This window comes from Hibiscus syriacus, unplaced genomic scaffold, assembly GCF_006381635.1.
Source record: "Hibiscus syriacus cultivar Baekdansim isolate YM2019G1 unplaced genomic scaffold, ASM638163v2 tig00002840_pilon, whole genome shotgun sequence".
Classification (NCBI taxonomy): Eukaryota; Viridiplantae; Streptophyta; class Magnoliopsida; order Malvales; family Malvaceae; genus Hibiscus; species Hibiscus syriacus.
In genome coordinates, this window is record NW_024061947.1 from 5,095,021 (window position 1) to 5,229,079 (window position 134,059).

General features: G+C 34.0%; 5 protein-coding genes and 3 pseudogenes across 5 annotated transcripts; 5 read left to right on the top strand and 3 right to left on the bottom strand.

Moving 5' to 3' along the window:
• Positions 1–8,521: 8,521 nt before the first annotated feature.
• On the bottom strand, positions 8,522–9,184 carry LOC120155438. Its single transcript, XM_039166995.1, has 3 exons — positions 9,067–9,184; positions 8,687–8,990; positions 8,522–8,607 (listed from the first exon to the last, which is right to left on the bottom strand). The coding sequence occupies exons 2-3, from the start codon at positions 8,982–8,984 to the stop codon at positions 8,546–8,548; spliced, it is 360 nt and encodes a 119-aa protein (XP_039022926.1). The 5' UTR covers positions 8,985–8,990; positions 9,067–9,184; the 3' UTR covers positions 8,522–8,545.
• A 54-nt stretch (positions 9,185–9,238) lies between these two features.
• LOC120151892 lies at positions 9,239–10,831 on the bottom strand (annotated as a pseudogene).
• Positions 10,832–14,700: 3,869 nt separating this feature from the next.
• Positions 14,701–15,411, top strand: LOC120155418 (kiwellin-1-like). Its single transcript, XM_039166976.1, has one exon. It carries the CDS (start codon positions 14,837–14,839, stop codon positions 15,401–15,403), a length of 567 nt encoding a protein of 188 aa, XP_039022907.1. The 5' UTR covers positions 14,701–14,836; the 3' UTR covers positions 15,404–15,411.
• Positions 15,412–37,901: 22,490 nt separating this feature from the next.
• On the top strand, positions 37,902–38,620 carry LOC120155467 (annotated as a pseudogene).
• A 4,650-nt stretch (positions 38,621–43,270) lies between these two features.
• Positions 43,271–44,198, top strand: LOC120155449 (acidic endochitinase-like). The gene has a single exon (XM_039167001.1). The coding sequence runs from the start codon at positions 43,300–43,302 to the stop codon at positions 44,194–44,196; it is 897 nt and encodes a 298-aa protein (XP_039022932.1). The 5' UTR covers positions 43,271–43,299; the 3' UTR covers positions 44,197–44,198.
• A 14,856-nt stretch (positions 44,199–59,054) lies between these two features.
• On the top strand, positions 59,055–59,708 carry LOC120155459 (kiwellin-1-like). Its single transcript, XM_039167010.1, has one exon. It carries the CDS (start codon positions 59,134–59,136, stop codon positions 59,698–59,700), a length of 567 nt encoding a protein of 188 aa, XP_039022941.1. The 5' UTR covers positions 59,055–59,133; the 3' UTR covers positions 59,701–59,708.
• A 42,476-nt stretch (positions 59,709–102,184) lies between these two features.
• Positions 102,185–106,629, top strand: LOC120155475 (annotated as a pseudogene).
• Positions 106,630–132,987: 26,358 nt separating this feature from the next.
• LOC120151900 (uncharacterized protein At4g14450, chloroplastic-like) lies at positions 132,988–133,287 on the bottom strand. Its single transcript, XM_039164207.1, has one exon. It carries the CDS (start codon positions 133,285–133,287, stop codon positions 132,988–132,990), a length of 300 nt encoding a protein of 99 aa, XP_039020138.1.
• Positions 133,288–134,059: the final 772 nt, after the last annotated feature.

Below are 134,059 nucleotides of genomic sequence, written 5' to 3' on the forward strand. Positions count from 1 at the left end.
GAAACTTTGACCGCTTCACCTCCTCACGCGCCGCCGTCGACGGAGACCAAGGATGACACCGGCGAACTCGGAACGATGCAACGAACACGATGGTGGTTTTGGCTCGTCGTTTGGAGGTCGGACGGCGAGTAGATCGGAGTTGGAAGTTGGGTTGTTGGAGAGAGAAAACTGAAAAATTTTCTGATTCTGCGCACGGGGGAGAGTTTATAATTCTCTCCTATAGGAAATTGGCTAAACCAAGAGTTTAGTCACTGAACTTCCTACACTTCATAAAATGGTCTGCCAACTTTAAAAATTTACAATTTAATCCCCTATTTCTTTTAAAATACCAAATTAAATCCACCGCTTTATAATTTCTTAATTTTAGCCCCTAAATTGGGGTGTTACAATTCTCCCCTCCTTAAAAGAATTTCGTCCTCGAAATTTATTAATGTCACATAATTGCAGAAATGAAACTTCCATAAGTTCTTTCATATCTTTCATGTTGCTTTTATAGAAACACAGATCCTTCACTAATCTTTAACCAGTTGAGTATACATTCTTATCAGAACTTTTCCTCATTTCAATAAAAGAATCTGAACGAAAATTTTCTCGAGTAATCAATCTCTTCAGAATTCTCCCTCAGTCCAAGTAAATAATCAAAACAAATTTATCCTTGTGAAATTAATTCAGCCTTGGCTACGTGAATAGGCTCATAGAGTAGTAGCATATCCCAATTTTATTTCCAGAGTCGAGTCAGAATTTCTCAGATGAATAACTCACACACGGCTCGTGAGGTACTTTACAGCGATTAGACAGATGTTACTGGAATTCCTTTTTGTACAAATATAACCTTAACAGATAAAAACTTCGGTTTGTTCGTTACAGATAGGGACTCAGCCCTGGAGTTCCAGCTCAGAGAGGTACGATTGTAGTCTAGGGGCATGTATTGATCAGACATATTTTGACATTCGACCGGCCGGTCTAACTTGAAATTTTTTTGACTCAAACCACAGCTCTGATACCACTAAATGTAACCCCCAGACCTATGCGGGTATACCGATCCGATCCGGGAAGTCACATTAGGGCCACCGGAGCGACCCACTGTAAAAATAGCAGAAAATTTAAAACTTTTTATCAGAACATGCAAACTTATAAAATCATTTGTCGCTATTTAAAAATAAAATAGATTTTCAGACTCATATATAAATCAAAATACAATTACATGCCCCCTAATCACATGTACCATACTCTGCAACAACGCCGAAAGAACTCCCTTACTGAAGTCGATAGATGCACTGATACAATTCTTTTAACCTGAAAAGGTGAGTAATAGAATGAGCTTCGAAAAGCTCAGTAATACAGAACTACCAGATGATGCTGAAAAACGTGCAGATACAGATAAACATATTTTCCTTATTGGTTTAGATATTTACAGATTTTTATACTGAGCAGGGATCCTACTGATATTTCAGGTGCTAACGGACAATGAGCTTTCAGTTCAGATAAATAATTCGGATGATTGAGTTCAGGAGTTCAGAATAGGTTTTCTAGTGTGTTCCCGAAAAATTCAGTAAAAAGATACAGATCTTTTAAAACATATATATATACCCCCATCCGTTCACATCATAAATGTGTAGGTTCCCCAGAACCATACACCCAACCGCACATGCCATTTAGACCCTGAGCACAAAGCCGAGGAGTCTGCAGATAATCTTCCTCCAACAATAAACCCCCAGATAAAATATTTCTCCGTCGGTAAACGGAGATATCAGAAATCAAAACATAATTCAGATCAGATATCAGAACAGAATCCAGGTTAGGAATCAGAACAGATTTCAGATCAGATGTCAGAACATAATTCAAATCAGAAATCAGATAAAATATTCATATAAGTAAGGAACACACTAGAGTTTCCAAATATTATTTAGAGATACAAGATAATCTTATCGGGCAGAGAAACACAAATCTTTAGTTTAACGATAGAATGTTGAAATTTAGAATCACTATTGGAAGAGTTCATTAACTGACAGAATCATCAGTTATTCAGAATGTGAATTATCAGGATCATATCTTATTCGGACAGTTTTCAGAAGTTGTACGTAATCAGAAGGGTATTCAGAATCCTTTGTATCCATGTCAATTGATCGGATAATCGAACAACTTGATAACGAAGATTCAGAACCTTAACAATTTATATCCACTGGTCAATTCATTTCCCTTCCAGGGTATATACTTTTTAATACCACAAATTCTTGTTCATAGATCACCTTCAGAATCATCGCTGAATAGATCTTCCAATGATCTTTATTTCATTTCCAAGCTTCCACGATATCATGAAATACTGACGTGCTTGATTTGTAGTTCATGTTCCATAAGGACAGTACATCTTATAAACTCATCAGAATTTCCAGACTTATCCAATTCACTTACTTAATCCTCGATCATTGATGTTACTTAGCTTATTTAGCAGTCAAATCCATTCCAGTTACTTCGGGGTTTTTCAGAGTAATTTAGACGTTACTGAATTTTAGATACATGTTGTACTTCCATTCCATTCGATTTGGTCTTCATGGTTGATTTGACTAACAAACGTCTAATTCATAGTACTGAATACGATCTAGAGTTGAGTTGAGTTGAATACTTCCAAAATTATCATCGAGCCAAACTTAAGAAGACGAACACGCATTCCAGTAATATCTATGCTATTCAGGTATTGACATAGATTTAGGGTTGATCTACTAACTTAAATTATTTCCCATTACTTTTAAAGGTATGCCAATACCTATGTTTATTTGGATTCCTTAATTAATCCAAGGCATTTACTTGGTATAGGTCATGAGGGTATTTTGGTAATTTTGGTATTTAGTTTTATTCCATTCATTTCAGAGCTCGAGGATATCCAATCATTCCTGAGCTTGGTGATAATCTTGGGTCATTTCCATTACAGGGGTATTTTTGTCATTTTATAGATCTACGGTATTTCAATCTTTTCCTTCCATCCGATCTTATTATTTAATTCAATCTTATCATTTACTTCAGTCCTTTCGAACAATTCTGACAGCAGAATACCCCCGATAAATTACTCTTCAAGTATTTACTCATTATTCGAATATTTTCAGGTCAAGTGTCTTCTCAGACTTTACAAACGGAATATCAGAAATTTTCCTGCACTAAGTCGGGATCTTAACAATTAAATCCATACTTAATCGAGTTAAGTACGAATCCTCTAAGTATTTTCTCATTCAGAGTCATCTCAGACTATTCTATCTCTTAAGGGCATTTCCGTAATTTCTTAACCAGATAAGTTTGATATTAGCTCTTAACGAAAATAATATAATTTAGAGATCCTATGATTAATTGCTTTCTTGAACACTCTCTGATCTTGAAATAATTCCCTTAACACACTTCTAGTATCTTGCATAAACCCTCTTGGGGTTAAAAACCGGTTATCCATAATTTCTAAGTATAACTATCATTTCTTATGCACATCAATGTATTTATCGTATCAATATGTCTTTTCAGATTTATTAATCCACTTCTAGGGACAATTCTTATCATTTTCCAATATAAGGGTAATTTCGTATTTTTACCATACCGAAGTATTCTCATAATTTCCCATCCAAGTACCTTTAACATTTAACCTTTGATGATATAAAATATAATTTACAAATCCATGTCTGATTTCTTTATCACTATTCACAAACTTGTAATTTAATTCTAACAATCTTTCAATCTCTTATATTAGTCATTCGATCTGTATTCAGTTATAGAATTTCTACCACATTCATATCGAGTGAATAAATTATTCAACTCCACAAAAGTGACCAACATTATCTTATTCATGCATTTACCAATATCAACATGTTCCATAAAGCATAAAGAGGTAGTAAAGTATTACCTCGATTTCTGTGCAATACTGATCGACCGTAAAAATTCCATTCGAACACCTTTGATCTTCAATTCAACATCCAATATTTCCTCGGATCCATATAAACAGAAATTATATCAGAAACGGAGCTTAATTACGATAAACGGATCGAATCGGGTGATAAATCAGTGAAATACGGCTTACCGGTTTTGAATTTGGCGAAACGGACTTCGGATTCGGATTCAGAACGTCGAAAGCATAAAATATGACTTTTCGGAAATTTGGAATTTTTGGTCAAAATCAAAGTCAACGGGTTTGACCGGCAATTTCGAGGCCTTCGGGTTCGAATTTCAAAAAACGGACAGCGGAATCGGATTTGGAACGTCGAAAAATGTCAGGATAGGTATACTCGGTCGAAGTCAAAGGTCGTTTAATGCCCGGTCAAAGCCAGTCAAAGTTTTGGTCAACAGTGGTCAACGCCGGTCAACGGTCAATGAGTCAACGGTCAACGGGTCGGGTCGGGTAAACGGTCAACGGGTCGGGTTGTGACCGGCCAAACCGGTCAACTATGCACCAAAACCGGTCAAACCGGTCATTTTTTCTTCCCCACGCGCAGTGGCGTCGCGTGGGGGCGCGTGAACAGTGCTAAAATCCCGAAAAAATTCCTAAAAATTATTTTGAGCGATTTTGAGATACTTACAAAGTTCGGTTCACAATTTTGAACGGCGGAGAGCTCGATTTCAACAAATCGCAAACTTTGACCGCTTCACCTTCTCACGCTCCGCCGTCGACGGAGACCAAGGATGACTCCGGCGAACTCGGAACGATGCAACGAACACGATGGTGCGAGAGGTGTCGTAAACGGATGACCCGATCGTCGTGAATCGATGAAAAACCAATTAAAATCGAGTTATTACCGACGATACTTCCGACTGAAATTCACGACGATACTTCCGACTGAAATTCACGACGAACGGCGATGATTCACGACGAAAGGTTTGAGGGGTTTTGTTCCTCGATTGACAACGAACACGATGGTGGTTTTGGCTCGTCGTTTGGAGGTCGGACGGCGAGTAGATCGGAGTTGGAAGTTGGGTTGTTGGAGAGGGAAAACTGGAAAATTTTCTGATTCTGCGCACGGGGGAGAGTTTATAATTCTCTCCTATAGGAAATTGGCTAAACCAAGAGTTTAGTCACTGAACTTCCTGCACTTCATAAAACGGTCTGCCAACTTTAAAAATTTACAATTTAATCCCCTATTTCTTTTAAAATACCAAATTAAATCCACCGCTTTATAATTTCTTAATTTTAGCCCCTAAATTGGGTGTTACATAACATGTCAAATTCTAGAGGCAAAAGTGTTCTAGAATTGGTTCATTCTAACGTATGGCAAGCACCAGTTACATCCCTAGGCGGAGCAAAATACTTTGTTTCATTTATTGATAACTACTCCAAGAGATGTTGGGTGTACCCTATTACGAAGAAGTCAGATGTGTTTTCAACTTTCAAAAACTTTAAAGCGCTGGTGGAACTTGATTCTGGAAATAAGATCGAGTGTTTCAGAACAAATAATGGAGGAGAATACACAAGTGAAAAATTTGATGACTTTTGTAGGAAAGAATGCATCAAAAGACAGTTCATAGTGGAGAACACTCCTTATCAAAATAGAGTGGCAGAGCGGATGAACAGAACCTTATTAGAAAGAACAAGAGCAATGTTGAGGGCTGCGGCCTAGAAAAATCATTTTAGGTAGAAGCAATCAATGCCACATGTTATTTGGTGAATTGAGCTCCATCAGCTGCAATAGAGATGAAGACACCAATAGACATGTGAACTGGTAAACTAACTGATTATTCAAACCTCCATGTATTTGGAAGTATTATGTACATGATGCACAACTCCCAAAAAATTTCAAAGCTGGATTCAAAATCCAGGAAATGCAAATTTTAGGGGTATGATAATAGTGTAAAGGGGTATCGCTTGTAGGATCCCACTGTCCACAAAGTGATCATCAGCAGATATATTATCTTTGTAGAAGATCATATTAAAGAATTGAAGACACAACTGGCTAGGGAATTTGAAATAAAGGACTTGGGATCAACAAACAAGATTTTGGGGATGCAAATTCACCGAGACAGAAATAATAGGAAGATTTGGCTTTCACAAAAGAATTACTTGAAGAAGATTTTGTCACGATTCAACATGCAAGATTGTAAGCCAATTTCTACCTCTTCCTATTAAATTCAAATTATCCTCAAGTATGAGTCCTAACAGTGAAGAAAAGAGGATATAGATGTCTTGAGTACCGTATGCATCAGCAGTGGGAAGTTTAATGTTCGCTATGATATGCACAAGACCAAATATTGCACAAGAAGTGGGAGTGGTTAGTCGATACACGGCGAATCCAATAAAAGAGCATTGAAATACAGTAAAGAGGATCTTGAGATACATCAAAGGGACCTCAAATGTTACATTATGTTACGGAGTATCAAATTTACTTATCAATGGGTATGTTGATTCTGACTATGCAGAAGATTTGGATAAAAGCAAATCTACTACAGGATATGTGTTCAAAGTTGCTGGTGAAGCTGTAAGTTGGTTTTTAAAATTGCAGTCAGTAGTGGCTACATCCACAACATAGCATAATATGTAGCAGCTACACAAGCCAGTAAAGAAGCAATCTGGTTAAAGATGCTATTGGAGGAGCTTGGGCACAATCAAGAGTACGTCTCTCTGTTTTGTGATAGTCAAAGCACCTTGCATCTAGCAAGGAATCCAACATTTCATTCAAGGACAAAACATATACAAGTTTAGTACCATTTCATTCATGAAAATGTGGAAGAAGGGACGATAGATATGCAGAAGATCCATACCAAAGACAACATAGTAGATTTCATGACGAAAGAGATCAATGCTAATAAATTTACTTGCTGTCGATCCTCTTGTGTCCTATCAGATACGTAAGCAACATGATGGTACAAGGTAGAAAGAATGGTGTGAAGATATGATTGTTCCAATCAAATCTTCAAGTGGGAGATTGTTGAAAATTGGTCTTGAATAATGCACCGAAAGTTGCATTGTAAGTTGGCAGCAATATGCACAGAAAGTTGCACAGAAATTGTTAAAAAAATGGTATGGTAAAATTTCTCTATTAGTCCCTACACTTTAAGATATTTATAAGATTAGTCCTTAAACTTCAACTATAAATACCCTAACACATTTAGCTTTAAAACCATCTCAAATCATTCTAGCTTTCTTCCAATACTAGAGAATTTAGAGAGTTTTCTTGAGAGTTGTTTTCTCCTTTTTATCAAGAGAGAATTGTCATTGTTTTCTCCTTGTTAGATCGAGAGAAGTTGTAATTCCTATTTTCTCATAGTGAAATTCTTCTACATTTTCTCATGGTTTTTACCCTATATTATTTAGGGGTTTTCCACATAAATATTGTGTCTTCTTTATCTTTATTTTTATTTTCTCAAATTATCAGTTACGATTTTACTCTATCCGATAGCCGTATTCCACAATACCTCCAACCTTTGCTTGACCTTCAGTCTTTTGCAAATTCACTCTTCTGTACTGCAAGTAGATCAGTTTCATACAAAATATGGCAAAAGGCAACAGACATCAAAATATATACATTTAGTTTATAAGAAATATAGAAATGAACCGATATCAAAAAACAAAAAATCTTTTTCATCATCACAGCCAAGAGAAAGGTGAACACTAGAATTGAAGGCTGTATGGCAATAACATAAGTTGGATTTGTGTAGCTCAGACCAACGAGAAATAAAAGCTAGTTGCCAAATATCCTATCCCAAGTAATCGAAACTAGATAAGTTGGTTAGCAGGTTGTTCTACATTACAACAAATTTTCTTATTAGTGGCATCTAGGTTATTGTCACTAAAACTTCAATTTATGTCAGTTGATGTATTGTGTGACGTAAAAATCAATGTCACGATAATTGTCACCCTAGGTGTGTCACTAAATGTCAAAAGTGACGATGTATGTGTTATCGTCATGTATTGTTAAATATATAGTGACGTTAATGGTTAACGTCACAGTTTAATTTGCATTCAGTGACAATTACTTTTGTCACTAAATGATGTACATTTTCGTTATTAATAAATCATACCGTCACCAATAACACAATAATTTCATTGTATACGTGACGAAAAAAAAATTGTCACATTATTAGTAACATAATATATCGTCACCTAATAGTAACATGAATGATATTTATATATAACATAACTATATAATTAATATTCAATGACAACTTATTATGTCATTAAATTATGAAAAATTTTGTTATTGATGATTTATATCGTAAAAAATAATGCATTAAAATCAACTTATATGTGACGAAAGAGATATTATCACATTTTTAATGACATAATATATCGTTACCTAATAATATTTTGAATGATGATTATGCATAACGTCACCATATATAAGGTCATAGTGGCAAAACTAAAAATTGTCACATTTTTAATGACAATATATATTAAAAAATTATTTATACAAATCTAAATAAAAAAATAGTTCACTTATTGCAAAATAATAAGATTTAAACAAATATTTCGCTAAAAACATAATAATTTCATTTCTATAAATATAAAAATGTTTAAATGTTTGCATAAAATAAAAATAATATGATAATAATATGACTTGTGGAATATTTCATTGTAGCAATCTCAATCCAAACCTTGAGTCGGTTGTGATTTTGTTGATGTTGTGTTCGTGGTATCATTTGATGCTACAAATTAAAATATCAACACTAGTTACTACAATTAATATTATATAATAATTTTTATTTGATTAACCATATTGTTTACCTGAAAATTGAATTGATGGCACTTGAATTCCAACAGCTAACAAAGCAGATCTCATAGCTTCCATTTGAGTTTGAATCAATTCAAAATTTGACTTATAGTTATTAAGTTCATCTTCTTTATTCTTCAAACTCTTTTTTAACTCGATTGTATCTGCACTTGAATTTGCTTTCTTAGGCTTTGGCCCATATCTAAGCCCCTGAATGTATCCTGATCTAGTACCAAGTACCTCATCCATTATATCATCAATATTCTTAGGTTCTGCTCCTTCTTCAGTTGGAGTTGATTGCAACTCCACCATTTTCTCCTAAAAAAGTCATTCATAAATAAAATAATCCTTAGATGAAAATTACAATTTAATACTTAATTTTGTAAGGTCTTACATATTTTGCTTGTGCCTCAGAAGTTGTCCATCCTTTTTCATTTGAATAATGAGTTGCCTTGAAGAAATCCTTCCTATTTGGTTCTTCATCATCCTTGCACTATATGATTTTAAAAATAAAAATTAGACTTTAAAATAAAAATAAACTTTATAATAAATATCAAAAGTGTCCAACTTACCATAGGATTTTTCTTAAACAATAATAGCATTAATGTTGCCAAGGTATTTACAGAGATGAAAGTGAAAATGAACAATAATAGCATTGAAGAAGCTGCTTGATGACTGGGGTGATAACGATGTAGCCACGCTCCTTCTCAAGAAAATCTTTGTTGTATACGCAATGAGGTTCATAATAGAGAGTTAATTGGCCCTGTGGAGAAATGACTAGATACCTGAAACACATAATTCCAAGACCGTCGTGGCAAAAACCATACATGTAAGTTCAGTCATAAGAAAATAATATTGCACACCATACGGTACCAATGATTAGTAACGGAGAGTGCAAGCATTATACTTAAAGTCACATTCTCAAGTTGAAGCTCGGAGAGCCTTACCCATTCGCAGGTCGTTGCCATGGAGGACCGAGAACTAGCCCAGGAGTATCTTGAATTCTGACTTTGGAACCATTGCTTGATTCAACTTCAGACTCCTTACCAGGTTCTAGATATGTGACCTGAAAGATTCTAATGCAACAGTGAACAGAAGTAAAGCCATATGCATGGATACATCAAACAGTAGCAGATTCGGTTGAAAATTAGTTTAAAACCAAATGCTCTACAACTAAATAGATTAATAAAATGACAAGTTGTCCTGAATTGTTTACATTTAACACTATCATCTATTTATGATGGTATATTCAATGAACCAAACCACAAAAAATACAGTGGAACGTGAACCATAAACAGTAACAGATTCCTAGTAGAACCCCTGAAAACTAAATTAACGATTTAACTCACATTTCTGAAAAGTGGATCCAACAAAGGCTTGGCATTTGGAGTTGCGACGACTCTTAAGATTTGGGGACATTTCCGAGAGCGGTTTTAAGGTCCTTAAATGGCAGTGATCATCAACGTTTTGTGTAATCAGTAAGTAATCAAGTTGAGGAAGATCAGAAAGCTGCACAAAGGAAGTTACACCCCAATTACAACAAACACACTTATTAAACAACAAAGCAAATTATATATATATATAACATGGATACAAAAAGAAACCTTGAAATTCTTAATAAATTTCTTGGCAGCATCATAGAGCAATGGAATGCCGAAGTCCAAGTTACCAACCAGAATTGGATCAACCAAAAGTTTAACCCCACTTACATCCCACAACCAACTATTCCCCTAAAAACAAAAAACTAAACCATGTCAACAACAAAAAAGAGGGTGAAAATTAACTGAAACTACTAAATCATAAAGAAAAAGAAACCCACCTCTAGGTAAGTGAGGTTGAATACATCAGTCCCAGAAGAGCTGGACCCAACAGCACTCTCTTCAGAAACAACAACAGAAACCCCCTTATCCCACCTGTGAAACCAACCCGAAACGAAAACATATACATATAAAGACTAAACCATACAGAATGAATCGTAGATTTTGGTTTAAAAGTTAATGAATACCTACAGGTTGAGAGCTTTAATCTATTTGAACGGAAGCTGAATAGGTTCGAGGAATTGAGGATAGACGAGCGGGTAAGAGAGCGGATACGGGTCTGGGGCCTCTGTTTCTCAATGGTTTACAACACAGAGGAGCGGAATTGCAATGGACCGCCATTCGTCCTTCCTTGATGAGTAAATTTATTGTTTTAGGGTTTCCAAAGACCTTTGTAAATTGTAAAAGTGCTGGAGCGATTGAAAGAGTAGGACTGGGGAAAGCAGAATATGAATAAAAAAGACTTGTGTTCTCGGAATTGTAGAGCGACGAATTTAAATGAGTAAATTTAACGATTTATTATTTTATGTTTTACTTTAAAAATATTTGAATGAGAGATAATCTAATATAGAATAATGTTAATAAAATAAAAAATATATAAAATATCTATAAAATATATAATTTAATAAGGTTGTTAGATTATCTTATTTTTTAACATTAACTGACATAATTTTATGACGTCTTTTAAAATCGTCATATAAAAAATAGAGATAAAAACAAGTGACAAATAATTGATTTCGTCGTTCTAAAACTATTTTTTGTCACAATAATAAAATGTCACTTTTAGTGTCTTATAAAATATGATAAATTAAATTGTCACGAATAAAACTTATTAGTGACAAATGTGCAATACCACTATTTCAAATTCAATCGTCATTATAATAAATCGTCACTAATACATGTTTTTCATTGGAGACGATTTTACACCGTCATTATTTTATCTAAATGTCATTAAAAGGTTTTCCACCAAAGAATTTGGTGGAAAGATTTTGACGCCAAACATACAGTGACAAAAATTAATGATAATTTTTAAAATTATCGTAAAAGATATACCATTAATCAATAAATATGACGAAAATAAAAAAAACATCACATTATAATATATTTTGTGATGATATAAGTAACGTCATATATAAATTTTATCATAAATTGACAAATTTATTGTAGTAAACAAGGTTTAACAAATCAATTAGGAACGGTTAGAGAGCAATACTAACCCAGTTGACCCAAGAAAGAAGAATGACAAGAAGAGGCGTTTAGTCATAGGAGGTCGAATCCTTCTGTAGGAAAGAGGACTAAAACGGCCTCAAAGTTATATATTGGATTCATGCTTCAAACCAAAAAGACCATCATTTAGATATGGATACAATGTAATAGATCTTAATGAGAAATTTAGATAATAGGCCATCAAAAAGGTCGGTGTCATTGGCGACGGATCGATAGAGTTTGCTATGCTCCGAGTTTTGCTGTCCGCCGTTGGATGCTCTTACTTTTTGGTCCGTGGCGATTGCTTGCTTCTCATCTTTAAAACTTGCTATAATGTGTACTTAAGCTGATTAAACGGAACCAATCAGATCTGTGCTAAGTCCGTTCTAGCCCAGATTGTAATCATTGTGTCACCCGAGTAGAAGGGGATTCCATGGATGTTTCTATCAAAACAGTTCCAGTTAGTGAGCTTTTAGAGTTTACTTATAAGAATTTAAACGAAGGGAGTTCAATTTTTTATTGTCAGAATCTTATCAGCGAGGTTGTTACTGCTAGTGAAGGGGTTCCGGATTTGAAGTTTTCACAGTATAGTACGGGTCTGGAGTTTCAGAATGGGGAGAAGAAGTTGGTGAGGAAGAGTTGCAGAAGCAGAAGCAGAAGCAGAAGAGATAAGGAAGAAGTAGGTGACAAACCAAAAGGATTATTTTATCTAAACAGGTACCAAGTGTTGGCTGATGTTATCGAACAACTGATTCTGGAGCCATTTTTACAGCAACACAAGCTTGTGTTGTCAAACATTATTCTTCGCTTTATTTAATTATATATTTATCTTCCAACCAAATGGATAAGTAGATAGTGTCACCATCGGGTTAAATGAAAATCAAATAGCATATAGAGGCATAAGAATAAAAGGGGTACGAGGGGAATAGTATATCGGGTCGGGTTTTTTTTTTAAAATTTAGGTTCGGGTCAGGTCAGATTCGAGTTTAGAGTAAAAAATATATGATCTGATCCAAAAAATATAATTTTACTTTATATATTTAGATATAATTAAAAAAATACCCCTCTTTATATTATTATTTTTCAATTAAATCACTGTTTTTATTGAATAAAAATAACATCTTTTATTATTTCGGGTCAAGTCGGGTCTGATTCGAATTTTATCTCAAAAAGTTAGGTCGGGTTCGGATCGGGTGAAGGGTATATATTTTTCGGGTCAGGTAGGGTCGGTGAAGGATGTAAAATTTTCAGGTCAGGTCGGGTTGGCCTAACCCAAACCAAACCCGACCATCCCATCCCTAATTTCAACCGAGTGCCCCAGGTTCAATTTCCCCCAAACCTTCTTTATTCTTATGCATCTATATGTTATTTGATTTTCATTTAACCATATGGTGAGGGGTAAATGACACCATTCTTCACTGTACTATACTCTCTCTCTTATTTTCCTCACCTAACTTTCAATTTTTCTATTTTGCTCACTGAACTTTACAGATTGAATCATTTTGCTTACTCTACCGTAACTTTTTAACAGCATTATGATGTGGCACAGGAATCAAAATGATGCCGTTTTGAAAAACTCAAATATACTCTAAAACTATGTCGTTTTGGTGAGTAAAATATGAGAGAGAGTAAAGTTTAATGACTCATGGTGTAATTTACCCTTTTTCCTTCTCTTCTCCATTTTCTTTTCGTCGACCACCACGTCATTTTCATTCCGACCGCCGTAGATGGTGGCCGTTCGAACCCAAAATGGGACGGGTTGATTTGTCTCGACCCATGAGTCTGAACCTGGTGGTTGTTTCACCAGAAAATATCCCAAAACCCGTGAATTTGGATTGAAACGTTTCAGTTTCCTCACTTCCAATCTCAAATTCGTGGGCTTCGGAGCAACTTCTGACAAAATGGAGGTTGAATTTGATCTCGTGACATCGAGGCGATGCGACCCATCCCAATTTGGGCACAAACGACCACTATCTATGGTTGTCGCCAATGGTCGAATGTGGCATCCGACCACATTTCCGTTTTTAATTTATTTTTTAAATTTTTTTATATTAAATAATAAAAAAGCCACATCATCAGTCATTAGAGAGAAAACGGGGGAGTGAGCAAAATGATTCAATTTGTAAAGTTTAGTGAGCAAAATAGAAAAGTTAAAGTTGGGTGAGGAAAATAGGAGAGAGAGTATAATACAGTGAGGAACGATGTAATTTACCCTTAAATAAATTTAAATTATAGAAAAACATTTAATCTAATGGTGACATGTTTCACCATCTAATTGGTGGATTAAATTTATTGAATTAAATTTGATGTAGGACCAAATTGATAAAATGCCTAATTATTGAGGATTAAATGTATAATTATACCAATTTTATTAACTACCATGTCGGTATTTCCGTTAGATATTAACAACAAGTGGCTTGATTGAAAAAATTATATAGTTAAGTGGTCTGATTGACAAAATTGAAAGATCGATGGTAAAATAAAAGGGCTAAATAGTTAGGTGATCAATGATATATTTTACCCTTTTATTTATAATGATATTCGATTCTATTTGATTTGTTTAGTAACATTATAAAATGGAAAGGAAAGAAATATGAATATATATATATATATATTATGGTTAGAGAAAGTGAAAAAAAATAGAATAAATACTATAATACTAAAAATAATTATAATTAAATTTGAATATAAATTCGAACACTTCGATTCGACTCAAACTTTATAAACTCAACTCTACTTGAAAAAAAAAATTAAAGTGAGTTTAAATCATAAAATACAATTCATTATCTTAACTAACTAAATTTCTTTTAACTTGATGAACACAATCGTGATTAAAAGAATATTCCTTATCGGTACAATACATGTTTGATTCATTGCATATACTTTTATACATTAACTCAACTCACAAATCTTCCATTCTAGCGGTCCACCATAATATTTATACCTATATTTGTCTATATTTTCTGCAAGTTAAAAAAGAATATATTATCCTTGGTAGTCCGAAGGTGCCACAAATTTGTCCTAATTTAAAGTTTGAAAGAGTGATATTTTAAATTACTTGGAGCTATAATCTCTATATATTGCCTTTCCCCAGTTGTAGTTTGGCACAACCAAAACATTAAAACAAAGCTGAATTAGAAAATGAAGAAGCAAGCTGGTTCAAGTGTCTTCATAATTCTCCTTTGCGTTGTGTATATATTCGCAAGTGTTAAAGCTCAAACTTGCAGGCCTAGTGGGACAATAAGAGGGAAAAATCCTCCTCCTGGGCAATGCAACACTGAAAACGACTCTGACTGTTGTAAAGTTGGGAAGCTCTACACAACATATAAATGTTCACCGCTCGTGTCGAGCCATACGAAAGCAACGTTGACACTCAACAGCTTTCAGGCCGGTGGAGATGGCGGCGGCCCGTCGGAATGTGACAACCAATACCACTCGGATGATGACCCTGTGGTGGCACTTTCAACCGGGTGGTTTAACGACAAAAAGAGGTGTTTGAAGTATATTAACATTTATGGTAATGGAAGAAGTGTGAGGGCTAAAGTCGTCGACGAATGTGATTCTACGATGGGATGCGATTCGGACCATGATTATCAGCCTCCTTGCCCTAATAACATCGTTGATGCCTCCAAAGCAGTTTGGAAGGCTCTTGGAGTTCCTGAAAGTGATTGGGGGGGCATGGATATCTACTGGTCGGACACCGATTGATCTCTTTAATCATAATATAAATCTGTATTAAAAGCGTGTTATCATCGTGTGTTTTAAATTACAGTTAAATTAATATTAATGTAAAAGTCTTAAAGCATTAAAATCATGCCTTACATCTTAACCATTAGTTGCTATGAGGAACGCCCAAAATTATTTGAAACAGGCAGGCTGAGCAAACAAAACATATGGACAAGCATATCAATGCTCAACGTGGCATCGTCGTTTATTCATAGAATCCCTTTACGTATAAAAGACATCAAAATCTCCTAGTTTATGTCCTACTGAAGTCCACAAAAGAATATCAGAGAGGCAATGCTTTATATATTATTCAGATTTTAGTCTATCCTATCCACTTGCTTAACGGAAGTAAAACATTCAAAGCTTATAATAGAAACATGAGTCGTTGTCGGTTATAAATGAGTAACCTTTTTCCTTTTAAATTTATAATTTAATCACTAAATTCAAATATATTATAACAAATCATTCTACTGTTAAAATTGAAACGATCAAACAGACGTCTAACAACTAACAACGCCTGGTATAGTAACACTCTTAATCTTAAAATTTATACAATTTGATATTAATTTGGAAATAATGCAATAAACCTAATATCATATTTAAAAATTCGATCAAGTTATTCTCCTAAATTATTTGGTTTTTCCCCATAAACGTTATACTACTTTCACTTTGCTTAGAAATGCTCTCAATATATCATATGTTGAACTTCATAAATAGGGCAACTGTATGTTGTTCTTTGTGAGACACTAAGTAGGGGAGTTGGTCAAATCTTTCCTATAGAAACTTTTTTTCGTTGTACAGTTACTCTATCAGAAAGATCTTTAAGCTCGTTGATTTTTTTTTAATATTCGTGTTCATAATTATTTAAAAATACCAATTTTGAAAATAAGATGGGAGTAGATATATATCATTTAGGGTTGGATATGAACAAACACCTATAAAACTGCCTTTTAAAAGAAATTTTTTAAAATATCTTTTTAAGGACAAATTTGAAATCTCTGTTTAATTAGAGATTAAAAAATTAAGCAAATTCAAGAGTTAGTTATATGTAGGAAACACTTAACACCCTTACAAATCTCAAACTTGATACTTAATTGATTATATGTTGTCTTTAAATTAGAATTTACGAGTCCAAATGTGATTTTGAATTCTGATTCTTTATGAATGTAAATTTATTTAAACAAAATAAGCTTTATTTGAAAATAAAATCTAAATTGATTTTTTTTTAAATAAACAACACAATTCGCTAGATTTTTACTTTTAAAGGATATCACATTCCAACTATTTAAGAGACTTTTTCCTTAACCCTCTAATAAAATAATACTCCTATTGTCTCAACATTTTGTCAAAATTTTTAATATAAAATTAAGTACTATACATTTTTTTCACATAAGTGTCTATTAAAATAAGTATATTAAGTGACACGTGTCACATCTATTTTTATATATTTTTTATTTTAAAAAATAAAATATCATTTAAAAAAATTATTTTTTAAACCTGATCGGGTCATGTTTTTTTTAAAAATAGGGTTCGGGTCGGATTGAGTTAGTTTTTTTTAATGTGATGTTCGGGTCGAGTTCGGATTTAGGGTGAAAAATACCCGCCCGACCCGAAAAATATATAATTTTATCTTATATATTTAGGAATAATTACAATAATACCCCTATATATATTATTTTTTTCAGTTAAGTTACTGTTTTTATTGAATAAAAATAATATTTTTATATTATTTCGGGTCGGAACAGGTCGGGTTTTTAAGTTATATATCGGGTCGGGTGAAATCTTGTTTCGGTCGGGTCGGGTCGGGTCTCGGGTGGAGGACTCCTTTTTCTCCGGTCGGGTTTTGGGTGGACCAAAAACCCGACCCATGCTCATCCCTAGTGTCACATCTATTTTTATATAATTTTTTATTTAAAAAATAAAAATATCATTTAAAAAACTATTTTTTAAAAAATATTTTAGTTGCCCTCTTCCCTCCCCGTGTCCCCTTCGCTCTTTTTCCAGCGACACCAATTTCCCCTGTTAGTAGTGCTAATTCAACCCCCCGACACTAATTCAACATCAGTTCGGCCTTTTCCCTCTTAAATCCTTGTAAGAAACAATTAAATCCCTTTCCCATTCAATTTAGGGTTAAAAATATGGAATTTATGTATTTAAAGGTTTAGAATGACAACAAAGGTGATGATCGATCAGGGCCGGAGATGGTCGGGGATTATTGCAAATAGAAATTTGAATTAGCAATTTGAGGGTTTTGGGTCTCTTTTAATTTCAAAGAAATTTGGGTATTTTCTCTAATTTTTAAGATTTTTTAAATATTTTTAAAAAATATATAAACGCGGCACGTGTTATTTAACAGAATTTTTTAATAGCCTTTATGCTCAAGACACTTAAAGTGATAACGTTTGTAATTTTATATTCCTGGATTGACTAAAAAATCTTAGACACCCAAAAGAAAAAATAAAATATATTTTATTTTTATATTAAGCCAAATTAAAATGTACGATGTGTCGCAACCGTCTTTCGGTTGGGCCCCGGAATTGGGCTTCGACTTGAAAAATGTGGATTGGAGTCGCCACCGATCATTTATTTAAAAATAAATGGGTTGATCGGATACCCTATTTCTTACCTGATCTGCGTCTTACCAGAAATATGTCGGGCTCGGGAGTCGGTTACGGTCAAGAAAGGATTAGCACCCTTGAACCGCCCTTTCGGTACTACGTAATTTCCAGTTGTCTTAATTAAGAAAAATAACAAGTTAAATTAAAAGGTAAAGTTTCGATCCTAATTACTTACCCTTGATTGATTTGAAAAAAAAATCGAGAAATGTGTTAGATAAACAAGGTAAAGAAAACAAATAAGATACAAGAGAAAAATAAAATAAATAAAATAATAAGTAAGATAAGAAAAAAAATAGTAAAGTAATAATTATATATAGTAATATTTGAAAAAAGGAAAAAGAAATATAAATATATATATATACTTAAAAATAGAAAAGTTACCCTCTCAATTCACCGAAAGTGGGGGCTTTAGTAAGAAATAAGACAAAAAATGGATCCTCTAGGTTAGTAGTATATAATATAATGTTTAATAATAATAATGATAAAGACACAAGGTTTTTTTTTAAAAAATATAATAATAATGAATAAAAAAATGAAAATAATAAAAAATAATATAAATATATAAAGTTATAAGATATATTACATAAATAACGAAATAATCAAATAAAAATAATTAAGAATATATATATTTAATTATATGTATATAAATAAACTATTAAAAGTATAAAAAATACATACGACTAGATAAAGATAATTATAATATATATATAGTAATATTAGACTTATAAATAAAATATTAAAGAAATATATATATAATAATAATAATAAAAAAATATAGTAAAAAATCAAATGAAAATAATTTAATATATATATATACATATAATAATAACATGAATAATAAAAAAATGAATAAAATATCCATATAATAAATAAAGAGACTAATATAGATTTTTAAAAAACTCTTCCCCTCCTTTAACCGAAAATCAAATCGGTTTTTAAAAATAAGCCTCGGGGTAGATCTAGGTTCGAAACATCGAAACCCCACCCATTTTGGTCATCGGCGCAACCCATGTTTTGGGTTATTCGAACCAAATTTCAAGAAAAATAACGTGCACATTCAAAAGAAAGAAAAAAGAAAATGCTACATTTTATTTCCTTTTCGAATCCTTTACAATAGCTTTGCCTTTATATCTTCCCGTGCTTTCCTATGTGTTTTGTGTGTAAATCGTGTCTTACAATGGTGAGTTACAATGGCTATTTATAGTGCTTGTGGATCCTATCTTTAGGAGTTTAAATCATAAAATTCTATCCTATTTTTTGAATCCTAGCAAAATTCTATCATATCTTTAGGAGTTTGAATCCTAAAATTCTATCCTATTTTTAGGAGTTTGAATCCTATTAGGACGAAAAATGTGTGTTGACAGCTGCCCCTCTTTGCCCATAGTCGTGTAACGAGGATAGGGCAAAGATTAAAAGACACACTTTTCGTTCAGTGGAGTTGAAAATTAACTCTGATGTTTCAATAACTCCCTGTCGAATTGAGTTACGGATGACTCCTCCATCGTGAAGTCGAGTTCATCTTGAAATGATATGAAATTAAAGCCGTAGTTCAGAATTTGAATCAGCACGTGGCTTCCCGTTACCCTTCGGTCTTCTTCTCGGTTTAAAGACCTTGGATCGGAATAGAACTGAGAAATCTTTATTGACAGATAGCTTTTTCTTGACTTAAGCTATGCTGTTTGAAAATGTTTGCTTGTCACTAAGGCACGGCTAACCCAGGTCCTCTCCTCGACTTGAAAACCTCGACTGCAACCGGAAAGTAGTGCGATTGATGTGTCATCGAGCTGAATGGAGTCGAACTCGACAATTTTGATGGCAAATAATCCTTCTTTGAGTTGGATAACCTTCGTCGTGAAGTTGAAATCCAAGTAAGTAGCATTGTTCCAAGTCCAATATCCTCCGTCGTGAAGTTGAAATTGGCTCTGGAAACGGAAAATTGTTTGTTGACAACCAGCCGTCCCTTCGTTGTGAAGTTGAACTTGTGTTGTCTCGAGTCCAATATCCTTCGTTGTGAAGTTGAGATTGGCTCCGAAATTGTTTGTTGACAGTCAGCCGCCCCTTCGCTGTGAAGTTGAGCTTGTGCTGTCTTGGGTCCAATATCCTCCGCTGTGAAGTTGAAATTGGCCCTGAAACTGGGAAATTGTTGTTGACAACCAGCCGTCCCTTCGTTGTGAAGTTGAACTTGTGTTGTCATAGGTAGCATGATATCCTCCGTCGTGGAAAATCAGCTTTGAAATTGGAAAGTTATTCGTTGACAACCAGCCGTCCCTTCGTTGTGAAGTTGAACTTGTGTTGTCTTGAGTGGCACGATATCCTCCATCGTGGAGTTGAAATCGTGGATGTTTGGCTTCGAGCTAGATATCCTTCGTTGCGAAGTTGATTTTGACTCTAGCTAAGGCCTGTCTAGAAATCTTGATTATGGAGTCATGAGGTTTCAATCCATGATCTTGGATTCTTCAAATGTTCCAATCTGATGTTCGTTTTTTTATCTTTGATCTGGGAAATGCTTCTCGACCATCTCAACATTTTCCTTAACCCTCTAATAAAATAATACTCCTATTGTCTCAACATTTTGTCAAAATTTTTAATATAAAATTAAGTACTATACATTTTTTTCACATAAGTGTCTAATAAAATAAGTATATTAAGTGACACGTGTCACATCTATTTTTATATTTTTATTTTAAAAAATAAAATATCATTTAAAAAATTTTTTTTTAAAAAAAAATAATATTTTAATTTCCCTCTCCCCTCCCCGTGTCCCCTTCCCCTTCTCTGTTTTTCCAGCGATACCAATTTCCCGTGGGAGTAGTGCTAATCATGGTTTTCAGAATCCGGTCATGCTACCGGTTCACTGGTTCAACCGGTCGAACCGATCCGACTGGTCGGAAGAACCTGACGACGTCATAATTTTTTAAAAAATTAAATAAAAATACCAAAAATATTTAATAAAAAATAATTTTTTATATCACAAGTCATATTCAAAGCAAGTCATAACATATATAAGTTAAAAACCATAAAATCAAGTGAAAAAAATGATTCAAATTAACTACAACATAATATTTAAGGTAAAACATATTAAATAATAAATATAATTATATAACTATAATTAAAAAATAAATTTGGGTTTAAAAAAATCATAACAAAATGATATTGTTTGGTTTAATTTTTTTTTAAAACAATCCCACATGGCTAAGAAACATAGAAGAGCATCCCAAAAGTCTAAAGAGTAAAAATATGAGAACAAAACAATCTTACATTGTTAAGAAACATAGAAGAGCATCACAACTAACTTCTATAAATAATAGAGGTAATTTGGCATTTAAAATCATGGAGCCTTTTGGTGAGCATTGAGTGAACTATTCTTTCACTTCAATCAAGCTCGAATTTTAGGCTTCAATCGAGCTTCTAAATTTTTTTTAGTTCAAGCCTTTTTGAGTTCAAGTTTCAATATTATATTTCGAGTTTGAGTTGAACTTGATAATTTTTAGCTTGTGAGTTTGAGTCGAGTTGAGTTTACTTTCAAAGTTTTCAAGTTCGAGTCGAGCTCAGCAATACTCGAGTTCGACTTGGCTCGTTTAACAAACGACGTTGTTTGGTTTAATTTTTTTTTAAAAAAAAACAAAATTTCCAGTTTTTTCGGTTTTCAGCCGGTCCGATTCGAACGGTTTAGCAGTTCTGGTCGGTTCACTAGTAACGGTTCAACCGGTTTAGATTAAACCGGACTAACACACGGTTCCTGATTGAACCGGTTGAACCGGCCGATCCGGTCCGGTTTTCAAAACAATGGTGCTAATTCAACCCGCGAGACTAATTCAACATCAATTCGGCGTTTTCCCTCTTAAATCCCTGTACGAAACAATTAAATCCCAGCTAAATCTTACCCATTAAATTTAGGGTTAAAAAATTAAGAATTTATGCATTTAGAGTTTTATGATGACATCAAAAGTGATGACCGGAGACAGTCGGGGATTATTGGAAATAGAAATTAGAATTAGTAATTTTAGGGTTTTGGGTCTCTTTTAATTTCAAAGAAATTTGGGTCTTTCATCTCATTTTTAAGTTTTTTTTAAATAAACTTAAAAAATATATATATAAATGTGACACGTGTTACTTAATAGAATTTTTTTATGGTCGTTATGCTTGGGACACTTAAAGTGATAACGTTTGTAATGTTAAGTACCTGGATTGACTAAAAAAAACTTAGGCACCCAAAAGAAAAAAGAGAGCATAGTTTAGACACTTATTTTTATATTAAACAAATTAAAATATACGATGCAAACAAAACTATTATCTTTCTGAAACAAATATAAAAATGCATGTGATAAATAATAATGCTAATGATGCATGAAATTAAGTAATAATTAAGTATATATTATAATTATAATTTCAGAAGTTAGTCTAAATTTCTATTAAAAGATATCAAAATTTAAGAAGGATACTATTAAGATTTTTGAGGTTGTATGATCAATCGAAAAAGTCACAAGATGGGTGAATTGACCTTTTGAAAAATTCGGATGTGGAAGAGAAAGGATATAAAAAATTACACAAGAATTTATAGTGGTTCGACTTATAAACTAAGTCTACATCTACTACCTTAGCTCCACATTAAGCATTTCTAACAAATTCACTAATTTATTTTTTTCTTGTTCTGACCTCAAAAGTAACCTTTACAAATCATTATCTTTTTAAAGACTATGACATAGACAACCCTTTTTTTTATAAAGGATGAAGAACTAAACAAGAAAAATCTCACAAGATATCTGTTTACAAATTTAATTTCACAACAAAAACAATTAAAAGATTTGCAATGAACTCAAAACGTATGTAAGAGAAAGGAAGAAATAAAGAGTGACAGAGCTTTTCTCTTGATCTCTATTGCTTGGATGAGTGTTCTAACCTTCTTCAACTGTTCTAACCTTCTTTAAGTGTTCTTTTGTTGTTTTTATAAGTTTGAATGAGTTAGTAGTCATTTTTTGCTGTTGAGGATGGTTAATTTGGAGCCGTTAGGAAATTAATTTTCTGCAAAATAAAATTGTCCAAAACAAGGAATATTGACACTGCCATTAGATAGTATAAGTACTTCTTTTATAATATTTAAATAAACTAGCAGTTAGTGATTGTTGGGCTTGACCAGTATCGATACTCGGGTTTGTGGTATTGATACAACTATGTAAAGTAGGATCAATATTCTTAGAGTATCGATACCAATTTTGCTTACTGAAATTTGAACAACTTGAAAAAGAACAATTAGTATCGATAATTCTCTTAAGATAATTTCCCTAGAACCTTCAATCTTTGTTATTCTTGACTTCTTCGTGAAGAAGAGTCAATCTTTCATTGTCATTCTTGACTTCCTCATGAAGAGAAGTTAATCTTTGTTATTCTTGACTTCCTCATGAAGATAAGTCAATATTTTTTATTCTTGACTTCCTCGTGAAGAGAAATAAATCTTCGTTATTCTTGACTTCATCGTGGAGAGAAGTCAATCTTTGTTATTCTTGACTTCCTCGTGAAGAGAAGTCAATCTTTGTTCCTCTTGACTTCCTCGTGAAGAGAATTCGATCTTTGTTATTCTTGACTTCCTCGTGAAGAGAAGTCAAAATCTGTTAATTTCGACTTCTTTGTGAAAATAATAATATCTTTGTTATTCCCGGCTCACTCGTGAAGAGAAGTCAATCTTTCAATGTTATTCTCGACTTCCTCGTGAAGAAAAGTCAATCTTTGTTATTCTTAACTTCTTCGTGAAGAGAAGTCAATCTTTGTTACTCTTGACTTCTTCATGAAGAAAAATCAATCTTTGTTATTCCTGACTCCCTCGCGAAGAGGAGTTAATCTTTCAATGTTATTCTCGACTTCATCGTGAAGAGAAGTCAATATATGTTATTCTTGACTTCCTCCTATATAGAAGTCGATTGATGAGTGTTCAAAATCGTTAATCTTTGCTTGTTATTTCTTCGATTTTGTGGAATTATTGCTGTTGAATTGGTCATGTTATACTTATTTTTGTACAGGTCCTTGCTTTCCGGAATTTGTGACAAAACGGGTGAATTCTGCATTTTTATTATTATTTGGTCACGGCTGGAGATATGGGCACGACTCTAGACACGACGCGGTCTGACGTTGCAGTTTCTAGAAGGTCCAGTCAGCGACGGTTTCTAGAAGACTTTATCCGCACGCCTTTTGGAAAATTGGCGAGCAGAGTTGCATTAGGAGACTATTTTAAGTTTGAATTTAAATTAAAAAATAATTTTCTTTAGGATTATTTTATTTATTTTCTTTGTTTATCCATTAGGCTTTGAGAGGCTATAAATACCCACTTGTGGTAACCCTAAACTTATCACTCAAATTACATTCTTCTTTTCTCTCTAGTTTTATTAAAGTTTTCTTTTTTTTTTTACTTTTCAAGTTTTTTCCCTTTTTCTTTTATTTTCAAGCTTTGTTTTTAATATGCTAAGTATGACTTTTGTCATGCTTAGCTAAACTTTTCATAAGCCGAGAGCTGTCGTGATGATTCAATTCCAACGGGAGAATTGAAACGGTCCCTTAATATCTTCGGAATATCTCCCTCAATCTCTGCGCTTATTTTTCAAAATCAAAACAGTTTTCAAAAATCAAAGATTGACTTTGATCAAGAGGTTATTGTGATTAAATGTGTGGGAGGAAGGTTCGGCTTATAGAAAGCAATTCGACTTCCTGGGAATACACTTGGCGAGATAGCTTCGCCAAGAGGGAATTGAGATCGGAATTGACGGTTATTGAAGCAACAATCCGAGTCGGTCGTCATGAACTTACACGGTAATTGATCTACGACAATTGATGTTGTTAGAATCAATTACCGAATCCAGAATCAAAGATTGCCTTGGGTATTCGGTATACAAGATAGAGTCACGGGATAACCCTTGTAGACAAAGTAACCGACGTGAATCCCGAAGAGAAAAACTTATTTGATGATCATAAGGAAATTGAGTCAAAGCGAAGCTTGAGGCTACTTTTACCGTATTTATTCACAATCTTCATCTTATTATTTTTACTTTAATTGCTTTTACTTATTTAATCATTTTTATTATTTTAATATTTTCTTACCAAAATTCCCCCCATTTTTACAATTTCACGCCTGGCATAAATAAATCAGACAAAAATTTATAATTTTCTAAGTCCCTATGGATTCGACTCTTACTTCTCTTTACTTCGTATTTCCTTTATTTATTGATTGAGAATAAGGAATTTATTTTGACATCCAAAATGATAATTGTCAAATTGGCGCCGTTGTCGGGGGCTTCACCAAAGTTACTAATATTTGTTTGCTTTTGAAATATGACCAGGACTAATCCGACAGAATTAGTGGAGTACGACCCGGAGATCGAAGCCAAAGCTAGGAGACTCCACGCACAGACACTTCGGGAAAGAAGTAGACAACAATCAAATCCAGAAGAAGAATCAAACTCAGGTAATACAATTCTGATGATCGAACCTACTATCCGAGAGTTAGTCGCGGCACCTACTGAATAAGGGCCTTTGTGCATTGATTTTCCCCAAGGCGAAACTCCATACCAATTAAAAACTGACCTTATTCATCTCCTCCCTACATTCCGCAGATTACCAAACAAGGATCCACACAAACATCTCATGGAATTTTATATGGTCTGTACCAGCATGAAACCACAGGGAATAACCGAGGACCAAATAAAACTTAGAGCTTTTCCTTTTTCCTTAGCCGATTCGGCTAAAGAGTGGTTATTTTATCTTCCTCCTAATTCTATTACTACATGGGCTAATATGACTCATCTTTTTCTTGACAGGTTTTTCCCTGCGGCAAAAGTAAGTGAACTACAAAGAAGAATACTTGGAATCAAGCAGCTTGATGGAGAGTCACTTTACGACTACTGGGAGCGGTTTAAGAAGTTATGTTCTAGTTGCCCACAACATGGGTTAACTGAACAAACACTCATTCAACACTTTTATGAAGGATTATCTCCCCTGGAAATGAAGATGATCGACGCTGCCAGCGGCGGAGCCTTAGTGAATATGACTCCCACCGAGGCAAGGCACTTAATATCGACGATGACTGCAAATTCCCAACAGTTCCACGCAAATAATGAACCTTCTCGAAGGGTTCATGAGATAAGTTCATCTTCCTTAGAAAATATAATAGAAAAGTTAACTGAAGTCGTAAACTCTCTTGTTGCAGGAAAGATAGAACAAAACCAATTATGTGGAATATGTGCATTACCTGATCATCCAATAGACGGTTGTCCACTGATTCAAGATGACGCAACAGCTCAAGTTAATGCAATCGGGGATTTTCCGGGACCTCTCGAAAGAGCTTATAATCCCTACGACAATACATACAACCCAAGATGGAGGGAACATCTGAATTTCAACTATGTTAAGAACTGAAGACCAAATCAAGGCTGTCAAGCGAGACCACCTCCACCGAACCAACAGCCGCAAAAGAAATCACTAAAGTCGATTGTCGAGAGGTTAGCACTATCCCAGGAAAAATTCCAGAATCATACTGAAGTCCACTTATAAGAGATAGACAAGCAGATGAGCCAACTGGCTCAAACTGTAGGTCGCTTGGAATCACGAGGTAAACTTCCATCTCAAACTGAAGTAAACCCAAGGGAGAACGTCAGCGCCATCACTCTTCGGAGCGGTACAGTAGTGGCACCACCTGTTTCATCAAACGAAGCAACTTAAAAGGAGAAAAATACTGATGATTCAGGGTCCTAGAAAGAGAATAACGAAGAACAAATAGACAACCCGACGCCACCCCCCTACGACGTGCCACCGCCTTTTCCATTAAGGTTAGTTAAAAATGATAAAAAAGCTGAGGAAACAGAAATATTAGACTTACTTCGGAAGGTGGAAGTTAATATACCTCTCCTTGAGGTTATTCGGAAGGTTCCAAGGTATGCTTGATTTTTAAAGGATCTCTGCACGACCAAAAGAAAGCTTACCAGAGTCTAGAAAGTGAACTTAGGATCGAACGTCTCATCCGTTTTCCAACGAAAGTTACCACCTAAACTAAAGGACCAATGTATGTTCGCAATCCCTTGTAAAATTGGAAAAGTTGAGATAAAACGAGCAATGTGTGATCTTAGTGCATCAATTAATTTAATGACTCTATCTGTTTATAAAATGGTTACTAACGATCCTTTGAAGGATACAAAGATTTTGATACAACTTGCCAACAGGTCAGTGATCTATCCAGAAGGACTTTTAGAGAATGTATTGGTGGAGGTAAGCGACTTGATATTTCCAGCCGATTTTTATATAATCGAGATGGAGAATGATCGTACGAGCACATCATCTGATATCCTTTTGGGGCGCTCTTTCCTAAGTACTGCAAATACAAGAATTGACTTGAGGAGCGTAATTTTAACTATGGAATTCAACGGCGAGGTCGTTAAATTTGACGTATATAAGGCAATGCGATATCCTGATAATGTGGAAAGTTTAAATTCTGTCGATTTAATTGATCATTTGGCTGATGAAATTTTAAGGACTAATTTTTCCTTTGATATATGCAGGGAGCTGGAGGATCATGATGAAAAATGAGTTTCGATCATACCGAGTTGAATTTGATTTCTTCTAAGCCCAAAGTCTTGCCTTCTGTTTTGCAGGCACCCAAAGTTGAACTGAAACCATTGCCTGATCATTTGAAATACTCCTTCCTCGGAGAAAATAACACTCTACCAGTAATCATATCAAAAAATTATCCGATGAGGAGGAAAAGGACTTAATCACTGTTTTGCGCTAATACAAGGAGACCATAGGATGTACCATCGTTGATATAAAAAGGTTGAGTCCATCCGCTTGCATGCATAAAATTAAAACCGAAGAAGGCGCAAAACCAACACGTGAAGGTCAACGCCGGCTAAATCCACTAATGATGGAAGTGGTAAAAAAGGAGATACAAAAACTCCTTGATACAGATATTATATATCCAATTTCGGATAGCAAATGGGTAAGTCCGATACATGTAGTTCCTTAAAAAACAGGAGTTACTGTGATTGAAAATTATGAAGGAAAACTTGTACCAACACGAGTTCAGAATAGATGGAGAGTCTGCATCGATTACATGAAGTTGAATTCTTTAACTCAAAAAGACCATTTTCCTCTTCCGTTCATAGATCAAATGATAGAACGATTAGCCGATAAATCTCACTATTGTTGTCTTGATGGATTTTCAGGTTTCTTCCAGATTCTAGTAGCACTTGAAGATCAAGAAAAGACGACGTTTACATGTCCTTTCGGCACCTTCTCTTACTGACACATGCCTTTCAGACTTTGCAATGCACCTGCCACATTCCAAAGGTTTATGATTAGTATTTTTTCTGATTTTATTGAGAAAGGTATTGAAGTCTTCATGGATGACTTCACTTTTTACGGTAATTCATTCGATGAGTGTCTATTAAACTTGAAAAATGTGTTGCGTCGATGCCTAGAATTTAACCTTGTTCTGAATTATGAAAAGTGTCACTTTATGGTTGATAAAGGTCTAATTCTAGGACATATTGCTTCATCTAAAGTAATTACGGTAGATAAGGCAAAAACTGATATAATACGTTCACTTCCTTACCCCACTACGGTGAGGGAAATTCACTTTCCTTGGTCATGCAGGTTTTTACCGTAGATTCATTAAGGATTTCTCTAAGGTTGTGCAACCATTGTGCGAGCTATTACAGAAGGATAAAGCCTTCAATTTCGACAAATAATGCCAAGAATCTTTCGACGTACTAAAGGAGAAGTTGGTTACGGACCCATAGTCCAACCACCGAATTGGGACTTCCCCTTCGAAGTCATGTGTAATGCTTCAGATGGAAGTGTTGGGGCTTTGCTCTGACAAAAAATCGGGAAAAAACCTCACGTTATCGTTTATGCATCTCGTACCTTGGATTCCGCACAACGAAAGTACTCAACAACCGAGAAAGAATTATTTGCTATTATTTTTGCATTAGATAAATTTAGATAATATCTTCTTGACATTAAAGTTGTTATTTTCTCTGATCATGCAGCCTTGAAGTACTTGCTCAGCAAAAAAAAGGCGAAACCACAACTAATCCATTGGATCTTACTCATCCAAGAGTTTGATTTGGAAATCAAGGACAAGAAAGGATGTGAGAACTTAGTGGCCGATCACTTAAGCCGGCTTCCAATCACTAAAGTTGATCCTCCCATTTGTGAAGAATTCCCATATGAGAGCTTGATGATGGAGCAAACGTCAATACCTTGGTTCGCAGATATAGTCAATTACTTAGCTACAGGTAAATTACCATCTGATTTAACGAGAGCTGAAGTAAACCGTATTAAAAGAGAATCTTGTTTCTTCATTTGGGATGATCTGTATCTTTGGAAGCATTATTCAGACCAGGTAATTAGACGATGTGTCCCTGAAAGCGGGGTAAGCTCAATTTTAAATTTTTATCATTCTTATTCGTGTGGTGGACACTTTGGACCGAAGCGGACCGCTCATAAAATTTTGGAATGCGAATTCTTTTGGCCTCATATTTTTCGTGATGATTACTTGGTTTGCAAATCTTGTGATAATTTTCAACGTGCATGTAATTTGAGTCAAAGAAACGAAATGCCCCTTAATCCTATACATATATGTGAAATATTTGATGTTTGAGGACTTGATTATATGGGTCCATTTGTTTCTTCTTTTGGTAATTGTTATATAATCCTTGCGGTTGATTATGTTTCGAAGTGGGTAGAAGCTAAAGCCACTTGAAATAACGATGCAAAAACTACTGTTTAATTTCTAAAGAATTGTATTTTTTCCAGGTTTGGTACACCAAGGGCAATAATAAGTGACCGCGGCATACACTTCATTAATCGAGTAATTGATGTACTTATGAAAAAACATGGAGTGAATCACAGAATTGCCACAGCTTATCATCCGCAGACAAACGGACAAGCAGAAGTTTCAAACCGCGACATAAAGATGATTCTTGAGAAAATAGTCAAGCCAAATCGCAAAGACTGGAGCTTGAAATTAATTGACGCTTTGTGGGCTTATCGAATTGCATATAAAAGACCTATTGGCATGTCGCCATATCGCCTTGTATTCGGTAAGCCATGTCATTTACCTGTCGATCTGGAACACAAGGCATATTGGGCAGAAAACAATGCAATATGGAGTTAGAAGCGGTTGGCAAAACACGGAAATTGCATATACAGGAGCTTGAGGAAATTCGGAGAGATGCTTACGACAACGACAAAATATATAAGGACAAAACAAAAGAATTCAATGATCAAAAAATTGTTTCTAAATCTTTTTCTATCAGGCAAAAAGTTCTTTTTTTTAATTCAAAATTAAAACTTTTTGTAGGAAAACTTCAATCAAAATGGAGCAGGCCTTATACGGTAACTGAAATATTCTCTCATGGCGCAGTCGAAATTGAAGACAATTCAGGCACTCGATTTAAAGTAAATGGACACAAGATTAAACTGTATTATGTGAATAGTGAAGTTTGCTTAATTGAAGATCTTGACTTAGAAGAACTTGTAGTCTGAATCAGGTCGTCGAGCTAATGACGTTAAGCAAAAGCGTTTCATGGGAGGCAACCCATTGTTTTCGATTTTGCTATATATATATATATTTTTTTTATTTTTTTATTTTTTTCCCGATCGAGCATGCTTTATTTAATTTTTATTTTGTAGGAACCGATATTTTTTATTCAAACTTAAACGACAAAGATTTACAAAATTATGATTCGAACAGTGCTAAGGAGAAATAAATAGTCGAACAAAGCAGAAAAAAAATAATGCCCCACGCACGTTAGCACACTCCTATGGAGACCGACACACATTATTAAAATCGACATGAAATCCGAGGAGTACTCTATCCCTTCTCTTACACTTTAGTTTTACGTTTTGAGGCAAAACACTTTAAGTGAGATGGAATAGAGTGTAGGATTGAATTTTACCTTGCTTATCTTTATGTTTCGATGCTAGTATGTGTTGGTTGGATTTGTCAAAAATTTCATTTAATTTCGTTGTCTTGTTGAATATTTTTGGAATGTTATGCTTGTTTGGGAACACATGATTGTTTAGGTTAGGATGTTCTTGATAGCGAATAGCATAAATTGTGATCAAGTCGGTGTTTTTGTGATATTCCATAACTTTGTTGGTTGAAATGTGATTAGCTCAATGCATGAAACAATTTGGTGAGATTTGAGCCTTTACGAGCATATCATTTTCGCTCGTATTTTGTTTGATTGAGTGTGTCGAATTTGGCATTGATATTCTAGAACCTGCATGTTGAATACTGTCGAGATTACACATGAACATGATGCTTAAAAATGATTTGGGAACCTTAGGATTAACCATCCCGTTTCCCCACTAAATAGCCTACCCATACATTTTTTCCCTTTAGTTAAATACGTTTGAGCCTATTCCCATTTTTTTGTTTTCACCAAATTTATAAACTCGAGCCTTTTTGTTTTATCCCTCTTTTCTATCTTTTTCAGGGCAAGTGAATAATTTTACCATTGTATTCTCCATCGAAAAAAATAGCAATTCGAAAAGAAAAAAAGAGAAGTTGTTCGAAAGAAAAAGAGAGAAGAGACATGAAAGAAAAAATGGAAAACAAAATAACAAAAGTGTGAAAAAATGCATTTCGATAAGAAATTTGTTGTTTGATATGTCGTCTTTTTATCTTGTTGTGCTTAATGTTCCGATGGAGTTGAGATTATTATTTGTTAGTTCCTTTCCTTGAAGTTTTAGCCATATTTTTAGCCTTTTTCCCCACATTTACCTAAGCCCCGTTACAACCAATAAAAGTCCATTTGATTATTGTATCTTGTTCTTATTAGTAGTGGAGATTTGATTTACTTGCAAGCTTATGGTAATATCGTGTCGATTCTGACATTGAGTGTTTCTTTACCCCAAACACATTGAGTGATTTGAGTGAATCCCGATAAGGTGTTGAGTTATGAGCATTGAGATTAATGAATGAATGGATATTACAATTGCACTTGACTTGTTCCGATTGGTGATGTTCAATTGATTGATTTCTTTACTTGAATAGTTATTGTGGTCTCTACCTTGCTTCCCTAATTGTGAAACTTGACAAAAGAACGTTTAATGAAGTTTTTGACTGATTTGGTTAATCATACTTGAGGACAAGCATGAGATAAGTGAGGGGGAATTTGATGAGTGTTCAAAATCGTTAATCGTTGCTTGTTATTTATTCGATTTTGTGGAATTATTGCTACTGAATTGGTCGTGTTATACTTGTTTTTGTACAGGCCCTTGCTTTCCAGAATTTGTGACAAAACAAGTGAATTCTGCATTTTTATTATTATTTGATCACGACTGGAGACATGGGCACGACTCTGGACACGACGAGGTCTGACGTGGTAGTTTCTAGAAGGTTCAATCAATTTCTAGAAGACTTTATCCGCACACCTTCTGGAAGATTGACGAGCAGAGTTGCATTAGGAGACTAGTTTAAGTTTGAATTTAATTTAAAAAACAATTATCTTTAGGATTATTTTATTTATTTTCTTTGTTTATCCTTTAGGCTTTGAGAGGCTATAAATACCCACTTGGGGTAAGCCTAAACTCATTACTCAAATTACATTCTTCTTTTCTCTCTAGTTTTATTAAAGTTTTCTTTTTTTTACTTTTCTAGTTTTCCCCTTTTTCTTTTATTTTCAAGCTTTGGTTTTAATATGCTAAGTATGACTTTTGTCATGCTTAGCTAAACTTTTCATAAGCCAAGAGCTATCGCGATGATTCAACTCTAACGGGAGAATTGAAACGGTCCCTTAATATCTTCGGAATATCTTTCTCAATCTCTGCGATTATTTTTCAAAATCAAAGATTGACTTTGGTCAAGAGGTTGTTGTGATTAAATGTGTGGGAGGAATATTCAGCTTATAGAAAGCAATTCGACTTCCTGGGAATACACTTGGTGAGATAGATTCACCAAGAGGGAATTGAGATCGGAATTGACGGTTATTGAAGCAACAATCCGAGTCGGTCGCCACAAACTTAAACGATAATTGATCTACGACAATTTATGTTGTTAGAATCAATTACCAAAGCCGGAATCAAAGATTGCCTTGGGTATTCGGTATACAAGATAGAGTCACGGGGATAGCCCTTGTAGACAAAGTAACCGACGTGAATCCCGAAGAGAAAATCTTATTCGATGATCATAAGGAAATTGAGTCAAAGCAAAGCTTGAGGCTACTTTTACCGTATTTATTCACAATCTTCATCTTCTTATTTTTAATTTAATTACTTTTACTTATTTAATCATTTTTATTATTTTAATATTTTCTTATCAAAATTCCCCCCATTTTTACTATTTCACGCCTGACATAAATAAATCAGATAGAAATTTATAATTTTCTAAGTCCCTGTGGAATCGACTCTTACTTCTCTTTACTACGTATTTCCTTTATTTATTTATTGAGAATAAGGAATTTATTTTGACTTTCAAAACGACAGTTGTCATCGATCTTTGTTATTCTTAACTTCCCCGTGAAGAGAATTTGATCTTTGTTATTCTTGACTTCCTCATTAAGGGAAGTTGATCTTTGTTATTCTTGATTTCCTCGTGAAGAGAAGTTGATATTTTTTATTATTGACTTCCTCGTGAAGAGAAGTTAATCTTTTTCATTCTTGACTGCCTCGTGAAGAGAAGTCAAATTTTATTATTCTTTATTTTCTCGTGAAGAGAAGTTGATATTTGTTATTCTTGAATTCCTCGTGAAGAGAGGTAAAACTTTGTTATTCCTGACTTTCTCGTGAAGAGAAGTCAATCTCTCAGTGTTGTTTTCCTTGACTTTCTCGTGAAGATGAGTCCATCTTTCAATATTTTCATTCTTGACTTTCTCGTGAAGAGTAGTCAATATTTCAGTATTGTCTTCCTTGAATTTCTCATGAAGAGGAGTCCATCTTTTAGTGTTTTCCTTCTTGACTTTCTCACGAAGATGAGTCAAACTTTTAGTGTTGTCCTCATTGACTTTATCGCGAAGAGGATTCAATCTTTCAGTATTGTCTTCCCTGAATTTGTCGTGAAGAGGAGTCAATCTTTTAGTGTTATCCTTCTTGAATTTATCGCGAAGAGGAGTCAATCTTTTGGTATTGTTTTTCTTGACTTTCTCGTGAAGAGGAGTCAATATTTTGGTGTTCTTGACTTTCTCACGAATAGGAGCCAATCTTTCGGTATTGTCTTCATTGACTTTCTCGTGAAGTGGAGTCAATCTTTTAGTGTTACCCTTCTTGACACTCTTGGGAAGAGGAGTCAATATTTTGGTGGTGTCCTTCTTACTTTCTCGTGAAGAGGAGTCAATCTTTCGATATTGTTTTCCTTGACTTTCTCATTAAGAGGAGTCAATATTTTGGTGTTGTCCTTATTGACTTTCTCGCGATGAGAAATTAATAGTTTAGTGTTGTCCTTTTTGACTTTCTCACAAAGAAGAGTCAATATTTCAGTAGTATATTTCCTCAACTTGGCTTTCTCGTATAGAGGAGTCAGTCTTTCTATAATGTTGTCTTCAATCTTGACTCTCTTAGGATTTGTGTCCTAGAAAGTTCACTAAAGAGAAATTGATTTTCAAAGATTCTCCCAGATTATGAACCTATGGGTATGATGTTTTCAAATTCTCAAACATGCACTAATGATTGGTAATGTTTGATTTTCATATCCGATCTTCTTGAAGACAAGATAAACAAATCGATTCTAATTCAATCGTCCTTGAAGAGCAGTGAAGTGGATCAAAGTTTTCTCGAGTCTGATCTCCCTTAAAGTGTAGTAGAGCATATTCTTCTTATTACAGATTTGGTCTTTCTGAAGAGCAGTGAAGCAAATCAATTCCGATTCAGTCTTCTCTTAAGAGCAGCAAATTGGATCGAAATTTTCTCGAGTTTGATCTCCTCTAAAGAGTTGTGGAGCAAATTATTCTTCTTTCAAAATTTGGTCTTCCTGAAGAGAAACGAACCAAATCACGTTCTATTCAATCTTCCTTGAAGAGCAGTGAAGTGGATCAAAATTCCCTTGAAGACAAGATAAACAAATCGATTCTAATTCAATCTTCCTTGAAGAGCAGTGAAGTGGATCACAGTTTTCTCAAGTCTGATATCCCTTAAAGTGTAGTAGAGCATATTCTTCTAATTACATATTTGGTCTTTCTGAAGAGCAGTGAAGCAAATCAATTCCGATTCAGTCTTCTCTTAAGAGCAGCAAAGTGGATCAAAATTTTCTCGAGTTTGATCTACTCTAAAGAGTTGTGGAGCAAATTATTCTTCTTTCAAAATTTGGTCTTCCTGAAGAGAAACGAAGCAAATCACGTTCTATTCAATCTTCCTTGAAGAGCAGTGAAGTGGATCAAAATTCCCTTGAGCCTGGCCCCCCTAAAGAGTAGTGGAGCAGATTCTTCTTCCTTCAGATTTGGTCTTCTTGAATAGCAATGAAGCAAATTGATTCTGATTCAATCTTACCTGAAGAACAGTGGAATGAATCAATGTCTCTTGATCTGATCTACCCTACAAAAACAGTGGAGCATATCCCTTATCAAATTTCAAAGCACAGAGATGGAACCAGACAAAAACGTGTTGTCTTTTTATCTTTGCCCTAATCCTGTTAACACAAGAATGGGCAAATAACCCTTTAGTGGACTTAACAAAGCAACACCCTATAGTCGAAGAACCATAGTCTAGTGACTCTTTGTTTATTTTACCCTTCTATTATATATATATATATACTATAATTTATGATGTCTATTTTATTTAGGATAAACTATATCATTGACCACCTAATTCTTTAACCCTTTTACTTTTACCACCGATCTTTCAATTTTGTCAATCATACTACTTAACTATATAATTTTTTCAATTAACCACTTGTCGTTAATATGTAAGTATGCACATGAAAAACACAATATATATTAAATATTGATTTTATTTTAAAAATATATAAAATTTAAATTTATTTTTGATTTTAATATTTTATAAATCATTGTTTAATATACATATATATATATATATATATATATATAAATAACCTACAATTGTATTACATTAGCATAAGGTTAGTTCTAGTGGTTTAGATTTCTTAACTTTTTCATGTGGCCTAGGTTCGATTCTCACCATGGGCATACATCTTTCTTCTTCTTTTCTTCTAGAAATAACTAAAATATATATTGTGTTGTGTAATAAAAAAAACATTTAGCTTAGCGTTGTGGTAAGGTGCATGCATTTCATCCTAGTTCCCCAGGTTCAATTCCGCCCAAATCTGTATTCTTATGCATCTATATGCTATTTAATTTTCATTTAACCAACTGGTGAGGTGTATAAATTATACCCGTTGCTCATTGTACTATATTCTCTCTTATTTTCCTCACCCAACTTTCAATTTTCCTATTTTTTTCACTAAACTAAAAAGATTGAATCATTTTGCTTACTCTGTCATTAACTTTTTAACGACGCTATGACGTGGCACAAGAATTAAAATGACATGGTTTTGAAAAACTAAAATATACTCTAAAATGACGTTGTTTTGGTGAGTAAAATATAAGAGAGAGTAAAGTTAAATGACATGAGTCATTTTCATTCCGACTGCCGTAGATGGTGGTCGTTCGGACCCATAATGGGATGAGTTGGTTTGTCTCGACCCCCTGAGTCTGAATCTGGTGGTTGTTTCACCAGAAAAATGTCCCAAAACTCGTGAATTTTTTCTGAAACGTTTCGATTTCCTCACTTTCAATCTCAAATTCGTGGGCTTCGAAGCAACTTTCGACAAAATGGAGGTCGGATTCGATCTCACGACGTCGAGGCAAAGCGACCCATCCCATGTTGGGCACAAACGACCACTATATATGGCTGTCGACGATGGCCGAAGGTGGCATCCGACCACCTTTTCGTTTTAAATTTATTTTTTAATTATTTTATATTAAATAATAATAAAAAAACCACATCATCAGCCGTTAGAGAGAAAACGGGGGAGTGGGCAAAATGATTCAATTTTTAAGGTTCAGTGAACAAAATAGAAAAATTGAAAGTTGGGTGAGGAAAATAGGAGAGAGAGTATAGTACAATGAGGAACTATGTAATTTACCCTTAAATAAATTTAAATTATAGAAAAACATTTAATCTAATGGTGACATGTTTCACCATCTAATTGGTGGATTAAATTTATTGAATTAAATTTGATGTAGGACCAAATTGATAAAATGCCTAATTATTGAGGATTAAATGTATAATTATACCAATTTTATTAACTGCCATGTCGGTATTTCCGTTAGATATTAACAACAAGTGGCTTGATTGAAAAAATTATATAGTTAAGTGGTCTGATTGACAAAATTGAAAGATCGATGGTAAAATAAAAGGGCTAAATAGTTAGGTGATCAATGATATATTTTACCCTTTTATTTATAATGATATTCGATTCTATTTGATTTGTTTAGTAACATTATAAAATGGAAAGGAAAGAAATATGAATATATATATATATATATTATGGTTAGAGAAAGTGAAAAAAAAATAGAATAAATACTATAATACTAAAAATAATTATAATTAAATTTGAATATAAATTCGAACACTTCGATTCGACTCAAACTTTATAAACTCAACTCTACTTGAAAAAAAAATTAAAGTGAGTTTAAATCATAAAATACAATTCATTATCTTAACTAACTAAATTTCTTTTAACTTGATGAACACAATCGTGATTAAAAGAATATTCCTTATCGGTACAATACATGTTTGATTCATTGCATATACTTTTATACATTAACTCAACTCACAAATCTTCCATTCTAGCGGTCCACCATAATATTTATACCTATATTTGTCTATATTTTCTGCAAGTTAAAAAGAATATTATCCTTGGTAGTCCGAAGGTGCCACAAATTTGTCCTAATTTAAAGTTTGAAAGAGTGATATTTTAAATTACTTGGAGCTATAATCTCTATATATTGCCTTTCCCCAGTTGTAGTTTGGCACAACCAAAACATTAAAACAAAGCTGAATTAGAAAATGAAGAAGCAAGCTGGTTCAAGTGTCTTCATAATTCTCCTTTGCGTTGTGTATATATTCGCAAGTGTTAAAGCTCAAACTTGCAGGCCTAGTGGGACAATAAGAGGGAAAAATCCTCCTCCTGGGCAATGCAACACTGAAAACGACTCTGACTGTTGTAAAGTTGGGAAGCTCTACACAACATATAAATGTTCACCGCTCGTGTCGAGCCATACGAAAGCAACGTTGACACTCAACAGCTTTCAGGCCGGTGGAGATGGCGGCGGCCCGTCGGAATGTGACAACCAATACCACTCGGATGATGACCCTGTGGTGGCACTTTCAACCGGGTGGTTTAACGACAAAAGAGGTGTTTGAAGTATATTAACATTTATGGTAATGGAAGAAGTGTGAGGGCTAAAGTCGTCGACGAATGTGATTCTACGATGGGATGCGATTCGGACCATGATTATCAGCCTCCTTGCCCTAATAACATCGTTGATGCCTCCAAAGCAGTTTGGAAGGCTCTTGGAGTTCCTGAAAGTGATTGGGGGGGCATGGATATCTACTGGTCGGACACCGATTGATCTCTTTAATCATAATATAAATCTGTATTAAAAGCGTGTTATCATCGTGTGTTTTAAATTACAGTTAAATTAATATTAATGTAAAAGTCTTAAAGCATTAAAATCATGCCTTACATCTTAACCATTAGTTGCTATGAGGAACGCCCAAAATTATTTGAAACAGGCAGGCTGAGCAAACAAAACATATGGACAAGCATATCAATGCTCAACGTGGCATCGTCGTTTATTCATAGAATCCCTTTACGTATAAAAGACATCAAAATCTCCTAGTTTATGTCCTACTGAAGTCCACAAAAGAATATCAGAGAGGCAATGCTTTATATATTATTCAGATTTTAGTCTATCCTATCCACTTGCTTAACGGAAGTAAAACATTCAAAGCTTATAATAGAAACATGAGTCGTTGTCGGTTATAAATGAGTAACCTTTTTCCTTTTAAATTTATAATTTAATCACTAAATTCAAATATATTATAACAAATCATTCTACTGTTAAAAATTGAAACGATCAAACAGACGTCTAACAACTAACAACGCCTGGTATAGTAACACTCTTAATCTTAAAATTTATACAATTTGATATTAATTTGGAAATAATGCAATAAACCTAATATCATATTTAAAAATTCGATCAAGTTATTCTCCTAAATTATTTGGTTTTTCCCCATAAACGTTATACTACTTTCACTTTGCTTAGAAATGCTCTCAATATATCATATGTTGAACTTCATAAATAGGGCAACTGTATGTTGTTCTTTGTGAGACACTAAGTAGGGGAGTTGGTCAAATCTTTCCTATAGAAACTTTTTTTTCGTTGTACAGTTACTCTATCAGAAAGATCTTTAAGCTCGTTGATTTTTTTTTTAATATTTGTGTTCATAATTATTTAAAAATACCAATTTTGAAAATAAGATGGGAGTAGATATATATCATTTAGGGTTGGATATGAACAAACACCTATAAAACTGCCTTTTAAAAGAAATTTTTTAAAATATCTTTTTAAGGACAAATTTGAAATCTCTGTTTAATTAGAGATTAAAAAATTAAGCAAATTCAAGAGTTAGTTATATGTAGGAAACACTTAACACCCTTACAAATCTCAAACTTGATACTTAATTGATTATATGTTGTCTTTAAATTAGAATTTACGAGTCCAAATGTGATTTTGAATTCTGATTCTTTATGAATGTAAATTTATTTAAACAAAATAAGCTTTATTTGAAAATAAAATCTAAATTGATTTTTTTTTTAAATAAACAACACAATTCGCTAGATTTTTACTTTTAAAGGATATCACATTCCAACTATTTAAGAGACTTTTTCCTTAACCCTCTAATAAAATAATACTCCTATTGTCTCAACATTTTGTCAAAATTTTTAATATAAAATTAAGTACTATACATTTTTTTCACATAAGTGTCTAATAAAATAAGTATATTAAGTGACACGTGTCACATCTATTTTTATATATTTTTTATTTTAAAAAATAAAAATATCATTTAAAAAAATTATTTTTTAAACCTGATCGGGTCAGGTTTTTTTTAAAAATAGGGTTCGGGTCGGATTGAGTTAGTTTTTTTTAATGTGATGTTCGGGCCGAGTTCGGATTTAGGGTGAAAAATACCCGCCCGACCCGAAAAATATATAATTTTATCTTATATATTTAGGAATAATTACAATAATACCCCTATATATATATTATTTTTTTCAGTTAAGTTACTGTTTTTATTGAATAAAAATAATATTTTTATATTATTTCGGGTCGGAACAGGTCGGGTTTTTAAGTTATATATCGGGTCGGGTGAAATCTTGTTTCGGTCGGGTCGGGTCGGGTCTCGGGTGGAGGACTCCTTTTTCTCAGGTCGGGTTTCGGGTGGACCAAAAACCCGACCCATGCTCATCCCTAGTGTCACATCTATTTTTATATAATTTTTTATTTAAAAAATAAAAATATCATTTAAAAAACTATTTTTTAAAAAATATTTTAGTTGCCCTCTTCCCTCCCCGTGTCCCCTTCGCTCTTTTTCCAGCGACACCAATTTCCCCTGTTAGTAGTGCTAATTCAACCCCCCGACACTAATTCAACATCAGTTCGGCCTTTTCCCTCTTAAATCCTTGTAAGAAACAATTAAATCCCTTTCCCATTCAATTTAGGGTTAAAAATATGGAATTTATGTATTTAAAGGTTTAGAATGACAACAAAGGTGATGATCGATCAGGGCCGGAGATGGTCGGGGATTATTGCAAATAGAAATTTGAATTAGCAATTTGAGGGTTTTGGGTCTCTTTTAATTTCAAAGAAATTTGGAAATTTTCTCTAATTTTTAATATTTTTTTAATATTTTTAAAAAATATATAAACGCGGCACGTGTTATTTAACGGAATTTTTTAATAGCCTTTATGCTCAAGACACTTAAAGTGATAACGTTTGTAATTTTATATTCCTGGATTGACTAAAAAATCTTAGACACCCAAAAGAAAAAATAAAATATATTTTATTTTTATATTAAGCCAAATTAAAATATACGATGCAAACAAAACTATTATCTATCTGAAACAAATATAAAAATGCATGTGATAAATAATAATGCTAATGATACATGAACTTAAGTAATAATTAAGTATATATTATAATTATAATTTCAAAAGTTAGTCTAAATTTTTATTAAAAGATATCAAAATTTGAGAAGGATATTATTAAGATTTTTGAGGTTGTATGATCAATCGAAAAGTGCCAGGAGGGGTGAAATGACATTTTTAAAAATTCGGGTGTGGAAGAGAAAGGATATGAAAATTTACATTAGGATTTATAATTGTTCGACTTTTAAACTAAGTCTACATCTACTACCTTAGCTTCACATTAAGGATTTTTAACAATTTCACTAATTTGTTTTTTTCTTGTTCTAACCTCAAAAGTAACATTTACAAATCTTTATATTTTCAAAGACTACGACATAGTCACTCCCCTTTTGATAAAGGATGAAGAACTAAACAAGAAAAATCTCACAAGATATGTGTTTACAAATTTAATCTCACAACAAAAATAATTAAAAGATTTGCAATGAGTTAAACACTTATGTCAGAAAGGGGGAAATAAAGAGTGACAGTTTTTCTCTTGATCTTCATTGTTTGGATGAGTGTTGTAACATTTTTCAAGTGTTCTTGTGTTGTCACAAGATATGTGTTTACAAATTTAATCTCACAACAAAAATAATTAAAAGATTTGCAATGAGTTAAACACTTATGTCAGAAAGGGGGAAATAAAGAGTGACAGTTTTTCTCTTGATCTTCATTGCTTGGATGAGTGTTGTAACATTTTTCAAGTGTTCTTGTGTTGTCACAAGATATGTGTTTACAAATTTAATCTCACAACAAAAATAATTAAAAGATTTGCAATGAGTTAAACACTTATGTCAGAAAGGGGGAAATAAAGAGTGACATAGTTTTTCTCTTGATCTCCATTGCTTGGATGAGTGTTGTAACATTTTTCAAGTGTTCTTGTGTTGTGTTTATAAGTTTGAATGAGTTAGTAGTCATTTTTAGCTGTTGAGGATGATTAATTTGGAGCCGTTAGGAAATTAATTTTTTGCAAAATAAAAATTGTCCAAAACAGGAAGTATTGGTACTGCCATTAGGTAGTATCGATACTTCTTTTATAATATTTAAATAAACTAGCAGTTAGTGATCGTTGGGCTTGACCAGTATCGATACTAGGGTTTGTGGTATCGATACTACTATATAAAATAGTATCAATACTCTTAGAGTATCGGTACCAATTTTGCTTATTGAAATTTGAACAACTTGAAAAACAACAATTAGTATCGATACTTCTCTTACATGTAGCATCGATACCTCAAGAATAGTACTAGTATTGTTCATACTGTATTGATAATGTAAGAACAATATCGGTACTACTTACTCAAAAAATTGTTGTGTTTAAATTCTAATTTTATGAACTTTGAATTATTTTTGAAAACTTTGAATAAATTCAATCAAATCTAAAAATCAGGTTATCAATTTATATCAACATACATGGTTCATTAGATGCCCTTTCATTCAAATGACTTACATAATTGTACTCCAATGATTTAAGAGACTATTCCACATATTAGTTTTACGACAAAAATATTTTTCTTTAAAAAAATTTAATATAATATATATAATAGAGAAATATAACAAAACTCGTATAATATTAACTATATTTCCATATAAATAAGAAATTACTATATATATTTATATTATAAAGTAAAAAAACATAACTTATATCACCTTTTATTAAATTTGTTAACAAGATAAAAGAAAGTGGTATAGAAATGCATTTCGAGTTTTGACTTATTGAATGGTTGAATAGCAACGGTGCTCTGAAATCTATCTTTTATATAATATGATTTGGACAATTTTCAATATGATTAACTTATCAACTGGACATGGAGCTCTGGGACATGACATGGTGATTGGTGAATGCCGTAGGATTTCCATTAAACTGGCATACTGCTTGCCTGAAGTTTACGGTAAGCATTAAAATATTGAGACGTGATAGAATAATGGGACGCTACGTTCTCTGCTGCAAAATTTCAGATTAATTGTCAAACGACAAGCGCCATTTTTGTGCTATAAATGTGGCCCTTCAACACCATAGTTTCAGCACAGAAACAACTCGATCTTGTAATAAAGAAACCCTAAAGAACATGGCATTCAAGCTTAAAGTATCAGTTTCATTCATCTGGTTGATTGTTTTGGCGCTAGTAACTGGTTCAAATGGTGGTGGGATTTCCATCTACTGGGGCCAAAACGGCAACGAAGGCACCCTAGCCGAGACTTGTGCGACGGGGAGGTATGAATACGTGAACATAGCCTTCCTGGCAACATTTGGCAATGGCCAAACTCCCATGATAAACCTAGCCGGTCATTGTGATCCTTATAGCGATGGCTGTACCGGATTAAGCTCCGACATTAAATCGTGTCAAGCCAAAGGTGTTAGAGTCATTCTTTCATTGGGCGGAGGCGCCGGTAGTTACTCCCTTGCTTCGTCCGATGACGCTAGGCAAGTTGCAATGTATCTCTGGAACAATTTCTTGGGGGGAACATCTTCGTCTCGACCGCTCGGACCTGCCGTTCTCGACGGAATAGATTTCGATATCGAGGGAGGAACGGGCGAACACTGGGATGATCTCGCAAAGTACCTCTCGGGATATAGCAAGAAAGGGAAGAAAGTGTACTTGACGGCTGCTCCTCAATGCCCTTTCCCTGATGCTTGGGTCGGAAATGCACTCAAAACAGGTCTATTCGATTATGTTTGGGTCCAATTCTACAACAATCCTCCTTGCCAGTACTCATCTGCCGATATTGTCAACCTCGAAGATGCATGGAAACAATGGACTTCGGATATACCGGCGACGAAGATTTTCCTCGGCCTACCGGCATCTCTGGATGCCGCGGGCAGCGGTTTCATCCCGGTGAATGATCTCACATCCAGGGTTCTCCCAGCTATAAAGAATTCCTCCAAGTATGGGGGCGTTATGCTTTGGTCCAAGTACTATGATGATCAAAGCGGATATAGCTCTTCCATTAAGAGCCATGTTTGATATCTATATATACTCCATATGTGTATCTATCCATCTTTACTTGTATTATAAACTATTTTTACTGACATGTGTGTTACTTGCATCTTTATCAATCCCTCTCATGCATCTTTCTAATTTTTTTTCTTCTTTATGAACAGCATTAAAACTTTTTTATTCACGTAGTATGTTATAAGAACAAAAATTATTTAATATTACTATTCAATTGAAAAAAATCGTGTTATTAAATATCAAACAATCATCTTTTAGTTCACTTAAATCAGGAGGGTTTTTCGTACCTAAAAAAAACAAATCAGGAGTTTTCTCTCTCTAAAATATACTATAACTACTGCTAACCGTCGGATGGAGAGAAAGAAATTAGGCCGTTGGATTTAAAGTGCTATAAAATAAACCTCGTTTCACAATGCAGCAGCTAACTTATTAAATTTATATTCTACAGGGCTGGTCCTTCACATTCCCTCATCGCTGGTCTTCTGTTTCTCATTGACCCGAGGCCCCGCTGCGCAGGTAGCTCCGACCCGATTAATTAACGGATTCAAGATCCTTTTGCATTTCTTTATATTTCTGGGTTTCGCTTCTTTTTTGCGTTTGAATGGGAAGATGGGTGAATTGACCTTTTGAAAAATTCGGAAGTGGAAGAGAAAGGATATAAAAAATTACACAATAATTTATAGTGGTTCGACTTATAAACTAAGTCTACATCTACTACCTTAGCTCCACATTAAGGATTTCTAACAAATTCACTAATTTATTTTTTTCTTGTTCTGACCTCAAAAGTAACCTTTACAAATCATTATCTTTTTAAAGACTGACATAGACAACCCTTTTTTGATAAAGGATGAAGAACTAAACAAGAAAAATCTCATAAGATATCTGTTTACAAATTTAATTTCACAACAAAAACAATTAAAAGATTTGCAATGAACTCAAAACGTATGTAAGAGAAAGGAAGAAATAAAGAGTGACAGAGCTTTTCTCTTGATCTCTATTGCTTGGATGAGTGTTCTAACCTTCTTCAACTGTTCTAACCTTCTTTAAGTGTTCTTTTGTTGTTTTTATAAGTTTGAATGAGTTAGTAGTCATTTTTTGCTGTTGAGGATGGTTAATTTGGAGCCGTTAGGAAATTAATTTTCTGCAAAATAAAATTGTCCAAAACAAGGAATATTGGCACTGCCATCAGATAGTATTAGTACTTCTTTTATAATATTTAAATAAACTAGCAGTTAGTGATTGTTGGGCTTGACTAGTATCGATACTCGGGTTTGTGGTATTGATACAACTATGTAAAGTAGGATCAATATTCTTAGAGTATCGATACCAATTTTGCTTACTGAAATTTGAACAACTTGAAAAAGAACAATTAGTATCGATAATTCTCTTAAGATAATTTCCCTAGAACCTTCAATCTTTGTTATTCTTGACTTCTTCGTGAAGAAGAGTCAATCTTTCATTATCATTCTTGACTTCCTCATGAAGAGAAGTTAATCTTTGTTATTCTTGACTTCCTCATGAAGATAAGTCAATATTTTTTATTCTTAACTTCCTCGCGAAGAGAAATAAATCTTCGTTATTCTTGACTTCATCGTGGAGAGAAGTCAATCTTTGTTATTCTTGACTTCCTCGTGAAGAGAAGTCAATCTTTGTTCCTCTTGACTTCCTCGTGAAGAGAATTCGTTCTTTGTTATTCTTGACTTCCTCGTGAAGAGAAGTCAAAATCTGTTAATTTCGACTTCTTTCTGAAAAGAATACTATCTTTGTTATTCCCGGCTCACTCGTGAAGAGAAATCAATCTTTCAATGTTATTCTCGACTTCCTCGTGAAGAAAAGTCAATCTTTGTTATTCTTAACTTCTTCGTGAAGAGAAGTCAATCTTTGTTACTCTTGACTTCTTCATGAAGAGAAATCAATCTTTGTTATTCCTGACTCCCTCGCGAAGAGGAGTTAATCTTTCAATGTTATTCTCGACTTCCTCGTGAAGAGAAGTCAATATATGTTATTCTTGACTTCCTCCTATATAGAAGTCGATTGATGAGTGTTCAAAATCGTTAATCTTTGCTTGTTTATTTCTTCGATTTTGTGGAATTATTGCTATTGAATTGGTCGTGTTATACTTATTTTTGTACAGGTCCTTGTTTTCCGGAATTTGTGACAAAACGGGTGAATTCTGCATTTTTATTATTATTTGGTCACGGCTGGAGATATGGGCACGACTCTGGACACGACGCGGTCTGACGTTGCAGTTTGTAGAAGGTTCAGTCAGCGGCGGTTTCTAGAAGACTTTATCCGCATGCCTTTTGGAAAATTGGCGAGCAGAGTTGCATTAGGAGACTATTTTAAGTTTGAATTTAAATTAAAAAATAATTTTCTTTAGGATTATTTTATTTATTTTATTTGTTTATCCATTAGGCTTTGAGAGGCTATAAATACCCACTTGTGGTAACCCTAAACTTATCACTCAAATTACATTCTTCTTTTCTCTCTAGTTTTATTAAAGTTTTCTTTTTTTTACTTTTCAAGTTTTTTCCCTTTTTCTTTTATTTTCAAGCTTTGTTTTTAATATGCTAAGTATGACTTTTTGTCATGCTTAGCTAAACTTTTCATAAGCCGAGAGCTGTCGCGATGATTCAATTCCAACGGGAGAATTGAAACGGTCCCTTAATATCTTCGGAATATCTCCCTCAATCTCTGCGCTTATTTTTCAAAATCAAAACAATTTTCAAAAATCAAATATTGACTTTGATCAAGAGGTTGTTGTGATTAAATGTGTGGGAGGAAGGTTCGGCTTATAGAAAGCAATTCGACTTCCTGGGAATACACTTGGCGAGATAGCTTCGCCAAGAGGGAATTGAGATCGGAATTGACGGTTATTGAAGCAACAATCCGAGTCGGTCGTCATGAACTTACACGGTAATTGATCTACGATAATTGATGTTGTTAGAATCAATTACCGAATCCAGAATCAAAGATTGCCTTGGGTATTCGGTATGCAAGATAGAGTCACGGGGATAACCCTAGTAGACAAAGTAACCGACGTGAATCCCGAAGAGAAAAACTTATTTGATGATCATAAGGAAATTGAGTCAAAGCGAAGCTTGAGGCTACTTTTACCGTATTTATTCACAATCTTCATCTTCTTATTTTTACTTTAATTGCTTTTACTTATTTAATCATTTTTATTATTTTAATATTTTCTTACCAAAATTCCCCCTATTTTTACAATTTCACGCCTGGCATAAATAAATCAGACAAAAATTTATAATTTTCTAAGTCCTTGTGGATTCGACTCTTACTTCTCTTTACTACGTATTTCCTTTATTTATTAATTGAGAATAAGGAATTTATTTTGACATCTAAAACGAAAATTGTCAAATTGGCACCGTTGTCGGGGACTTCACCAAAGTTACTAATATTTGTTTGCTTTTGATATATGACCAGGACTAATCCGAGAGCATTAGTGGAGTACGACCCGGAGATCGAAGCCAAAGCTAGGAGACTCCACGCACAGACACTTCGGGAAAGAAGTAGACAACAATCAAATCCAGAAGAAGAATCAAACTCAGGTAATACAATTATGATGGTCGAACCTACTATCCGGGAGAGTTAGTCGCGGCACCTACTGAACAAGGGCATTTGTGCATTGATTTTCCCCAAGGAGAAACTCCATACTAATTAAAAATTGACCTTATTCATCTCCTCCCTACATTCCGCAGATTACCAAACAAGGATCCACACAAACATCTCATGGAATTTTATATGGTCTGTACCAGCATGAGACCACAGGGAGTAACCGAGGACAAAATAAAACTTAGAGCTTTTCCTTTTTCCTTAGCCGATTCGGCTAAAGAGTGGTTATTTTATCTTCCTCCTAATTCTATTACTACATGGGCTAATATGACTCATCTTTTTCTTGACAGGTTTTTCCCTGCGGCAAAAGTAAGTGAACTACGAAGAAGAATACTTGGAATCAAGCAGCAGCTTGATGGAGAGTCACTTTACGACTACTGGGAGCGGTTTAAGAAGTTATGTTCTAGTTGCCCACAACATGGGTTAACTGAACAAAAACTCCTTCAACACTTTTATGAAGGATTATCTCCCCTGGAAATGAAGATGATGGACGCTGCCAGCGGCGGAGCCTTAGTGAATATGACTCCCACCGAGGCAAGGCACTTAATATCGACGATGACTGCAAATTCCCAACAGTTCCACGCAAATAATGAACCTTCTCGAAGGGTTCATGAGATAAGTTCATATTCCTTAGAAAATATAATAGACAAGTTAACTGAAGTCGTAAACTCTCTTGTTGCAGGAAAGATAGAACAAAACCAATTATGTGGAATATGTGCATTACCTGATCATCCAATAGACAGTTGTCCACTGATTCAAGATGATGCAACAGCTCAAGTTAATGTAATCGGGGACTTTCCGGGACCTCTCCAAAGAGCTTATAATCCCTACGACAATACATACAACCCAAGATGGAGGATCATCTGAATTTCAGCTATGTTAAGAACTCAAGACCAAATCAAGGCTGTCAAGCGAGACCACCTCCACCACAACAACAGCCGCAAAAGAAATCACTAAAGTCGATTGTCGAGAGGTTAACACTATCCCAGGAAAAATTCCAGAATCATACTGAAGCCCACTTATAAGAGATAGACAAGCAGATGAGCCAACTGGCTCAAACCGTAGGTCGCTTGGAATCACGAGGTAAACTTCCATCTCAAACTGAAGTAAACCCGAGGGAGAACGTCAGCGCCATCACTCTTCGGAGCGGTACAGTAGTGGCACCACCTGTTTCATCAAACGAAGCAACCCAAAAGGAGAAAAATATTGATGATTCAGGGTCCTAGAAAGAGAATAACAAAGAATAAATAGACAACCCGACGCTACCCCCTTACGACGTGCCACCGCCTTTTCCATTAAGGTTAATTAAAAATGATAAAAAAGCTGAGGAAAAGGAAATATTAGACTTACTTCGGAAGGTGGAAGTTAATATACCTCTCATTGAGGTTATTCGGAAGGTTCCAAGGTATGCTCGATTTTTAAAGGATCTCTGCACGACCAAAAGAAAGCTTACCAGAGTCAAGAAAGTGAACTTAGGATCGAACATCTCATCCGTTTTCCAACGAAAGTTACCACCTAAACTAAAGGACCAATGTATGTTCGCAATCCCTTGTAAAATTGGAAAAGTTGAGATAAAACGAGCAATGTATGATCTTAGTGCATCAATTAATTTAATGACTCTATCTGTTTATAAAATGGTTACTAACGATCCTTTGAAGGATACAAAGATTTTGATACAACTTGCCAACAGGTCAGTGATCTATCCAGAAGGACTTTTAGAGAATGTATTGGTGGAGGTAAGCGACTTGATATTTCCCGCCGATTTTTATATAATCGAGATGGAGAATGATCGCATGAGCACATCATCTGATATCCTTTTGGGGCGCTATTTCCTAAGCACTGCAAATACAAGAATTGACTTGAGGAGCGGAATTTTAACTATGGAATTCGACGGCGAGGTCGTTAAATTTGACGTATATAAGGAAATGCGATATCCTGATAAAGTGGAAAGTTTAAATTCTGTCGATTTAATTGATCCTTTGGCTGATGAAATTTTAAGGACTAATTTTTCCTTTGATATATGCAGGGAGCTGGAGGATCATCATGAAAACATGAGTTTCAATCATACCGAGTTGAATTTGATTTCTTCTAAGCCCAAAGTCTTGCCTTCTGTTTTGCAGGCACTCGAAGTTGAACTGAAACCATTGCCTGATCATTTGAAATACTCATTCCTCGAAGAAAATAACACTCTACCAGTAATCATATCAAAAAATTATCCGATGAGGAGGAAAAGGACTTAATCACTATTTTGCGCTAATACAAGGAGACCATAGGATGTACCATCGTTAATATAAAAGGGTTGAGTCCATCCACTTGCATGCATAAAATTAAAACCGAAGAAGGCGCAAAACCAACACGTGAAGGTCAACGCCGGCTAAATCCACTAATGATGGAAGTGGTAAAAAAAGAGATACAAAAACTCCTTGATGTAGATATTATATATTCAATTTCGGATAGCAAATGGGTAAGTCCGATGCATGTAGTTCCTTAAAAAACATGAGTTACTGTGATTGAAAATTCTGAAGGAAAACTTGTACCAACACGAGTTCAGAAAGGATGGAGAGTCTGCATCGATTACATGAAGTTGAATTTTTTAACTCAAAAAGACCATTTTCCTCTTCCGTTCATAGATCAAATGATAGAACGATTAGCCGGTAAATCTCACTATTATTTTCTTGATGGATTTTCAGGTTTCTTCCAGATTCCAGTAGCACTTGAAGATCAAGAAAAGACGACGTTTACATGTCCTTTCGGTACCTTCGCTTACTGACACATGCCTTTCAGACTTTGCAATGCACCTGCCACATTCCAAAGGTTTATGATTAGTATTTTTTCTGATTTTATTGAGAAAGGTATTGACGTCTTCATGGATGACTTCACTGTTTACGGTAATTCATTCGATGAGTGTCTATTAAACTTGAAAAATGTGTTGCGTCGATGCCTAGAATTTAACCTTGTTCTGAATTATGAAAAGTGTCACTTTATGGTTGATAAAGGTCTAATTCTAGGACATATTGTTTCATCTAAAGTAATTACGGTAGATAAGGCAAAAACCGATATAATACGTTCACTTCCTTACCCAACTACGGTGAGGGAAATTCACTTTCCTTAGTCATGCAGGTTTTTACCGTAGATTCATTAAGGATTTCTCTAAGGTTGCGCAACCATTGTGCGAGCTATTACAGAAGGATAAAGCCTTCAATTTGGACCAATAATGCCAAGAATCTTTCGACGTACTAAAGGAGAAGTTGGTTACGGACCCATAGTCCAACCACCAAATTGGGACTTCCCCTTCGAAGTCATGTGTGATGCTTCAGATGGAAGTGTCGGGGCTATGCTCGGACAAAAAATCGGGAAAGAACCTCACGTTATCGCTTATGCATCTCGTACCTTGGAACACAAGGCATATTGGGGAGAAAACAATGCAATATGGAGTTAGAAGCGGTTGGCAAAACACGGAAATTGCATATACAGGAGCTTGAGGAAATCCGGAGAGATGCTTACGACAACTCCAAAATATATAAGGACAAAACAAAAGAATTCAATGATCAAAAAATTGTTTCTAAATCTTTTTCTATCGGGCAAAAGTTCTTTTTTTTTTAATTCAAAATTAAAACTTTTTGCAGGAAAACTTCGATCAAAATAGAGCAGGCCTTATACGGTAACTGAAATATTCTCTCATGGCGCAGTCGAAATTGAAGACAATTCAGGCACTCGATTTAAAGTAAATGGACACAAGATTAAACTGTATTATGTGAATAGTGAAGTTTGCTTAATTGAAGATCTTGACTTAGAAGAACTTGTAGTCTGAATCAGGTCGTCGAGCTAATGACGTTAAACAAAAGCGTTTCATGGGAGGCAACCCATTGTTTTTGATTTTGCTATATTTTTATTTATTTTTATTTTTTTTCCGATCGAGCATGCTTTATTTAATTTTTATTTTGTAGGAACCGATATTTTTTATTCAAACTTGAACGACGAAGATTTACAAAATTATGATTCGAACAGTGCTAATGAGTAATAAATAGTCGAACAAAGTAGAAAAAAATAATGCCCCACGCACGTTAGCACACTCCTATGGAGACCGACACACATTAGTAAAATCGACATGAAATCCGAGGAGTACTCTATCCCTTCTCTTACACTTTAGTTTTACGTTTTGAGGCAAAACACTTTAAGTGAGATGGAATAGAGTGTAGGATTGAATTTTACCTTGCTTATCTTTATGTTTCGATGCTAGTATGTGTTGGTTGGATTTGTAAAAAATTTCATTTAATTTTGTTGTCTTGTTGAATATTTTTGGAATGTTATGCTTGTTTGGGAACACATGATTGTTTAGGTTAGGATGTTCTTGATAGCGAATAGCATAAATTGTGATCAAGTCGGTGTTTTTGTGATATTCCATAACTTTGTTGGTTGAAATGTGATTAGCTCAATGCATGAAACAATTTGGTGAGATTTGAGCCTTTACGAGCATATCATTTTCACTCGTATTTTGTTTGATTGAGTGTGTCGAATTTGGCATTGATATTCTAGAACCTGCATGTTGAATACTGTCGAGATTACACATGAACATGATGCTTAAAAATGATTTGGGCACCTTAGGATTAACCATCCTGTTTCCCCACTAAATAGCCTACCCATACATTTTTTCCCTTTAGTTAAATATGTTTGAGCCTATTCCCATTTTTTTGTTTTCACCACATTTATAAACTCGAGCCTTTTTGTTTTATCCCTCTTTTCTATCTTTTTCAGGGCAAGTGAATAATTTTACCATTGTATTTCTCCATCGAAAAAAATAGCAATTCGAAAAGAAAAAAAAGAGAAGTTGTTTGAAAGAAAAAGAGATAAGAGACATGAAAGAAAAAAATGGAAAACAAAATAACAAAAGTGTGAAAAAATGCATTTCGATAAGAAATTTATTGTTTGATTTGTCGTCTTTTTATCTTGTTGTGCTTAATGTTCCGATGGAGTTGAGATTATTATTTGTTAGTTCCTTGCCTTGAAGTTTTAGCCATATTTTTAGCCTTTTTCCCCATATTTACCTAAGCCCCGTTACAACCAATAAAAGACCATTTGATTTTATGTATCTTGTTCTTATTAGTAGTGGAGATTTGATTTACTTGCAAGCTTATGGTAATATCGTGTCGATTCTGACATTGAGCGTTTCTTTACCCCAAACACATTGAGTGATTTGAGTGAATCCCGATAAGGTGTTGAGTTATGAGCATTGAGATTAATGAATGAATGGATATTACAATTGCACTTGACTTGTTCCGATTGGTGATGTTCAATTGATTGATTTCTTTCTTGAATAGTTATTGTGGTCTCTACCTTGCTTCCCTAAATGTGAAACTTGACAAAAGAACGTTTAATGAAGTTTTTGACTGATTTGGTTAATCATACTTGAGGACAAGCATGAGATAAGTGAGGGGGAATTTGATGAGTGTTCAAAATCATTAATCGTTGCTTGTTATTTCTTCGATTTTGTGGAATTATTGCTGCTGAATTGGTCGTGTTATACTTGTTTTTGTACAGGTCCTTGCTTTCCAGATTTTGTGATAAAACAGGTGAATTCTGCATTTTTATTATTATTTGATCACGGCTGGAGACATGGGTACGACTTTGGACACGACGAGGTCTGACGTGGCAGTTTCTAGAAGGTTCAATCAATGACGGTTTCTAGAAGACTTTATCCGCACACCTTCTGGAAGATTGACGAGCAGAGTTGCATTAGGAGACTAGTTTAAGTTTGAATTTAATTTAAAAAACAATTATCTTTAGGATTATTTTATTTATTTTCTTTGTTTATCCTTTAGGCTTTGAGAGGCTATAAATACCCACTTGGGGTAAGCCTAAACTCATTACTCAAATTACATTCTTCTTTTCTCTCTAGTTTTATTAAAGTTTTCTTTTTTTTACTTTTCTAGTTTTCCCCTTTTTCTTTTATTTTCAAGCTTTGGTTTTCATATGCTAAGTATGACTTTTGTCATGCTTAGCTAAACTTTTCATAAGCCAAGAGCTATCGCGATGATTCAACTCCAACGGGAGAATTAAAACGATCCCTTAATATCTTCGGAATATCTCTCTCAATCTCTGCGATTATTTTTCAAAATCAAAGATTGACTTTGGTCAAGAGGTTGTTATGATTAAATGTGTGGGAGGAAGATTCAACTTATAGAAAGCAATTCGACTTCCTGGGAACACACTTGGTGAGATAGATTCACTAAGAGGGAATTGAGATCGGAATTGATGGTTATTGAAGCAACAATCCGAGTCGGTCGCCACAAACTTAAACGATAATTGATCTACGACAATTTATGTTGTTAGAATCAATTACCAAAGCCAGAATCAAAGATTGCCTTGGGTATTCGGTATACAAGATAGAGTCACGGGGATAGCGCTTGTAGACAAAGTAACCGACGTGAATCCCGAAGAGAAAATCTTATTCGATGATCATAAGGAAATTGAGTCAAAGCAAAGCTTGATGCTACTTTTACCGTATTTATTCACAATCTTCATCTTCTTATTTTTAATTTAATTACTTTTACTTATTTAATCATTTTTATTATTTTAATATTTTCTTATCAAAATTCCCCCCATTTTTACTATTTCACGCCTGACATAAATAAATCAGATAGAAATTTATAATTTTCTAAGTCCCTGTGGAATCGACTCTTACTTCTCTTTACTACGTATTTCCTTTATTTATTGATTGAGAATAAGGAATTTATTTTGACTTCCAAAACGACAGTTGTCATCGATCTTTGTTATTCTTAACTTCCCCGTGAAGAGAATTTGATCTTTGTTATTCTTGACTTCCTCATGAAGGGAAGTTGATCTTTGTTATTCTTGATTTCCTCGTGAAGAGAAGTTGATATTTTTTATTATTGACTTCCTCGTGAAGAGAAGTTAATCTTTTTCATTCTTGACTGCCCCGTGAAGAGAAGTCAAATTTTATTATTCTTTATTTTCTCGTGAAGAGAAGTTGATATTTGTTATTCTTGAATTCCTCGTGAAGAGAGGTAAAACTTTGTTATTTCTGACTTTCTCGTGAAGAGAAGTCAATCTCTCAGTGTTGTTTTCCTTGACTTTCTCGTGAAGATGAGTCCATCTTTCAATATTGTCATTCTTGACTTTCTCGTGAAGAGTAGTCAATATTTCAGTATTGTCTTCCTTGAATTTCTCATGAAGAGGAGTCCATCTTTTAGTGTTGTCCTTCTTTACTTTCTCACGAAGATGAGTCAAACTTTTAGTGTTGTCCTCATTGACTTTATCGCGAAGAGGATTCAATCTTTCAGTATTGTCTTCCCTGAATTTGTCGTGAAGAGGAGTCAATCTTTTAGTGTTATCCTTCTTGAATTTATCGCGAAGAGGAGTCAATCTTTTGGTATTGTTTTTCTTGACTTTCTCGTGAAGAGGAGTCAATATTTTGGTGTTCTTGACTTTCTCACGAATAGGAGCCAATCTTTCGGTATTGTCTTCATTGACTTTCTCGTGAAGTGGAGTCAATCTTTTAGTGTTACCCTTCTTGACACTCTTGGGAAGAGGAGTCAATATTTTGGTGGTGTCCTTCTTACTTTCTCGTGAAGAGGAGTCAATCTTTCGATATTGTTTTCCTTGACTTTCTCATGAAGAGGAGTCAATATTTTGGTGTTGTCCTTATTGACTTTCTCGCGATGAGAAATTAATAGTTTAGTGTTGTCCTTTTTTACTTTCTCACAAAGAAGAGTCAATATTTCAGTAGTATATTTCCTCAACTTGGCTTTCTCGTATAGAGGAGTCAGTCTTTCTATAATGTTGTCTTCAATCTTGACTCTCTTAGGATTTGTGTTCTAGAAAGTTCACTAAAGAGAAATTGATTTTCAAAGATTCTCCCATATTATGAACCTATGGGTATGATGTTTTCAAATTCTCAAACATGCCCTAATGATTGGTAATGTTTGATTTTCATATCCGATCTTCTTGAAGACAAGATAAACAAATCGATTCTAATTCAATCGTCCTTGAAGAGCAGTGAAGTGGATCAAAGTTTTCTCGAGTCTGATCTCCCTTAAAGTGTAGTAGAGCATATTCTTCTTATTACAGATTTGGTCTTTCTGAAGAGCAGTGAAGCAAATCAATTCCGATTCAGTCTTCTCTTAAGAGCAGCAAATTGGATCGAAATTTTCTCGAGTTTGATCTCCTCTAAAGAGTTGTGGAGAAAATTATTCTTCTTTCAAAATTTGGTCTTCCTGAAGAGAAACGAACCAAATCACGTTCTATTCAATCTTCCTTGAAGAGCAGTGAAGTGGATCAAAATTCCCTTGAAGACAAGATAAACAAATCGATTCTAATTCAATCTTCCTTGAAGAGCAGTGAAGTGGATCACAGTTTTCTCGAGTCTGATCTCCCTTAAAGTGTAGTAGAGCATATTCTTCTAATTACATATTTGGTCTTTCTGAAGAGCAGTGAAGCAAATCAATTCCGATTCAGTCTTCTCTTAAGAGCAGCAAAGTGGATCAAAATTTTCTCGAGTTTGATCGACTCTAAAGAGTTGTGGAGCAAATTATTCTTCTTTCAAAATTTGGTCTTCCTGAAGAGAAACGAAGCAAATCACGTTCTATTCAATCTTCCTTGAAGAGCAGTGAAGTGGATCAAAATTCCCTTGAGCCTGGTCCCCCTAAAGAGTAGTGGAGCAAATTCTTCTTCCTTCAGATTTGGTCTTCTTGAAGAGCAATGAAGCAAATTGATTCTGATTCAATCTTACCTGAAGAACAGTGGAATGAATCAATGTCTCTTGATATGATCTACCCTACAAAAACAGTGGAGCATATCCCTTATCAAATTTCAAAGCACAGAGATGGAACCAGACAAAAACGTGTTGTCTTTTTATCTTTGCCCTAATCCTGTTAACACAAGAATGGGCAAATAACCCTTTAGTGGACTTAACAAAGCAACACCCTATAGTCGAAGAACCATAGTCTAGTGACTCTTTGTTTTTTACCCTTCTATTATATATATATATATATATATATATATATATATATATATATATATACTATAATTTATGATGTCTATTTTATTTAGGATAAACTATCATTGACCACCTAACTCTTTAACCCTTTTACTTTTACCACCGATCTTTCAATTTTGTCAATCATACTACTTAACTATATAATTTTTCAATTACCACTTGTCGTTAATATGTAAGTATGCACATGAAAAACACAATATATTAAATATTGATTTATTTTAAAAATATATAAAATTTAAATTTATTTTTCATTTTAATATTTTATAAATCATTGTTTAATATACATATATATATATATATATATATATATATATATATATATATATATATATAACCTACAATTGTATTACATTAGCATAAGGTTAGTTCTAGTGGTTTAGATTTCTTAACTTTTTCATGTGGCCTAGGTTCGATTCTCACCATGGGCATACATCTTTCTTCTTCTTTTCTTCTAGAAATAACTAAAATATATATTGTGTTGTGTAATAAAAAAACATTTAGCTTAGCGTTGTGGTAAGGTGCATGCATTTCATCCTAGTTCCCCAGGTTCAATTCCGCCCAAATCTGTATTCTTATGCATCTATATGCTATTTAATTTTCATTTAACCAACTGGTGAGGTGTATAAATTATACCCGTTGCTCATTGTACTATACTCTCTCTTATTTTCCTCACCCAACTTTCAATTTTCCTATTTTTTTCACTAAACTAAAAAGATTGAATCATTTTGCTTACTCTGTCATTAACTTTTTAACGACGCTATGACGTGGCACAAGAATCAAAATGACATGGTTTTGAAAAACTAAAATATACTCTAAAATGACGTTGTTTTGGTGAGTAAAATATAAGAGAGAGTAAAGTTAAATGACATGAGTCATTTTCATTCCGACTGCCGTAGATGGTGGTCGTTCGGACCCATAATGGGATGAGTTGGTTTGTCTCGACCCCTGAGTCTGAATCTGGTGGTTGTTTCACCAGAAAAATGTCCCAAAACTCGTGAATTTTTTCTGAAACGTTTCGATTTCCTCACTTTCAATCTCAAATTCGTGGGCTTCGAAGCAACTTTCGACAAAATGGAGGTCGGATTCGATCTCACGACGTCGAGGCAAAGCGACCCATCCCATGTTGGGCACAAACGACCACTATATATGGCTGTCGACGATGGCCGAAGGTGGCATCCGACCACCTTTTCGTTTTAAATTTATTTTTTAATTATTTTATATTAAATAATAATAAAAAAACCACATCATCAGCCGTTAGAGAGAAAACGGGGGAGTGGGCAAAATGATTCAATTTTTAAGGTTCAGTGAACAAAATAGAAAAATTGAAAGTTGGGTGAGGAAAATAGGAGAGAGAGTATAGTACAATGAGGAACTATGTAATTTACCCTTAAATAAATTTAAATTATAGAAAAACATTTAATCTAATGGTGACATGTTTCACCATCTAATTGGTGGATTAAATTTATTGAATTAAATTTGATGTAGGACCAAATTGATAAAATGCCTAATTATTGAGGATTAAATGTATAATTATACCAATTTTATTAACTGCCATGTCGGTATTTCCGTTAGATATTAACAACAAGTGGCTTGATTGAAAAAATTATATAGTTAAGTGGTCTGATTGACAAAATTGAAAGATCGATGGTAAAATAAAAGGGCTAAATAGTTAGGTGATCAATGATATATTTTACCCTTTTATTTATAATGATATTCGATTCTATTTGATTTGTTTAGTAACATTATAAAATGGAAAGGAATATGAATATATATATATATATTATATGGTTAGAGAAAGTACAAAAATAGAATCAATATTGTAATATTAAAAATAGTTATAATTAAATTTAAATATAAATTCGAACACTTCGATTTGACTCAAACTTTACAAACTCAACTCTACTAAAAAAAATTTAAAGTGAGTTTGAATCATAAAATACAATTCATTAACTTAACTAAATTTGTTTTAACTTGATCAACACAATCATTATTAAAAGAATATTCCTTATCATTACAATACATGTTTGATTCATTGCATATACTTTTATACATTAACTCAACTCACAAATCTTCCATTCTAGCGGTCCACCATAATATTTATACCTATATTTGTCTATATTTTCTGCAAGTTAAAAAAGAATATATTATCCTTGGAAGTCCGAAGGTGCCACAAATCTGTCTTAATTTAAAGTTTGAAAGAGTGATATTTTAAATTACTTGGAGCTATAATCTCTATATATTGCCTTTCCCCAGTTGTAGTTTGGCACAACCAAAACATTAAAACAAAGCTGAATTAGAAAATGAAGAAGCAAGCTGGTTCAAGTGTCTTCATAATTCTCCTTTGCGTTGTGTATATATTCGCAAGTGTTAAAGCTCAAACTTGCAGGCCTAGTGGGACAATAAGAGGGAAAAATCCTCCTCCTGGGCAATGCAACACTGAAAACGACTCTGACTGTTGTAAAGTTGGGAAGCTCTACACAACATATAAATGTTCACCGCTCGTGTCGAGCCATACGAAAGCAACGTTGACACTCAACAGCTTTCAGGCCGGTGGAGATGGCGGCGGCCCGTCGGAATGTGACAACCAATACCACTCGGATGATGACCCTGTGGTGGCACTTTCAACCGGGTGGTTTAACGACAAAAAGAGGTGTTTGAAGTATATTAACATTTATGGTAATGGAAGAAGTGTGAGGGCTAAAGTCGTCGACGAATGTGATTCTACGATGGGATGCGATTCGGACCATGATTATCAGCCTCCTTGCCCTAATAACATCGTTGATGCCTCCAAAGCAGTTTGGAAGGCTCTTGGAGTTCCTGAAAGTGATTGGGGGGGCATGGATATCTACTGGTCGGACACCGATTGATCTCTTTAATCATAATATAAATCTGTATTAAAAGCGTGTTATCATCGTGTGTTTTAAATTACAGTTAAATTAATATTAATGTAAAAGTCTTAAAGCATTAAAATCATGCCTTACATCTTAACCATTAGTTGCTATGAGGAACGCCCAAAATTATTTGAAACAGGCAGGCTGAGCAAACAAAACATATGGACAAGCAGATTGTCGAAACGGTTTTTTTCCGGGGGAAAAGGGGTCTCCTTTTTAAAATAATTTTTGTAACGACCGATTAATGAAAAAATGTGTAGTTCGAGGAGTCACTACCAATCTTTGATTAGGGTGTGATTGGACACCCAAAAATAAATTTATCATTTTAATAAAATATTAATTTTAATTAAAACGACAAACTTGTGGTCTGCGTTACCAAAGTTTGAGTTCGGGAGTCGGTTACATGTGGGGAATGATTATCACCCCCACAGCGCCCTAAATCGGTACATAGTCGATTAATTAATTGTCTTTACAATCAAATTTATGAGTTCGAGTCTAGTTTAATTTAAGATCCCTAAAAACATTTTTTGAAATTTTGGATGAAAGATAATAATATTTAATTATTTCCAATCGAGAACAATCGATCTCTCATACCTTGAAGCAATCGATTCTTACTCCAATCGAAATGAAGAAATATTAAAATATCATTCTAAATTTCATTATCAAAATAATAACACTCAAAATAATTTTAAGAGTGAAAACGATAATATCTCATTACTTCCAATCGGGAATAAATGACCTTTTGTTCATTAAACAATCATTTATTACTCCAATTGAAATAAAGAGGTATTAATATTTCGTCTTAGAATTCAATAGTGATTCGAGTGAAAACAATAATATCTAATGATTTCCAATCGAGAATAAATGATATTTCATACCTTAAAGTAGTCATTTATCACTCAGACTGAAATGAAAAGATATTACTATTCTCAATATCGATTCGAATTTTATTGTTTTGAAAGTCTATCAAAAAAACACATGCAAAAATAAAGAAAATTATAAGTATACTAAACAAGAAATTAATTATTTAATTTACCGATATTTGATGAGAATAAGGATGTTCAATTATTTAAATATCTCGAGACGAGACCTTAGATTTGATCTAATAGTCTTTTCTTAATGAATTTAATTAAAAGAACATTGTCTTTTTCTCAATTCCCGAATTTTAAATATGAAATCGATTTAATTCGTGTCACTAAATAGGATAGACTTTCAATTTAAAATTATCGAAAGTAACTTTCTTATACGTTAAGACGTCACTTTACGACAATATTAAAATGATCAAATATTACCCTTAATCAATTTATTTTGAATCAAGTCAAGGGATGCTTATGAGGTTATTATACAAAATCAATTAAAACTAAAATGAATTAATATGCAAACAACATGCAAAAATTAAAATAAAAAAAGTAGGGCTAAAACATAAATAATCAAACTATCATGCCAAAATTAAAATAAAATAAAATATACAAGGGACTAAAATGAACATTTACAATATTAAGTGCTAAAATAAAAATAAGAAAAGCATGGGGACTAAATTAATATAAATTAAAACTACATGATCGAATTAAAATAAATAAAAACATATTTGATGTTCGAAATACAAACATGCACAAGTACAAGGTCTATTTTAAAGAATATCCCTAAAAACAATATCAGGCATAAAGAGGATAAATTACAAAGACAATCCCTACAGGGATTAACATGCAAAATGCGCTAAAAGTGTGAGGACTAAAATGTGATTAAAAAAAATATTTTAAAGCACGAATATAAACTGGGAAAATAACAAAAATGGTCCCCCAATGACCTCTCTATAAAATCACACTAAAACTCGGGGGACTTATGTTCAATTTCCCCTGAGATTCACCCTATATATACTACTTTAGTCTTTTTTTTTCATTTTTAAACAAACATAGACAAAAATTGAGAGATTCTCTCTTCGGCCAGTCATTCACCGGCCGCCTTACTCCGCCTCTATTCGTCGTCCGACTGTCGTTCTGGCCGTCGCATATGGCGGTCGGAGTTCCCAAAATGACCCAAATCACTCAAAACCTATCGATTTACCTCCCTAGACTCCTATATTAGGCTAAAACGACCCTAAACACCCTAAAACGAGCCTCCAACCTTTTCGGCTTCCACAACTCTTCGACTACTATAGCTACCGCCCAACGAAACAAACTGTCCCCGATATGACTTTCCTAATAGGTATAGTTCTAGATCTCACAATCTTTTTTTATGGTTTCGATTACATGCTAGTAGTTTTTACTAATATTTATTCGAAAATGTAAAAAAAATAATACCTAAAAAACTCTGCTTGTTTATTGCTTTTTTAATCTGAAGAGTCCTCTCCCTTTTACATTTTTTTGCTTCAGGTTATATAAGCCCGATTTTACAACTTTTGCTTTTTTTCTTGCTTTTTATGAAACAAAATGAGTAAAGTAAAAAATAAATTGAAATCATTGTGTTTGCCTTGTGGATCCAGCTGTGGCTGTCGGTTGGTGGAGAAATTGGTGGTCTGGACTCGATTTGGATTGTTGGATGGGTCCAGATCAAACGGTTGATATTGGATGCGGCGACTGCTGAAGTGAAAAACCTTACTGATGGTTGATCTGGGCTGTTGGATATCTCCCAGATCCAACGACTTGGATGATGTGGCGCTGGGAAGATAGGGTAAAACCGTAACTTGTTATGGGCTTCAAAACATGTCTCAGGTCTGGTCGAACCGGGGTTGGATCTGGCTCCGAGTTTTGGGTCTTGAATTGTTGTTGGGCTCTGGGTTTGGGTCAGATGACCCTTTGTAATTGGGCCCAACTTGGGTTGTTGTAATTGGATCTGAAAAATAAAATATTAATTAATATTAATAATAATATAATATTAATATTAATAATATTGAATGAGATGAAAAATGAGTGTCGACACATATCAATGCTGAACGTTTCATCGTATATCCATAGAATCTCTTTACGTATAGAAGCATCAAAATCTCCTAGTTTATGTCTTACTGAAGTCCAAAAAAAAATATCAGAGAGGCAATGCTTTATATATTATTCAGGTTTTGGTCTATCCTATCCACTTGCTAAACAAAATTAAAACATTCAAAGCTTATAATAGAAACATGAGTCGTTGTTGGTTATAAGAGAGGGTAAAGCACACCTTAAATATCACTCAATTATTAGTTCGGTTATAAATGAGTAACCTTTTTCCTTTTAAATTTATAATTTAATCATTAAATTAAAATATATTATAAACAAATCACTCTACTATTAAAATTGAACCAGTCAAACAGACGTCTAACAAGGCCTGGTTTAGTAACAATCTTAATCTTAAAATTTATACAATTTGATATTAATTTGGAAATAATGCAATAAACCTAACTTATATCATATTTAAAAATTCGACCAAGTTATTCTCCTAAATTATTTGGTTTTATCCCATAAACGTTATATTACTTTCACTTTGCTTAGAAATGCTCTCAATATATAATATGTTGAACTTTGTTAAAATGTAAAACCAGAAAAATGAAAAATTACTTTTCATATCCACCACATTCATACACTTACAATTTGTTCACTATATATACAAGTATCAACTAGGGGTGTAAACGAGCCGAGTCGAGCTCGAGTATTGCTGAGCTCGACTCCACTCGAAAACTCTGAAATGAAGCTCGACTTGACTCGAAAACTCGCGAGCTTAAAATTTTCAAGCTCGACTCGAACTCGAAATCCTAAACTGAAGCTCGTGAGCAGCTCGAAAAGGCTCGAAATGAAAAAAAATTCTTAAACTTAACTCGATTGAAGCCTCAAACTCGAACTCGAACATGAACTTTAAATACATGAAATCTTACTGTATTTTAAAAAAAATCAATATGAAAATATTAGTATTATTATTAATTTATTTTTTTAATAAAATCTTAATATATTATATTTTCGAGCTGCTCACGAGATTTTTGAGTCAAATATCGAGTAGCTCATTTCAGCTTGTTAAGAACTCGATTCGAGTCCATTCGATCTGAGTATTTATCGAGCATTGATCGAGTCAATCTCGAATAGCTCGCGATCTGTCTCGTCTCATTTACAGCCCTAGTATCAACTCTAACAACCTAACTAACTCAAAACTACTTCTAACTAACTCAAAACTGCTTCTAACTAATTAGTAACAGAAAACTAACTGTAATCTTAACACTCCCCCTCAAGTTGGATGTTGAAAAACATTTTCAACTCCTAACTTGGATAGAAGATAACTATGCTACTGGCTTCCCAAAGCTTTTGTCATGATGTCTGCAAGCTGCTCATGTGTTGAAACATGTTATGTTTGAATCATTCCTTCCTGAATTTTTTCTCTCACAAAATGATAGTCAATTTCAATATGCTTTGTCCTTTCATGATACACAGGATTGGCAGCTATTTGAAGTGCAACCCTATTGTCACAATAAAGCTCTACTGGTTTCGAGCCTTTTATACCAAGTTTTTCAAGTAAACCTTGTAACCATACTAACTCAAAAGTTATTTAAGTTTTTAAAAGGCAAAACAGGTAATTTTGGGCCTGGTTTTGAAACTCCTTCAAGAGGTTTCGAAACCCCTATGGTTGAATGCAAAACTTGCCAAAGGTTTCGAAATCCTCTTGCCCAATGGTCAAAATTTTAAAAGAAGGTTTTAAAACCCTCTTTAAAGGTTTCAAAACCTCTACGCATAATTGTAAAATTTTTAGCTCCCAACGGCTAGAAACAACTAGTAACTCATTTCAACATATAAACAAAAGTTGAGCACACTTGAAGAAGAAAGAAAAACTAAAACCTATCCAAGCAATCAAACATAAGAGAAGAGTTTTCCATTTTTATTTTTCTTGTAAATATTGTGTGTTTTATTGAGCTTAATTTTGTAAATACCTTCCTTTTGAGGGGTTTTCTTGTTTACATCTTTTATCTTTTGTAAAGGGGTTTTGGTTCTAATTTGGCTAAGTGAAAAACTAGGGAGTTGTAATGGTTACTCTTGATCCTTGAAAATGAAGGAACAAATTAGTAGATTTGTTGAAAAATCCTAAGTGAGGAGCTTAGGTAGTGGATGTATACTTGGTTGATAAGTCAAACCACTATAAATTATTGTGCAAATATTCCAATTTTTCTTCTCCTTACTCTTAAATTTCAAAGAGTCAATTCACCCACTATTGTCTCATATTTTGTTGATCGAGCGAGCTTCATCAAACCTAACAATTGGTATCAAAGCTTGACTCATTAGAAAGTCTAACAACCTTGAGACGATCCTTGAAGAAGCTTTATCAATTTTTGAAGCAACCGAGAAGATGGCTTCCACTTTCGGCTCGTTCTACATGGAAGACTCTCAATCGATCGACAAGCCTCCATACTTCGATGGAGCCAACTACTGTCATTGGAAGAAATTAATGAATCTATTCATCCAATCCAATTATCTTGATACATGGGAGATGATCGACAACGACTACTATTCTCCAAAGAAGAAGACAAAGGAATTGAGTGCCCAAGAACGGAAGAAAACTCAACAAAATACTAAGGTCATGCACATGTTATTTTGTGCATTTGGTCCCGATGTATATGAAGGAGCTTCTTTTTTTTTTAAATGCCAAGAAGCTTTGGAATAAGCTCGAAGAGATCCATGGAAACAATAAAGAATAACCAACAAAGGCGATGTGTTTAATGGCACTTGAAGAGCCTAATGTATATTTTAACTCTAATGAATTCGATTCATATTCTTTTGATGAATTACAAGATGCATGTGATGAATTATTTTTGGAGTTTGAGACCATGAACTCCAAATATAATAAAATGATTTTCAAAATTTAAAATTGAAAACGATTTTCTTTTAAAAGCAAAATTGGATTTTTGAAAAACAAAAATGAAATTTTGAAAAATGATTTTGAGCTTTCAAAAGTAAAAATTGAAAATTTTGACAAAGAACAATTTGATTTAAAAGTTAAGCTTGAATGCTTAACAAAAGAAAATGAAATCGTTTCAAATAATTCATTTAATTTCATAATGACAAAATGTTCATATTGTCATTATCATGTTCATATGGAACATGCTTGTCCTTTAAAAAAAGAAAAGCATTTTAAAATTAAACAAGTATGAGTTCTAAAAGGAACAAGGGGCATCGAACTAATGTTAAAGGATCCATAGCAATTTGGATACCAAAACCCAAATAAACGTCTCTAGTAGGTGTTTGGCAGTAATGGTGACAAAGTAAAGAAAATGAGATGCTCTAGCCACACTTGAAAAGGAATGGGTAACCTCTAAGTTTATTTTGATTATCTTGCATAATTGGTTGCTCATTTAGTTTAAGCATGCATGAGTTTTTATTTTAAATAATTTTATGTTTTCTATATCATGTATGTTAAAAAGTGTTGTGATGAACATTTTCTAAAGTTTTAATGATGTTTCATAAATGTTTTTTCATCATAATGATTTTTTGTCAAATTTGGTTTTAATTTTTTGTTTTTACAAATTTTAATTTTTGACATTAATTTAAATGTTTATGCATGTGATTTATTGCAAATGATATCTCTCTAACAATTGATATCAATTTTTCAAATGTATAATATTTTTTTGATAGCTTTATGTACATGCACTTAAATACAATAATTGGTATTGCATAAAATATATTAAACTTGGATATATTGAATTTCTTGTGCTACTAACTTGTTTGTTCATCTTTGTTGAAATTCAATGTCTTTTTAGTGTCAAGCTTTTAAAGTCAAATTTTTTTCTGGAATGCATTTGTTGAGGAGGAGTTTTTGATTTTTTTAAAAATGATTTTAATGTTAAATTTCTACTTACTCTCCATTGTTATTTTGTACCTTAAAGTTTGAATTATTTTTTATATAACAAAAAGGGAGAGAAGTATGGGTTTGAAAAATTCAATTTCAAGAATGAAAAAGGGGGTGCTTTAATATATTCCAAATATTGCTATTTTTCATTAAACGTTTTATTAAGGGGGAGCTTTCGCCAAAAACTATTTTTCAAAGGTTTTGTTATATCAAAAAGGGGGAGATTGTAAAACCAATATTTTGATATAACAAATAAGGGCAAAAATGTTTTTGGACCAAATTGAATTTATTCAAACATTGCAAAAATAATTCTAAGTTTTTAAGTTTTTAAAATGTAAAACAAGCAATTTCGGGGCCTGGTTTCGAAAGCCCTAAGGTAGAATGTAAATATAGCCTACAGGTTTCAAAACCCCTCAAAGGTTTCGAAACCCCTTGCTCAAACAATTAAAAATTTAAATGAAGGTTTTGAAACTCCCTCTAAAGGTTTCGAAACCCCTGCGCAAAATTATAGATTTTTCAGCTCCCAACGACTCCAAATCATCCCCAATGGTGAGTAACTCATTCCAACATATAAAAATAATTTGATGACACTTGAAGAAGTAGATCAATACCTATCCAAGCATTCATACACAAGAGAAAAGTTTTTCAATCCTTATTTTCATGCTCTTGTAAATATTTGTATTTTGAGCTTAATTGTATATCCTTAGGTTTTGTTTTTGTGAGCTAAATCTTCGTAAACACTAACCTAGAGAGGTCTTTTTGTTTACACATTTCTTATCATTTTTAAATGAGTTTTGGTTCTAGTTTAGCCAAGTAAAAAATAGAACAAATTAGTGGATTTGTTGAAAAATCCTAAGTGATGAGCTTAGATAGTGTATATAGACTTGGTTGATAAGTCGAACCACTATGAATCATTGTACAAATTTTTATATCTTTATATTCCTTACTCCCTAAATTTCAAAAAGCCAATTCACCCCCTTTTGGCTCATTTTCAGTTGATCGATAGAGCTTCATCAAATCCAACAATTGGTATCAGAGCTTGACTCATTAAAAGGTCTAACAACCTTGAGATAATCCTTGAAGAAGCTCTATCCATTTTCGACATAACCGAGAAGATGACTTCCAACTCCAGCTCATTCTACATGGAAGACTCAGAATCGATCAACAAGCCTCCATACTTCAATGGAGCTAACTATCGTCATTGGAAGAAATTAATGAAGCTATTTATCCAATCCAATGATCTTGAGGCATGGAAGATGATCGAGGATGGCTACTCTTCTCCAACGAAGAAGACGAAGAAGTGGAATGACCAAGAACGAAAGAACGCCCAACAAAATGCCAAGGCCATGCATATATTGTTCTGTGCATTTGGTCACAATGTCTATGAAGGCATTTCTTGTTGTTCAAATGCCAAGGAGCTTTGGAATAAGCTCAAACAGATCCATCGAAACAAAAAAAGAGGAACCAACAAAGGTGGTTTGCTTAATGGCTCTTGAAGAACCCAAGGTAACTTCTAACTCATTTGATTCAAATTGTTTTTGATTTAAAGATTTAGAAGACGCCTATGATGAGTTGTATTTGGAATTTGAGAGTATGAATTCCAAATATAAGAAATTAATTTCAAATTTTAAAGTTGAAAATGATTTGATTTTGAAAGCAAAAGTTAATTTTGAAAAACAAAATTAAACTTTGAAAAATGATTTAGAGCTTTAAAAAATCTAAACTAGAGGTGTAAACGAGCGAGTTGAGCTCGAGTATTGTTGAGCTCGACTCGAACTAGAAACCATTAAGAGTAAGCTCGACTGGACTCGAAAACTCGCGAGCTTAGAATTATTAAGCTAAGCTCGAACTCAAAAAAAAAATTCAGGAGCTCGATTGAAGATCGATTTTGAGCTCAATTCAAGCTCGATTGAACCAGGTGTTAGCACAACCTGCCGTCTCTATTCGGGTTAATTTTCATTTGTACAAACCCATCCCCCTTTTATAGACTCGATGTTACCCTTTATTCCCCAAGAACCACCAATGTGGGAGTTTACACAAAAGAATAAAACCCTATAAAAGCATGATTATGGCGTAAAATCCATGTTTCTATGTTCCTTATTCGTAAAGTAAATAAGGAAAGAAAATGGACGATTCAAGAAATGGGTTTGTAGATTATGGCGTAAAATCCCTCTCAGGTTTCACGTTGTTTTTCTTCTGTCGTTTATCTATATGTCATATCATCTTCGCTAAACCCAGAATTGCTTTGTAGATTACAATCTGTTGGAGGAAACAAAAAGGGTTGCTGAAACTACTGAAAGAATATGGTCCAAACTGTGTAATACTACCACTACTAGTTGCTCTCATCGTCACTTTAAGCTACCGCATCCCCTTCAATCTCTCCGTACTGTTGTTGCTTCTCAGAGAACTAAGCTCTTGTTTCTGCCTTCTGGGATGTCTAGTAGGGAAACTAAACAAACTCTATATAACAACAGGTTCTTCCCCTTTTATTCATTCAAAAAACCCAAATCATGTATGTTGATATATTTTTTAAGTTAAATTTCCAAGTAAACACCTGCTTACTAGTTTGATCTGTCTATAGGAAGAAGTGCATTTCGTGGACCATCGAATGGCGGTTTCATTCAACATACGTTATTTTGCTTGACCATGGGTGAGCTGTTGTTTGATATTCGTTAAAATTTGGTGACAACTTAACATTTATTGGACAACTGATGCATTCTCTCTCTCTCTCTCTCTGTTTTCCAGTGTATATGAAGATACAAGCCTCTACTCATTAATTAAAAAGCATCTCCAGCCTAGCCCCTGGAATCATCCTCTAAGGCGGTTCTATGAAGAGCGACTCGATTGCCTCAAGTTTTTCATTCGAAAATACCCCAAGGTGATTTAGGTCTATGGGTTTAATTCTTTTTCTTCTTTTGAACTATATATTCAGCAGCCTCCACGTGCTTTTGTTGCTTGTTGTTTACTACATTTTGCTACATTTCCATGTTAAAACTGGAGTTAAGCTCAGTTATCTGGGTTATGTTTAATGCCCTCATCCTGGATTATATATTATATGTATTGATATTTGCCTTTCACGTTTTCCTCTGCTGAAAATATTATATCCATCTTACTGATGATTTTCTTCTATTCATCATTAAGATATGATAAAATGATGTCTCAATCAGCAAGTTGTGTATATTTATTTTGCATGTTGATATGTTTATGTATAAGTATGTGAATGATTTATTTAGGAGTCACATAACATCATTTTGCATAATTTGTATGTTACCTTCATGTGCATAAATTAACCCCTATCATATAATCAGATTAAGGGTTTAGGGTTTATATAACATCCTCAATACTGGGTTAGTGACTAAATTGTAAAAATTTCAGAAAGTAGTGATTAAAGTAGAAAAGTTGAATAGTTCAATGATTTATTTAAAAATATTTCCTGAAAGTTGTTAGTAATTATTAAATGAAGTAAAGGGTAAATTGGTCATTTGACATAAAATATATTTTTCCCCTTTAATAGAAGAGAACTCGTAGGGGGAGAGTAATCTGGAAAATTCTCTTCTTCTTCTCCCTTCTTCTTCTCCCTTCTTCTTCTCCCTTCTTCTTCTCCCTTCTTCTTCTCCCTTCTTCTTCCTCCTCCTTGTGAAAGCCAGTCAAAGATATCGAGTACAAGTAAGTTCTAAAACGACAGTAAAGTTTGGATGGGTCATCAGAGTAAGATTCAAGAGAGAACAAGAATTGGTATTGGCAAGAAGCTAAAGTGAGTACATAATAATAAGGGTAAGTTATGCTATGGAATTAAGACTTGCGATAAGTCTATTTCCTATATTAGAATGCATGAATTTATGATTATAAGTATGTGAATGACATGATTTGTATGTATGCTTGATTATATGAGTTGATAGGTTATGGTATGTGCTATGTGTTTTATGTAAGTATAAAAGATAAGTCATGTGATAAAATCTATTTGATATATAGAAATGGAAATATATGAGTATGAAGAGTTATAAGAGAAAAATTATAAATTATATGATGGAGTTTCGTAATGTTTTAATCGTATTTATGTAAATGATAATTTATTGTGATGAAAGTTTAAATTTTATGAGTTTTATACATGTTTTGCCGAAATTACTATAGCAGGGTATCGGTACACTGTAGTAGGGTATCGATACCCTTGTAACATTCTGGAAAATTTTAGCATTCGGTACTGTTCATTATTGTTCACAGTATTGTACATTATTGTATAGTATTACTCATAAAAACATTTCTTTCCTTAAATTTGTTATAACAAACATCATTCAACAATAAAATGAGTAATAATATGAGAATATGATGAAAGTGAATTCCTGAGAATAATAGAAACATGGATGAGATAAGTACATAGTGGTATGATCAATTATGAGAATTAGTGCATTAGAGTTATATAATTTATGGAGAATTGAAGAAAACTAGATAAGATTCAATTATAGAATGAACTGAGAATAATATAACACTTAGGGAACTTGAATATAAAGTGATGATATGCACATATAATATAAGATATATGTTTATAAATATGACATAGTTTATGTGTTTTATAATAAATATGAACATATGAGAACAAGAGATGAAATAAGTGACTTTGTGATAGAAGCTATATGACCTTGAATGATTTAAATATGAATAATTTAAGTAATACGTGACTATGAGTATTAGAGTATGTATCTATGTGATGTGATATATGAGGGCATATGAAATATTATACGACTACGTGATTATATGAAAAAGAATATAGGTATATGTAAATTATATGGAAATGAACTACGTGACTGGATGTGATTATGAGAAGAAGAAAATGAACATATGAATGTATGACTTTGAGAAGTCATAATAATAAAATATAAGCTATGGAAAAGTGATCTACGTGATTATATGTATATGTGATCCAAGTTTTGTGACATAAGCTACGTGATTTGTGAAAGTGAACTACGTGTTATGTGAAATGATAAGTATAAAGATAATGCCCATGTTATGTGTCATAAGATCTAGAGGTATAGTTGGCATGCCAAGAGTCAAGGGTCTACACTGTAACCCCTCAAACTGATGCGGGTAACCCGATCCGATCCGGAGTGTCACATTAGGGCCACCGGAACGACCTACTGTAAAAATAGCGGAAATTTTAAAACTTTTTTATCAAAACATGTAAACTCATAAAATCATTAATCGGTATGCAGAATTAAAATAGATTTTTAGACTCAAATATAAAATAAAATACAATTACATGCCCCATAATCACATGTACCATACTCTGGAAATAACACCGGAAGAACTCCTTTACTGAAGTTGATAGCTACACTGGTATAATTCTTTTAACCTTAAATGATGAGTAATAGAGTGAGCTTTGGAAAGCTCAGTAATACAGAACTACCAAATGATGCTGAAGAACGTGCACATACAGATAAACATATATTTCCTTATTGGTTCAGATATCTACAGATTTTTAAGATGAGGTCCCATTGATATCTCAGGTAGTAACAGATAGTATTCGTTTCAGATGGAAATATTTCGGATGTATAGGTTCATGAGATCAAAATAGGTTATCTAGTGTGTTCCCGTAAAACCAGTAAAACGATACAGATATTTTAAAACATATATATATATATTTAGAACATGAACACTACCCCCATCTTTTCACAATCTATTTGTGTAGGTTCCCCAGAACCATACACCCCGCACAACCAGTAAAGCACTGAGCACACAGCCGAGAAGCCTGCAGATATACTTCCTCTAACAATAAACCCCCATATAAAATATTTCTCTGTCAGTAAACAGAGATTTTAGAAATCAAAACAGAATTCATATCAGATATCATAACAGAATCCAGATCAGAAATCAGAACAGAATTCAGGTTAGAAATTAAAACAGAATTCAAATCAGAAATAAGATAAAACATTCATGTAATTAGGGAATACACTAGTGTTTACAGATATTATTCAGAGATACTGGATAATCTTATCGAGCAGAGAAACACGGATCTTCAGTTTACCGATAGAATATCGGAAGTTAGAATCACTATTAGAAGAGTTCATTAACAGACATAATCATCAGTTATTCAAAATATGATTTATCAGGATCATATCTTATTCGAACATTTTTCGGAAGCTCAACGTAATCATAAGGGTATTCAGAATCCTTTACATATGAGTTACATGTGTTTTCAGATATGCCCAGAGTTGTTTGAGCTGATAAGAGAGAACGAAGATTCAGAACCTTTACAATCTATGTCGATTGATTGGATTATCGAACAACTCCAGATAAATAACTCCCAGAACTAATGCTTGTCGACTGGTCAATTCATTGTTCTTCCAGGGTATTTACTTTTTAATACAAAAAATTCTTATCCATAGATCATCTTCAGAATCATCGCTGAATAGATCTTCCAATGTCTTTATTTCATTTCCATGCTTCCACAATATCATGAAATGCTGGCGTGCTTGATTTGTAGTTCATGACCCATAAGTATAGTACATCATGTAAGTTAATTAGCATTATCAGACTCATCAAAATCACTTATTTAATCCTCAGTCATTGAGGTTACTTATTTCATTTAACAGTCAAGTCTATCCCGGCTACTTCAGAGTTTTCCAGAGTAATTCGAACGTTTTCTGAATTTCGGATACATATTGTACTTTCATTCAGTACAGTTCGGTATTCGTGGTTGATTTGTCGAACAAATATCAAATTCTTAGTATTGAAAGCTGAATACTTCCAAAATTATCATCGAGCCAAACTTGAGAAGACGAACACGTATTTAATTAATATCTATGTCGTTCAGGTACTGATATATCATTAAGGTTGATCGACTCACTTAAGTTGTGTTCCATAACTTTTAAAGGTAGTCCAACACCTATGCTTATTTGGATTCCTTAATTAATCCAAGACATTTACTTAGTATAGGCCATAAGGGTATTTTGGTTATTTTGGTGTTCAGTTTTATTCCATGCATTACAGAGCTTGAGGATATCCAACCATTCCTGAGCTTGGTGACATTCTTGGGTAATTTCTATTATAGGGGTATTTTGGTCATTTTACAGATCTAGTGTGTTTCAATCCCTTCCTTCCATAAGATCTTATTATTTAATTCAAACGTGTCATCTTTTCCAAACCTTTCGAACAATTCTGACAAAAGAGCACCCTCAATAATTTATTCTTAACTCTGAGATTTTCTGGTCAATTGTCTTCTCAAAAGTTACCAACAAGTTATAAGAAATTTTCTGTACAAAGACATAATCTTAACATTTAAATCCATAATTTATCGAGTTAAATACAAATCCTTAAAGTATTTTCTCATTCAGGGTCAACTTGGACTATTTTTACCTTTCAAGGGAATTTTTGTAATTTCTTAACCCAAATAATTTTGGTATTAACTCTTAACGAAATAACTATAATTTAGAGATCTTATGGTTAATTGATTTCCCAAACATTCTCTGATCTCGAAATGATTTCTTAACAGACTTCTAGTATCTTGCATAATCCCTCTTGGGGTTAAAAACCGGTTATCCAAATTTCCTAAGCAAAACTAGCATTTCTTACGCACATCAGTAGTTTCATCGAATCAATATGTCTTTACAAACTTCTTATCCAACTTCCAGAATCAATTCTTGTCTTTTTACAACATAAGAGTATTTTCGTAATTTTACCTAATCGAAGTATTCATAAAATTTATCATCCAAGTACTTTTAACAAGATAAATTATAATTTTCATATTCAGGATTGATTCCTTTATCACTCAATCACAGAACTTATAATTCAATAGAGTCTTAACTAATTTATCACTTAAACCTTATTCGGTTTGAATCTATCCATAATCAAATGTGCATAATAAACCATTCATATATATATCTATGAATTTATCCATTACCAACATATTCCATAAAGCATAAAGAGGTAGTAATATATTACCTCAATTTCCGTGCCATACTAATCGACCATATAAATTCCATTCGAATGCCCTCGATCTTGAAATCATCCTCCAATAATTCCTCAGATGCATATCAACATAAATTACATAAAAAACGGAGCTTAATTCCGAAAAACGGATCGAATCGGGTAATAAATTAGTCAAAAACAATTTAACGGGTTCGAATTTGGCAAAATAGACCCCAAAAATGAATTCAGATACCAAAATCATAAAATATGACTTTCCAAAAATTTTGACTTTTTCGATCAAAGTCAATGGTAAACGATTTTACACAAATATCACCCTAACAGAAATTAATTACAAATTAGGCACCATTCAAAAAATATTTACAAAACTAGCACTCGAGTTTTTTAATCTGCGGCCAGAACTTCCCCACTCGCAGAGGGCGGCGCGTGGGGCGCGTGCGACGCCGGAGAGTGTCCAAAAATTCCCGAAAAAATTCCTAAAAAGTAATGTAAGGCATTTTGAGACACTTACTAAGCTCGATTTTCAATTTTGAACGATGGAGAGCTCGATTCTGGAACATCGAAAACTTTGACTTCCTCACCCCTTCACGCGTCGGCGACGACGGAGAAACGGAGAACACTGGTGGACTCGGAACGATGCAAGGAACACGATGGTGCGGGAGGTGTCAAAAACGGATGGCCGGATCGACGTGAATCGACGGAAAACCAACGGAAATTGAGTTAAAACCGACCATACTTTCGATTGAAATTAACGATGAACGACGATGATTTACGACGAAAGGTTTGAGGGTTTTTGTTCATTGGTCGACAACAAATAGGATGTGGTTTCGGTTCGTCGAACGGACGTCAGACGGTGAGTAGATCGAAGAGGAAAAGAGGGTCAATGGGGGAGGGAAATAGGAATCATTCTGCTGAAACATACGGGAAATGGGGGTTTATATTTTCTCCTAAAGAAAAATGGTCAAATCATGAATTTAGCCACTGAATTTCCTTCACTTCTTAAAATGGTATTTTAACTTTGCGATTTTACAATTCTCAATTTCTTCTAAAATACCACTTTAAATTTAATACTTTTAAATTCCTAAAATTTAGCCCCTAAATTGAGGTGTTACAATTCTGTCATCCTTAAAAGAATTTCGTCTTCGAAATTCATTCATTTTACTGAAATACATAAATGAAAATTTCATCTGTTCTATCATACCTTCAAATAACTTTTACAAAAGTTCGGGTTCTTTACTAATCATTAACCAACTGAGTATACATTTTCATCATAATTCTCCCTTATTTCAATAAAAGAATCAGAACATATTTATCCTTGTGAAATTAATTCAGCCTTGGTTACGAGAATAGGCTCATAGAGCGGAATCGGATCAGAGTTTTTCAGATGAGTAACTCTCACATGGCTCGTGTGGTACTTTACAGAATTTAGACAGACATTACTAGTATTCCTTTATAAAATGATAGAGTCCTAATGGATGAAAACTTAGGTTTGCTCATTATAGATAGGGACTCAACCTTGGAGTTCCGGCTCAGAGAAGTACAATTGTAGTCTAGGGGCATGTACTGATCCGAAATCTTTTGAAATTTGACCGGTCGGTCTACCTTGAACTATTTGACTCAACCATAGCTCTGATACCACTAAATGTAACCCCTCAGACCGATGCGGGTAACCCGATCCGATCCAAAGTGTCATATTAGGGCCACCGGAACGACCTACTGTAAAAATAGCGGAAAATTTAAAACTTTTTTATCAAAACATGTAAACTCATAAAATCATTAATCGGTATGCAGAATTAAAATAGATTTTTAGACTCAAATATAAAATAAAATACAATTACATGCCATATAATCACATGTACCATACTCTGGAAACAACGCCGGAAGAACTCCTTTACTGAAGTTGATAGCTACACTGGTACAATTCTTTTAACATGAAATGATGAGTAATAGAGTGAGCTTTGGAAAGCTTAGTAATACAGAACTACCAAATGATGCTGAAGAACGTGCAAATACAGATAAACATATATTTCCTTATTGGTTCAGATATATACAGATTTTTAAGCTGAGGTCCTATTGATATCTCAGGTAGTAACAAATAGTATTCATTTCAGATGAAAATATTTCAGATGTATAGGTTCAGGAGATCATAATAAGTTATCTAATGTGTTCCCGTAAAACCAGTAAAAAGATATATATATTTTAAAACATATATATATATATATATTTAAAACATAAACACTACCCCCATCCTTTCACAATCTGTTTGTGTAGGTTCCCCAGAACCATACACCCGCAGAACCAGTAAGGCACTGAGCACACAGCCGAGAAGCCTGCAGATATACTTCCTCTAACAATAAACCCCCCATATAAAATATTTCTTCGTCAGTAAACGGAGATATCAGAAATCAAAACAGAATTTAGATCAGATATCATAACAGAATCCATATCAGAAATCAGAACAGAATTCAGGTCAAAAAATAGAATAGAATGCAAATCGAAAATCAGATATAACATTCATGTAATTAGGGATTACACTAGTGTTTACAGATATTATTCAGAGATACTGAATAATTTTATCGGGCAGAGAAACACGGATCTTTAGTTTACCGATAGAATGTCGGAAGTTAGAATCACTATTAGAAGAGTTCATTAACTGACAGAATCATCAGTTATTCAAAATATGATTTATCAGGATCATATCTTATTCGGACATTTTTTGGAAGCTCAACGTAATCATAAGGGTATTCAGAATCCTTTACATATGAGTTACATGTGTTTTCATATATGCCTAGAGTGGTTTGAGCTGATAAGGGAGAACGAAGATTCAAAACCTTTACAATCTATGTCGATTGATTGGATTATCGAACAACTCTAGATGAATAACTCCCAGAACTAATGCTTGTCGACTGGTCAATTCATTTTCCTTCCAAGGTATTTACTTTTTAATAAAAAAAATTCTTATCCATAAATCATCTTCAGAATCATCGCTGAATAGATCTTCCAATGTCTTTATTTCATTTCCATGCTTCCACAATATCATGAAATGCTGACGTGCTTGATTTGTAGTTCATGACCCATAAGGACAGTACATCATGTAAGTTCATTAGCATTCACAGACTCATCAAAATCACTTATTTAATCCTCAGTCATTGAGGTTACTTATTTCATTTAACAGTCAAGTCTATCCCGATTACTTCAAAGTTTTCCAGAGTAATTCAGACGTTTTTTGAATTTCGGATTCATATTGTACTTTCATTCAATACAGTTCATTATTCGTGGTTGATTTGTCGAACAAATATCAAATTCTTAGTACTGAAAACTGAATACTTCCAAAATTATCATCGAGCCAAACTTGAGAAGATGAACACATATTCAATTAATATCTATGTCGTTCAGGTACTGACATGTCATTAAGGTTGATCGACTCACTTAAGCTGTGTTCCATAACTTTTAAAGGTAGTCCAACACCTATGCTTATTTGGATTCCTTAATTAATCCAAGGCATTTACTTAGTATAGGTCATAAGGGTATTTTGGTCATTTTGGTGTTCAGTTTTTTTTCATGCATTACAGAGCTCGAGGATATCCAACCATTAATGAGCTTGGTGATATTCTTGGGTAATTTCTATTACATGGGTATTATGGTCATTTTACAGATCTGGTGTGTTTCAATCCCTTCCTTCCATAAGATCTTATTATTTAATTCAAACGTATAATCTTTTCCAGACCTTTCGAACAATTCTAACAAAAAGAGCACCCTCGATAATTTATTCTTAACTCGGAGATTTTCAGGTCAATTGTCTTCTCAAAAGTTACCAACAGGTTATCAGAAATTTTTTGTACAAAGACATAATCTTAACATTTAAATCCATAATTTATCGAGTTAAATACGAATCCTCAAAGTATTTTCTCATTCAGTGTCAACTTAGACTATTTTTACCTTTCAAGGGCATTTTTGTAATTTCTTAACCCAAATAATTTCGATATTAACTCAACGAAAATAACTATAATTTAGAGATCCTATGGTTAATTGATTTCCCGAAAATTCACTTATCTCGAAATGATTTCTTAACAGACTTCTAGTATCTTGCATAAACCCTCTTGGGGTTAAAAATCGGTTATCCAAATTTCCTAAGCAAAACTACCTTTTTTATGCACATCAGTAGTTTCATCGGATCAATTTCTCTTTACAAACTTCTTATTCAACTTCCAGAATCAATTCTTGTCTTTTTTACAACGTAAGAGTATTTTCGTAATTTTACCTAATCAAAGTATTCATATAATTTATCATCCAAGTACCTTTAACAAGATAAATTATAATTTTCATATTCAGGACTGATTCCTTTATCACTCAATCACAGAACTTATAATTCAATAGAGTCTTAACTAATTTATCACTTAAACCTTATTCGGTTCGAATCCATCCATAATCAAATGTGCATAATAAACCATTCGTATATATATCCATGCATTTATCCATTACTAACATATTACATAAAGCATAATGAGGTAGTAATGTATTACCTCGATTTATGTGCCATACTGATCGACCATATAAATTCCATTCGAACTCCCTCGATCTTGAAATCATCTTCCAATAATTCCTTAGATGCATATCCACATAAATTACATAAAAACATAGCTTAATTCTGAAAAACGAATCGAATCGGGTAATAAATCAGTCAAAAACAACTTAGCGGGTTCGAATTTGGTGAAACGAACCCCAAAAACGGATTCAGGACATCAAAAATCATAAAATATGACTTTCCAAAAATTTTGACTTTTTCAGTCAAAGTCAACGGTCAACGATTTTACACAAATATCACCCTAACAGAAATTAATTACAAATTATGCACCATTCAAAAAATATTTACAAAACTAGCACCCGAGTTTTTTTATCTGCGGCCATAATTTCCCCTCGTGTAGAGGGCGGCATGTGGGGCGCGTGCGACGCCGTGGAGTGTCCAAAAATTCCTGGAAAAATTCCTAAAAATTATTGTAAGGCATTTAGAGACAGTTACTAAGCTCGATTCATAATTTTGAACGATGGAGAGCTCGATTCCGGAACATCAAAAACTTTGACTTCCTCACCCCTTCACACACCGGCGACAACGGAGAAACATAGAACACCGGTGGACTTGGAATTATGCAAGGAACACAATGGTGTGGGAGGTGTCAAAAAACGGATGGCTGGATCGACGTGAATCGACGGAAAACCAACGGAAATTGAGTTAAAACCGACGATAATTTTGACTGAAATTAATGACGAAAGACGATGATTTACGATGAAAGGTTTGAGGGTTTTTGTTCATCGGTCGGCAACAAACATGATGGTGGTTTTAGTTTGTCGAAAGGACGTCGGACGGTGAGTAGATCGGAGAGGAAAATAGGGTCAATGGGGGAGGGAAATGGGAATCATTCTGCTGAAACATACGGGAAATGGGGGTTTATATTTTCTCCTAAAGAAAAATGGTCAAATCATGAGTTTAGGCACTGAATTTCCTTCACTTCTTAAAATGGTATTCTAACTTTGTGATTTTACAATTTAATCCTCAATTTCTTCCAAAATACCACTTTAAATTTAATACTTTAAAATTCGTAAAATTTAGCCCCTAAATTAGAGTGTTACATACGCGGTCCTTCGGGACAATTCTACGTTGTCCTTCGGGACAATTCTACGTTGTCCTTCGGGACATATTTGTATTCTTTGGAACATGTATGAGGTCTTTTGGGACACCTACTTGATCCTTGGTATATGTATATGATTCTTAAGGAATTTCTATGTGGTGTTTATGGACAAACTTATATAGCACTACGGTACATTTCTACGCGGCACTTCGGTGCAAATTCTACATGGCACTTCGGTGTATTTATACGAGTTGTGGTGATAACATTTGTGCACAACCTCAATGTACTCACATACCTTAAGTTCTCAACAATATACATGGGCTAATCAAGCAATAATATAAATATATTATATGTGATATGTGTATGTGTGATAGGTTATGAGGAATGGATTACAAGGATTATATGATGCTATGCATGATAGAATATAAGTTGGTTTGTGTGTATTGTTTAATTAGGAATGACTAAAAGATATAAATGATAATGGAATGAGGTAAAGATGGAAAAGATGAGTTATGAATATGAATATATTGGATTATATGAAATGTTATATGGTTTTGCATGATATGATAGTATTAATTGTACATGCATTGTTATAAGTAAGAGTATAAATTATATGTTTTATATGTCTCACTAAGTCAACGACTTACCTTGGGAGTGTTTCACACGTAGGTTTTGATGAGCTTATGGAATGATAAAGAGCAAGACAAGTCAGTTTCTCCTTACTGAAGGTCAGATCAGAAGAGAAATGAATATTATGTATTTTATAATATTGATTGTAGTTAGCATGTAAATAAAGGTTTGAATCTGATATGCTCTAATCGGTTTTGTAAAATCATATGATTGTAATTTATGTAAATATAGTTGTGTGTTAATAAAAGTTTTAAAATTATTCACTATTTTGTAAAAGTAAATGTTTTGCAATGTCAATGTGACACCTCGGATTCGTATTCGGGTCGAGTACGGGTTGGGGTGTTATAATTTAGGGTTTAGGGTTCATTACAAATACATTAATTAATCGACTTGGTACCGATTTATGAGGTAAGTACAATATAGTATCTTGATATTAAATGCTCAAACCCTTGATATTTATGATATTTGAACCCGAAACCTCAAAATATAACAACAATTTAAAAAATTAGTTATTAAAAATATTATCATTAGAAATATATTAAATATTTGTCATTAGATAAATAATTTTTTTATTAATTTAAAATAAATATAAGAATATTTATTCAAAAATAAGTTTTAACCATTTTCAATTTTTCTATTGTTTGGCTATTTTTCTTATTTCTTATTTTATTTTTTTACGTTGTCAAATACTTGTGCAGTAAAAAGTTAAAAAAGAAAGAAAAAAATCAACCAAACACGTGTAATCTAACATGTGCTTAATTAAATGGGCTTTTATTTCTCTTTTAGTAATATACAATGTAACAATTGGACTTGGGCTGATTAAATAAAAAAATTAAAATTTGAGGGTAGTTGTATTATAGAATTTTTAATATATTTTTAAAATTTTATAATTATCAATAATGTATTTTTAATAATGTAATTTTAAAAAATCTAAAATTATAATAAAACATTTTTTTCGAGCTGCTCACGAGCTTTTCGAGTCGAATATCGAGTAGCTCGTTTCGGCTCGTTAAGAACTCGAGTCGAGTCCATTCGATCCGAGTATTTATCGAGCCTTGATCGAGTCGATCTCGAGTAGCTCGCGATCTGTCTCATCTCATTTAGAGCCCTAATCAAAACCAATGATTTAAAAAAAGAAAATTTTGATTTAAAAGTTAAGCTTTAAAGCTTAACAAAATAAAAAGCATTAATTTCTAAAAACAACTTATTATGTTTAAAAATGGCAAAATGCTCACATTGTCATTTGGAACATACTTGTTCTTTAAAGAAAGGAAAATGTTTTAAAATTAAACAAGTATTTGTTCCAAAAGGAACAAGGGTAATTGAAACTAATGTTCAAGGATCCAAAGCAATTTGAATACCAAATTCCAAATAAATGTCTCTTGTAGGTGTATGGAAGCAATGGTGACAAAATAAAGAAATTGAGATGCTCTGGCCACACTTGAAAAGAAATGGGTAACCTCTAAGCTTAATGTTATTAATTTTTATATAATTGGTTGCCTATTTGTTTTAAGCATGCATGAGTTTTGATCTTAAATGATTATGCATTGTTTCTCATCTCATGTATGCTGAAAATTGTATTATGATGGACATTTTAAAATTTTAATGATTTTTCATAATTTTTAGTTCATCATAATGGTTTTTGGTCAAAATTTGGTTTTAATGTTTTGTTTTACAAATTTTGATTTTTGACCTTAATTTAAATGTTTATGCATATGATTTATTGCAAATGATATCTCTCTAACAATTGATATCAATTTTTCAAATGCATAATATTTTTTGATAGCTTTATGTACATGCATTTAAATACAACAATTGCATTTAAATTCAATGTCTTTTAAGTGTCAATCTTTTAAAGTTAAATTTTTGTTTGGAATGCATTTGTTGAGGGGCTTTGATTTTTCAAATGATTTTAATGTTAAAATTTCTACTTACTCTCCATTGTTATTTTGTACTTTAAAGTTTGAATTATTTTTAATATAACAAAAAGAGGGGAGAAATATGAGTTTAAAAAAATTCAATTTGGTCCAAAACATTTTTGTCTTTATCTGTTATATCAAAATATTTGTTCTACATTTTCCATCATGTTAGGTGTGAAATGCAAGTTCATATCTAAGGTGAAGCGTGTTTAAAATATGTGGATAAAATCTTAAGCAAATGTACACATACTATATAGATATTTGAATCTAACATTTTTAGAAAACATTGTTTACTATTTGACCCACGTATTTTACAAAAAGACATATTTGATAGATACTAATACTATAAGGATTGATTTATAACCCTTTAAAGTTAAAAAGACCAATTTAAAATCTAGGTCATTATTCGAGGAATATATTACAATTAACTATAATTAAGAGAATATTGAACGTTTAAATATATATGACATTACATCTTTTTATGTAATATATAAAATAATATATCAACAACTGGTTGGTTTAATGGGATGATGTACTAGATTTCTTAAGCAATAATAGTGGTTCAAATTCTGATGATTGCGAATTAAGTAAACTGGGTTGGAATGATCGTTATCGATGTCGTAACCGGTTTTTGCCCGGGCACGATTTTTTTACTTGGCGGGAAAAGTGATGTGAATAAATGGTTTTTTAAAATAATTTGGGAGTCGCCATCGGCCTTTTGGGTTAGGTAGGTCGAATACCTAAAAATCACCCTTTAAAAGAGTTTTTAAGAAAACATCGATTAAAAGATAAAATGATATGCGTTTTAACCAAAAATTCGTTCTTTTTAATAATAAAAAGGGATTCGTGGTCGGTTACGTTTAGAGAAGGATTAGCACCCCTACAACGCCCAAAATTGGTACTTTTTAATTATAAATTGTCTCTATTATTAGAAATTAAAAATTCGAAGATATATTTAATTTATAATCCTATTATTTCAAAATTATAATTATGAAAAAATATATATTAATTTATATATATTTATAAATAAAATATTTATTTATTTAGAAATATCAGAAAAGGACTTCTAGGTGCCTTAAGATAGCTCTTTTCTTTGATATTCAAAAAAATAAATAATTAAAACAATTAATATAATTTATAAAATAGGATATTTATTTATTTAAAAATATCAGAAAATGGACATCCAGTTGTTTTAAAACTGTCTTTTCTTAATATTGAAAAATAAATAAATATTAAAACAGGATTAAAATAAGTTAAAAGTAATTAAATAAAATAAATATTATTTATTATATAAATATATATTTATGGCTAAATAATAATAATAATTAAAAATTAACATATAACTAAACAATGAATAAAATTAAAACTATATATTTAAAATAAATAAAACTTGTAAAAAAATAAATAAAAATTGAAATTAGTGACTAAATTATAACCTAATAGAATTAAATACCTAATTCATAATTAATTATTTAAAATTACAGGGATTAAACATGTTATTTTACTCATTTATTAATTTATGGACTAAAATAAAATTACACTAAATTCGAATGTCAAATTAAAATAAATTAAAACATGTTATTCAGATTAAAATATTAATTATTAAAATTAAAGGACTAAATATGTTATTTATCTAAAATATATATAATTACGGTTAAGGACTAAAATACATATATGTGAAATTCGAAAACCGTATTAAAAGAATTTAAAAATTGATTTAGTGACTAAAATATAAAGTTATAAAACTGATGGACTACGGATGGGGTTTACCCATATGTGAAATTACACAGATACCCTCACCAAAACGGCGTCGTTTTGATGTGGGTATTTATACCCATTTAAGCCGGCCCCAAGGGCCATCCTTCTCACTTCTTCCTTTCTTCTTTTCTCTCTAACAGAGAGAAAAAATTTCTCTCTGTCTTCTCTCTAAACTCTCCACCGGAGGGAGATAAATTTCGGCCGGAAGCTGTACTCCGGCACTGCCGGCCACCGTTGACTGTGGCCGAAAAATTTTAAAACCCACCAAAATATAGATCGGAACGTGCTAATGCCGATTCCGGTGTTCTTTTTCCCTAAAAAGCTCCCAATCGGAGCAAATCTACGAAAGTACCTTCGGTTACCGAAGGTTTTTGGTGACGCTTGGAGTACTCCGAAGGTAAGTTACTCTTTTTCTCTTCCTTTTTATTTCTTGCTTGCTTTCTGTTGCTCTCGGTTTCTCTCGTTTCTGTTTGGTATTGCTGTGGTTGGTGGTTGTTGTAGTTCTATCTTCCGTTCTTCTCTTCGTTCTTCTTTTTTTTTTTTCTGTCTTCTGTCCTCTGTGTTTTTCGTTTTGCAGGATTCGGTGGCTTTTATAGCCACCACAGAGCCATGCTCAGACCGGTCCAGAGGGGAAGTTCGGCGAGTCCCCGAGCTATGTGGTGACTCACCCCATAGCCGCGACGTGTGGGGGGCAGCTGGCTTCTGGCGAGGCGGCGGCTTCGTGGCTGTAGCGGGTTCGAGCATCTGGCAGCAGAGGCGTGGAGGCAGTGGCTTCTGGCAGCTGGAGAGGCGGTTGTGGCGCTAGGGTTAGAAACCCTAGTAGTAACCCTAAATGGGTTATCTCCATTTGGGCCTGAACAAGTTGGGTTTAGAACTGGTTTGGGTCCGGGATTGTAAATGGGCTTCATTTTTGGGTTCTTTGTAAATTGGGCTTGTAATATATATATATATATATATATATATATATATATATAATAATTTTAAAAATAAAATAAAATAATCAATGTCTACAGCTGCCCCTCTTTGCTCATTCTTGTGTTAACAAGAATAGAGTAAAGACAAAAAAGACAATAATTTTTTTCATTTGATATCTTTTGAGTAGGATGAAATATTGAAATCATCATGCACTGAAGGGCTTATAGACGACCTGAAGGTTTTGAAAACATCAAAAAAGCTCCTGAAGGCTTTTTGGAAACATCATACACTGTAGGACTTACAGATGACCCTAAGGCTTTGAAAACATCAAAAAGTTCCCGAAGGCTTTTTGGAAACATCATGCACTGTAGGACTTACAGATAACCCTAAGACTTTGAAAACATCAAAAAGCTCCCGAAGGCTTTTTGGAAACATCATGCACTGTAGGACTTACAGATGACCCTAAGGCTTTGAAAACATCAAAAAGCTCCCGAAGGCTTTTTGGAAACATCATGCACTGTAGGACTTACAGATGACCCTAAGGCTTTGAAAACATCAAAAAGCTCCCGAAGGCCTTTTGGAAACATCATGCACTGCAAGACATACAGATGACCCTAAGGCTTTAAAAACATCATGCACTGTAGGACTTACAGATGACCCTAAGGCTTTGAAAACATCAAAAAGCTCCCGAAGGCTTTTTGGAAACATCATGCACTGTAGGACTTACAGATGACCCTAAGGCTTTGAAAACATCAAAAAGCTCCCGAAGGCTTTTTGGAAACATAATGCACTGCAGGACTTACAGATGACCCTAAGGCTTTGAAAACATCAAAAAGCTCCCGAAGGCTTTTTGGAAACATAATGCACTGCAGGACTTACAGATGACCCTAAGGCTTTGAAAACATCAAAAATCTCTCGAAGGCTTTTTGGAAACATCATGCACTGCAGGACTTACAGATGACCCTAAGGCTTTGAAAACATCAAAAAGCTCCCGAAGGCTTTTTGGAAACATCATGCACTGCAGGACTTACAGATGACCCTAAGGCTTTAAAAACATCAAAAAGCTCCCGAAGGCTTTTTGGAAACATCATGCACTGTAGGACTTACAGATGACCCGAAGGCTTTGAAAACATCAAAAAGCTCCCGAAGGCTTTTTGGAAACATCATGCACTGCAGGACTTACAGATGTGGGAAATAGTTTACTAAGTAAAAAAAAACTAAGGAAATCGTTTTCTTACTTTTCAACAATTTCATTTTTAGAAAAGATTGAATGAGAAACTAGGGAAATCGTTTTCTCATTATTTTTCAAAATAACATGTTGATTGGGTAAAATGCCCCAATCTCAAGATAATACTCATTTTTGTGGATTGCATCCATCTCTTCTTCAGATGTTTGCATGATTCATGTATTTGTGGTTTTGAATACCTTCTTCGTGTAAGGTATTTTTTACCATGAATCTTCTTGTTCTTCCGAAGATCTGTAAAACTTCATGTTTGAATGCACTCAGATGTATCAATGTAATGCATTGTCTATTGTGTAAATGATATTCTTATGAATGCATGAATGTTGATGCAATCTTCATTTGACTTCAAAGTGGTGAACTTGGTCTTTCTTCACTTCATCATTTATTGCCAGGGTTACCTCTGGATATCAGTGTAGAAACTTATATTATCCAGCTTGCATTTCTGCAGAATCATCTGATCAACTTGTATCTTGGTGCCTTCTTTGCTTCATTTAAGTCTTAGAAGAAATGTTTCATTTGTGGAACTCTTGTCGTAGTCAAAATTATGATCCTGATGCTTCATTTTGCCTTGGATAAAACCAACTTTATTTGCTTGAACTTGTGTATAAATCTCATAAAACTTTCATCTTTGAAAAGAAAATCTATCATCTTTAAAAAGAGAACCTATCATCTTTGAAGAGTGTAGATGTAGATATGTATGACTCAGCGGGAATTAATTAGGGGAGTAGAGTCTTTTCTAATTTAACTCTTGAAACACATCACAAGGAAGATTTATTCCAATTCCTTTCATGTCTCCACATAAAATAAGATCTCGAATAAGGCAACTTGGACCATATCATGTTGATATGCTTAACAACAACTTGTCGTTCAACCTTAGTTGGCTCCACTAGTTTCTTGTTGTCAAAATTTTTAGCTCTCCTTCTTTATCTTTTCCTGTGGTTTCTATCCAGATTTCTCAATCATTGAAACTCTTTGCATATTTGTTCAAAACTTTTGTATGATGTCACAAGATCACTTGAGAACAAAACTCAGTGGGGATACAAGTGAAATATTGGTATGACAAAAAAGTTGTTCAAATTCACAAAATGTGCTGGTGTCAAATTGAATAGGAGACACTAATTGATCTCGATATCATCTCGGGCAAGGGCAAGTGTAATACTGATCACGTTTTCTTCTGTAATGAGCATTGTAGAAAGTAGAAATACTTCAGCTATATGATCTATGTACAGAAAGATATCCATGAAATTCTTGATGCTGGGGATGAAACGTACATGATAAAACCCAAAATAGATAAAAATTCAGTTCAGTCTAGCTGGCAATGATAACCCCAGTAACATTGGAAAAGAGCAATATACATGAGCTTCTCTCTTCAATGTCATTAAGTTAAACAAAACTGATGTAAAAAACAGCTTCGTAACCTCAACAGTATGGTTGAAACTAACTGACAGGAATCTCAAAGAAATATTTTCAATCATCACTGACACACAAAAGGCCAAATTTAGAGTTCGAGGTCTCGAGGAATTGATCCTTTGATCGAATGGTCTAAAAAGGGATCATATTCTTTATTCATGCAACCATGATGTAGCTTAACAAAGAACACACAGTCATGTGACACATGGTTTAAGAAGATTGGGTATTTGAAACCATACTTGCTGAGTAGATATTTGTTCAACAACATGATCATAATGTAACTGCATGATGAACGAAGCAATTATGTATAATCAGCTCGACTATCACTGTTTCACCATTTTCATTCTTCATATCTTTCCGTCTCTTTGGAAATATTTTCTCAAGTCAATGATCTTGACATAGGATGATATGGGCCTTCAGCATACCCCAACATTGACTAATACAAGTGTTCAAAATGCATCAACAGTCCTGATTCTGATTGAAAGGGGCTTTCAGTATGCCCCAACATTTTGCTGATATAAATATTCAGAATACTTTAATATTCCTGATTCTGATTGAAAAGGGTTTTCAGCATGCCCCAACATTTGCTTCTTGTTAATTTGAGCCTTCAAAATTCCCCATATGGATCTGTCTGAAAGAACCTTTAAAATACCCCAACATTTGCTAATACATATACTAAAAGTATGATCGACATTACTTCTTGTTGAGATGAGCTTCCAAGAATGCCCTACATGGATCATTTATGTCTGAAATGGCTTTCGAGATACCCCAAATCTGTTTATCTTGAATACTCTCATTATGGTGTCACTAAACAACAGTAACTGGAGGAATTCTCTTCATGTTGTCACAAACTTAAGAAGTGCTCAATCATTCTGACAGAAACGTCTGAGATATGTGAATGAGGTGATCATCTTCTGGATATGGAGGAGTCTAGTCAGACAGAGTGGTATAAATCGCTTGATAATCTATTTTAGGCCGATACAGTGGCTTATCATCTTTCAGTGAAGGCTATTTCTGGAATATACTTTTCTGTAGAAGAGAAACCAATTTATGTGAACAGTAATCTGATGTAATAGCAAGACTATATATACAGTGGTATAGGCTCTTGAAATATCCACACCCATGCAACATGTTAATTCTGATAACAACTCATCTGATTATGAAGCGATCTTTCAGGATGATTTCACAGATATTGATAGTTCTTCTGATATCGAGAAAATCCTGAATTCTGATTCTGATGAGGAGAATAAACTGTTATACTTGACGAAAATGGGGTACTCAGAAGCTGAGGCTTCAATAGCCATGAAGAGATGTGGTCTGAATTCATCAATTGCAGAGTTGACAGATTTTATATGTGTTGTTCAAATATCAAAGGCTGCTGACGCACTTCTTCTGATAGAAGATAGGAATCCATTATGCAATGATCTTAATTACAAGAAAAGGCAAAACTCGAGCTATGATTTTTGGGAAAGGAATAAGCAGAAGAAGCTTGAAAAGAAGCTTCTTAATGAAGAAGATCATGCAGTTCATCTTTTAATTCCAATGATTGGTTCTGGGGTTTCTACCGAACCAGATCAGATAACTCAAAGAACACTTTCAGAAGATGCTACTGGGTCTCCTTATTTATACTATGAGAAGGTGGCACTTGCTCCAGTTAATGTTTAGACTGGAATATCACAGTACTTATTCGATGTAGAGCCAAAATTTGTAGATTCGAAGCATTTTCATGCTGCTACACTGAAAAGGGGCTATATTCATAATATGCCAATTGAGAACAGATTTCCTCTTATCTTGTTTTCTCCACGCACTATACATGATATTTTTCCATTGATAAAGAAATGATGGCCTTCCTGGGATCCAAGAACAAAGTTGAACTATTTACAAACATGTACAGAAGGTGCCAAATTGACAGAAAGGATCTGTAAGGCTCTTGAAGCTTATGACGATGAGCCACCCTCGAGTGTCCAGAAGTATGTTCTTGATGAGTGTTGAAAATGGAATCTGGTATGAATTGGAATGAATAAAGTTACTCCACTTGAATCTGATGAGGTGAAAATACTTCTAGGTTTCCCTAAAAACTATACATGAGGAGCTACTAGAGATAAGTTCCCCAGTGATATCAATGTCCTGTCTCTTTTCTCTGGAATCAGTGATGCAGAGATTGACTTTTACTGTCTTGGAATACCTTTGAAAACAGATGTGCAAGAACTGAATGATGATCGGTTGGAGCAATTGATGAGTAGATTTGTTGAATTCGACCTTTTTGTCAGTGGCATCCAGCGTAACAACCTTACTGGAAGAAATAAACATCATCATGATGAACTAGAAGATTTTTGTTGGTGCATTTTCTTACAATGACTGGTACGACAGCTATCTCTTCTGCTGCTCCAATATATCCCACTCTTTTCGAATCATGGAACGATTTAGTTGACAGTAAAACTGGTCATCTTCAACTTTTGGAATCCTATAACCAATGTTACCCTATATAAAAGGCCTATAAGGGTAGATTTTGTTCCAATGTCTTATTCTGTGCCATAAGTCCTCAAATTCAAATTCAGAAATCTTCTGAAGGACATAATGGATATCATCTTGGCATAGAAGAAGTAGCAATAATGTATCAAGATTTGAGCCAGCATCACGGTATAACCAGAGTGCAGGTAGTGACTTGTTCATGGCTCTATGATGTAATCTTCTAGAGAACATGGATTGATGGCTGGGGAAAATAATTTGTCTGGTGATGCTTATCGACCTCAGCATGAGATAAACGATAATCTTTCCTGATGGATTGCTAATGATGTCATAGGAGAGTGTCACAAGTTCAATTCTCCATACTTTCTGGCTTCTTGGACCACTTGCTTTCAAGAAAGTGAAGTGTTTCATCATTCTGGTATTTTTTTCTACAATAGAGGTAGATTAGGCAACAACTTGCTTCAAGGACCTTCTCCATTTGAGACTGTCCTGTTTGAAAATGTTTTTCCTCCTTTTTTTATCGAAGAATGAAAGAATTTTGTAGAATGTTGCCTATCATAGGTTCACAATAAAATCAAATCATAAGCATGAATTCAAAGAATATCAAAAGAATCAACAACTCTGTAATGTTTGAGAATTATAATTCTTTGACAAGTATCAAGATTTGGTTTGGGTTTCAGGATAGCCTTCCTATTTTCTATGGTTACATCTATTTAAGATATCACTCATCTCTCGCTCTTTGTGAACTTTTTCACATGTCTCACTTTGAGGACTTGGTATTTTAACCAGATGTGTACAAAATGACACAACTAGGATTTCCAATCACTAGACCTTCTAGAGTCCTTCCATTTCAATTCTCTGGAATCTTTCATTTAGACTCATCTAATCAAAGTAGTGCGAAAATATCGGTCTAAAAATGAAATTTCTGAGTGCTTGTGTGAAGTTGACTATAACAGGTGTTTCGTAACTCCCTTAGTCCATTTGTTAACACATTTGCCACTTTGGCTAGCTGAATTCAGCTTTATTGTATATAATAATCACCTTTATCAGGTTAATTGAAACTTATCCATAAAGCCGGGGTGATTAACCAATTGCTCTAGAGGGACAGTTTTATTGCATATAATAGTATAATAGACTAGCTGAATATTATCCATAAAGCCAGGGCGATTAACCAATTGCTCTAGAGGGACAACTCAAGCTTTATTGTATCACAAGCGTATCTAAATCCAATTTCTTAAGCTTGTTAAGAAGAACATGTTATAGCCTAGGTGTTTTGGTGGAAGTCAGAAAATCTCTTCGTTAGGGTTCAATTCCCAAGCAACTGACTTAAACTAGATTTACCTATTTGTAAAAATTACGCTCATCATCGAATGTCATCAATAGAAAAATACTCTAGTCGGTTTTGTAATGTAATACGCCAATGATGCCCCATGTTGTACGCTCCTATATATAAATACCAAGCCTTTTGTAATGTCTTTCAATTGGAGAAGGCTATCTCATATTTGTAATAGGATATTGTTTGGGTGTATTTCTTATGGGGTAAGGACAAGGGTCCTTGTTTTTCTGGTTTTCAATCTTGATATTTTGTCAAATATTACAACTCTAATCATGTAGAATTTTTAATCCAGTTGATATTCAAAGAACTGCAAGATTACAAAATTGATTCAATGCTCATAACCTTAAAAGCAACACAAATTTATTTATTGCACAAAAAGCAGAGAAAGGAACGAAAAAAACAAATTCAAACAAGATGCTGAAAATAGAAAGGTACTACAGTGGTATATAACACTTCTACTTGTTTATGCATCATTACTTCTCTAATGTTGGGTGTGCAATTGGAACATAGTTCTTGTCCTCATTTGCCCCCCATTTCTTGATCATTTATTGTGTCAAAACCCCTTTGTCAACAAGCATCTCAATTTCTTTCAACAGTGGCCTACAATTGCCAGTAGAGTGTCCAGATACCCCCAAGTGGAAATTACAAACACTATCTTGATCATAGCTATGAGCAGAAGGGTTTGGTGTCACTTTCGTTGGTCTTGGTGTGATGTATTGACCTTTAATCAAATGTGGGTACAAGCCTGAAATGGAGGTTTGGAACACCTCCAAAGTATTTCTTGATCGCATGACTTTCTTTGGTCAATCTGAACAACTATTTGCTCCTTTTCTTTTGCAATTGCGGGGACTTTGGATGTGATACTCATTCACATTACCAACTTTAGCTCTCTGATCAATCGGGCTATTGGATGTGACTTTTGAGTTTCCTTCACTGATTACATTCTCAATTAAATCTCCACTTGTCATAAGATTCTTGAATTCCTTCGTCGGATTTGCATGCATTAACTCGTAGAAAGGAGCGGGAATGGAATCTCGAAACATATGTGATATCTCTTCTTCTAACATGGGAGGTTGAACTTGTGCTGCCACTCCTCTCCATCTTAAGGCATATTCTTGAAATCTTTCATTGGTTTTCTTCTTTACTCTTCGAAGATCCATACGTGTTGGAGCTAAGCCTTTAACATACCGATATTGTCCCAAAAATGCATGAGCTAGATCTACCCATCTCTTGATCTGTTCTTGGGTCAACTGATTGTACCAGACTACTGTTGGGCCAACAAGACTATCATGGAAAGAGTGAATTAATAGATCATCAGAACTCAAATATCCTTCCATTTTTCTGTAAAACATTCTCAAATGGATTAAGGGACAACTGGTGCCATCATATTTCTCAAAATCAGGCATTTTGAATTCATGGGGAATAATCAAATCTGGAACCAAGCTGAGCTCTCTTGCTTCTAATTCTTTGTGGTGGGCACTAACATCTTTCATGTTTCTGATTGCTTTCTCTGTCTTCTTGACTCTCTCCTCATATTGTGAATAATTAATGAGGCTATTCTTTGGGTTTGAGTGGGATGCCCCAGGGTATGTTATCTTTCTCGACTCTTCAATCTGATAGCATGATTTCTCTTTAGAAGTTATCTCTTCTTTATCAGATTCCATTCCCTGAATAATTTGATCTGATCCATCTGGTACTGAATCTGACGCTTATTTCCTTGTATCCCGAGGTAACCCTGTCAATTATTCTGGCCACTGGTCTTGTAGTCCCTTATAAGATTGCTCCATTGTTTTCATGATGATAGTAAAGTAATATGAATGAATGGTCTTGGTTTTTACTGTTACAGAACCTTCCATGAATTATTTACATGTTTTTATAATTAAAGTACATAACAGTACTTAAATAAAAATGTGAAAAATGCATAAATAGAAAAATAAGAATGCAAAATGTGCAATTCAAAGGCAAACATAAAAGTATGAATGCAAAATGAAAAATGCAAAGATGCAAAATGAAAATGCATATATGAAAAGGTGTTTACTCAAGAGCGATCATCTTAGAACATATTTCATTGAACACAAAAGTTTCGGTACATCAAACAAAACTTTTACATGTAGGGAATAGCTTTCACTCCTAATTTCTCTATTTCACTTAAAAGCCAAACTAACTTCCACTCATACTCAGGTGTGGAGTTATCCATTTGCTTTAATTCTCTTGTGAAGCCAGCTAAGTCCACCAGCTTATGAGCCACATTGTTTGCTTGAGCAGCAGCTTCATTCATGACATTGTCTTTTTCCTTCATCCTTTGTGTCAATTCTCGAAGTTGTAAACAATGTTGTTCATTTTTTCTTGTGAGAGAATCTTTATGTTCAAGAAGTTCACGTACAAGATCTCCATAATCATCTACACATTTATTCAATGTTTTGTTCTTGGCCATAGTGGCTTTTAATTCAGTATCGATCTCAAGCTGATGAATCTGATATGATGTTTCCCTATTGGTCATAGCACTATTCAACCTTTGATTGTTGACTTGATATTTTCTCGATTCCATGACAGTTGTATTGAGTCTTTCTTCTGTAACTCGTAAATCATGAGAAAACTTCTTGGCTCGTCCTTCATTTATATTGCAATTCTTTTTCAGTTTGGTGACCCATGTTATCCACTCTTCTGGGGTATTTCCTATGCCAGCATTTTGAAAGGCTTGATTGATCTTCTGGAAATCTTCATGTATGGTTTCCATTTTGGTGCTCAATTTATCGTTTTCAATCTTCAAATGACGTATTTGAGCTTCAAACCTCAGCAAATCTTCTTCTCTCTAGGCGCCCCTACTGATACTCTTACCTTTAAAGACTTTTGGTATTAATCTAGCAGGACCTTCGGTTACCAAACTAGGTCGATCATTTACCATAAATTGTAAGGTTCCATGATCCAAAAGACTTTGGACTCGACGTTTGAAGGCAAGACAATTCTCAATAGTATGTCCTTGAGCTCTGGCATGATATTCACAATAAATGTTGATGTCATACCAATTCGGATATGGAGGTTGGAACGGTTTTATGTAGTAGGGAGCTACTTCTCGTGCTTCAAGTAACTTTTCATACAACTCTTTATATGATATAGGTATAGCATCAACATGAGAACCGCCTTTTGTCTTGGATTGAACCTGAGTTTTAGACGTCGGGAGCAGACTAAACTTCGATGATTTCAGGTTACATGATTTCTTCTTTTCTCTGGGAGCTTTTACAGTGGTCACCATTTCTTTGGTATCTCCAGACGATTTGTGAATACGAATGATGACTGTCTGTAATTTCTCAAGTTGGTTAAGATCCGAAGTCCCTTGCATATCTGACATTGCAGGGTTAAGTTCATTGAGCTCTCTCTCTTTCTGTGCAGGAATCTCTTCTCTTTTGGCCAAAACATATATTTTATCCATCATCTTGGACATCTGCTCTCTTATTTCTCATATCTCCTTTTGCTCTTCAATGGGCATATAATCTTTGGGTGCATAGCTATCCTCTATCTTTAGAGTTCCCTCAGGATGTCTTTTCTTGGACGCATCATATTTTGTTTGATCATAAAACTTTTTGTCCATTTACGATTTCTTTCCAATATGATGAACAGTCTTTCAAGTAAACACCTTTTGGTTATGCCATGATCATACAATGTAAACAAAAGAAATCAATATAAACAAGTTTAGAGCAAAGTAACATGCATGAAAAAATAAGAAAAAATAGAATAGTTAGTACCAACTAATGAAAAAAAATATATCTATCAAGGTATAAATCTTAATCTCATGCTTTCTAGTTCCATGCTTTGTTTGGAAAATTTAATCTAACTGCATGATTTCTAGTTCGCATGCATTTATTCAGGAAAAAGAAAAGGAAATAAAATAAATTAAAAGCTATAGCTTATTTCTCCTTTGTGTATACCTACAGACAGAGGTTCAGTACTGTCTTAGATCAGGAGAATTTCTAGGGTTCATTATATGCAGGGTTTTGGTTCTAAGAGTAAAGGTACTCGAACTGTCCTTGTTGATGCCCCCTTGGGTTGTCAACCCTCAATCCTAGTCCATTACAAACTTAAGCGGGTCGAGTTCAATTCGAGGGGACACATTTCTCTATACCTGACACGGAGAATAAATTCTCACGAAGACATAGAGCATATAAACCCTGAAAGTTACTTGCTAGGTCTGACACGGAGAATAAATTCTCACGAAGACGTCGCTTTCACTCCCACTTAAAAGGGACACGCTTGATTAGAAAGCTTATGTTATGCAATGCAAGTGTTGTGTGTGAGGAGAAATGTTCAAACCTCTGACAAACAAATAAATAATGAAATTTAATATTTGAAAATAAAATAATAATAAATATAATAAATATTATGAAAATAATAAGTAATAAAAATTTTTAAATAAAAGAATTAAAAATTAAATAAATATAAATTTTTAATTTCTAATTGATAGAGACAATTTATAATTAATTTTAAAGTTTGACAGGGTCCCCAGTGGAGTCGCCAAGCTGTCGTAACCGGTTTTTGCCCGGGCACGAATTTTTTACTTGGCGGGAAAAGTGATGTGAATAAATGGTTTTTTAAAATAATTTGGGAGTCGCCATCGGCCTTTTGGGTCAGGTAGGTCGAATACCTAAAAATCATCCTTTAAAAGAGTTTTTAAGAAAACATCGATTAAAAGATAAAATGATTTGCATTTTAACCAAAAATTCGTTCTTTTTAATAATAAAAAGGGATTCGTGGTCGGTTACGTTTAGGGAAGGATTAGCACCCCTACAACGCCCAAAATTGGTACTTTTTAATTATAAATTATCTATATTATTAGAAATTAAAAATTCAAAGATATATTTAATTTATAATCCTATTATTTCAAAATTATAATTATGAAAAAAACATATTAATTTATATATATTTATAAATAAAATATTTATTTATTCAGAAATATCAGAAAAGAACTTCTAGGTGACTTAAGAAAACTCTTTTATTTGATATTAAAAATAAATAATTAAAACAATTAATATAATTTATAAAATAGGATATTTATTTATTTAAAAATATCAGAAAATGAACATCCAGATGTTTTAAGACTGCCCTTTCTTAATATTGAAAAATAAATAAATATTAAAACAGGATTAAAATAAGTTAAAAGTAATTAAATAAAATAAATATTATTTATTATATAAATATATATTTATGGCTAAATAATAATAATAATTAAAAATTAACATATAACTAAACAATGAATAAAATTAAAACTATATATTTAAAATAAATAAAACTTGTAAAAAAATAAATAAAAATTGAAATTAGTGACTAAATTATAACCTAATAGAATTAAATACCTAATTCATAATTAATTATTTAAAATTACAGGGATTAAACATGTTATTTTACTCATTTATTAATTTATGGACTAAAATAAAATTACACTAAATTCGAATGTCAAATTAAAATAAATTAAAACATGTTATTCAGATTAAAATATTAATTATTAAAATTAAAGGACTAAATATGTTATTTATCTAAAATATATATAATTACGGTTAAGGACTAAAATACATATATGTGAAATTTGAAAACCGTATTAAAAGAATTTAAAAATTGATTTAGTGACTAAAATATAAAGTTATAAAACTGATGGACTACGGATGGGGTTTACCCATATGTGAAATTACACAGATACCCTCACCAAAACGGCGTCGTTTTGATGTGGGTATTTATACCCATTTAAGCCGGCTCCAAGGGCCATCCTTCTCACTTCTTCCTTTCTTCTTTTCTCTCTAACAGAGAGAAAAAATTTCTCTCTGTCTTCTCTCTAAACTCTCCACCGGAGGGAGATAAATTTCGGCCGGCAGCTGTACTCCGGCACTGCCGGCCACTGTTGACTGTGGCCGAAAAATTTTAAAACCCACCATAATATAGATCGGAACGTGCTAATGCCGATTCCGGTGTTCTTTTTCCCTAAAAAGCTCCCAATCGGAGCAAATCTACGAAAGTACCTTCGGTTACCGAAGGTTTTTGGTGACGCTTGGAGTACTCCGAAGGTAAGTTACTCTTTTTCTCTTCCTTTTTATTTCTTGCTTGCTTTCTGTTGCTCTCGGTTTCTCTCGTTTCTGTTTGGTATTGTTGTGGTTGGTGGTTGTTGTAGTTCTGTCTTCCGTTCTTCTCTTCGTTCTTCTTTTTTTTTCTTCTGTCTTCTGTCCTCTGTGTTTTTCGTTTTGCAGGATTCGGTGGCTTTTATAGCCACCACGGAGCCATGCTTGGACCGGTCCAGAGGGGAAGTTCGGTGAGTCCCCGAGCTATCTGGTGACTCACCCCATAGCCGTGACGTGTGGGGGGGCAGCTGGCTTCTGGAGGCTTTTGGCGAGGCGGCGGCTTCGTGGCTGTAGCGGGTTCGAGCATCTGGCAGCAGAGGCGTGGAGGCAGTGGCTTCTGGCAGCTGGAGAGGCGGCTGCGGCGCTAGGGTTAGAAACCCTAGCAGTAACCCTAAACGGGTTGTCTCCATTTGGGCCTGAACAAGTTGGGTTTAGAACTGGTTTGGGTCCGGGATTGTAAATGGGCTTCATTTTTGGGTTCTTTATAAATTGGGCTTGTAATATATATATATATATATATATATATATATATATAAATAATTTTTAAAAATAAAATGAAAAAATCAATGTCTACAATCGACTCTGCACTATTCGATTTGTATTAATCAATCAATTGGTGTATATATATATATATAATGGGTGGCTCTTGCTGGACCGTGATAGCCCCGTGTGGCTCATCATTTTATAAATATTCCCATATTCAAACGCGCGTGATGTGAAGTCCTTGGGGTCGGTGAATCACGTGCCTCGCGTGTAGCTTATTTGAAGGAGAGATATTTGACATTTTCCCACTAATCTTGACCGTAAATAGTGTGGAAAATTACATTACCTTGACTTCCTTGTCATCCGTACGATTTGGTATGGATATTTCAAAGGCTATGATTAAATCTATTTGTTATTCTAATTTTACTAGTGAAAACATAACTTTTTTTAATAGACCAAAAATATTATATAAATATTGTTTCAACAAATTATTATTGATGGTATAATAATAGAATTTATTACGAATCTATTTGTCTCGAATTGCTTTTCAAATACTATTTTTTTATTATTCTATTTTAGAATTATATTAAAGTATAAAAGATAAAAACATCCTTACAATAATATAATGTTTTCGTGCAAATAGAAACCATTAATTTTATTAAAAAAAATATTTAAAAGGGTAAATTATATCGATCATCACTGAACTTTACTCTATTTCCTATTTCACTCATTGTACTTTAAATCCGTTCAATTTCATCATTAAACTTAATGTAATTAGTGTTTTTGATCACTCAACCGTTTTTTCCACTAACAGTGTTATGACGTGGATTTTTTTATTATATTTTTAATTATCATATCCCAAGTCAAAAGAAAAAGAAAAAATATTTTAAAAAAAGGGTAGATGCCTTTCTTCAACACCACTCAACTTTTTTCCTCCGCCGCCTCCTTCCATATCCTCTTCTCCACCCTCTTCTTACCACTCCTTTCCCTCCACCATTACTCTCATCAAATTGCAAAAAGCACATGCAAATCCAGTTCATATAATTCAATGTGCAATTAACTCCAAAATTTTCTTTACACGCAAATAAATAATTTATAGATAGTACATAGTTGAATAAAAAATTATTTCTACACATGGAGACTTACATTTCGCCAACGTCGCCGGTGGTCTTGAAAGAAATAATTGAAAATGGAAGCTCACAGACAGCCACGTCATAGCACCGTTAGTGGAAAAAACGGTTGAGTGACCGAAGACGTTAATTACATTAAGTTTAGTGAGGAAATTAAAAGGTTTTAAAGTACAATGAGTAGAATAGGAAATAGAGTAAAGTTCAGTAATGATCAATGTAATTTACCCTATTTAAAATTATAATAAAAGTTTATAACCATAAACGTAAATAAAACACATAACTAGAATATTTTACTATAACATCAACACAATAAACTAATCACTTAATGTGTTGCATATTTATGTAGTTTATCGTAATATAATTTTCAAACATTTATCTCTAATTCATCCGAATAAAGAAACACAACTTGAAGTACATATTGTCAACACCTAATGTTGCTAATTTGTTTTTTCGCGCAATGAATGACTCAAATATTCACACGAGAAATCATCCCATATACTTTCTTTTAGAGGATAAATAAATAAATTCTTGAAGATCAAAACTTTACTATTAGTAATTCAATGAACATATTCTCTTAATTGTATATACACTTGAGCAAATACATCTCATTTATATAACTTTTTATTTATCAATAATCCATTTTAATTCGATTTTGATATTTCAATATATGTGTTGCATGTTTGTGTATTTTATCGTAATGTCACAACTTTTACAATAATTTATTTGTGTCACATTTATAAATTTATATTGGTTTTTTTATGATTTTTATGTATAATTTCTTATGCACACAGGTCATTTAAATCTTAAATAGTTAAACTCCTTAATTTTGTCTAGGATTAATTACATATTTAGTACCTAAATTATCAGTTATAATATGTTTTAATTCCAAAATTTCTAAATAGTTTAGATACTGAACATGTCATTTATAATGTGAGTTCCAAGCGGCATTTTATAACCAACAAGCTAGTTCAAGTGTTAAGCAGTTTGATATTACTTAAAGTAAAATTTTAGGTTCGAGTTCTCGTGTATGCAAAAAATCTTCGCTGGGAAACTAACCCACCGAAAGCAGATATGCGACCCGGATTGATTAAGATTACTTAAGATAAACCCTTAAAACTGAAGGACAATAAAAGAAAATTAATATGTAAGAAAATACGCTATATGATAAATTAGTAATTATGTATTTGAAGCATGTTAGCAATTTAGAAAAAGAGATGACTAGCGTAATTCAAGAGTTATTAGTAGTTAGAGAGATAGTTGTTAATTTTAGATATTTTGAGTTCGAATATCAACACTAATTGTAAAATATTTGAGTGTTTATTGTCAAATAGTTGAGGGTTTCTAGAATAGATATCACCACTTATAATCACCTTAGATTAATAAAAAAGGGTAAACTACACATTTAGTATCTAAACTATTAATTTTGGTCTGTTTTAGTATCTAAAACTTTCATTTTTTTCAAAACTATACCTAACATTTTGTTTTTGTTTCATTTTAGTATATCACCGTTAAAAACTTAATGGATGGGCTGACGGAGCATAGCTCCGATGGACGGATGACCGATATGAACAGTGAATAATAAGAGAATGACGAGTTTATTGAAATAGTCCTAGTTTTAGGTCTATCGGACGATTGACGACAGAGATCAGATGATGAAGAAGTCAAAGATTCTATCGTCGATTTAGGGAAATTGAGACATTTTACAATGAAACGAAGGTCGAAATCACGTTCAAGGGGTCAAAAAGGTGCAAGCTAGAAAGTTTGGATTTCATTGACTGATGGATACGACGACAGACAATTGTTGACGCGGCAACCAGCAAGTCTGTCCGTTAAGTTTTTAAAGATGAGATACTAGAATGAAATAAAAACTAAACACTATACCAGCGAGTCTGTCCTTTTAAATAGGAACCAAACCAATACCAGACACACAGACAAAACTCTAGACCAGTGTTTTTTCTCTTTATCCTTCTTGTATTTGGCGGTGTTGTTGCTGTAACGGGAAAAGCTTTCGAATTTATATATACATTTCTTTTTCTTTTTGTGTGTGTTTAGGTTATTTGAAACCTGTTCAAGTGATTGAATTTGCAACGTTTAATGATACTAAAACGTTGGAAAGTTATCAAAGTGTGCATTTTTTTGACTTTGCATGTCATAGAAAATCAAAAGATCTGAAGGTGGTTTCTTTTTACTGCCCTTCATCTTGTTTCTGGTGAGTTTCTGGGGTTTTCTTCTTCTTTTTGGTTCCTTTTTGGTCTTGATTTTCAGCCTGCATTTCTGGGAATTATCAGACCAAATGGGTTGTTTTTGTTTTTCTTCTTTGTTGTTTTATTTGGTTTCTCGGTGGGGGTTGCTCTGAGAAAATGTCGTGTTCTTGTTTATTACTGTACTATTTCATAATTCATATGATATAAAATTATTAATAAAATATGAAATTTGGGGTTTGGATTAGATATATTTTGTATTCTTAATATGTTAATTCTACGATATATAGTGTGTTAGATCTTAATTCAATGTTGTAAAATTTAATAGTTTGGTTTTTATTCTTTTGAGAATTATTATTAATGTTTTTCGACAATACTAAGTCGTCTCTCCATTACAGACAATGAGGATTGAAGTTTGGGATTATAATGTTGTAGCTCGAGGGAGCTGTGCAGCAAAAATTGTTTGGAAATATCTGGTGATTTGTACCAATAAACGGTTTGAATGAACGAGTAGAAGCAGTTCATTTGGATTGATGCAATGTTAAAGGCATTAGCTCCCGGGTTATTGTTTTCTACACTTCTGATATCGTTGTCCGCCGCCGATGACGGCTTTCCGAGGTGTAATTGCGACGATGAGGGGAGTTTTTGGAGCATCGAGAGCATCTTAGAGACTCAAAGAGTGAGTGATTTCTTGATTGCCGTGGCGTATTTCTCGATCCCGATAGAACTGCTTTACTTTTTTAGTTGTTCGAATGTGCCGTTCAAATGGGTCCTCTTTCAGTTCATTGCTTTCATCGTGCTCTGTGGATTGACTCATTTGCTCAATGTTAGGAAGTGTAAATGACAGAGAATATACACAGTAAAGAATTGCATTGCCTTCATATTAACTGGTACACTGCTTTTATAACCATGGTTTAGCTAACCACTAACCACCTAACAAACTAATTGACTTAGCTAACCAACCTAACAGACTAACCACTTTTACATGCACGTGTTGTATTAACAGCAGTCTAACAAATAGTCATCTAACATTCCTCCTACTCTTCATTTTCTCCTTATTGACAACAATCTAACATTCCCTCTACTTTTCCTTCTTGATGAAAAGATGAACACTTGAATCGGAAGTGTTGATGCTTCCTTCCGTTCGACTTGAATCGGAAGTGTCCATGCTTCCTCCCGTTCGACTTGAATCGGAAGTGTTGATGTTTCCTCCCGTTCGACTTGAATCGGAAGTGTCCATGCTTCCTCCCGTTCGACTTGAATCGGAAGTGCCGATGCTTCCTTCCGTTCACTTGAATCGGAAGTGCCGATGCTTTCTTCCGTTCGAATTGAATCGGAAGTGCTGATGCTTACTTCCGTTCGATTTGAATCGGAAGTGCCGATGCTTCCCTCCGTTCGACTTGAATCGGAAGTGCCGATGCTTCCCTTCGTTCGACTTGAATTGATGCAAACTTTTGATGTGAATCAACATTCAACAAAAAAATTCTAAAAAATGAAAAACCTATTTTATAACAACAATGTGAAACAAACCAAACACCAGCAACATAATTGAAACATTTGGTCCGCATCACCGCAAAGTTGAACACAACTTCAACAATTATCCTTTCTGCATATGTTGTAAATCCTTCATTCAACTAGAAGTGTTCGTTGTTCCGATTAGTGATCAAGCTCCCGGTCCAACTATGAGTGAGCTCATGAGCCACCACCTGCGCCCCACTGGCGTCTCCTTTAATCACAGTTGGGGTTAAAAACACCATCATCGGATTCTCCATTCCTCCATAAGGGAAACTCGGCGGCAGAATAAGCAAATCGAATCTCTCCCAAGGATATTTTCCAAATAACTTCTCCCCTTACATGATCATCTCCTCCGTCCCAGAAAACTCTTTCGCCGCAACATCCAAAAGGCTATCCACCACCTCAGCATAAATCGTAGTCCACGGCCCAACTTCTCTTGATCCTAGCTCCCCAATCGCAAAAGCGAACAAATAAGGCGGGATCAGATGGTTCATGTGAAACTGCTCGACTACCCTCGTTTCGGAACTCCATAACGAATTAAATCCATACGGTAAAATATGCTAATGTCCTTCGTCAGAAACCGGTGGCCGCCTTTCCACATGGCTGGCAAACATAACGGCGGATAACTCCTGAGGAATGTTGAGCAGAGCGGTGTAACGGATTCGGGCGGCGGGGGTGTCTTGGTATGGGAAAATGGAGCGGGCATGGATGGACTGGCATTGAGTGTAAACGAAAGGGGGCGGTAGATGAAGGGGAAGTTGTAGTATCCATGGCAACTGAGTCACTAGTTTGCTGACTAGACCCATTGTGCAACATGAGTGAAGAACTAGAGAGAGAAAATTTAGAAGCGTGAAACCAAAAATTCCCAGGACTTTGGCGAATGATACCATGTTAGAAAGTGTAAATGACAGAGAATATACACAGTAAAGAATTGCAATGCCTTCATATTAGCTGGTACACTGCTTTTATAACAATGGTTTAGCTAACCACTAACCACCTAACAACCTTTACCAACCTAACTGACTAACCACCTATACATGCACGTGTTGTATTAACAGCAGTCTAACAGATAGTCATCTAACACTCAATGGCTGGACCTATGGTCCGCATCCGTTTCAGCTCATGTTGGCTCTAACCGTGTTCAAGATTCTCAACGCGTTGGTCTCGTGTGCAACCGCTATTACGTTCATTCCGTTGCTTCTCAAGGTCAAGGTGAGGGAGCTTATGCTGAAGAAAAATGCTTGGAATCTCGGGCAAGAAGTCGGTCTTATAATGAAACAGAAGGAGATCGGTGCCCACGTCCGCATGCTTACTCAAGAAATCCGTAAATTGTTGGACAGGCATGCCATTTTGTACACGGAAATGGTGGAGTTGTCCAAGACATTAGGTTTGCAAAATTATGCTGTATGGATGCCTAATGAGATCAAGACCGTGATGAATTTGACTCATGAACTCAAAGGGAGGAACTATTCGTATAATTTCACCATTCCGATTTCTGATCCGGATGTTGTGAGGATTAAAGGAAGTGATGGAGTGAACATTCTTGATTCCGACTTGGCTCTTGCCACTGCAAGCAATGGAGAGTATGGTGAGCCAGGACCTGTGGCTGCTATTCGGATGCCAATGCTTCGAGTATCCAATTTTAAAGGGGGAACTCCCCAACTAGTTCAGACATGCTATGCGATATTGGTTTGTGTCTTTCCGAGTGAAAAAAATAGATCATGGAGCAACCAGGAACTAGAGATAGTTAAGGTCGTTATAGATCAAGTGGCCGTTGCGCTCTCTCATGCTGCTGTTCTTGAAGAGTCTCAACACATGAGGGACCAATTGGTTGAGCAAAATCGAGCATTACAACAGGCACAGTAGAATGCTACGAGGGTAAGCCAAGTTAGGAATGCATTTCAGAAGGTAATGAGTGATGGAACGAGGAGGCCAATGCACTCGATTTTAGGCTTGCTTTCGATGATGCAGGATGGAAATCTGAATAATGATCAACGAATTATCGTTGATTCAATGATGAAGACCAGTAGTGTGCTATCGACCTTGATAAACGATGTGATGGATATTTCAACAATGGATAGTGGAAGATCCCCATTGGTGAAGAGATCTCTTCGGTTACATTCCATGATAAAAGAATCCGCTTTTCTTGCGAAGTGCTTGTCTGTTTATAGGGGTTTCAGTTTTTCAATTGAGATTGACAAATCGTTGCCCGATCTTGTTTATGGTGATGATAGGAGAGTTTTTCAGGTGATACTGCATATGGTTGGGAGTCTATTAGATGGCAATGGTGAAGGTGGAACTGTAGTGCTTCAGGTGTTCTCCGAGAATGGTAGTCAGGAACGGAATGATCAGAGACGGGCTGCATGAAGGAGCAGCTCTTTGGATGGAGATGTACATATCAGGTTCGAGATTAGGATTGACAATTGCAACTCTCAGTCGGAGGGCAGCTCGATTTCGGAAGTACAGTTCAGTGGGAGAAAGTATAACAGCCATAGAGCCGAGGAACGGTTGAGCTTAGCATTTGCCAAAAGCTAGTATAGGTAAGAATGCTAAATTGTTTTCCAATTATGCATCCGTCTATCATTAGATTATTGTATGTTTGTTATGTTATACTTGTTCTTCTATGCAATGCTAAGGCTTTTGATGCCTAACCGAAGTTGAACGTCTCTATAAGAAGTTGCTAGGCTAGAGGTGTTAATTGTTTCTACATCCGATTAGTGCAAACGAAAAATTTACTCGGTGATAAACGAAAAATTGTTTATATTAATTGTTGATTAATTTATTTTCGTGATTTCGAACAAACGTGTAGCTCATGCATGGGAACATATGGGTGGTACAAAATCCTCGAGGTTCTGCTCAAAACATGGCGCTTGTTATTCGGTTTCAAGTCCGACCATCCATCAGTATAACAATAAACGAGTCTGGAGAATCTTCAGACCAACCGTGTTCTAACTCTCTTTTCAAGGGCTTGCAAGTCTTACTTGCTGATGACGACGATTTGAACCGCGCTGTGACTCGAAAACTTCTCTAGAAGTTGGGATGCAGTGTTTCAGCCGTGTCATCCGGATTTGATTGCCTCAGTTCTATTGAGTCAGCCTCATCTCCATTCCAGATCGTCTTTTTGGAGGTTCAGATGCCCGATTTAGATGGATACGAAGTTACAATGGGAATCCGGAAATTCCGAAGTCGTAATTGGCTTTTGATTGTTCCCATGACTGCCAGCGCCGAAGAAGATACATGGGAAAAATGCTCACAGATCGGAATCAACGGAGTCATTCGAAAACCAGTTATGTTACAAGAAATTGCCATCGAACTCCGCAACATCCTGATGCAGGCCAACCATGTTTAAGTCACGGAACAGCTACAACCTTGACATGCTTACTTGATCGACATGTTACGAGACACATCATTCATGATCAAAATGGTATACAAAGCTCCCTTTTTACCTCTTCTTTCCGGCTTAATGTGCTCGATTTCATGATCGAATTAATAGATTTTGTTAGAATTCTCTACAACATAACACTCCTAATAAAAATAGATTACATGCACAGTGCAAAAAACCATATTAAAGATTAAAGTTATTGCAGATCTTAAAACAGTTTTCATATCTTACCGGCATTTGGCTTTCATGTATTGTATCAATGTCTGAATATATATATATATAAAGGTTAGGATCTACTTATACATTATAACTATTTTTTAGTTTTACACATATTTCAGACATTTTATGATTATTTGAATTGGAATCTGTAACATCCTCAATACCGGGTTAGTGACTAAATTGGAAAGTTTCAAATTTTGGTAATTAAAATAGAATGATTGAATAGTATAAAGATTTATTTGTAAATGATTGTTTAGGATTGAATTAAAAAGAAGAAGGAATGAAAGGGCAAAAGAGTCATTTGCAAGGAAATTAATTAAAGAAAGGATATATATTAGTACACGTGGGTTGAAAAGGAGAGAACACCAAAGGCTTCCAGAGTTCTCTTCTTCTTCTTTCTTCCTTGTATGTGTAAAGCAAAACAAAGGTGAGTTTTCTGATTATTGAGTTTCTTGTTAAATTTAAGATTGGGTGTTGATTATTAGATGATAACTAAGCTTAAGGAAAGCTTAGGTTATCTTAAAATCAAAGGATGATGGAGTTAGAAGAGATTAAAGATTAGAGATTCTTGAATGAAATTTTGGAATAGAGTTCATATATAGATTTGAAAGTTAAATTTGACTTGTCATCAATCTAGTTAAGACATATTAAGGGTTAGAAGTTGAATTAAATCATGTTGCAAAGTTGGTATAATTCTTGGAATTCACAAGGAGGATAGGATTCTGAGGTTTAAGATGAAATAAATGAGTATAGATTGGTTTAAGTATGTGTATTGGAGTTAAGAATATAAAGGGGATGAAACATGAAAGTTTTAAGCTGAAATGGATGAGTTTTCGGGTTCAATATATGAATTTTGGGCAGAGTGCTTCGGTGCACATTCAAAGTGTACCGATGCATTAAGAGAAAATCCCAGAATTTGTTGAAGGTGCATCGATGCACATGGAGTGTATCGATGCACTCATTTAAAGTAATGAACATCGAATGCCATTAATGCATCGATGCATAAGGAGTGCATCGATGCACATGCTTAAAATGCAAACATCGAATAGGATTTATGCACCAATGCATGGGTAGTGCATCGATGCACTCGTCAAGGGATGCATCGATACATGGTGTAGTGCATCGATGCATACCTTTAATAAGAGATGGAAATAGCTTTCTTTTAACCAAAGAATTAATAGTTTGAAATATCATTATATGTTCATATGACATTGAATGAACGAATATCATTGCCAGAAAATATAATCCAGGTATGTGAAATACTGGAAAAGATTATGTGTTTACATGAAAAGTGATGAAAGAGATATGAAATGAGAAACGTATTCATATTAAAGCCCATGTTTTATGATACGAGAGCTATAAGTATAGTTGGCATGCCAAGAGTCGAGGGTATATTAGTCCTTCGGGAGATAGTGGTCCTTCGGGATATAGTGGTCCTTCGGGACGTATCCAGTGGTCCTTCGGGATGTATCTAGTGGTCCTTCGGGATGTATCCAGTGGTCCTTCGGGACGTATCCAGTGGCCCTTCGGGACATAGTGGTCCTTCGGGACAAATACTGAACATATGTTCGGTGCCCCATGAGGGAATTTATTGAGCTGTGGTGACAGCATTAGTGCACAACCTCAATGTACTCAAATACCTCTGTTCTCAATAATGTACATGGGCAATTGAAAGATAAATTAAGGTGAAAGTGATACAAGAAAATAAGTTTCATATGTACATGACATGATTATATCGGTTATAATGAAATATATACATGCATATTGAAATGTTATGATCAAATGGTAAGAATGCATATTCATGAATCTATAGCTACATGTTTATTTATTGCCTCACTAAGTCTATGACTTAGCGTGCAAGTGATTTACACGTAGGTACCAGGAAATAAGAAGAGCAGTACTAGAAGTGGCAAGAATAGCATCAATACTAAAAGATCAGATCAGAAGTAATTGGCAAAGTAGGTATTTTTTGTTGTGTATAGAGCGTTGGCATTTAATAAGTTGTTAATTACGAATGCTCTGGTCGATTTTGTATTTCGTAATCTCTTTTATGTAAATTAACGTATTTTGGTTTAATAAAAGTTTAAAATTTCCCTGTTTTTCTTTAAGTGGCAAAGGTAGAAAAGTCAATGTGACACCTCGGACTCATATTCAGGTCGGATACGGGTTAGGGTGTTACATTTAATGGTATCAGAGCTACGGTTTAGTCGATTCTCGGCATAAACTGAAGTCTAGAGTGTCTTATGATGTATATATGCCAACAAATTAGTGAAAACTTCTTATATGATAGAATAGTAAGTATGTTGTTTTGCTAATAGAATGATATTATTGTGTCTTAATAGATGTCCAGATATGGTAGTTCTAAAAATGAAGTGGGAGATGATAGACCTGCTGAAAGTAGCAATTCACCTGCCTTGGCCAGGTAGAGTGAAGAACAGACACCCTCTGGAGTGCCTTTGAATGAACAAGATGTATTTTTTAGAACGTTAGACGCAATATTGACGCATTTCCAACCTCCTACTACTTCAACTCCGAAAATGAATGTTGCGAAAGAGTTGAAGGGTTTAGGATCTCCAGAGTTTAGAGGGGAAGCTGAGGAAGGTCCTGTTACTGCGGACCTTTGGCTTAATGACGTGAAAGTCATGCTTGAGGGACTTCATTGTTCAGATGCTGAGAATCTAGATGGAGTAATTTCCTTGTTAATAGGGCAAGCAAGGATTTGGTGGACCTATGTTACCTTGAGGATGTCTAGTAATCAAGTAAATTGGTCATTGTTTTTAGAAGAATTCAAGCATAAGTACATCGGAGATTAATTTTTTCGACAGATGAAACAGGAGTTCATGAATTTGAAGCAATGGAATCACACTGTATATGAGTATGAGTGTGAATTCAATAAGTTGAGTCGCTTTGCTGCCGAGCTTGTTCCTACAGAGAAGGATGCTTATGAATGGTTCGTAGAGGGGTTACGTCCTCGGTTGAAAGAAATGTTGATTGTATTGAATCTATCCTCGTTTCAAGAGGTAGTCAATTGTGCCAAAGCTTTGGAAAGAGCTTAGAATGAGAGATTTGAAAATTCAAGAGCTTAGACAGTCAAAAGAACGGGTGCTTCTTCAAGTTCTGTACCATCAAAAAGGGGCAAAGATGCTAGTTCTCGACCCCAAGGGAGATCAGAGTCAGTGGCATCCTCCGCTAGAGGATCGAATCCGATGAGAGGTAGACAAACTCAGTCAGTGGGATATGGAGCTGGGAGAGCTAATCAGAGTCAAGTCAGACAATGCCCACATTGTGGAAAGAATCATTCAGGGATATGCAAGAGAATTTCTAGAGCTTGTCTAAATGTGGGGAGACCGAACATTTTGTTCGGGATTGTCCCAGGGTAACCGATGATTCTGCACCACTAGAGAGGTCTATTTTGGCAGGCCAAAGGGGAAGGTAGAGGCAGCGGAAAAAATCAGTCAGATTCCTCTGCTCAACAAGAGATACACTCCACAGATCGAGTGTATAATCTCAAGACCAATGAGGATCGGGATGACCCAGAGATTGTAATAGGTACCTTTCTATTGTTTGATAAACATGTTATGATATTGATTGATACGGGGTCTACATATTCATACATTACTAGTAAGTTAGTGAAAGAATTGAACATTCCGTTAAAAACTACTAACAATGAGGTGATAGTGACGAACCCATTAGGGCATAGTGCTCGGATAAATATGGTGAGTCGAGGATGTCCCATACGGATTCAGGGAATTGAATTCCCTGCTAATCTGATGGAATTACCTTTCGACGAATTTGAAGTGATACTGGGAATGGATTGGTTATATCGTTATTACGCTAATATCGATTGTTGATTGAAAAGAGTAACGCCGAGAAGTCCAGAAGGGGTAGATGTGGTGGTATTTAGTGAAGGATGTAATCCATTGGCAAATGTAATTTCAGTAATGTCGGCGAAAAAGTTAATGTTACAGGGATGTCAAGGGTTCATTACTAATGTATTGGATATTAGAACCAATGAGAAAGGGGTTCACGAAATTCCTATAGTCAGAGAGTTTTCGGACGTTTTTCCTGCAGAGTTATCGGGTTTGCCTCCAGATAGAGAAGTAGAATTCCATATTAAAATAATGTCTGGAACTTCACCTATTGCAATAGAACCATACAGAATGGCTCCAAAAGAGTTGCAAGAATTAAAGATTCAATTACAAGATTTGCTGGATAAAGGTTTTATCAGACCGAGTGTCTCACCATGGGGAGCTCCAGTTCTATTTGTTAAAAAGAAAGATGGATCAATACATCTTTGCATCAACTACATACAGCTCAATAAAGTAACCATCAAGAACAAGTATCCCCTCCCTCGAATCGATGATTTATTTAATCAATTAAAGGAAGCTTCAGTGTTCTCAAAAATTGATCTATGTTCGGGTAATCATCAATTAAAGATTCAAGAGAAAGTCATTTCAAAAACAACGTTTAGAACAAGATATGGTCACTATGAGTTTATCGTGATACCGTTTGGAGTTACGAATGCACCAGCTACTTTCATGGATCTAATGAATAGAATATTTCAACCTTATTTGGATCTGTTTGCGGTGGTGTTTATTGATGATATTTTAATATATTCAAAGTCAGAAGAGGAGTATAGTTCGCATTTGAAAATTGTCTTGCAAATTTTACGAGATAAGAAGCTTTATGAAAAATTTTCTAAATGTGAATTCTGGTTGAGTGAAGTAACGTTCCTTGGACATGTAATTTCTGCAGAAGGAGTTCGAGTAGATCCCTAAACGATTAAAGCTATCCTGGAGTGGAAGGTTCCAAAGAATATATCGGAAGTTAGAAGTTTTCTGGGGTTAGCTGGTTATTATCGAAGGTTCGTCAAAAACTTTTCGATCATACCATTGCCCCTAACTAAACTGTTGAGAAAGGAAGTAAAATTTGCTTGGACTCAAGAATGCCAGGAGAGCTTTGAAAAGTTAAAGAAGATTTTGACAGAAGCTCCAGTGTTGGTTCAACCCGAGTCTGACAAGAACTTTGTAGTGTATAGTGATGCGTCTCATAATGGCTTGGGATGCATGTTGATGCAAGAAGGCAAGGTGGTGGCCTACGCTTCGAGACAATTAAAGTCGCATGAGAAGAATTATCCTACACACGATCTGGAGATGGTTGCAGTAGTGTTCGCTCTTAAGATCTGGCGTCACTACTTGTATGGGGAAGAGTGCTACTTGTATACGGATCGCAAGAGTTTAAAGTATTTGATGACTCAGAAAGAGTTGAATTTAAGACAGAGAAGATGGGTGGAATTTCTTAAGGATTATGATGTTGTGATTGATTTCCATCCCGGAAAGGCAAATGTGGTAGCTGATGCTTTGAGTCGAAAGACGTTTGTAACTTTACGAGCTCTTGATGCTGGATTATCATTAAGTGGAGATGGTGCAATATGTGCATATCAAACCATCATGGCTAGATCGAATTAAAGAATTGCAAGCTAAAGATGAAAAGTGTTCAAAGAAGATACAACAGATAAAGAATGGAGAGTGTACGGATTTTGAGATCAAGTCTGATGAGAACTTGTATTATCGAGAGAGATTAGTAATTCTGGATGATGATGAATTAAAGAATGATTTGGTAATGGAAGCTCATTGTAGTCCATTGACAATGTATTTGGGAGGGAACAAAATGTATATGGATCTCAAGAGTCGATATTGGTAGCCGGGAATGAAGAAAGACATTACGGAGTTTGTATCAAAGTGTTTGACTTGTCAACAGGTCAAAGCTGAGCATCAGGTTCCGTCAGGACTATTACAACCAATTTCGATTCCTTAGAGGAAATGAGAGAACGTAACAATGGATTTTGTGTCGGGGTTACCTTTAACTCCGAACAAAAGGGATTCAATTTGGGTAATTATAGATTGATTGACTAAGTCAGCCTATTTTATTCCGGTGCAAACTGATTTCTCCATGGATAAGTATGCTGAGATGTATATCAGAGAGATTATACGTTTGCATGGTGTACCTATTTCCATAGTTTTTGATCGGGATCCTAGATTCACATTGCGATTTTGGAAGTCATTACATGGAGCATTGAGAACTCGGTTGAACTTTAGTACAGCATTTCATCCTTAGACCCATGGACAATCCGAGCGAACTATCCAAATTCTGGAGGATATGCTTAGAGCTTGCGTAATCGAATCAAAGGACCGTGGGAAAAGTATTTACCACTTGCTGAATTTACATACAACAATAGTTATCAGTCAAGTATCAAAATGGCTCCCTATGAAGCTCTTTACGGGAGAAGACGTCGTACGCCCTTGAACTTGTATGAACTTAAGGATTGAGAAGTTATAGGTCCTGAATTGATTCAGGATACGGAAGAAAAAATTCAAGTAATTCAGAAAAATCTGAAAGCTGCAGCTGATAGACATAAATCGTATGCTAATTTAAAAAGGAAAGAGATTGAATTTCAAGTCGGAGATAAAGTGTTCTTGAAAGTATCTCCATGGAAGAAAGTATTGAGGTTTGGACGTAAAGGAAAGTTGAGTCCTCGATTTATTGGACCTTATGAGATTACTAAGAGGGTAGGACCAGTAGCATATCAACTAGCCCTGCCATCTGAAATGGAAAGGATACACAATGTCTTTCATGTCTCAATGCTTAGGAAATACCGATCTGATCCATCCCATATTGTGACTACCGAAGAGATCGAGGTTCGACCAGATTTGACTTATGAGGAAGAACCTATTCAAATATTAGCTCACGAAGTCAAACAACTAAGGAACAAGACTATTCCATTGGTTAAAGTCTTGTGGAGAAATCACAAAGTAGAGGAAGCAACATGGGAACGGGAAGAGGACATGAGGATGAAGTACCCCTACCTCTTTGTATAATTAAAATTCGAGGATGAAATTTTTAGGGGGGAGAGTTGTAACATCCTCAATACCGGGTTAGTGACTAAATTGGAAAGTTTCAGATTTTGGTAATTAAAATAGAATGATTGAATAGTATAAAGATTTATTTGTAAATGATTGTTTAGGATTGAATTAAAAAGAATAAGGAATGGAAGGGCAAAAGAGTCATTTGCAAGGAAATTAGTTAAAGAAAGGATACATATGAGTACACGTGGGTTGAAAATGAGAGAACACCAAAGGCTTCCAGAGTTCTCTTCTTCTTCTTTCTTCCTTGTACATGTAAAGCAAAACAAAGGTGAGTTTTCTGATTATTGAGTTTCTTGTTAAATTTAAGATTGGGTGTTGATTATTAGATGATAACTAAGCTTAAGGAAAGCTTAGGTTATCTTAAAATCAAAGGATGATGGAGTTAGAAGAGATTAAAGATTAGAGGTTCTTGAATGAAATTTTGGAATAGAGTTTATATATAGAATTGGAAGTTAAATGTGACTTGTCATTAATCTAGTTAAGATATATTAAGGGTTAGAAGTTGAATTAAATCATGTTGCAAAGTTGGTATAATTCTTGGAATTCACAAGAAGGATAGGATTCTGAGGTTTAAGATGAAATAAATGAGTATAGATTGGTTTAAGTATGTGTACTGGAGTTAAGAATATAAAAGGGGATGAAACATGAAAGATTTAAGCTGAAATGGATGAGTTTTCAGGTTCAAGATATGAATTTTGGGCAGAGTGCATCGGTGCATATTCAAAGTGTACCGATGCATCAAGAGAAAATCCCAGAATTTGTTGAAGGTGCATCGATGCACATGGAGTGTATCGATGCACTCATTTAAAGTAATGAACATCGAATGCCATTAATGCATCGATGCATAAGGAGTGCATCGATGCATAAGGAGTGCATCGATGCACCTACTTAAAATGCAAACATCGAATATGATTTATGCACCGATACATGGTGTAGTGCATCGATGCATACCTTCAATAAGAGATTGAAATAGCTTTCTTTTAGCCTAATAATTAATAGTTTGAAATATATCAATTCGTATGCTGATAAGTATCAATGTATTACTATGTAGATTTAGAGCGTAATCTTGTTCCAGAACAATCGAAGGATTAGAATCGAATCAAGCAAGGCTAAGGTGAGTGCATTTTATAGTTAAAGTGTATAGAGACAAGACTTGTGATAAGTCTATCTCTGATAGTTGAATTAATGATTCCATACCCATGTATATGCATATATATACTAGTGTAATAGTGATTGCATGCATAATTCATTATATGTTCATATGACATTGAATGAATGAATATCATTGCCAGAAAATATAATCCAAGTATGTGAAATACTGGAAAAGATTATGTGTTTACATGAAAAGTGATGAAAGAGATATGAAATGAGAAACGTATTCATATTAAAGCCCATGTTATATGATACGAGAGCTATAGGTATAGTTGGAATGCCAAGAGTTGAGGGTATATTAGTCCTTCGGGACATAGTGGTCCTTCGGGACATAGTGGTCCTTCGGGAAGTATCCAGTGGTCCTTCGGGACGTATCCAGAGGTCCTTCAGGACGTATCCAGTGGTCCTTTGGGATATAGTGGTCCTTCGGGACAAATACTGAACATATGTTCGGTGCCCCATGAGGGAATTTATTGAGCTGTGGTGACAGCATTAGTGCACAACCTCAATGTACTCAAATACCTCTGTTCTCAATAATGTACATGGACAATTGAAAGATAAATTAAGGTGAAAGTGATACAAGAAAATAAGTTTCATATGTACATGACATGATTATATCGGTTATAGTGAAATATATACATGCATATTGAAATATTATGATCAAATGGTAAGAATGCATATTCATGAATCTATAGCTACATGTTTATTTATTGCCTCACTAAGTCTATGACTTAGCGTATAAGAGATTTACACGTAAGTACCAGGAAATAAGAAGAGCAGTACTAGAAGTGGCAAGAATAGCATCAATATTAAAAGATCAGATCAGAAGTAATTGGTAAAGTATGTATTTTGGGTTGTGTATAGAGCGTTGACATGTAATAAGTTGTTAATTACGAATGATCTGGTCGATTTTGTATTTCGTAATATCTTTTATGTAAATTAACGTATTTTGGTTTAATAAAAGTTTAAAATTTCTCTGTTTTTATTTAAGTGTAAAGGTAGAAAAGTCAATGTGATACCTCGATCTCATATTCGGGTCGGATACGGGTTAGGGGTGTTACAAAATCGGATCAGATATAAATATATATTTGATACGTAAGTGTATATTTCCATTCGTGGGTGCTTTGAGAAAGTGGGAGAGAAATGAGGCCATTTATGGCTATAGCTTTTGGTGTTGTTTTCGTTTGCAAATTCATCCATGATCCCTCACACTTACGCTACGTATGACATGGGCTCCCTTTTTTGTTTCGAATCGGGAATCGAATTTAATACTGATACCGATTGATGTACGATTTGATTGATAACATCGAATCGTAAATCAATCGTATTATAATGATATATTTATAAAATTTGTGTTCGAACAATAATATCATTATTTTATTTTGAAACAAGTTGACCCTGGGAATCATTTTGACCACTTTTACCGACGAAGACAAGTAGGTACAAGACATATGTCGGGTTGCTTCATTTCAAACATCAACTTGATTTTTACCTATGCCCATCTATTTTATCAAATTTTGTATCTCAATAAAATAAAAAATAACTTCTATTTAAATATAAAAAAATTTATCATTTCGGGATTTGTTCAATTTTAACATTTCATAAATATAAAATAAAATTTTATTCGGAAACACAATATTTTATATTATAAGTGAACTTATAAAATTTTCTAGCGAAGATCACTCACATCAATCTCTTCGGTCTATATATGTAGGAACGAACACATAATTTTATGTTAGAGGAGATAAATTTAAACTTGGGGGCAAACTAAAAAATACATAGAATTTTTTTAAAATATATGATAATTTTAAATTTTCAGATGATGTAACTATCTCATCCGTCCTTCTAGGGTCGGCTCTAAGAGTAGCATCTTGAGCGACCGCTCAGGGGCCCCTAATTTTTGTGTGTTTGTAATTAAGGTCCTAATTTTTTATATTTATAATTAGAACCCTAATTTTTATAATTTCATAAAATTTTTATAATCTCCTAAATTTTCGTATTTTTTTTGTTCTTTTTCATGGAATAGAAGCAGTTAATCTAGGAGAAATGGTATTCATCTTAATGATGGGGCAAAGCTGTACTATAAATTAAATAATCAACTTTCAGATTTTGGTGGCACCATTTTCTGGCGTTTTTCTAAAAAAACACCGGTGACTGGTATATTTATCGATCTAACACCGGTCAGATTATATTTCCCGATCTAACACCCGTAGCAGTAAAGCGCGCTCCCTGCCCCGCGCTATATGCTGATTTGGCGCCACGTGGGGTATAGCGCGCCCCCTGTACCGCGCTACACGCTGACATGGCTTACACGTGGGTATAGCGCGGCCCCTGATCCACACTATAGCTATTTATCTGACACGTGGGGTATAGCGCGGTACAGGGGGCGCGCTATACTTTTAATTACCCCATCCTCCCTATAAATACCACCATCCTCTATTACTTTCATCACACCATATTATCTCAAATTCTCTCAAATACTCTCTCTATTTAAGGTATATTTTATAATATTTATAATATTATGTATTTAATTTATTTAAGCATTTTTCTTTATTTAATATTTTACTAATATAATTTTTTTGCAGATATATAATGGAAGGCGGTCTACTTCGCTTGGATGTAAATCATATATCTCGACACTTTGCTGATACGGTAACATTTTAACGTTTTAATTTAATTTAAATTATTTTTAATAATTTGTTGATTTATTTAATGCATGATTATTATATTAAGAATTAATTTGTGTAATTATTTAATTTTAGGAGAAGGACCGTGTATTAGATCCTTTTATTAGGAATCTTAAGTTAGTGATACCTAGCCGTGTCTTGCCGTATTTAGTAGAGGTTGGATTTGGTTACATAAGTAGATATCAGGGTCACTGTAAGATAGAACCAGACCTTATTTCTGCCTTAGTAAAGCGGTAGAGGCCGGAGACCCACACATTCCATCTTCCGTGCGGAGAGTGCACGATTACACTTGAGGATGTTGCTATGCACCTAGGGCTTCCGGTGGATGGAGATGTGATATCAGGGATCTCGCATGGTTCCTTTGAATACTTTGTGCTTGGATAATCTAGGACGTGTACCAAAAAGTTTTATCGAAGGTAGGATACCATTAAATTGGTTAGATGCCAATTTTCGGGAGTTGAGCGCAGACGCCTCTGAGGATGAAGTTAAGAAGTATGCACAAGCATGCATACTACAGTTGATAGGAGGGTTGCTGATGCTGGACAAATCGTGCAACCTAGTTCACTGCATGTGGTTGCGACATCTTAGCGACTTTTGTCTGGCTGGATCATTCAGTTGGGGCTTGGTAGTTTTGGCCTTGCTGTACAGGGAGATGTATGGAGCCACTGACTACAGGCGTAATGCTATCGGCGTATGTCTCCTACTGCTGCAGTCTTGGATATGGTATCGATTCCCCTTTTTATGTCCCGTTGTGAAGAACCCATTCGTATTTCCACTACTTCTGAGGTAATTATAAAACTGATTTTGTATATTAATAAATTTATACATCGTATAATAATTTTTTTCCTTGAATAGGTGGTCTACTAATAGGAAAAATCATCAGGAGTTACCTGATGATTTAGAAAAAATTAGGGCGCTAATCGATCAGAAGGGTGGCACACAAGTATGAATTTTAATATTTAAAAATCGATTTTAGATTATAGTTATATAATTAGATTATTATTTTGATAAAAAATTATATAATATTTGTTTTAGTTTGAATGGGTGTCATATTGTACTGATGATGTGAGGGCGGTGATCCCACCTGAGTTGAGGGGCCTATCAGATGTTTGGATGACGATGGTCCCTCTGATTTGTTATGCGACCGTCTAGTGGCACTCTACTGATCGCGTGCTCCAGCAGTTTGGTTGTTTTCAACCAATTCCAGAAGTACCTCGTAATATGGTCAAGTTACATAGCTTAGATAGACGCGGCAAGACAGATATAGATTGGCGGTGAGGCATCATGAGTGGGTCGTGTTGTGGGAGGATCGACATCGGTGCCTTCCTCGTAGAGAGCCCATTTTTTATGACCTCTTGATGTTTGCTGATGGTTATTATGAGTGGTTCAACAGTAACAGCAAACTGTTTCTACTTCTCGAGGATGCACGAGGGCAGACCTTTCCACGACGTTGACAGAGACGTTCACCGACACAGCACCATCGTCCCCCGACTCGTGGACGGAGAGCAGATGCTTCCGGTTCATCCTCAGCTGCACCAGCAGGACCTTCACAACAGCCACCATAGCCATTTATGATGCTGCAGCCATATATGATGCCACCGCCTTTCCATTACCAGATGCCGCCGCCTTCACCTGGTTTTATGACCCCACCGCAACCACCATCACAGATGACCCCTCCTGAAGGCTATTATGGGTCTATGTTTGCAGATCCAACTTGGGGTTCATACACTGAATATCTGGCGGGTTCAGCCTCATCACCCATGGCCGCAACACAGACACCTCCTGTACAGTTTTCACACTCAGTGATGTCTGGGTTTTATGAGTTTTCCCAGTTTTCGCAGGCCGGTGGGATAGTCAGTCATACACCTCTAGGGTCCTTATTCTATGGAGGTGCTTCATCGTCATCAGCTCCTCATCAACCTAATGTACCTGCTCAGGACGACGACGATGACGACGATGGTGATGATGATGACAGCGAGGAGTCAGAACCAGTGATACGAAGAAATCTTCCTCGAGACCGATAGCCACCGCCCTGCAGAACACATTCGCGTCGCAGACATCGATAGATTTTGTTGAAAACATTTTGATGTTTCGATATAACAAATTAAGTTAAATGAATTTTAAGATTTTATAAAAGATTTTCTAAGTATATTCGATGTAATTATTCGAATATCAAAATATTACTCCAAGTCTTTCAAAGTTCATTTTAATCCTTACTAAAGTGTAAAATTGTGTTTTATACTTAAATTACTTTTAAAACAATTTTACAAAGTATTTCGAACCGTTTCAAAGACAAGAAAAATCAGATTGCCCAGGGCGTACAAATTCCCCCCAGGGGGAACAGATTCCCCCCCAGGGGGTACCGATTCCCGCCCAAGGGGAACATATTTCCCCCCAAGGGGTATCGATTCCCCCTGTCTAACGGTCAAAAATAGATTGCACTTAGGGAACCGATTCCCCATGAGGGGGTATCGATTCCCCCCACGCTCCAAGCTATTTTATTAATTGTTTCTCATCTCTAAACGGCTCAAAAACATCCCCAACAGCTATATACGACTTCAAACACATTCCACGCTATAAATACAACCTAAGGACACTTGAAGATGCAAGAGAAAAACCATCCAAGTAATCAAACACAAGAGAAGAGTTTTTCAATCATATTTCATCTTTCTCTTGTAAATATTTTGTTCTTGTGAGCTCAATCTTATAAACACCTACCTTAGAGAGGTTTTCTTGTTTACATTTCTTATCCTTTTGTAAAGGAGAAAGGTTCTAGCTTAGCCCGTGTAAAAGCTAGGGAAAGGTTCTAGTTTAGCCCGGAAAAACTAGGGAGTTTGTAAGGTTACTCTTTATCCTCAAAAGAAAGAACAAATTAGTGAATTTGTTGGAAAATCCTTGGTGAGGAGCTAAGGTAGTGGATGTAGACTTTGGTTGAGAAAGTCGAACCACTATAAATCGCTGTGCAAATTCTCTATCTTTCAATCTCCTTACTCCCTAAACACAAAACTGTTCCGACCCCTCTTTACAAACCGTTCCAGTTGTCCAAAAATCCTAACAATTGGTATCAGAGCCTAACTCGTTAAGAAGGTCTATCCACCTTGAGACGATCCTCGAAGAAGCTCTACCAATTCCCGATACAACCAAGAAGATGGCTTCCACCTCCGGCTCGTTCCACATGGAAGACTCCCTACTAACGGACAAGCCTCCATACTTCAATGGAGTCAACTATCATCATTGGAAGAAATTAATGAAGGTATTCATCCAATCCAATGATCTTGATGCATGGGAGATAATCAAGAATGGCTACTCTTCTCCAAAGAAGAAGGAGAAGAAGATGAGTGACAAAAAACGGAAGAAAGCTCAACTTAATGCCAAGGCCATGCACATGTTGTTTTGTGCATTTGGTCATGAAATCTGTGAAGGGGTTTCTTCATGTTCAAGTGCGAAGGAGCTTTGGAATAAGTTTGAGGAAATCCATGGAAACAAGAAAGAAGAACCAACAAAGGTGGTGTCTCTAATGGCTCGTGAAGAGCCCGAGGTATCTTCTAACTCAAATGAATTTAATTCATATACGTTTGATGAGTTACAAGATGCTTTTAATAGGTTATATTTGAAGTTTGAGACCATGAACTCCAAATATAAGAAAATGATTTCAAAATTTAAAATTGAAAAAGATTTTCTTTTGGAAACAAAAATAGATTTTGAAAGCCAAAATGAAATTTTGAAAAATGATTTAGAGCTTTCAAAAATAAAAATTGAAAGTTTTGAAAAAGAAAATCTTGATTTAAAAGTTAAGCTTGAATGCTTAACAAAAGAAAAAGAAATCATTTTAAATAATTCATTTAGTTCAATAATGACAATATGCTCACATTGTCATTATCATGGTCATAAGGAACATACTTGTCATTTGAAGAAAGGAAAACGCTTTAAAATTAGACAAGTATGGGTTCCGAAAGGAACAAGGGGCATTGAAACTAACGTCCAAGGGGCATTGAAAATGATGATATTCATGAAAAAAGAATGGGTAACCTCTAAGCTTAATACTTTTAATTTTGGTTATTTGGTTGCTCATTTGATTTTAAACATGCATGAGTTTTGGTTTTAAATGATTATGCATCATTGTTTTAATCTCATGTATGTTGAAAAGATGATTATGATGAACATTTTAAAGTTGTAATGATTTTTCAGAATTTTTAGTTCGTCATAATAAAAGTTTGGTCAAATTTGGTTTTAATGCAAAGGATATCTCTCTAACAATTGATATCAACTTTTCAAATGTTTTGATTTTATAAATTTTAAAATTTTTGACCTAAATTTAAATGTTTATGCATGTGGTTTAAATGAAAATGATATCTCTCTAATAATTGATATAAATTTTTTTCAAATATGTAAATTTTTAGAAAACTTTATGCATATGATCTTAAATTCAACAATTGGTATTGCATAAAGTATTTTAGTCTTGGATATATTGAATTTCATATGCTACTAACATGTTTGTTATTCTTTGTTGAAATTCAATTTTGTTTAAGTATCAAGATACTAAAAGAAAATTTTATTTGGAATGCATTTATTGAGGGAGAGCTTTGATTTTTCAAATGATTTTTTAAAATGTCAAATTTACTACTTACTCTCCAAAGTTATTTTGAACTTCAAAGATTATAGTCTTTTTGATTTAACAAAAAGGGGGAGAAGTGTTAAAGTATTTTCAAGGGGAGAAATGTTAAAGTAAGGAGGAGTAATTTTTCAAACTTGATTTCAAAATCTTAAAATTACTCAAATGTTTTGTTATATCAAAAAGAGGGAGATTGTTGAAAACATTTTGATGTTTCGATATAACAAATTAAGTTAAATTAATTTTAAGATTTTACAAAAGATTTTCTAAGTATATTCGATGTAATTATTCGAATATCAAAATATTACTCCAAGTATTTCAAAGTTCATTTTAATCCTTACTAAAGTGTAAAATTGTGTTTTATACTTAAACTATTTTTAAAATAATTTTACAAAGTATTTCGAACCGTTTCAAAAAAAAAAAAAAAATCAGATTGCCCATGGGGTACAGATTCCCTCCCCAGGGGGTACCGATTCCCCCTGTCTAACGGTAAAAAACATATTGCACTTAGGGAACCGATTCCCCATGAAGGGGTACCGATTCCCCCCACGCTCCAAGCTATTTTATTAATTGTTTCTCATCTCCAAAAGGCTCCAAAACATCCCCAACGGCTATATACGACTTCAAACACATTTCAAGCTATAAATACAACCTAAGGACACTTGAAGATGCAAGAGAACAACCATCCAAGTAATCAAACACAAGAGAAGAGTTTTTCAATCATATTTCATCTTTCTCTTGTAAATATTTTGTTCTTGTGAGCTCAATCTTGTAAACACCTACCTTAGAGAGGTTTTCTTGTTTACATTTTTTATCCTTTTGTAAAGGGGAAATGTTCTAGCTTAGCCCATGTAAAAGCTAGGGAAAGGTTCTAGTTTAGCCCGGAAAAACTAGGGAGTTTGTCAGGTTACTCTTTATCCTCAAAATAAATAACAAATTAGTGAATTTGTTGGAAAATCCTTGGTGAGGAGCTAAGGTAGTGGATGTAGACTTTGGTTGAGAAAGTTGAACCACTATAAATTGTTGTGCAAATTCTCTATATTTCAATCTCCTTACTCCCTAAATACAAAACCGTTCCGACCCCTCTTTACAAACCGTTCCGGTTGTCGATTCGAGCTTCCAAAAATCCTAACAGATTTTTTTTATTATATTTGTATTTACTTTATTTTGTTAAATTTGTTGGACGTTTTTCAATGTATTTCACTTAATTTTGTTTATTACCATTTAATATCAGTTATTGTAATTTGGTTATCATTTACCATTTAATTCTTATTGTAAGTTTGTTGTATTTAAAATTATATTCAAATACCAAATTGTTATTAGTTTGATAAAATTTAATGATTGTGTTCGATTTTTTAATCTTCATCAGCGATTATCGAATGACATTAACTTGAATTAAATGCAAATCAAAGTACAAGAATTATTATTTGATAAACAAATACATCATTTCCTCATCAATTGTTACTTGATGACAACAGAAGTGGACATGTTTTTTCTAGTGTGTCCTGGGTTTCTACAATGCCCACATCTTCTGTCTTGTCTAGATCTTTCTCGAATATCCATATCGCAATGAACTCGATTGGATTTTGGAAGACCACGCTCCCTCAATAAACTCGGATTTGGTACAATCGGAAGCCAATCTTGAACCTCATCAGGGTCTTTGTCATTACCTATGGGGGGAAACTCAAATTTGTATACCTTAAAAACTTCAGATAGTAGGTATACGGGATCCACAAAATGGTTATAGTCTTGACGTGTATGCGAGCAAGCTGCTATCACATGAGAGCATGGATACTTCAGAGCTTGAAAAAACCCGCTGTCGCACGTTTTGTCCCTTAGATTTACTCTTAACGACACAGCTTCAATCCCTTGAAGAGGTCGCGGCAACTCTGTGACACGAAAAATTTCATGCCTTCTAGAGAAGCTTGTTACAGACATTTCATTTGATGCAACAATTTTTTTTCTGTAGAACTGCAACTAATCTAGGGTGATAGACATGATCGCCTTGCATCCAGGTTTGAGCTTGTCCTTCGAGCTTCACAAAAAACGCCCCCAAACGAAAATATATAGTCTTTACCAAAGCCGCTACTGGTAAGTGACGTGCACCCTTTAAAGTTGAATTAATTGCCTCTGCCAAGTTGGTCGTCATGTGTCCATATCGATATCCACCATCATATACGTTCGTCCACATTTATTTATCGATGAGGCTAATGTAATCGTATCCTTCCTCGTTCTTCGCCCGCAAATCTTGAAGCATTGATTCAAACGTTCGAGGAAGTAGTTCATAACCTGATCAAAAAATGTATAACTTACTAACTTGCTTTCTTTGCAAAATTAAAACGATTGAAAGAAAACAAACTACACCAGTTTCACTTACCCATACACACAATTAATTGACGTTCATCATTCTTCTTGTACCTTCCATGATAGTTCGCAGCAATGTGTCGGAGACAATACCTATGTTGGACAAAGGGTGGTTGCCACATTGGACCCAAAGACTCCATTGCTGCTTTGATCCCAGCTCGCGATCTAAAATGACACAGATGTTTTCCCTCGTGATAACATGTGCAAGTAAATTTTGGAGGAAAAATCCTAAGAATCTGTATCATCTCATTAGACAAGAGTAAAAGCAACTGGAAGAATGTTGCGATTGCCATCTTGGACAACTGCCAATAATAAAACTTGCTTGTATTTTCCATACAAGAAAGTCCCGTCGATCTGGACCACAGGCTTGCAGTATTTGGCAGCATTAATGCACTGTGGGTAACTCCAAAAAACCCTGTAGAATTGGCAAAGAACTCAATCATTATGGTGCATAGGAGGTTTTGAAGTCCACAATTGTCCCAGGATTCAACGTCTGCACCAGCCTAAACCAACCTGGAAGTTCATTGTAAGATGCATCCCATTCGCCATAAAGTTTGACAATGGCATTTTGTTTTGTCAGCCAAGCTTTTTTATAGGAGACAATGTACCCATACTGTAATTGTATAGCTGAAATCAACACTGCAATAGCTATATGAGAGCTTGTTTTTACCATGGGCATGATGGCTTGGCATATTATTTCAGAGTCCAAGTTGGGATAATCTTGGTTGACCCCTCCAGCACAACATGTGTGAGGACCGTTGTATACTGTTAGTTCCCATATGTTGTTTTTCCTCTTTATTTTTGATACGCGGACCATCCAATTGCATCCGTTTTCGCGTCGGGCACAATAACATACATATTTTTCGATCGTCGATCGATTGACTCTAGACTGAACAAAATTACGGATATTGTAATTTTTTATAGCCATCACCGCTTCTTTTTTGCTTGAAAACTACATGCCTAAATAACTCGTCATTATTTATTGATGAGTAATATCCATAGTCACCGAGATGAGGCATATCCGTAAATTCTAGCTCGTACATTGCACCATAATCAGCTTCATACATGTATGTAGGAGGGTCAGTTTGTGCCACATTTCCTGGAACTTCATCATCATCGGAGTTGAATTGTGGTGATTCTGGGTGAATGAATAGTCTAGTCTCAGCACCATCCGCACCAGGCTCACGAAGCGGTTCTTCTGGTGGAGATGATGGTTCCTCCATGCTCTCCACATTGAGGTCGAAGAACCTACTACTTGCACGCCTTCCCCTTGAACTGGAAGGCATATCGACATTGAGATCGAAAAAGTTCGCAATCGAATGCCCCCTGGAACTTGAAGCCATCGTGTTAAATGGAAACTGCACAGATGGTTGCGTCGATGGCATCTCCATATGGTCAAAGAAATTTGCAAATGAATGCCTTCCCCTTGAACTGGACGCGGTGTTGACATATGGATTGTTCGTTGACCCACCTCGGTACATATCGTAAGGAGTTGCGGATGAATGTCTCCCCATTATGGCATTAAAATCATTACATATTACTGTAGTCGGGCTTTCAACTTGATCAACTTGTTCAGCCAACCCATAGTGGGAGCTTAAAGATTGACCCCGAACAGCACGCACTTGAACAAAATGTACATACATCTCAATAGCGGCGTCTGAATAATTACTTTGATCTTCAACCATCATTTGAACATCATCATTGTTCGAAAGTTCAAACGCTGTATAAGTTAATGGAAACAATGATGTTGGAAATCTGTACTGCAACGATGACATTCTTCTACTACTTCCAACATGAATCTTCCTCGAAATCTTCGTTATCAGCTCCTCAAGAGTTATGTTTCTCTTGAATGATATTTTAACACACTCATTTGATACAAAAACAACGCCGGTTTCATCTTCTCGAATTTCACCATCATAATAAACAATAGCTGAAAGTCGCGCCATTCTTTGAGTTTAAAAGTGTGGCAATATTATATCTGCAAAAACAATAACTGAAACAAACCTGATTAAATAAATTATATATGAACGAAAATATAACACAATAAATTTTTTACATATCAACATAAATAATTTAAATAATATAATTTTATATTATTACATGTACCGCAAAACTAATTTGGCGTATGCTCCTGCTTTTCAATTTTACAAACACAAAAATTAATTGAAAATAATTAGTATAATTTTTTTTCAAATAATCATAATAAACAATAAGTATAATAAAAAAAATTATAACGAAAAATCGCACGAACTTCTATATCAAATATGAGAAAATTACCATAATTATTACTCGTTGACGGGATTGTTGTATTAATTTATAAGTTAGAGGAGAGAGATGTGAGGAGATGTGAGAAACTTAACGGGGAGCGAAGGGTATTTATAACCATATAAGGCGCGGTACATAGGTATAGCGCGGACTAGGGTCCGCGCTAAATATAATTCATACCCAGGTATATCGCTGAGCAGGGGCAGTGCTATACCCCTACGTGGCGTATAGCGTGGATCAGGAGCCGCGCTATACCCACGTGTAAGCCATGTCAGCGTATAGCGCGGTACAAAGGGCGCGCTATACCCCACGTGACGCCAAATCAGCATATAGCGTGGGGCAGGGAGCGCGCTTTACTGCTACGGGTGTTAGATCAGGAAATATAATCTGACCGGTGTTAGATCGGTATATATACCGGTCACCAGTTATTTTTCGGGAAAAACGCCCCATTTTCTAGTTGGGAATTTTTAGATCTTATGCGTGCACTTGTATTTATTTATTAGTAAAGTACGCAAATGATTCTTGATTATAAGGTAAAATTTTATTAAATTTATCGACTATTAAATATTACAAAATAATCACTCGACTATTTATTTTATTCCAAATTCATCATTTTTCGTTAAAAAAATTGAATGTATTCTGAGTTAAACGTTAATTTGCTGTCAGTGATATGATAAAATTTGATCATATAATCTCAAACGACTATCATATCACAGTCACCATGTTAACGTCCAGTTTAGACAATCATCATTTTTTAACAGAAAATGAATAGTTTTAAACATAGTGAAAAGTCAGGTGACAATTTTGTAACTTTTAATAGTCGAATGACTTAATAAAATATTACTCTATAGTTGGAGACTTTTTGTATACTTTATCATTTATTTATTAACGATATTAAATAAATTAAAATAAATATAATAAAATTTTACTTATAAACTTAAAATTGTTGAAAAATATGATAATGGGTCGGATATAAGTGATTAATGTAAAATTCGAATTTATAAAGAAATAAAATGCGGAATGAGCTCTTGTTCCAATGGGGTTTAGCTTTTAGAGTGTGTTTGGTTGGGGAATGTGAGATTCCCATGGGAATATAATCCACATTCTCCCGTTTGGTTGATCGGGAATGTCATTCCAGGTAATCTTACATTACCAATAATAGATTTTTTGGGATGTATTACCGGGAATGTCATTATCTCTCTTTCCTTAGGTATTGTTGGATTACCGGCGTTTTGTACTAAAATGCCCTTAATTTTTTTTTCTTTCAAAAATATCATTATTCTATCATTGAATAATAAAAATTCTACGAAAGTTAAATTACAAATTTATCCTTAAACTATTTTAGATTTACAAAAAAAGTCTATAATTAAATTTTTATATGAAGTTCAGGGGTTAAAATAAAATTTTACCATTTCATTAAACCTTTTTATATTTTCAATTTTGTAAAAAAATATATAAATTTTATGAATTTAATTTTTTTTTAAAAATATATATAAATATTTTACAACTTATTAAAAAAACAAATATATAATAAGGATAATTTGGTCAAATATACATTCCAATAATCTTTTATTCTTTTAACCAAACCTTACATTCCTACTAAACCAACCAAACACAAAATACAACATTCTCAGTAATCATATCCCCCGATAATCTTTTATTTCTACTAGTAATCTTATATTCCGTAAACCAAACACACCCTTAGTACATAGTAGCGATCTATAAAGTAAATTTGGAGTTTGCTGTCTCCATGTGGGCATAATCTTATTATTTATTACCAAACATCACGGCTAGGATCTAGGGATATGTTTGCGATAATAAATTATTAGTTCTTAACTTTTAAATTATTAATTTTTAGTTAAAACGTGAAAAATAATAACATGGATTTGCCCATAGTTTTCTTTTTGGGGGGTATATTAAGGGTAGATTACACTAGTTATCACTTAACTTTATTCTCTTTCCTATTTCATTTACTATACTTTAAATTTGTTTAATTTCATCACTGATTTTAATACAATTAACATTTTTGGTCACTCCGCGGTTAAATATTTAATGGCGTTAAAATGATGCCATTTTGGAAAAACAAACGACATCGTTTTACATCTATATAACAACTCATTTATAATGCCGTTTTGTGAGAAAACGGCTGAGTGAGAAAAAATGTTAATTGCGTTAAATTCAGTGAGGAAATTGAACATGTTTAAAGTAAAGTAAGTGAAAGAGTAGAAAGAGTAAAATTTAGTGATGATTGGTGTAATTTACCCTCATTAGTATGTGGTTTAAGTAGTCCTAATGATTTAAGACCATTTATTTAATTTTAAATAATTCCATTCGAAGTAAGGACGAAATTTAAACAATTTAAAATTATTTAACTTTAAATTATCAAATGTATAAATGATTATGGATCGGGGTGAATTGATTTTTCGGTCCATTAGACTTGAGTTTGGAACATTTTACTTGTTCTAAAACCAAACTTGATCTTAAGGTAAAAGAACCTCATTAAAAACTAGGGCAAAGTACATAAATAGTCCATTGACTATAGGTTACTATTTTATTAAGTCCCTCGACTATTAAAAGTTATAAAATAGTCCTCTAACTATATAGTGTTACTTTATCGAGTCCCTTGACTAAGTTACAAAATGGTCATTCGACTTCATTGTGATCTAAAATTGTCCTTTTATGCTAAAAATTAACTGTCGTCTGAGCTGAACATTAACATGATGACTAAGATATGATAGTCGTTTAAGATTCTAGGATCAGATTTTAACATATCACAATCAACATGTTAACGTTCAGCTCAGATTGTTGTTAGTTTTTTAACTGAAAAGGAGAAGTTTGGAATATAATGAATAATTAGGTGACCATTTTGTAACTTTAATAGTTGAAGGACTCAATAAAACAATATTTTATAATCAAATGTCCATTTTATAACTTTTAATAATCGAATAACTCAACAAAGCATCGTCCTATAAATGAGCATATAATCCACAATAATTTTTGGCCCAAACTATGTGAATCTTTTAATTACTTTAAATTGCTTAATTGGACCAAAGGAGGGGTGTTAGCATCCTAATTCAAGGCGGGCCATGAAGTTTCTCACAGCTGGGCTCTGTTTTAATTATATTTGTTTATCTTTTTAACACGTTTTAATTTTGTTTTATGACATATTTTACTCTACTTTTGTGACATGTTTTTATTTTATTTTATCGTGCATTATTCACTTATCTTTATGGTAGATATGTATGTAATCAATAATAAATTTAATAACGTAATTGATGAGTTTAAATCTTTGAATTTTTCTTTAGTTGTGGTCTTCTAAGAAGATAAATTTTCTCTTACCGTAAACATTCTCTGACACAGATAAGAGTAATGCAAGTTAACTTATTTCTCTAAGATCACTACCTCTTTATATAGAATGAATATTAGATCAATCTATTAAATATTTATAATTATACCCCGCATAAAATTATAAATACAACTTATACACTTTAATTCCATGACACTTTAGTCTTAATTAGTATCATTATTGTTGTAATATTTTAATTGAAGATGTCATAGATTAAATTTTAGAATTTAGGATTTACACATTTAAAAAAAATAAGATTTAGAGTCATTCAAATAAATATATTTAATGAAGTTTAAATTTTACACGATCTGTATGTTAAATATTTTTCTATTATATTTAAAATTTATGGGGTTACTATAGATAAGGTGAATAAATCTTGATACGACTCGAAGATCGATTATTCTTTTAATTTTGAGTTATTCAAGTTAATTAAAATTATCGATTAAAATTGAGTTCCAATCGATTTGAAATTTAAAAATTTTAAGTCACTCAAACAATAAAAAATTTGGTTAAACATTTTGACGATTTAGTCTACCTATTTAACTTCAATTCTTATTTTAACTAAAAATATACTCTCTTTTTAATTAGTCCCTCAATTTTAAATTTGATTCAATTTGGTCTTTTGACTGCAATTATTTGCAAAGTCTTTCTTTACATCAATTCCTTGACTCCTTTATACTCTCATCAATATTTTACCCTCAAAATACTTTCTTTAAAATATAATATTGTAAATATATTTTATAATTTTAGATTATATTTGATACGCTAAATAATATTATAATGTGAAAAAAATATGAAGATATATATATATATAGCATAAGTAGGGGTGTATTCGGTTCGGTTTTTCATTAAAATATGAATCGAACTACACTTTTCAGGTTTTTAAAAATGGGAACCGAAACCGAATGGTATAAAAACTACAATTTTCGGTTCGACGATTTTTGATAGTTCACTATTTTTCAAATTCAACCTCCAAAAAAACAAATTTAAAGCTTAAATCGAGTGCAAATATATAAATTTAAATTTATAAAAAGATTATTAGTTTTAATATTTTATTTATTTAAATTTTTATTATAATAAATTCAAAATGAATGTATTTTGGATACTTATTTTATTTTTTAATTTGATTTAATTATGTTCAAAACGGTTTTCATATGAAAAAATCGAAACCGAACTGAATTGTATATATATTTTTCGATTTTCTCGGTTTCATTGGTCAACCCTAGGCATAGGATCCACTTACACTATGTAAAACTTCACTAATTTATAGCCATTACATTTAAATAAATAAATGACTTATATTTAATTAAAATTTATAACTCATTAATAAATATCTTTTAAATCATAACAAAACAATATCTATTTTTACCCCAATTTCAAATCTTAAACTCTAAACCTCAAATCCCAAATCTTAAAAGCTTAAACCCTAACCCTAAAAAGAAAAAATTCTATCTTAATGTGAGTTAAAGCAATATTTATTTATGAGTTTTAAATTTTGACCACTTTTTTCCAAATACGTACTCAAACAAAATTTTATTTAAAATTTAAAATTTTAAAATATTATTAGATTAAAAAACCCAAATTTTAAAAAAAGTTTAAAAAATCCAAAAACTTTAAAAATCCTAATTCCAACCCCTAAACTCACACCGACCGCCGCTCTTTACCGTCGATGAACTTGCACCTGATTATCGATAACCTCATAAGAAGTCACCAAAACATGAGCCAATCGACATATGTACCTCGACGAATCCTGACCCTACAAATTATGACCTCATGTGATCTCGATGCTTAATTCACAACAAGAATGCCGATGCCTAACTAGAAAGATCACAAGGACGAAGTCGACGGTGGTGGTTGTATGACTGCATATTAGGGTTAGTATTTGAAAATTTTAGGAATTTAAAACTTTTTGTAGTTTAAGAGAAATTAGAGTTACTTTTTAAATATAATAATATTAGAAAAAAACAAAATTCTTAAAATTATCATAATGTGTCATATGTCACTTAACGGTATTTTTTAATGGACATTATAATTGGACACCTAAAGTGATAACCTTTGCAACGTTAGATACTTAGATGAATCGAAAAAATTTGAACCCCTATTTGAAAAAACCGATATAGTTTGTATAATTATTTTCCATTTAAGCCAAATAATTATAATAAAAATTGTATAAAAATTTGAATAATTTGACTCAAATTTTTTAAAGTCGACGTGAAAAAATTTCAAATTAAATTTGATTCATATAATACAACTCATCAACTTAAATAAATCAATTTTTTACTCAACTTCATTTTTGTAAATAATTTATGTTTCATATATAGCCTCTGTAATATACACACAATTCCATGTTTTTGCTTGATGCAGGCAAGTTTTTCATTGCCAGTAGAATCCAAAACAAATATAAATAAACAAATGATTACAAGTTCCAAAACAAGTCATACAAATATTAAGATAACGATTTCTATATATATAATTTGTAGAACAATAGTTTTGATTATAATATCAATCTATCTATGCTGCCCATTTCTTTCTTGACCATTCAAACCAGATCTGGTCATAGTAATAATAATAAACCCAGAAAACAAATCAAGCCGGCACCTAATCCATTCCGTTTTATTATTGTCTCTTTGAATTGAAATATCAATTTCGTTTGTTACCTTTCATTTTCCGTCATTTTCTCACTTCCCAAACAGAATAAAAATAATTATGCAAAGCAAATTTAAATGGAGAAAATGCACAACTGTGTCCATTTTTTTTGAAAAAAAGTATGATAATATGAACAGATTATACAAAAATGGAACAAAACACGAACACACGCCGTTAGATCTAACTACTACTTTTCGTCTTCGTCTATGAAACTAAACCGGCACGAATGACTCACAACATAACGGTGCTGCTGGATGCTGCCACATCTTGAACACAAGCTTCTCGGGCTCCGTTCTCTGGATCTGTCGCGGCTGGTGTTCTTCACGAGGTGGCTCTTGCCTCCGATCAATCGAGGGAGGCGAAGATGCGAGCGGAGATAAGAGAGGGATCGCAATTTTCCAGCTGGAGGCAGGATTGATCTTTAAGGAAGCAGGAGCACGATATTGAAGTCGGCCGGACCGCCGCATGGAGCCACCGTTGGCGGCGGTGATTTTGTTCGACGATGTTGACATGGATGATATTTTAGGATTTCCGACGAGAGTTAATAATTTCTTTTTTTTTTTGGTTGAATAGAGTTTCAATCGATGCATTGCTTTGGTAGGGCTTTTATACGAAAAAGAGGGGGGAGTGGATAACACGTGAAAAGGATAAGCTTAGCTGGTTCAACTTTTTTTCTTTGACTTTGACTGAATTTTTCTGGAACATTCCTTTTTGGCCTCAAGTGTTTCTATTTTTTTTACTATTTTTTAAAAAAGTAAATTTTATTGATATGCAAAATTTAAAATTTTATATTATTTTTATAACTCTTTTTATGGCTTTAAATTTTGACTAAATTGAATTTTTTAATCAAATTAAAAGATTAATATGAAAAATGTTAGGAACTAAATTAAAAAATGCCAAGTTCAAGTATTAAATATTATAATATGAGCGTAATTTAAAATATTAATATTTTTAATAATTTTTATTTAAAATTCTCTTTTATAATATTTTCAATTCAACTAAAAATATTAAAAAAATTAATAATTTATACTGCATCCAACAAAAATTTTATAATTTTTATAATATTTTCAGTCACAACCTATAAATATACATATGCACTTAAAATATTTAGGGTTAATTAACGGTTAGGACATCAGTTACGTGGTCAATTGCAAGCCTTGTCTTACTGATACGTTTCTGGCCCATATTTTTTTGTTTTTATTTTTTTGTCCACCGTGTCATTATGATTTTATTTGATTCCACGTATTTCACAACTAACGGCAGTTTGCTATTTTTAATAAAAAA

What these genes read in the sequence shown, in the direction of transcription:
- LOC120155438 (XM_039166995.1), bottom strand. Translation starts at nt 8,984, where the DNA reads ATGGTGGAGTTGCAATCAACTCCAACTGAAGAAGGAGCAGAACCTAAG. An exon ending in GCCATCAATTCAATTTTCAG is followed by an intron (nt 8,608 to 8,686) that starts GTAAACAATATG and finishes TTTAATTTGTAG; the next exon opens with CATCAAATGATACCACGAAC.
- LOC120155418 (XM_039166976.1), top strand. Translation starts at nt 14,837, where the DNA reads ATGAAGAAGCAAGCTGGTTCAAGTGTCTTCATAATTCTCCTTTGCGTT.
- LOC120155449 (XM_039167001.1), top strand. Translation starts at nt 43,300, where the DNA reads ATGGCATTCAAGCTTAAAGTATCAGTTTCATTCATCTGGTTGATTGTT.
- LOC120155459 (XM_039167010.1), top strand. Translation starts at nt 59,134, where the DNA reads ATGAAGAAGCAAGCTGGTTCAAGTGTCTTCATAATTCTCCTTTGCGTT.
- LOC120151900 (XM_039164207.1), bottom strand. Translation starts at nt 133,287, where the DNA reads ATGTCAACATCGTCGAACAAAATCACCGCCGCCAACGGTGGCTCCATG.